This window comes from Ursus americanus, chromosome 4 (assembly GCF_024610735.1).
Source record: "Ursus americanus isolate L20-20 chromosome 4, mUrsAme1.1.p, whole genome shotgun sequence".
NCBI classification, from domain to species: Eukaryota; Metazoa; Chordata; class Mammalia; order Carnivora; family Ursidae; genus Ursus; species Ursus americanus.
The window spans coordinates 27,041,547-27,176,706 of record NC_142130.1 but is presented as its reverse complement, the minus strand read 5'-3'; the positions used below and the strand labels follow the sequence as shown (position 1 = coordinate 27,176,706).

Genomic DNA, 135,160 nt, shown 5'->3' with positions numbered 1-135,160 from the left:
TGCCTCCTGGGATTAGAGGAAAGATAACATATGGACACGGAAAACCTCTAATACAACCTACAGAACTAGACAACAGCCAGTTTAGAGAAGAGAGCGTTCACAGCCAGCTGGGGGAACTGAGTCATTCATTCATCAAAAACGGCATGACTGTCTACCAAATGGGATGTTAGGTACCGAGGGTGATAAAACGTGTTTCAGACGTTTCAGACATTATGTGTCTTATGGCATGTCACATATTGGACTATAATTGTGACATTTTCATCTCCCAAAAATAGACATCCTGTCTGCATCTTCTGGCAACAGAATTCTCCCTCCCTTTGGGACTCTGTCCTCAGCAGTGGGCTCCTCTCCCAAGCGTGTGCAATCATAGAACCTCCCTACCACCACCACCCGCACCACCACCCACACGCGTTCATCTAAGGATAGGTATGTGACCAAGGCAGGTCAAGCAGAATACTTCCCTGGGATTATTGCCCAATGAGGGGCAGGTACTTTCTGTTTTCCATGGGGAAGCTTTGCCCTCACTAGTAAACAATGAAACCAAACTGCAGAGCAAAGATAAGAGAAAGAGAGATAAAGATATGGTCACGTTCTGATACTACCATAGCAAACCAGGTCCCTGGAATAGCTGGGATTCCTGCAGCTCCTGGATTCTGGGATCCACCTCCAACATCCTCTCAAATTTAAGCTAGTCATTTTACTCTCTTAAGCTTGTAAAAATTGATTTTATTTCATTCATAGATCAAAGAGTCTCAGTCTGACGGCCACATGGAGGAAGTTTTATTTGGACTGGACATTTAAAAAACAGGCAGATATAGGCTAACAAAAATTTAGGAGAAGACTTTCGAGGACTTTCTAGGCCAGAGGGTGATGAACTATGGCTCACAGGCCAACTCTAGCCCACTGGATTTTTTTTTTTTTTTTTTTTTTTTTTTTTTTTTTAGAGGGAAAGAGGGAGGGGTGGGGAGAGCCTACTTGGGTAGGCTCCCAGTGCGGAGCCTGAAGTTGGGTTGGATCCCTCCACCCTGATATCATGGTCTGAGCCGAAATCAAGAGTCTTGCCACTCAACTAAAGGAGCCACCCAGGAGCCTGAAGTCTACTGGATTTTAATGACTGCATTTTATATGCTTAAATGATTACATTTTAAGTGGTTATGTCAATACAATGTAATATTTTCAATTTTGCCCCTTAGGTCTCAACATCTAAAATATTTACTCTTGGACCCTTTTCAGAAAACGTTTGCTGACCAGTACTAGGCAGAAAGAACACTCAGTAAGTTAAATGTTTGAATAGGAAGGTGATACTATGAAAAAGGTGGTTTTATGGTGATTTTTAGGTTCCTTGCCTTCTAGTGACTTTTTTCTTTTTTCTTTTTTTTTTCTTTTTACTTTACGGTCATAGAGAATATTTGTAGTACATATTTTCGGTTTCCCTCTTCAAATCCATTGTCTCCACTTCTCTGCCATGCTCTGTCCTGGGAGCTGACATTTATGAATACATCACCAGGACCTCTTTGCCTTGTGCTTCCTGTTGAGTTGGACCAATGGGAAGCACCGTCAGATGATCAAAAGGAGGGAAGAGAGAAATACCAGCCTATAAATTACACTCTTCTCCCCACGGAACTAGGCCAAAGTTTTGACCATACCCTGGCCTTTCTTATTACAATGCCTGTCCCGAAGACTCTTTTCCATGGCTATCGCTCTCATGGGTCTCTAATAATACTATTTTCTTCTAGTGCCCCTTCAGGTCTAGGGTTGTAAAGGCTTACCACCATTGCTAGCTCCTAGAACTATACCCACACCCCTGCAATAGTCCTTCATTACATTCTTTTCAATTAAACCATTTTGAGTGTGGCTTCTATTTTCTGCCTAGACTCTGACTGATATGGTAAATAAGATATGCCAAAGAATCACTGCTTCGTTTTCCTTAAAAACATTCACATTTCTGCCCTAGAGAAAAACAAATAAATATATCATGTTTACTGTTTAGGGAATCAGCTGCCTTCAACAGAAAAATAATGAAAAGTGATCAGAAGCTCCTTTCTGTTGGTGGACCAGATGACCTGGAAATCCCCCTAAAGTAAGGCTATCCTTCCCCACCTTCACCCTTACTCTGTATCTACCCCCGACCTGAGCAATTAGAGCTTGGGGTTACAGGATCAGCACCATCCAGCACAGGACTGAAATGACTAAATATCTTTTGATGATGTAAAAGGAAATGAATGTATAGTGAATTCCGATAATTAATTTATGATTTTTAATGTCCTGAAATGTCAATTTTGCAGTAAAAAGAATCAAAAGATAGGCTTCCCAGAGGAGGTACAAATCCCTAATTTTAAGCAGATCTCAAACAAGCAATTCAGGGCTAACTCACAACTCAAATGCCACAGGGAAAAATAAGGATTTATTTATAAGATAATATCAAACCACTAATTGAGTAGATCATTGTAAAGTAGAGTTATACGATACATTTTCTACATGAAGAGGGTTAATTTGGGAATAACAAAATATGTGTATTGGAATGGGGAGAGCTTGGCCATAAGAAGTCAAGTAGGGAAACTAGAACATTCAAGATGCGGCCAAGTGGTAGATGGTGAACTCCATGAGGGCAGGGATTTTTCATCTGTTTTATTCACTACTATCCCTAATACCTAGAACAGTAGTGCCTGGCACACAAGAGGTACTTCGATAAATATTTGTTAAATATATAATTAATATAGCTATCCAATTGTATTATCAGTAAGAATCCCAAATTAAAGGAAGGCCAAAGGAAAGCAATATGGTCAAATGTATAAGTCACATTGGACCTTGATACAGCAAGAAAGAGGACCCACAACATTACACATGCTCCTAGAAAGACCCCCTTCCTCTTCTCGGAACCCAGGGCTTTCTAACTCACCACCACAACCTACCTAAGAAAGCAATTCCCCCCAAAAGAGGCTGTAATTAGAACTAATTATTCAACTTCCACTAAACAGACAGTGTTAGTCGGCTAGGGCTCTCATAACGAAATACCATAGCCAGAATGCTTTAACAACAGAAATTTATTTTCTCATGGTTCTGGAGATTAGAAGTCCAAGAGCAAGGTGTTGGCAGGTTTGGTTTCTTCTGAGGTCTCTCTTCTTGGCTTGCACTTGGCCACCTTCTCACTGAAACCTTGTTGTCACCTGAGAACATTGTTTTTCCAGCAGCCCCCAAAATTAATGGGTTTCTTCACAAATGCCCTATACTGCACTGGGCCTGGAGGTGCCAAGGTTGTATTCTTTTTATCTTATTGCCTCTCCTAGAACATATTTATCCCCTATTCTTCAATATGTCTAGCCTCTTTGAAGCTCATACCTTCAGACTCCCTACATCTCCTATGGTAGTTATTTACATACCCTGGGGTAACTTCTTGTTCCTTCAAGATGATAGCTTCTTTCTCATTGTGTCCATCATCATGTAAATTCGTGATTTTAATGTCTACATAGACAGTCTTTCTCCCAACCTGATCTCTCTTTTCTTAACTTCCTTATGTCCAGTGGTTTTTTACCCCACCCCCATCTCAGCCCAAAACTCCCAGTGTCATTCACTAGAATTTGGTATTACTAAAAACCGTGCTCCTTCATCACTCTTGAACAGCTATTCTCCACCTATCATTTCTATCTCCCCAGCTCACTCCTACTAATTCCCCAACTCCAACAATTCTTCAACAACAGCAGAGCCTATCATCCCTTTGCCCTACCTCCTTGGTACTGATTCTCACTTACCCCTATACTTCTATTTCCGTTTTAACTAGTCTATGGCCTATTTTTGTAATCACTCCCTACAAGATACTCTCACTTCCCTTATCTCTGTCTTCCTCTTTTCTACTTGCATGGCAATATCCCAACCATGGCCGGTTGCCTATAAATTCTACATATTACCCAGACCAATTTCTTATGCTACGAGACACTGATTTCACATCTTCTTCTTTCCAACCTATATGGTCCCTTGCACCTCTTTACTCTTAGTTTCTTAGATAGCTAAGAAAATAAAAGCATTGAAAAGAGGACTTACAACCTCACACTTTCCAAATCTATCAACCTACTTGTCTATTTCTCCTTATAAGACTAACACCTCCATTGTGCACTGGATCCTTGGGTGATATTCAAAACATTTAATGACCAGAATGACAGAAGTACAAACATGGCAACAGAGCAGGTTGTGGATCGTCCCCCTGTTCCTTTGGTTTCTGGATGATGAGAAGACCTAGGGAGTCCCAAGAAGGACATGTGGTCTAGGTGGGGGTAGGGGCAGTCAGGGGGCTCAAGACAGCATTAAATTATAAACCAGCCTGAAAGTGTTACTATTTTAGCTGTCATTATGTCTATAGTTATTCACATCTGCCGAATATCAGTCTTGATTACGTCCCATCCTCTCACTTTTTCAAGGATATTACTCTCCAACAGTAATCACTTTTCCTCTCTGGTAAATACAACAACATTCAAACGTACTATAATTCCTGCACCTTAACAAAAACTTCCTTTGACCTAAAATTCCCCTTCATCTATTACTATGTTTTTCTGCACCTGTTTATAGCAAACCTCTCTGGAACACTCATCTACTACAATGAGCTCTTCTGGCTACTTCCCCATCCTTTCTTGAACCCATTCCAGTCATACTTCTTAGGCCCACCGCTCCAAAAGATAATTTTTTTTATTACGTAAACAATGACGTTCATGATGTCAAATCCTGAGCTCAGTTTTCAGCCCTTCTGTAATTAACTTATTGTTACTATTTAATAGATATGATCCTACTTTCCTTCTTGAAATGTTTTTCTTGTTTTGTTTTTGGGGTTTTTCTTATTTCATTTCCTCCCAAGGGCCTTGTCCCTTTACCAGTCTCTCTTCCTGGAAAGCTCCCTACCCTTGCCCCACCCCCCGCCAAATAACTATAGGATGTGCTTCTCCATTTTTATTCAGGTATCTGCTCAAACGCCATTTTCTCAGAGAGACCTCCCTGACTTTATCTAAAATAGTAACCTAATCTCTGTCTTTCCATATCTTGCTCACTCTTTTTTCTCTCCAAATCAGTTATCTTTGCAGATATTATATGTTTAAATGTTAGTTTATTGTGCCCATCCAATTTACCAAGAGAAGTGGAACTTTGTCTATATCAATCACTACTATATCCTCAGTACATAGAATAGTGTCAGCATATGGTACCTGCTCATAAAATATGTGTTGAATAAATCGTTGGATAAAGCATTTAGTAAAGAATTATTAAGGCAGATCATGACTAGGCTGATCAAACAGTATCTTTTAAAAAGTAAGTTTAAAAAATATTTTATTTATTTGAGAGATAGAGAGAGAGAGCACGCATGAACATGCAAACCGGGGGGGGGGGGGCAGATGAGAGGGAGAGGGAGCCGACAGGGGGCTTGATCCCAGAACCCTGAGATCATGACCTGAGCCGAAGGTAGATGCTTACCAAATGAGCCACCCAGGAGCCCCTAAAAAGTAAGTTTTTTAAGAAAAATGTGTTTTTCAGAAATGAGTTTTAAGAAAACACCAAGACCTTAATAGATAGTAAACATAATTAAAAATTTTTAGAGAAACAACTGGGTTTAAAAGACAGAGAAATCTTACTTTGCAAGAGGAATCTTGAGCTTATACCATTGTATCCTAAAGCCTATCTTTTGTTTAAAGGCCTTTTGTTTATTGCAGATAAATATATTTCTAATGTGGGGAAAAAAGAAAAAAAGATTGTGGACACCATTGTCATTTGGGAGGTGTTCCCATGGCTGCCATGAGAGTGCAGGCAAGAAACAGTGATGAAGAAGGTGAGTCTATATGGAGCCAGGGCAAGAGAGTCTCATCCAGAAGACTTGGCAGGAGCTAGGGTAGGATGTCAACCGTTTTCACATTCAGGGTTATTAAGCATACTGGCACAAGTACTGATTAGCGCAAGGGCATAACCTAAGGAAAAATATGAACTAGCACTGAAAAAGCAGAGTTCAGTAGTATGAGCTATGGTAAAATGTGCCTAACCTCTGGGCTTAGAGTGCTGGAGTTATTATACTAAGTTTCACAAATTCATATACACATCAATGTTACAGGCAGACTGCATAAACTATAAATCTCTCATAAAGCATATTTCTATGTTTTAAATGAACACAAGTACAGTTGTGATAAATTTATTTACAATTTGTGAAAATTAATAAAGGGAAACCTCACTAAAATGCAATGGGAAGACCACAAGGGGGATCACATAAAGGGGAGGCCCATCATTCAAATGTCAATTACAGGAAGAAGCCTCAATTACAGACCCCAACAGAAGCATAATCAACAAGAAAGAATCATCAATTACAGACCACAAAAGGGAAAGATGTACATTGCATCTCCTACAAGAAATCAACTACCCTTGCAAGTCAGCCAGTGAGAAACCATCATTACCCTGAACTGTTGCTTTTTTCCAACAGACTTTCATCCAAAACAACCCCTCCCAACTTCCTTCTTCTTCTCCACAAAATAACATTCTTCTCTTTTGTTTGTGGGACTTGCCTATGGTTTTTCCATAGCTTGCATGTTCCAAGTTGTAATTCTCTGCTATTCCTGAGTAAACCCATTTGGCTGATTAAATAACTGGCTATTTTATTTTTAAGGTTAACGAGGTAATCACTAAGATCAGTATAACTTCTTATGACTACGTATATTTTTCAACCAAAGGTTAACAGCAATAAAATTATGTATGGAGAAAGGTCTTAATTAAGAGGAGAACTTCAACCTGGAAAAGACTGGAATCTACCTTTAAAGATGAACCACACTATCAGTTTTTCTGCAGGAGACCCATAATTTAGGAAACTCTTTCTACATGTGATTTTTCCCATGATACCTGTAACTAGAAGGGCAGGGCTATAAGTTCAAATTGAGAGAAGGAAAAAGGATGAATCTCTGCAGCTCAGGCCATCAGCAACGTGATAACCTTAGCAGATTCTTAGGTAAACACATCGAGGGAATCCCTGTCCTGTAACACATTTGTAAAATTTCCTCAATATTTTGCTTGGCTCTCTGTGGAGAATGCTTGATGTATAAAAAGGATTCAGTGCTAGAAAGAGGTATACTAACAGTATGAAAATATGAATTAAAAGAATACATATCAATTACAGTGTACCTCTGAGGGAAAGAAGTAGGGGATGTGAGGAAAATGTGTCAAAGGTTGTGTCTGCAAGAGTGATCACAACATCATTTCCTATCATATATGTCCTCCTGCAAAATGACATGTAACCCCAGTCAAAGCGTGGAGTCTAATTCTCCTCCTGTTGAATCTGGGCTGGACGTGTGGTGACAATGATCAATAAAATGCAACAGAAGTGACATTCTGAGACTTGTAAGTCCTGGCACCATGAAGACTAGGCAACTTTTACTTTTATGCTCTGAAAGAAGTCAGTGGACTTGTGAGAAATCTGACTGTCCTCATATCTCTATGTTGTGAGAATCTCAACTAGTTATATGGAGAGGCTGGGTGAACGGGCATAGAGATGCCCAGCCAACACCTCTAGTGGAGCTCCCAACAGACAGCTAACACCAAGATAATTGCCAAGCATTTTCTTCAAAACCCAGTTCAGACATTCTAGGTAAAGCCATGTAATCGCTCATAGAAACTGAAGATGATCTAGAGTAGAGAATCCTTCTGTGTTCATGGATTGGAAGAATTAATATTTTAAGAGACCAGTTGTCTCAAAATTGATATATAGACATAATGCAATTCTGTCTAAAATTCCAACAGATTTTTTTTGGTAGAAATTGACAAGCTGTTTCTAAATCTAATATAGAAATGCAAATGATTAGAGTAGTCAAAACAATTTTGAAGCTGAACAACATTGGTGGACTTATATTATCTGTTTTAAAATCTAAATATAAAATTATAATAATCAAGACAGTGTAGTATTGGGATGTGAAAGTATTTCAGTGAAACAGACAATCCAGAAAGAAACATATATACGCATTTAACTGATTTTTTCATAAAAATGCCAAAATAGTTCAGTCTTTTCAACAACTGTAGGAACTGGAACTCATACATTAGTACTGTGAGTATGCAATTTTACAACACTTTCAGAATACTGACGGTGTTTAATGTTAAATACACATGTAACCTATGACCCTTCACTTTCTGTTAAAATGTGACCTGCAAAGAAAACACCACTTTGTGTTTGTTTTACCATATGTCTGCTTCATTTTCCTTTTCTTTATGCTCTTGCTACCCTTGTGCCTCATCAAAAAAGTGTTAGCATATAATAAGTTTTGTCAAAACTTCTGTTTCCTAGTGGCCCCAGGCAAACATAACTGATACAAAAATTGGCCCTCAAAAGCCCATCCTCCAGACGAGGTTTTGGGGTTAGATCACTCATGTTGGAGCCAACGCAACGCACTCCATTGCTATTGTTAAGTGGAATGGCAAAACTTCCTGACCTGGAATGGAATTACAATTATCCAAGCTTTCACATTTGGTTAAGTGGAATGAAGTGTAAGAATAAGGAAGGGCATTAAGAGGTCAAGTGGCGGGACCTGAGTGGCTCAGTTGGTTGAGCTGCCTCTTGATTTCAGCTCATGTCATAATTTTGGGGCCATGGGGTCCAGCCCCACGTCACACTCCTTGCTGGGCATGGAGCCTGCTTGGGATTCTCTCTCTCCCTCTCCATTTGCCCCTCCCCCACTTGTGCTTGCTGTCTGTCTCTCTCTCAAATAAATAAAAAATGAAATCTTTTTTAAAAAAGGGGGTCAAGTGGCTATTACATTTGATCAGTATAGAGACATTTGTAATTATAAAATTGCAAGAGCTGCAAAAAAGAAGTTAAGTGCAGACTTGATGGGTCTCTTAAGACAAATGAAAGAAATGGGGGTCCCTGAGGTCAGCAATGAGGATATTTGGGAATTTGAACCTCCTAAATGCTCTGATCTTTCAGGCCCAGCAGAATCAGCCCTTCCTACTTGCCAGAGGAAAAGAGCATAACCTAAAGACCATGCAATAATTACTCAAAATAGTGACTTATAATATAACCACTGGTGTCCTTAGGATTCATGCTTACCATTCCTCATGGTCTCCAGGACTGATACCAAGAATCAGGTGTTGGTACAACCTGAGTAGGGAAGTACAAGCCTAAGAATTTGCTGGTGTTCTTTCTTGAAACCTGACAATGATAATGGCCTACGGTAAATGAAGTCAAGATGCCAAAGTGTCCATGATTTGTTATTGAGGAATTTGTCAGAAGTCTCAGGGAAGAAGAGAGGTTGGAATGACAACACCTGAGAATTACTACCTAAAGCCCAAAGAATATTACTTTTACTAAGGCAATATGAATGCACAGGTGAGAAAGGCATTGACATCTTTGAAAAGTTCAGTGGTAACATCATCAGTGGGAGAGGATGCTATAAAACTAGGCTAATTAAATACATGTGAAGAAAATGGGATTCTGCAATGGCCAAGTACAAAGTTAGTATGCAGAAATTCTGGTTTGGTAGTCAGAGGAGCTTAACCATCAGAGAACTGTGCTGATGGCTAACAGATTATTATTTTCCTAAGGGATAACAACGATGGACAGTTGTTTTATATATATAACAGAGAGAGAAAGAAGGTCGGGGATGTCTGACATTCAATGCTACATTGGAAAGTCAAAGTCTTTCTTTCAGTTTCCATATCTTAAGTTTATTCACAGAGCTAGGTCCTATTGACTGAAAGCGAGGCTGGAGACCTGAGGGCAGATAAAGTACATGTCCTCCAACCTTCTCCATAGGGACTTGCAGCTATTTGACAAGATAGCTTGTCTTGGGTGATTTTTAAAAGACATATATGCAATTTGGACTGACTCATAGGGATCTGAAATGCCATATTAGACCACTGATGGGAGAGGGATCTTTGTTTTTTGGGGTTTTTTTTTTTTAAAGATTTTACTCATTTATTTGAGAAAGAGTATGAGCAAGGGGGAGAGAGAGAGTGCACAAGCTGGGGAGAGAGGCAGAAGGAGAGGGAGAAGGAGACTCCCTGCTGAGCAGGGAGCCCAACGCCAGGCTTGATCCCAGGACCCCAGGATCATGACCCAAGTCAAAGGCATACGCTTAACTGACTGAGCCACCCAAGTGCCCCAAGAGAAGCATCTTATAGAGGACAGATGTTAAGTATAGTTTCGATCCAAGTCTGTCTCTCAGTGGGCCTACTGTGTCTATAGACTAACCTTGTGGTTATTTCCAAAGTCAACAAAGGATCGATATACTTAACAGGTGGCAGAACTCTTAGATTCATTCTCTGACCTTTAGAATAAGAGCCAACTGGAGGTGCCAACTGGAAGCTTCTGCATCTGCCCTCCCCCTCCACCTTAAAGGTAGAAAATAAGAAGCAATAGCCCATTCTACAGTAATTGAAGAGATTTGAGCCACCATTAAAGATACCGGGGATGTACTGTATGGTGACTAACATAACATAATAAAAAATCATTAAAATAAATAAATAAATAAATAAATAAATAAATAAATAAATAAATAAATAAACAAACAAACGAAGGCTTCCTCCCCCCAAAAAAAAAAAAGATTTAAGCAGCAAAGTTAGTTACCAACATGTTCTTCATCAATTCATCTCTGACCTCTGTAAAAACCACTTGGATCATAGTGGATGATGGACACTACTATAAGCTTAACCAAATTATAACTCCAATCACTGCTGTTTTGCTCATGTCAAGAACTGTGAAGAGTCTGAGATTTTACTCCACTGGCAAGCGAAGAAGTTAGCCTGCCACAGTTTCATGGATGATGGCAGAAAACATGAGATTCCTGAGTTGGAGACAAATGAAATTTATGACTCACAGAAATAGCAGCAGGCAGAACATCAACACTTACACCAGTTCCTCAGGCCCTAACTCACACAGGGTGATGCAAAGAGGGCCAGGTGTTTCTTCACAGTCAGTGGGGTGTGTTACAAGAGCGGAATCTCAAGCTTTGGGATCCTGAATCTTTTGTAATGGGAAGTAAGCCTGCTTATCCTTTGCCTTGATGGGAGATATTATTTCTCTTATTTTGGAATGTAAATAAGCCTACCATTTGCCCTGAAGGAATATGCTTTTTTCTATCCTTCAAAGCTGTTGGCTATAAAACATCCTTCGAAAAATAGTCTAGAACAAAGGAAGTCAGTGCCTCTCTGCTCACAGGATATGCAAAACTGTGGGGTGCCCACAGAGAATTGACTCCCAATATCAGATGCATTATCTTTATTGAAGCACATTAACTAACCTCTGACATTTGCTATGCTATTATCAAATTAGTGGTCCCTTTACCATGGAGGATGGATTACAGCTTGCCTTTTCCTTCATGGCTGTGTTAACTGTCCTACTTTTTTTGCAATATTGTCCTCAGGACTGTACCTCACTCCTCAGGTATTCTGACCATGATGATTATTCTCACATGCTGCAGAATATCCTGGTGGTCAACTCTGCAGATGGCAACATTCTGGTTGGTTTGATAAGCCAGACGTAACAAGTATCCTCAACACTCTGGTAAGACATATGTGTCAGAAAGTGGAAGTAAAACCCACAAAGATTTAGGGAGTAATGTTCTTAGGGTCTGCTGATCTGGGGCACACTGAATCATGCCTACAAGCAATGGTTAGTAACTGGGGATGATTTTCCCTTCCGGAGACATTTGACAATGTCTGAAGACATTTAGGTGCTCAAGAATCACTGAGGGGGGTGGCATCGAGCGGTCAGTAAACCAGGGGTTGAGGTCAACGTAACAACAAAAGTGGGTAGAGGCCAGGGAAGCAACTAAACACCTACAATGCATAGGAAAGGCCCCTCACAATAAAGAATTATCTAACCCGAAATCTCAGCAATGCCAAGATTGAGAAACTCTCTGTTAAAGTAATAATTATGATGTTGCCCTTGGTAAATTCTACACAAGGGAAAAAGATGACGTGTACGTGGGTCCCTCTGAATTTTAGTGGTAACATTTATGGCAACAGGTCATACTATGGAGAGCCTTTTATGAAGTGACTTAGAGGCTGCATATTTTCAGTGTAGCGTTCTACAGTGAGGCCCAAATTGTAGTGCAAACTCCTTGCCACTTGCAACGTATTCATGCGGCTCAGCTCTACTCGTCTCCTTGGCCCTAGCACTTGCTTTCTTTCCGACCCACAGGCATTTTAGCAATAGCTCTTGCCATTACCAAGGGATAAGGGCCCAACTATTTCTGCTTGTCCCACCAATGCAAACAAAAAGGGACCTATGTAAGGTACTGACTGACAAGGAGAGACCACTGCAAAGGCTTATTGGTGCAATGAAGTTGGGGAGGTTCTAGCTTCGTAACTGGATGCTCTGGGGGCCAAGCGGGGAATAACAGAGCCTGCAAGTGCAGGGGGGGTTAACACTCCAGAGGGTAGAGCAAAGATAAAGGGAGATGAGATGGAGGCAGAAGAAAATCTCCTTACCCTTCCAATTTACCGCGGACTCTTCTAGGGTACAGTGATTCCCTGCCGTCAGTCCAGATCTATCCTGCAGGACTCCGCAATCAAACACAATTTTGGGTGAGACTACAGCCAGCACAGAAACACATCACCCTGTATTTGGTTTCCCTCTTTCATGCTTTGCTTTTCTTTTTCATCTTGTGCTTCTTTGCACCGCAAAGGAGGCAAAATTGTAGCTCTAACTCTCTTAGGGTTTTTGACTGGGAGTCAGAATTCGATTGACATATTCACATCTACTGGAGAAAAGCATAAAGATGTAAAATGTAAATTTTGCATGACAGAGAGCCTCATAAGTAAATGAGGACCCAGAGAAGCAGTTAGATTGAATCCCTGTCTACACTGAATTGAACAAAGAGTAGTAAGTTGTGAAAATGTGACAATGCAGCTGGGCTTGGGCTGGGATAGTTAATTGGGTAAAGAAGTGACTAGAAAGATAAATTTTAGTTTAACAAGATTTATTTTTTATAGATTTCTTTCAGTGGTAAGAATGTCAGTTTTTTCCTGATATTGGAAGGATATTTCCTATCTGGAGTTTAATCTCTGCTTTCAGGTAGGAAAAGAGGAGCCACCACACCCCTCTTGCACCTGCTGATTTCCAAGTGTCTTTAACTCTACATGATCCTTATGTCAAAGTGGCGTATTTTGAGGTGGTACATTCTGCCATCCTTTAGTACCTTCCAGTAAAGCATCAGATATAATTTTGTCTCAGGGTTTCTTTTGGGAAAAACTTGGGCTAAACCAGAGTGTATTAGAAATGTGGATGGAGGGCATATGGAGCTGTGGTCAGCAAGGAGACTGTAGAGGCAGGTTGAGGCCAGTCCATGGAGCACCTTCAAAGTCACGCTAAAGATTCAAAGGAAACTCAGGTTCCAAGAATCTAGGGTTCTGTATTCACACAGAGAGGTAGGAACAGAATTCTGCATCAACAAAGTGACTTAGTGCCTGTCCACGCATTCATTAGCTAATTAAGCTGGGAGCAGAGTTTGCTGATTCTTTCTTGTCACGTAATTCCTAGGAATCTCTTCTTCATTTTAATTATGTGGGGTGCACTCTGCTTCCTGTCAGCAGCCCATTCCTCATGTGCTGAGGAGGAAAGGTCAGCCAGAGGTGAACTGGAGCTTCTTCAAGGAATTAGTTAATAGGAAATCTGCAGCAACCTTAAGCATGGAAATTTCTCCTCCTTACCAGGGGAGACTTTTGAGCACTCAAGCAGCTGAAGAACCCCCAAGCACATCTTCTGTACTATTATCAGTATCTCTATGATACTTTGGGCAATTGCTGAAGCTAATGTGGAAACTGGTTGCTATTTATGTTTCCAATGTAAGTTTTATTTTGGGTAAAACAAGAATAGCTATAAACTAACAAAATATATGACAAACAGACCATTTGCAAATTGTAAAATGTGCTAGAGTTCAATCATCATTCTGTCTAATTTATAGACAATGAAACCAGTGAGCAGGTTGATTTTATCTCTGAAGTTGTATTTCTTATGTTTTAAAAACAATGTAGTCTTTCTTTATCTTATGGGGTAATGAGGGAAAAGATAAATGATATAAATATATTTTATGTTTGGTGAGTTTCCTTATTGAGGTTAAAATGAAATGTGAATATTATATTCACATTGTGTTCGTCGTTTCTTGATTTGATTTCTGCAGAAGTATACCTTGAGACAATGATTCAAATGAGTAGTTTATTTGGGAGGATCTATCAGAAGAGATCTGATGGGGAGAGGAGAAGTGAGCCTGGGAAAGAAAGAAAGCCCAAACAGTATGTTATCAAGTGAATTACCACTGTGGGCAACTGGAGCATAATCCACTAGGGAACTTGGGGTGACGGTGAAGCACATACTTCGCAGGTGTCTCAGTCAAGGTCAAGGAAGTCAGCATATTTATTTTCCACAGCCCCGTCTTTCACTGGTTGAAGTCTGTTTCAGGGAGCTCTGCTAGATTTGCTCTTAAAGCCATCAGCCATCTCTCTCTTCTGCAGTTTTCCAGTGAAGAATCTCGTACCAACTTGCGTCTAAATAAGTGTGCTCACCCTAGTCTATGGCTTGCTAGAGTGAAAACTGTAACTACAAATGGTTTGAATGTGGATCAGGGTCATGCACATAATACTCCACAGTCCCATCAGCTTGAAATACTAGAAAAACACTGGATGTGGAAGAAGAAGAAATCAGGACTCACCAATTGTCAAGACTTTCATGGGTAGTGCATCAGAGATTGAATTTAGGCATTATGAAGCTTATTGGTGGGTCCTTTCCCTTATGGAATACAGCTTCTTGAATGATGTATTCCTTGTATCACTTACCTCACTGATGGTCATAATGTTGGGGATAAATAGGCACTTGTGAATCAACTGTGAGGGTTTTTTGAAAGGGAATGTGTTCTTAGATACTACTGTGCAAATCTTGTCTTAATTCCTCTTAGAGGGATGTAAGTTGTGCCTGATGGGGGTATCTTATACCAAAACTATCTATAGAACTGAATCTCAGCAGCCAATAAAATTGATTATTTCTGTGTCCTCCAATTTCCAAGGACTCTCTTCCTCTCAACTCACACCTCTTTGCAAAGCTCCAAGTAGTGGTAATAAATCTGAGTTCATCCTGGTATAGTAGTTAATGGACTTAAGAACAACTGAGCTGAAAAGTCATACCCAGGCAGGAGTTACAAATTACACAAGTCAGGATAAAAGCTTCATAAATATTGACTCCACCTAATGGTTTGTGTCAGAGGAAGAAATCTCATTACGATAATGGCATCTTCTCCCTAAAGCACTGCTCTTTTGACTGAAGTTCTATAAATGTATCAGTATCACCAAGAATTTAGTTAATAAAACTGAATTGTTCAATCCCTATCTTCATTCATTATTTAATGTATTGATAATATAGAAGTTCTCTCAGAGTGAGATCTTGAGAAATATTGTGGTGAGAAATGAAAGGAAATTTGTGGAAAGTGAGGTAGCCTTGTGAATCATCTAGGACTGAGGAAAATGGATTATGCAAGCCAAGGATGTTTGAATTTATTGTTTTTCATTCAAATCTTCAGGCCATCAGCTAGAATGAGACAAGTTCTCCTGCTGGCTTGACTAAGCCTTATGTTCAAATTAAAAAATATGTTTAGTCACCCAAAATGACTTGATGGAATTCACCTAAAAAAGAGGAGATGGCTCAGTTAAGGAGAGGAAGGTGACATATTATGGGTAAGCAGGAGGTGACTCTTACAAAAGAAAGGGAAGGAAGTGATAAACTCAAATGCATACAAAAAATAGATTTACTAAGGGAAAAGAGTAATCATTCAGAGTTAAACAAAGGAGTGACTTTTTCATAATTCATCAATGAATTTTTGTGAGGTCTGTGCTAGATATTATATTGGATGGGCTAATGTACGAAAATAATCTTGAATTATCTTATTTTCTTTTTTAAAAATAAAGATGATTATACATGCTACAAATAGGGAACAATAGGTTGTAAGAAAGTGTTCAGCAGAATATTGCCTTGGAATGTTCAAGGGGAAGAGATTTCGGATATAATTAACCTCAACATTTTACATGAGAGATTGAAGCCCAGAGCTTGGAAGTACCAATGTTATGTGGCAGAGGCAGAAGATGTTAACTTTTTCTTAACTAGGTAACCAAAGAGCATTTAACCTGGCTGGAAGATAATGTATATATTTCTCTAAGTGCATTATTACGATGAATGATGTTTTCTTAAAATTAATTTTCTTAGTAAATAAAGATTATTTAAATGAGGATAATCAATGGTAGAATTACTATTCACTCTAACTAGCATTTGCGATCACAAACTATGTGCCAGGAGCCATGCTAAGTATTTTACATCTATTTTTTCACTTAATTCCTACCACAGGCTGGAAGGTATATGTTATGATGAACAATAAGGAATTATTATCCTTATGCTCAAGTAATTCAGATTTGGGGAGAGACCCACACACAGATCGAATTAGTAACAAACATAATGCAACAAGTGCAATAACACAAGTTACATTATGCCTTTAATTATATGGAAGAAGAAGCAATTAATTCTGCCCTAAGAAGATTGAGGAATTCTTAATTGGAAAATATAATCTTGGACCTCTGACTTTTTCTTTTTTAATGAGTTTCCCAGGTAGAATAATGAAAGATAAGGATCTTTTAGGCAATGGGAACTGTGTGACCCAAAGAATGGTCTCTTGAAAATATTCTCCTATCTCCACTGCATAGTGAGGCGAGTTCTAAATAAGCTCTAAGAGAAAGGATAAAGCTGAAATCAGGCTCAGAGAGGAGCTAACAGGACTCCCAAGATTAGTTCCTAACAAGAGTCAAGTCAGGAAAGTGGCCAAATACAGATGTATTCTTCTGTGGGTTAGACACTTCTAAAGGACAGACCCTTTAATCTGCAGTCCAAGTCCAAGAGTCACGCACAAGGAGAAAAGGCACGGAAGTTACAAGGAAGCTCTTCATTTGAAGAGATTCTCATTAAAAAAAAAATGCTTTTTGATCCCACATCCTCTGGAAGAAGCCTTGATTCAGACCTTCAGTGAATCTGCAGGATGCCTGCCAGTTTCCTTTTCTGACATCTCTTAGCTTCAACACTGTTCTTCCTCACAGATATTGACATTCTCTCTCAAGCATAGCAAGCATCGTTACAGTTTATTGCCTGGCCTATACACACATTAAGGTGTTCACATATTAGTTAATTTGCCTACTACATCAAAGTCATGTTTGGTTCCCCTTCACCTCACTTGCTCAATGACACCTATTTCCTCTATTTAGGAGAAAAACAACAGAAATATGCTAGTCTTTGCCTTCTCTTGCCCTCTCTTCCTCTGAGCACTGAGACTCAGAATCTGTAAATCTCAGCCCTGCCTATTTTGGAAACATTTGTCTTTCATCTTCCTTGAAATAGCCTTATTCTGCATCTAGAATAGTCAGTAGCCTTCTTCCCTTTAGCAGGTGGATTTAAAATAGTCAAACTAATGGAGGTACCCAAGCACAAACAGCACTACAAATGGACTCTTACTCTATTTATTCATTTGTTTAATCATTAGATATTTTGCTAGGGATTATTATGTACCAGGTCCTCTTATGTTTGCTGACAATATGGTTATAAACATGGAAAACAGAAACCATGACATATCGAATCCGATAGTGCAATAAAGACAGATAATGCACAAAAACATGCATAGTAATTTTAATTTTTCAGAGTTGAGACATGGGCTAATCAGGAAATGTACAGTGCAGTGAGAGCTATGACAGGCAGACTCACCGAGTCTGGAAAAATCAGAAAAATTGCTTAGGAATTTTTACCAAGGCTTAAAATGGAATATGTGTATGTGTGTGTGTGTAAGTAGGGAGAGGGCGTGTGCCTCCCTGCAGACACACAGTCCTTGTGGGAGAAAGTAGCTTGACATTTTTGAAGCATTAAAGATCACTGGGGCTGAACTGTGGTAAAGGAAAGATGGGTCTGGACAAAACGAAGATGTAAATAGAGGCAGGTAATGCAGGACCTTATAGACCATGTTATGACTTTCAATCTTTATCTTTAGTGCAACAAAAAAACATTGAAGGGTTTTAATAGGAATATTACAGACTGGTATTTGCATTTCCAGAAGAGTACTCTAAAAGCTTTGTGGGGAATGGATTAAAGAGGAGCAATGGTAGGTATAAGGAGACTTGGTAATAATGGTACGTCAGTAGCGTAGGTGTGAGATGTTGGCTTCCTAGTCTAGAAAGGTGCCAAAAAGATAGAGATGGAAAGATTTGAAAAATACTTCAGAGGTTTAATGACAGAATTTTGCAAATGGGTGGAAAAGATGAGGAATGAGGGAGAAGAAGAGGGTTCTTGAATGAATGATTGTGTAAACGGCCATGCTGCTCACTCAGTTGGTAAACTTTGGAAGAGAAGTGAAACATTAGAGTGAAAATGAAGGGTTCACTTTTGGATGTGGTTGAGAACCTTGTAAAAAATCCAGGTATGGTACTCAAAAAAGAGGTGAGGAAGGAGGCAGACATTTTGGAGTTACTGGCATGTAGGTAGCGATTAAAGTTATGCATTTCCTAGAAGAGATTGAAGCATGACAAGAAAAGAGAACCTAGAACAAAACTCTGACAAAGTTCATCTTTCAAAGATCAGAGGAGAAGGAAATGTTAAAAGAAACTGAAAAGGAATGGCTAGCAAAGTTGGAGGAAACCAGGGAGTTTTTCAGTGAGAAGGCTATTGGTCAACCAAGAAGATTCTGAAAAAGGTAGAGAGAGGAGAACCAAAAAGGGTTCATTGGGTTTGCAGCAATGAGATTCTTGTAGAGGGCTGTTTTGTAGAGCTGGGAACAGGATGGTAAAAGCAAGATTGAAATGGGCTGAAGTAAATATGTGGGAAAGAACCGGAGGAAGGAAATTATTTCTGGAAGTTTGGCCTTGATGGAGAGAGAAACTAGGGAAAGTAGTGGGAAGACACTGTGAGTAGTCTAGTAAAGTTTATTTGTTGTTTAAGATGAGTGAGTGAAAGCTTTGTTTAAATGATAGTGGCAAATGGAGGTTCTGATTCCTGATGCAAGGATCTTTACAGCTACTATCTCCGTGGTAGCTGAAGGAAGAGGATGAGTTTAGAGACATTTGCTGATGGCCAGGGAGTCTACCCTTTAAATTGAGGCCTAACCCTTTTTCTTGACAGTTTCTTCCTCTGATCTCAATTCTAAGAGTCTGATTTCCTGCTGCTTAATATTTGTAGGCTTAGAGAATCTTTTTTCTTACACAGACAATGCTAATAGATCCTGGATTTTGTAATCCAGTTTTCTCTCTCTTTCTGTTCCCATAGACTGTATTTTATATGATTTATTGCCCAGTGGTTTCACCTCAGTTACATTTTTGAAAGACGTTCTGTTTTGCATCATGTGTTATAAGGGAGGAACCTCATGTTTGAATCTTGATTTTTAAGCCTCCAGTCTGACCAGAATCTAAGCCTCTACTCACTCTTATTCAAACACCTTCTATGCTTTCAACTGTTATCAAAAGTGCTACTTGAACACAGACTAAACTCCCATATTACAGTGTGTCTATCCCTGGAAGTTTCTGTTGCCTTGCCCATCTACTGCTGTAGAGCCCCTTCTGAATGTTAATTCCTACTGGTGTTCAATATTAGGTGTATATGTTATTATGATTCTTACTCTTCCCTGGATTCTGCCAGAGAGGTCTCTGTATCTCATGGTTCTTCTTAGTAAAGAAGTGACAAAATATCTCAGTGTTTTATTTCTATATTAAAAAATAAATAAACGAATTCCATGGGTTGGGTATATTATTGCAAACCTTAAAGAAATAGGTTTATAAAGGAATACCACAAACAATTGTATGCCAAAAATTACATAACCTTGACGCAATGAACAAATTCCTAGAAAGACAAAAAGTACCAAAACCAAATCAAGAAGGAGAATAAACCTATAAAAATAAGAAGATTGAATTAGTAGTTCAAGAAAGTTTGTTAAAGTAGTTCAAGTTATTTCACGAAATAACAAGAAAATTACAGAACAATATCCCTCATAAATAAGGATGCAAAAACTTTCGATAAAATACTAGCAAAAAAAAAAAAGTACTGGCAAAACGAATCTAAAACATGTACTAAGGATCATACAAATGGGATGTATCCCAGGAATACAAGGTTTATTTAACTTACAAAAATCAATCAATATAATACATCACATTAATAGAATAAGGACAAAAATCACATGATCATCTCAATAGATGAGGAAAAGCATCTGACAAAATCCAATACTTTTTTATAATGAAAGCACTCAACAAACTAGGAATTGAAGGGCATTTCCTCAATCTTATAAGGGCACCTGCTAAAAAAATCCAGAACTAAGATTGTACTTAAGGTGAAAGTTTGAAATATACCCCCCTGAGATCAGGAACAAGATAAGTAGACCTCTCACCATTTCTAGTATACACTGTACTGGAGGTTATAGCTAGAACAATTGGCAAGAAAAAGAAAAAAATGTACCTAGAGGGGAAAAGAAAGAGTAAAACTATATTTATGGATGACAGGATCTTCTATATAGAAAATCCTAAGGAATCTTCAAACAAGCAAACAAACAAAAAAGGTTAGAGCTAAAAAATGAAGTTAGCAAGGTTTCAATAAATAAGATCAGCATGCGAAGATCAATTATATTTTCATACCCTAGCAATGAACAATGCAAAAGGTAGATTAAGAAAACAATTCCATTTATTATAGCATCAAGAAGATAAAATATTTAAGAATGAATTGAACAAAACTAGTCTAAGACTTGTTCATTGAAAACTACAAAACAGCTTTGAAAGAAATTACAGACATAAACAGTTAGAAAGACTGTGTTCATGGATTAGAAGAGTTAATATTTTTCAGATGGTAATATTTCCCAAACTGATCTACAAATTCAGTGTAATTCCTATCAAAATCCCAATTGCCCTTTTTATAGAAATTGGCAAGCTAATTCTAAAATTTATATGAAAATGAAAGAGACCCAGAAAAAGGACAAAGTTGGAAGTCTTACATGTTCTGATTTCAAAGCTTACTACAAAGCTACATTAATCAAGATAACATGGTAGGGGTGCCTAGCTGGCTCTGTTGGTAGAGCATGCAACTCTTGATCTCGGGGTTGTAAGTTCAAGCCCCAAGTTGGGTGTAGAGATTACTTAAAAATAAAGTCTTAAAAAAAAAAAAAGGTAGTATGGTAGTGACATAAGGATAGATGAACTGATCAATGGAAAAGAAGTAGGAGTCCAGAAGTAAAATCACATTATCAACAAAAGGTGCTGGGACAATTAGATATCCACAGGTAAAAGAATAAAGTTGGACCCATACATCACACCATATACAAAATTTAGTGTGAAATGGGTCAAAGTCATACATTTTAGAGCTAAAAGTATAAAACTAAAAGAAAATGTGGTCATGAGTCTTCATGATTTTGGATTAGGTAATGGATTTTAGATATACTAAGAATACACACACACACACACACACAGAAAAAATAAACAAATTGGACTTTATCCAAATAAAAACTGTGCTTCAAAGGACATTATCAAGAAAGTAAAAAGATGGGGCGCCTGGGTGGCACAGCAGTTAAGCCTCTGCCTTCAGCTCAGGGCGTGATCCCGGCGTTCCGGGATCGAGCCCCACATCAGGTTCCTCCGCTAGGAGCCTGCTTCTTCCTCTCCCACTCCCCCTGCTTGTGTTCCCTCTCTCGCTGGCTGTCTCTATCTCTGTCGAATAAATAAATAAATAAATAAATAAATAAATAAATAAATAAAATCTTTAAAAAAAAAAAAAGAAAGTAAAAAGACAATCCATAGAATGTGGAAATATATTTGCAAATTATATGTTGGATAAGGGATTGGCATCCAGAATATAAGGAATTTGTACATCTTAATAATAAAAAGACCAATAACCCAATCTAAAAAGTTGTAAAGGTATTTGAATAGACATTTCTACTTTATTTTGAACAAACAAAGGCTTTCTGAACTCTTTTAAATGAAAAATTCATGCACACACTGATCAGAATGCTAGAGCCTCTACTTTGCCTTCTCCCTTCTGTCTGCTGTTTTCTTTCACTCATTTAACTGTACATTAGGAATTCTACCAAGAAATAACGGGGTCAGATGGAGGTCAAAATGAAATTGTTTAATTTTTTTACTCACTGGAAAAAAAGCCCAACTGTTTCCTAGAGTCAGAAAGTAATCACTCAAATGTATTTGAGTCACCATATGGACTCTGATTATCTATCCTTTTCCTGTCACTCATTATGAGAATAGTTAAGATGTGAATGAATCTTCGAGTTATCTGTACATTATAATATAATGACAATGTCTTCATTGACAAAATAGAAATGTTATTTAGAAGCAATAACTGAGATACAGACTAAGTGATCAAGAGGATTGCTTTTGCAAATTTGAAGCAAAATGTTGTGAGTTTACTTTAAAATCAGGATCTGATCAGAACAACCAATCACTTTCCATTTCTATGTTTTCCCAATTCTGGACAAGAGACAACGTGGGTCAGGGTGTGACTCTGAGGTAGATCTAGGCTTCCTTTTGGCTCCATAACTTTCTTCCTTTGCTGTAAAAGGTGAAAAATCAAAACAACTGTATAATTTTTGAGGGGCTACTGTAGGAATTAAATAAGATACTATATGTGAAATGCTTAGAACAGGGCCTGGCATGGATGATTGCTTAATTAGTGGCAACAATAACCTTGCTATATATTATTACTGTGTATACTAATGGCTCCAGAAACAAATATTCTAACTTCCTTTATCTGTTTAATACAATCAATCCTGAAAACTTGTTTTTATTTGAACAACTAATTAAATTATATACTCATGAGAAGAATTTAATAAACTATTTTGATTATTAAGAGAGGGAGATAAAGATTTAGTTAAGGATCTTTGTGGGCTTTTTTCTCAAAGTAGATGGAATGGTCATGGATAAGGAATTTATTTTTTATCACTTTGCCAACGTCAGCTAAAATATGACAGAAGATTCAGGAGGTTACATGAGACTTCCTGAAACAACTGTTTGTGGAACAAAAGTCATACATAACATTTTGTTTAGAAATGAGTCATCAGAGCTCTCTCCTCCAGCCATCCAAGACTCTGAAAGGAAAGACGGCTAAGGGGAAGGAGGCGGGCCCAGCCCTGCTATTGTAAAGAAGCAGGAGGACAAGAAGAGGTCAATCCCCTGTCTGAGAAAAGGCCCAAGAATTTTGGCATCAGACAGGACATCCAGCCCAAAGGGGACCTCTCCTGCTTTGTCAAATGTTACATCCGGCCGCAGCTGCAAAGGGTTATTCTCTATAAATATCTAAAAGTGCCTCTCGTGATTAACCAGTTCACCCAGGCCTTAGGCCACCAAACAGCCACTCAACTGCCTCAGCCGGCCCACAGATACAGACCAGAGACAAAGCAAGAGAAGAAGCCGAGATAGTTGGCCTGGGCTGGGAAGAAAGTTGTAGGCAAAGGGATAGTCCCCACTCAGAGGCTGCTTATCCTTCAAGCTGGGGTTAATACTGTCAGCACCTTGGTGGAAAACTAGAAGGTTCAGCTGGTAGTGACTGCACATGATGTCAATCCCAGGTGTCTTCCTGCCTGCCCTGTGTCACAAGATGGGGGTCCCCTACCGCACTATCAAGGGGAAGGCCAGGCTGGGGCATCTGGTTCACAGGAAGGCCTGTACCACTGTCGCCTTCACACGTGTTAATTCGGAAGACAGAGGAGCTCTGGCTAAGCTGGTGGAAGCCATCAGGACCAATTACAATGACGGATATGACGAGATCTACCATCACTAGGGAGGCAACATCCTGGGTCCAAACTCGGTGGCTCTCATTGCCAAGTTGGAAAAGACAAAGCCTAAAGAACTGCCCACCAAACTAGGCTGAGTGGATGCTGTTGAATTTTCTGTACAGAAGAGTAATAAAAAGTTCTCTTTCAGTCAATTAAAAAGAAAAAAAAAAAAAGGAAATGAGTCATTAGTACCCAAACTTATCAGAGAAGGCAGTTAAATTAAGTTGCCTCTTAAAAAAACAAAACTAAACTAAAAAAAAAAAAAAATTAAGTTGTCTCATTTAAGAAGGCAAACCTCATGGGAATTAGAGTTCCTCATGCTGCTATTTAACATCAAAATTTTTAAAAATCCAAACAATCTTATTTATATTAAAAAAATTTTTTTTTAAATTAAGAAACCATGAACTGAACATGTCCTTAATACTGACTCATACTTAACTCGCATTTCATTTGTTATTTATTTCCAGGTCTTCATTTTGGATTATTAGATTTATTATCAATATATTTTATAAATGATTCATCAGATTATTGGTGTATTTTCTATTTTGTTTTTACTTTTTCTTTAATAATTACTTGCAATTATATTATTTTTCATCATGGTTTTACAGTCTTTGTTCACTAAGTAATACTCATTTCCCATTTTCCATATTGACATACTTTTAAAAAATTAAAGTTTAAAAACTTAATCCCAATAATTTATTAAATAAGTAATGATAGATGGTATCAAGGTATGTTTGAATGATGGAAGTTTTTGAAACACTGTGGTATGATAAACTTTAAGGATCAAGTTGCAAGACATTGTTCTTGATTTTTAGGTTCCAGAGAAAACAGACACTTAAGGAGGTGCAATTATTCTTTCCATTCATTTAGCTTGATACCTAGATAAAAAGTTAAAGAGCATTACGCATTTTTGCCTTTAAAGGACCAGAAATTTCAGTTAGTGCTTATTCACAAATCAATATGTTTTCACTTATCTTCCCTTTGAGGTGCTCTGAAATTTGCAAATCAGGACAGAAATGTCTACAACAAGAACTGCTCTCAAAGTATTCACAATTTAATAGCAGAAGTAGACACAGAAAACACGTAACTGTTAGAAAAGGAAGAATGGATTTGGAGCGATGATAGATATCAAAGCATTTCTGTGGTAGTCCAAAGGAGGTAAAAAGAAAAACTGTTAGTGTGAAAGCAAAAAAGAGAGAAAGAGAGAGCCAAAAGACTAAACAGAGCTGGTGACATTGGATCAGGGGCTAAGGAATGAGTAGGTAAAATGATGGTGGAAAGAAGGAGTCCAGGTAGAGAGAAATAGGTCAGCAATGATCTGAAGTGAGGAAGTGCAAAATATATTCAGGAATTGAAAGCCTGCTGTGACTGGTGCAGAAGGACATGTAGTGCAAAAGAGCCTGTGAAGGAAAACAAGCCTGAATATCAAACTAAGTAGTTGAGACTTCATTCAAGGAATTTATTAAAGCAACGGGTTCAGGAAAAGTTGGGTCATTGCACTTCTTCCACATCATCACGTGCTGCCCTTTATGCGCAGGGAACGGAGTCAGTTTTAGAGCTAATGCATGGAGAGTTCTCCTGACAGAAGAAATAAATGCCAAGGCGAGAGGTCATTAGCACGTCTTCGGAGCCATAAAATTGGAATTGTGGATATACTGAAAGACTTTGACTTAAAAAGAAAACCGTTACAATTAAAGCAAGTATTAAAGAGTGTAATTGACGGGACATTTGCCAACTTTGAATGAATTAGATTTAGCTTTAATCTCTAGAAGTGCTGGTTGCAGCAAAATGAAACCATCCTTCTTCAGTGTAGTAGGACATTAATGTTCCCATTATGATTCATTTCCAATTTGAGCTCTTCCCAACTCAAATCTATTTGGTTGGTTAAAAATGAAGCGGTGGTTACAAATAACACGGGCTATTAGGAAGACCTCCATGGGGCTCTAAATCAGTTAAATGAAAGGCATTGTTCCCATTTCATTGTTAGGAAAATCTAACCAACAGGTTCTACATGGCCAGTTTTTGCTCTGTGCTTGTGCTTGTGTCTGAGCGAGTGGGCATGCACAGGAATACCTGCTTTTAGTGAAATGGGCAGGTATGAGATGTATCGATCGGGTTCTTCCTGTCATTGACCGAGTAGCAAACCTGTCACCTCTCCAAGTAGTGAATCATGTTGACAGAATGCATTACGTTTTATAAGTTTTTTTCTTTGTCCAGATCATTTGTAGTTGAAGCACACTTGCCACCTTTTAAAAGTGATGCCTGCAGCAGTCCAGAGCCACTGAAGTATTCATCTTGACCTGGAGGGTCCAGTTTCTCTGCTAGCACAGAAGATTTTTAACATGAACAAGATCCTTTCAACTACTCTTTGCTTTGGACTCCTAACTTTGTTATCTGTAATGATTTTTTTGGAATTGGTGCACGGACGGCCATATCTTACCCAAGGTATGTACCCATGAATCTAAAATCCTACAAGATGGGTAAATAATCCTTATCTTCCTCTTTGCATTGCCTTGATTTTTCTGCCAATATCAAAATAATACTTGAAGGCATTCGTATGATGTTATCATTAAATACCCCTTCAGAAGTTGCTGCTTTAAATTAAATGTAATCTGTGATGCTGTTCTTCTCAAGTAAATTAATTTTAACCAACATTGTACTAAATTTATTTTGACCACACTTTATTTTTTTTTCTAATCATGGGGAACATTCTTTTTACTTCTACTCTATGACCAAAGGGAGTGAATGTATAAATAGTAATACAATCAATTAGCTAATTTGTGCATATTTTTAAAGTACATTTGGGGAAAAATAATATTTTACCCAATGAGTTTATAAATAAGTTACTTATGAAAGGAGAGTGGCTCAGAGAAGAACACATTAGGATGGAAATTTGTGTTTGCAGACATTTGGAAGTAATAATGCGTGCGGAAATCTACGTAGTATTTTCAGGAGGATGATGCTGTCAGCCACGTTATGCATTGACTGCATTTATTAGATTTCTAACATACTTAGGGAACTTATGTTAAATGAAATAATTTAATCTATGACGTCTACAAATATTTACCATATAAAGTTGGAGAAAATAAGTTTCTGCTCTCGTAATATTGTAACCTATATTGATGTTTCTTTAAATTTTTCAATGCATTTTTTGTAGTGGAATAGCTCTTCATCTGAGAATCAGTAGAGCTAAATTTAATGTTGATTTATTAGGCCAACGACTTCATTGAAACTTTTATATATTTATGTTTGAAAAATAGTAACTTAAAATAGTGCTCTCTCTTTTCCCTTCCAGCCTGAGATTTTGAGGTTACTGTCATCTGACCCCCTTGATGGGAAGGAAAGAGCCTTTTGTCTTACATATGAGAACCAAATCAGAACATAGCACATTTGGTTTACATGATATTGGTTTGAGAAGAGGGATCGTTTCTCCCTTTTAGGTGGAATTCAATTTATCTAGACTACGTTGCTTCAAATGCGGTTTTATTTATTTATTTATTTTTTTTTTTTCTAAAGATTTTATTTATTTATTCGACAGAGATACAGACAGCCAGCGAGAGAGGGAACACAAGCAGGGGGAGTGGGAGAGGAAGAAGCAGGCTCATAGCGGAGGAGCCTGATGTGGGGCTCGATCCCCTAACGCCAGGATCACGCCCTGAGCCGAAGGCAGCCGCTTAACCGCTGTGCCACCCAGGCGCCCCTCAAATGCGGTTTTAAAAGTCAATGAAAGAGCAGTTCTTTTGGCAGTGAAAACAAAAGTGCATAAATCCTTGTTATTTGTTTATAGGGATTCTCCTATTGAGAAACAAATTGTCCCGGAGACATAAATAGAAACTTGGAAATCAAAAAGTCTGGATTTTACCCATGGTCCACATTTTGTCTTTGGCCGGTCAAAATCACTGCACTTGGTGGGCCTCTACTGCTCTTCCTGTGAAATAATGAGATTTTCAATGTTCTTACCATAGTGCAAATGTGTGAGGAAAAATGAGACCATTCATTGAGGACTTCGCAAAATTAGGGTGTTAGTTAGTGGTAAATGTAACGTCTGATTTCACGTGGATGTGGGTTACAGCAAAATGCAACTCTAAAGCATTTTTCTCGATTAAAATTAAATAACACCTCTGACCACAGAATACCACACACTGATATCCTTCTATCACTGGCAGCATATTGGAAAGGTTTCTCTCTGGGACTCCCTTGTATCTGTTGCCTTGTATGTAAATGGAAAAGATTAAATTACTAGTAAGGTTATTTTCTGATCTAAATTGTCTATGATTAGAGTGAAACTCTCTCCATATACACATTTGTCAAAGCAGCCAAACGTTTGACTTATTGTGGTCTTTTGACACATTTTTCAAATAAGCATTTGTCTGCTGACAGAGTACAAAGTTGGGGTTACCATCCCTTGCTCTTTCTGTGTAAGACAATATTCAAGACAAATGGCACAAGCTTTCATTCGGTGGGGGCTCTAGAAAAGCTTGGCTTGATAGGTAAAGCTGACACTGAGCAGACTGCCTACCACAAAAGATTGAAGAATGAGTATCATGACCCAGAAGACTGTGGAAAATTCATTAATTTTTTGGTATTTTATCATTTTGGGGGGCTTCCAGTCTTCCTTCTGGTAAAATTTCTCCTCTGCCTCCACTAAAATGCCTCAAATTTGAGCAAAAAGCAAGGAGACAACAAAATCTTTTGATTCAGTATTTTAAGTAATAATGAACCAGTATTATCTGTGTATTTGCAAAAGCATTCACTCTGTCACGTCTGGGTAACTTTGCCATCCTTTGTGCTAAGGGGGCAACTACACTCAGGTAATTTTTATTCAAACATTTCCTTTATCAATATTAACTTTAAGTCCAAAGACAGAAACATAGCAAAGTATGTATACTTTTTCTCTTACGCTGTATCTGTTTTAAAACTAAAAATGAAAAGAAAAAAATACTTATTTTCTATAATATTTCTTAGATAATTATCTTACTTAACTTTAGGAATACAAAATATTTTTTAAAATTTTCGAGAAAATGATTTCTTCAGAGATTCCTGTAGATGATGGTTGCCTTGAGAGGTAGTGACGAGACTTTCTGAGGACAGTTTCACGAGTGTAGTTACTGGAAACAAAACTGGTAAAGAAAGGCAAATAGATAAATTTTCTTTTGTGAAAAATGTTCCACTTACATATGCAGAAGTGGATTGTGAATTAAGCACATAAACGCTTCAGCTCCACGCTTTCCTTGTTACTTCCTTCTAGTCTTAGACTTTCTCTAGTTAAGGCAATGAGTCCGTTTCTCTTATCACAGTTCTGTTTCTGAAACAAGTAGGTAGCCATTATCATCTGGCTGTAAAATGTACCTTATTTCTTTTTCAAACGGAAACATTTTAAAGTTTGTTATTTAACATTTTCACAAACAACTGTACTAACAATTACATTATTGCATGGCCACGTCTTAAACTAAACTCTCTCGGAGGGTCTTCATTTAATTGATGTGAAGCAAAAGTTCCGTTGATATTCTATTAGTGTTTTAATTGATCAATAGAGAAAAAACAGAATGTCACAGATAATTTCTATGTTTATGAAGTAAAGGAAAATGAAGAGCTGAGCACCAACGAACTATGCTTGGTCATTGTGGAAACAATGCTCTCACTTGCTCCAAGTCGTCCAGTTGCTTCCTCACCAAGGCTTTCTCGTTCTTTTCATTAGCCTCTCAGTCATTTGAGTTCATCAATAAACATTTTGTAGACACAGGAAAGGCAGATGATTTCACGGAATAATACAGTCAAGTCATGAGCCATTTCTGTAGCTAAAACCACAACATTCTCACTTCTAAACTTCAAACTCACAAATCTAGCTTCTGCTCACACTGCCAGCTGGTATGAGGAGTGAGGAAGTGGAGAGAATGATCCGATAGAAGTTCTATGATAAAGGTTTGATTTTTCAGGCCACCTCATGAAAGTTTATTTTGTTTGTAATACACTAGTTGTTATTTCAATTGTATTATTTGTTAACAGATATCTTGCTGAGTCTTCAGGTTTTATAGCTTGAGTAGAGGCTATTGTCCTGATTTCTACTCCAGAATAAAAATGTTTATAAAAATTTGGGCGTGGGGCGCCTGGGTAGCACAGTCGTTAAGCGTCTGCCTTCGGCTCAGGGCGTGATCCCGGCGTTCCGGGATCGAGTCCCGCATCGGGCTCCTCCGCTGGGAGCCTGCTTCTTCCTCTCCCACTCCCCCTGCTTGTGTTCCCTCTCTCGCTGCCTGTCTTTCCCCGTCAAATTAAAAAAAAAAAAAAATTGGGTGATATTTCTAAGTGCTGAAAGAGTTGAGCATCTGATCAATGATTGGGTTGGGAGGGAAACTGACAAAGACGGAAAGATGTCAATAGGGAGAAAATAGACATCATACCACCACTTCCACAGGTTTCCTTGGAGGGTTAAAGGCAATCTCCAGAGAACAAAATGGCTCATATTTAAATGTGTATAGCAAATAAAATCTTAAAATAAAAAAATACTTATTTTTCTTAAAAATATAACTTTTAATTTATGATTTTTATATTAAACATAAGAGTGGAAAATTTCAACAGTGCAGGTAAAAAAATAAGAAATTTACCTATGATTCTACTACCTAGGAATGATGGCAGGTAAATTTTAGGGTGTTGCCTTTCAGACATACTTTCTGTCTCTCTCTCTCCCTCTCTCACAATCTCTCTTTGAGTGCTCATATACATTCAATGATTTTTTTAACAGCCCATCTTTTGGGATTACACACCTTTCTCCACACCCCTTTTATTGGTGACTGTAGTATTAATAGTTACCTGTAAAATGTATTTAATTAGAAATACTTTCAGTGACACAGATTGAAATTGGAGGTTTTATTACGCTGAGGTGATTATTGCAGGAAATGAATTGTTTCCAGATAAAGACGATACAAATCGCGAGGAACTACTGCTGGCTCTACTGAATAAAAATTTTGGTTTCCAAAGACCTTCCAACATTGGTGAGTCAAGAATTTATTCTGTCTTCTGACCTGCTCTTTCTAAATGTTTATTTATATTAAATAAAATAATAACCACTCCCTTTTATGCTGGACTGATGGCTTCAGTGTTTTTATTATTTCATATTCATACTAAAAGCAATAGCATTATGAACAAATATTAAAATCCTATTTTCTTCAATTAGGAGGTCCTAGTGGGATCGGTAACCATCTAGTTACACAATAGTGATCTTTACTCATATTTTCTTCTTATCTATGCAACTCTTAACTGGTACAGGTTTTATATATATATATATATGTGTGTATATATATATATATGTGTATATATATATATATATATTTTTTTTTTTTTACTAAATGCTTCACATCTCTTCATAGGTTTCCACTAAAAATTTCACAAATTAACTGCAGTCTCATAGCAGTTAACACATTTTGCAATCAAATTCTCCCAATGTGGGAAATGATTGGAGTAGAGACCACTGGGAAATTTAGGTTACACCAATTGAGATTTTTTTTCTTTGAAGAACAGGAGAATCTAATTTATAATCACATATCAGAATGTTCTCCAAGAAATGACAAATACTGTCAGAAACTCAGTAAGTGTAGTCTGAGAGAAAATGTGACAATATGTTAATGTGATACACTCTCAGAAAACATCTGGTCTTCTAAAGAAAATGTCTATTCATGGGACAATGTGCTGACTACAATAATGTCTTAATAAATACTTCAAAAATACAAGGTTTTAAAATTAGAAGTAAGATATTCTCATTGAAGAAAATAAATGAAATTATAAAAAAGAATTGATACTCAACTTGTAAGGGAGGGAGTTACTATTCATACTTTGGGCATTTCTTTCTCAGTTGAATTATATAGATGCTTGTGTCCCGCTGTTTTCACTTAATATTGTTTCATAAGATTTCCTTATTCAGTAAAATAGTTTATTTCTACATAATAGTGCTTGTTAGAATTAGGGTCTATTTTATTTTACATTTGTTATTTTAAAAGACTTTATTTAACAGAGAGAGAGAGAGCGAGGGCGAGCACATGCACAGGCAGAGGGAGAAGCAGGCTCCCTGCCTATGCTCAATCCCAAGGTCCTGGGATCACGACCTGAACCCAAGGCAGACACTTAACCAACTGAGCCACCCAGGCACCCCAGAACTATGGCCTATTTTAGAAAGTTTTGTGCTTATTGCTAGAAATTAGGTATTTTCTCATTACATAATGGGTTGCAATTCAATATTATAGGCATCGAGAAAATATTTGGGTTTTATATTAGGGATGATGGGTGGTCTTAAATCATATGAAAAAGACCTTTGCTTTCCACATAAGATCCTGAATGTGGGGGCATGTGGGTCGCTCAGTCTTTAAGCGTCTGTGTTCAGCTCAGGGCATGATCCCAGAGTCCTGGGATCTTGTCCCGCATCAGGCACCCTGCTCAACTTCTTCCTCTCCCACTCCCCCTGCATGTGTTCCCTCTCTCACTGGCTGTCTCTCTCTCTGTCAAATAAATAAACAAACAAATAAATAAATCCTGAATGTGTGTCCTGAAATGAATCAAATACTACTTGCAATGAAATTTTTCATATACAAACATATCTTGCAGATAAAGAACTGGCTAACAAATTGGAAGAACTTAACCAGGTGAGAATGTGAAATACTTACATTTCAATTTTAATAATAATTATAAGACATTTTCTTTGCCCACAGTTTGAAAAATTATTAGTACTATACTGTAAAATTTTTTTGGTCCTGCTAGAGAAAGAGTAAAGTAATCCACTAGAGAAAAAAAAAAAAGTCAAATTACACTCAAAAAAAAAAAAAAAAAAAAAAAAAACGACCAAGAAAGAAAAGGAAACCAAAACAAAACTATAGCTGAAGTGAACTTGAGATAAAATGTGTAGAAAATCTGGATTCTCGTCCCAGCTCTCCAATTAACTAACTAGAAGACCATGGACAAATTAAAAGTCTCTGGATCTTAATGTCCTCATCTGTAAAATGGGAGGCTATACCTAGATTGGTGATTTTCAAAATTTATTATTATTTTTAAATATGGAAATACCTTTTCCCAAATAAATTGGATGTGGTCCTAGTAAATGAAGCATCTGAAGGTGGAGCTGTCCTGCTCCCCCCTGGTTGGGGGCCTGAACTGTCACCTTGCTCACCTGTTCTCAGCCCTCCTGATAGGGAGCGTCTTAGCAGCCTTATCCCCCCACTGCTTGACAGGCTGGGAAGAAAATCTGAAAGTCTCCAGATTAGATGATTTCAAAACTTGTCTACATATATGCATGCAAATCCATTATGATACAAACCGTGTGGCTGTTTGGGAGAGAGAATCATGCCCCATCATTCTGAGCGGGTCGGACATGGACACCCTCAGTAGCCAGGCTGAACTCGGGTAGAGTTAGGTCTTCAGGGTATGGGCAATCAGAGAGCTTGCTAAAAATTAACACGGGTTGAATTCCAGGTAAAAACCCTAGTGCCTCAAAATACTTCTCCCTTCCTTCTGGAAAGGAGAAATATTTCAGGAAATTCAAACATTTACATAACTCTTTGGAGCTCCTTGAAAAGGACTGCTCATTATAGGTGACATAAAATCCAGTCCAGCAACACAGGCTGTGTTTACAGCCTCCCCATTAATTAACACCTAGAACTGACTTCCTTCACCATAAACCTGTTTTTTCCTGATCTCCTGTTGAGTCATGTACCTTTCCCAGCCAGTCTCTAAATACGAGTTCCCTTGGAGTTTTCTACTTAATTCTTTTTGTTTATTTTCTTTATCACTTTTTCTCCTTTTCCATTCCTTTTTTCCCTCCTTTCTTCCTTTCTTCCATTTTTCCTACTCTTTTCCTTTCTTATTCTAATTATTCCTCTTCTTCAATAGAAAGCAGCATCATTCTTATTAAGATCAGTAATTTTTTATATTTGATTTTTATTTTTAACAGTTGGAAAAGCTCAAAGAGCAGTTCATGGAGGCCAAAGATGCCGAGATATCCTATGCTATGGATGGTCTATCTTCTTCCCATCCAAATAAGCGAGGTAAATTTTAATTTCAAAGCTTTAAAATTGACATCTCAAAGATTACTTTTGCAATTATTACTAAGAGGGAAGAGATTGACTTGACATTTCTTAATCCCATGCTGATTATCAAGATCAAGGTCCATATTTAAGAAAAAAACATGCCAATGAATATGTTCCCATATGAATATATGTAAGCTCTGTGGTGTTTACAGGAGGGGATGGTAAGGTCATACATACCGGATTTAAGTAAAATAGGCCCTTGTTGCTAAAAATTGTGACCTACCCTTGCTACTTGGCTTAAAGACTGGAGTTGGGAGAATCACAACTGGAAGCAAGCAAGTTTTAAGTCAATTCAAAATTTAGAACCTCTTTATTGAAGTAAGGAGAACGCTCATTGCTCTAACACTTGGTTCAAGGTTTGAATCATAACATTTAATTTTAGAAAGATTTGTCTTTTGGATCCTTCTTATTTTTTATAACATTTCTTGGGCAATTTTTGTTTCTTGCTGAATTAGTTCTTATATTTGAAAAAAACTGTATGTGTATTTCTCCATTCATATAGTGATGTGAGCCTTCCTAAGCCTCACTTTACTTATTTACATTTTCTTCCTCCTCCCAGATTTGTCTTTAACTTGTGCGAAAACTTATTTCACAATGCTACTAAGTAGAAAGAGGATGCACTGGTATTATTTAAACACTTGGCATATACCAGACATTTTATACTTTAATATGTCAAAATATTGTGGGTAAATACATAGGGTCTAGAGCTAAACTGCCTGGGTTCAAATCAACATTGACATTTCCTACCTGTGTGATCTTGAGCCGTTAATAACTTCCTGCGCCCCATTTTCTTTGCCCCCAAATACAAATTATAATAATAATTTTTATAAGATTGTCAGCAGGATTTGATGAGTAAATATTTGAAAGGCATTTAGAATAATGCCTGGCATATAGTAAGTACTATGTAAGCCTAACTTGTTTTTTATGGTTTTGATCAATACTATAATTATTATTTTATTTTCATCATAAACACCATAGGATAGCTATTACTATGCTTATTTTATAGATGAGGAAATTACATCTCAGAGAGGTGAACTTATATGCCAAAAATAATCCACCTGCTTCATGACTCAGCAAGTGGGCCTGAAGGAGAGGGCAGTAGAAGATAAATTGGAAAGGAGAGAACCTTCAGGATTTTAAGGACTTTAGCTTCTGTTGGGTACCACATGGGACATCATTGGAAACTTTTAGCAAAAGAGTAATATAAGTTTTAACAGAACCACTCTGATGCTTTGTGGAAAATACACTGCAAAAGATGGACAAAGGTAGAAGCAGAGAAACCACTGATAAAAAGAATTCAGTCGTTCAGATGGTAAGTGGTCGTAGCTTGGATTAGGGTGGCAGTGGTGAGTTGATAAGAAGGGGTCTGATTCTGAATATAATTTGAACAAAAAAATCCACAAAATTTGTTGTAGGATTACATGTGGTTTGTATTTTTTTAAAAAGGGAAGGCATCAAAAATGATTCCAAAATTTTTGTTTTGAGCAACGAGGAAAAAGAGGGCAATTTCTATTTAATGAGCCAGAGACAGCTGGAAGAGGAGAAAGTTTGGTGGCATAGAAAGATTGGTGTAGAGATTTATTGGGCCTTCCCATCATTAGCATAGCTTAGGCTATGATATGGTACCAGTTTTAATCCAAATCTCAGAGGCCTATTATATAATAAAGTCCAATGCATGTTGTACAATCCTATTCTATTTTCTGGCTATATCATCTAGAAGGTTGTTATACGTTGACTGCCCCTAATATTGCCAAGACACAGGAAAGGGATAGAGGACACATCCTAGCTCTAAACTGCCTGAGTTCAGAACTCAGTTCAGTGACAGGTGTCACTTCTCCTGAAGTCCATTAACTAGAATTAGTCACATGGGCTGCCACCAACATATTGGCAAGGTAGGCTGAGAAATTTTAGGAAGTACATACAATACTTGGGGAGCACTGCCTCTACCACACTCAATCCTTTGATCTCCCCTTAGCCATATAGTATACTCAACCGATTCCCATTAAAGACAATTCCAGATCTCTTTCACTGACTGAATCCAGAGCAAAGAACAGGCTCTCCAGGAGGAGATACTCACTAGTCTTCATCAGCTACAGAGTGGCTTCTTCCTCTTCATTCACAGACCTGTTGGCTAAAAAGACAAATCCAATAATTGGCAGAGGAACAAGGATGGGATAATCACAACCAGTAATCCCTTTCATAAGGGAAACAAATAAGACACACACAGAATGCTGCTCTCCAGCAATTCTGAAATCTCACTGGGCAAAACTATAAAGGTCTCCTACCCCGGGGATGGGGAAAGGTGTTTTGACTGTAGTCGGTCGTATCCAGGAGGAGTCATCTGCCCATTGTAATGTTTCCACTGGCTGCACTGTTTGAGATTTTTCTTTTTCATTTTTATCCCTGGACACATCTTACATGCTACTTGGGGATTATTCCCTTCTCCAGGATGGCACAGTTTTCTCAGGTCTCATTCTACTTTTGCAAAGATGGAGGCCAAAGGTTTATCTTGTCTTTAAGTGTTAAAGATATTTTTATTTTAGGAGTTATGGATTGACAATGATGTTCTTTCAAAAATTTAGAAAGCTTCTCATGTACTTGCTCCATGCAAATACTTTTTAAAAAAGCAATTTTAATTATTCTGCATTCTCACCCCCAATTTAGTCACAGTTGCGTTGAAAGTATCTGGAATATATCTTAAAGACCACACACTCAATCTGATTTTTGCCCTGAGTTCTTTATTCCAACTGCTATTTACAGAGCCTCTGTCCCTTGGAGTAGTTTTAAATCTCATAGTGTTTGGGATCTAGAAGAAGTTAGTTCTTCCAATGTTTCAAGATCTTACATTTCAGGACTCTCTTTATTCCCTTTGTATTTGTTGTCAAATTGTATTTGGGGATAAATTAGGCAAACTACTTTAGCAGACTAACCTTACAATCTCAATGATGTAGCTTGCTTTAAGATTTATTTTTTGATTACATGAAGCCTCGTGTATGTTGGTCGTTTTCCTTTACTCCTTATCTACTCTACGTGTCCCTGTAATAGAACAGGAGAGAAATGGAGGTAAACACACTCTTAACTGCCAAAATTAGGTACACAGATCTTAATCTAACTTATCAGGGTCAGGGAAGCACTTGGGAAATGTAAAGAAAAGTACAAGGAATATTTGGAGTGTCATGTCCCTACCACAGACATTTTGAGCTTGTCATGCCATGCAGAAGAGTATCTTCCCAGTATAGTAGTCTCCTTATGCACACTTTGCAATTTCAGTTACCTGTGGTCCACCATGGTTCAGAAGCAAACGATCCTCCTTCTGACATATCAGCAGAATTCTGGTCAATGGTAGCCTAATGCTACGTCATAGTGCCTGCGTCATTCACCTCACTTCATGTCATCACGTAGGCATTGTATCATCTACATCACCACCAGAAGAAGGGTGACTAGAGTATAATAAGATATTTTGAGGTAAAGAGGTCACATTCACATAACTTTTATTGCAGTATATTTTTATAATTGTTCTAGTTTAACATTAGTTATTGTTGTTAATCTTTTCCTGTGCCCAGTTTATAAACTAAACTTTATTGTAGGTATGTATGTATAGGAAAAACATAGTATTTGTAGCATTCAGTACTATCTGCAGTTTCAGGCATCCTCTGAGGGTCTTGAAACATCTCCCACAGATAAGGGGGAACTTCTGTAGTGATCTGAGTAGACCGTTGAATATATAAATTTGAAGTTTAGGAAAACAGCTCATATTGGAGGTATAAAGTTGACAGTTACCAGCATATCAATATTGCTTGGTATTGTGATCAGACCATCTAAGGAATGACTCTAGATATAAAAGAGAGGATAGCAGGGCTGAAGCCCAGGTGATTCCAAGGTTAGAGTTTGGGCAGACAAGAGAATCAGCAAAGGAGGCTTAATAGGAGTAGCTATCAAGGAAGAAAGTGACAAAGAAAGGAAGACTGCACTGTTTCCAGGAAGTAGTGAATATATACTAAAGCTATAATAGGTCCAGTAAGTTGATAACTGCAACTTTCCTTCTGAATAGCAATGAAAGATTATTAATGGCTTTGACAAGAATTGTTTGGTGAACTTTGGGTTAAAGAGAACATGATAAAACAGTATTTTTATCATTTGTCAGGAACCACGGACAATAGACACTGCTTTTGAGAAATTTTGTTCAAAAGGTAGAAAAAATTGGGATATTAGCTAGAGCAGTTTGGAAGCGGGTCAAAGAAACATCTTTGTTTTTTAAGCAAGGAGATATTAAAACATATTTATATGTAATTGGAATAAAATAAATATTTGTGGTGATAAACATATGAAGTAGATGCCCAGGTTAGGTCACAAAAACAACGCACATTTAAAGTGTGGTTCTATTGCGTAACTAGGAGTTGTCTACCATGAATAACATTGTGTGAAGATAAAATGGACCCAGAGATCCAGCTAATACAATAGTAACTTATACTTACTGGGGAATATTATATTTTGCTTTACTCATTTAATATATAATTGATAGACACCTGCTGAAGTCACTAAGAATGGTGCTGTCTAATGTGATAAAATACATCTTCTCAGGATAAAAACAAATTAGGTATCAAAGGAACATGCCCCACTATAGTAAAGACCATATATAACAAACCCACAGCTAATATCATATTCAATGGAGAAAAATTGAAAGGGACTTCCTCTGAGTTTGGAAACAAGATAAGGTTGCCCACTCTCACCACTTCTATTCAATATAGTACTGGAAGTCCTAGCTAGGGCAATTAGGAAAGACAAAGAAATAAAAGGCATCCAAATTAGGAAGGAAGAAGTAAAACTGTCACCAATTGCTGATGATATGATCTTATACATACAAAATCCCAAGAAGTTAACCAAAAAACTAAAAAATTAATGATTTCAGTAAAGTGACAGATTATAAAATCAACTTACAGAAATCAGTGGGATTCCTTTATACTAACGATGAAACATTGGGGAAAAAAATCCCAATCACAATAGCGTCAAAAACAATTAAATACTTAGGAATAAAATTTAATTGAATTATAGTTGATATACAAAATTATTTTAGTTTCAGGTATTCAGCATAGCAATACAACATTAGGAAGTGTTCCCCAGGATAAATCTATCCACCATCTGTTACCATATAAAGTTTTTAAATATTTTTAACTATATTCCCTATGCTGTACATTGTATCCCTATGTCTTATTTATTTTATAACTGGAAGTTTGTACCTTTTAATCCCCTTCCTCTATTTCACTCCCTCCCCTCTGACACTGCCAGATTACTCTCTGTGTTTAAGAGTCTGTTTCTGTTTTGTTTTGTTTGTTCATTTGTTTTATTTTTTAGAGTCTACATATAAGTGAAATCATATGGTCTTTGTCTGACTTATTTTATTTGACATAATACCCTTTAGGTCCATCCATGTTGTCACAAATGGCAACATTTCATTTTTAATGAATATTCCGTTGTGTGTGTGTATGTGTGTGTGTGTGTTTGTGTGCAATCTTTCTATCTATTCATCTATCGATGGACACTTAGGTTGCTTCTATATCTTGGCTATTGTAAATAAATAATGCTGCAATCAACATAGGGATGCATGTACCTTTTTAAATTACTGCTTCCATTTTCTTCAGCTAAATACCCAGAAGTAGAATTGCTGTATCATATGGTAGTTCTATTTTTAATTTTGGAGGAACATCTGTACTGTTTTCCATAGTGGCTGCACCATTTTGCATTCCCACCAACAGTGCATGAAGATTCTTTTTTCTCCCAACTTTGCCAACCGTTGCTAGCTAGTTATTTATTTATTTATTTATTTATTTATTTATTTATTTATTTTCATAAAAGCCATTCTGACAGGTGTAAGGTGATATCTTATTGTGGTTTTGATTTGCATTTCTTTGATGACTAGTGATGTTGAACATCTTTTCATATACTGTTGGCCATTTGTATGGCTTCTTTGCGGAAATGTTTATTCAGGTCCTCTGCCCATTTACTTAGGCAAAAATTTAACCAAGGAAGCGAAAGATCTGCACAATGAAAACTATAAGACTTTGCTGAAAGCAATCGAGGAAGACACAAACAAATGGAAAGAAATCTGTATTCATAGACTAGAATAATAAATATTGTTAAAATGGACATATACCCCAAAGCCATCTACAGATTCAATGCAATCCTACCAAAATACCAAAGGCATTATTCACAGAAATAGAAGAAATAATCCTAAAGTTTATGTGGAACCACGAAAGACTCCAAACAGCCAAAATATTCTGAGGATAAAAGAACAAAACCTGTTTTCAAACAATACTGTAAAACTATAGTAGTAAAAACAGTATGGTACTGGCACAAAAATAGACATACAGACCACTGAAACAGAACAGAAAGCCCTGTATTAAATGCTGGTGTACAGAGTCAACTAATATTCACAAGGGAGCCATGAACACCCAAAGGGAGAAGGATAGTCGTTCAAAAATGATGCTGGGAAAATTGGAGAAACACCTACAGAACAATGAGATTGGACCCTTACGTCACACCGCTCACAAAAATTCACTTGAAATGGATAATAGACTTAAACATAGACCTGATAACATAAAACTCCTAGAAGAAGATAAGAGCAGTAACTTATCAATACTGGTCCCGGTAATGACTTTTTGGACATGACACCAAAAGCACAAGGAACAAGAGCAAAAATTAACAAATGGGACCACATCAAACTCAAAAGTTTCTGCACAGCAAAGGAAAGAATAAAATGAAATGGCAGGCTATGGAATGGAAGAAAATTTTAGCAAAACATATATTGGATAAGAGGTTAATATCCAAAAATTATAAAGAGCACAACTTAATTGCAACAGAAAAAGCCCTAAAAAATCTGATTAAAAAATGGGCAGAAGAACTAAATAAATACTTGTTTTTCTAAAAAGGATATCAAAACAACCAAAAGGCACGTAAAAGATGCTCCGCATCACTAATGAGCAGGAAAATGCAACTCAGACCACAATGAGATGCCACCTCACGTCTGTTAGAGTGGCTATCATCAAGAAGACAAGAGACAATGACTGAAGGTGAGAATGTGGTGGAAGGGAACTCTTACACACGGTTGGTAGGAATGCAAATTCATCCAGCCGCTATGGAAAACAATATGGGTGTTCCTCGAAAAGTTAAAAATAGATTTACCATACGATCTAGCAATTCCACTTCCAGGTATATATCAATGGATGAATGGATAAAAATGGTACACACACACACACACACACACACACACACATACACACACACACAGGGAATATTATTCAGCCATGAGAAAGGAGGATATCCTGCCATCTCCAATGATATGGATGAAACGAGCACATTATGCTAAGCAAGATAAGTCACACAAGAGAACGACAAGTGAGTACTGTATGATATCACTTGTATGTGGAATCTAAAAAAGTCAAAACTGTGAAAAAACAGAGAGTAAAATGGTGGTAACCAGGGGATCATGGAGGCAAGGGGTTTGGATAAGATTGGTGGTGTTTAAGTATACACACCTGTAACAGTCAGTCAGTCATAGAAATCTGCAGTGTAATGAAAGTGGACAATAATATTGTACTATAATGATGTAATCTGACATAGACTACTTCAATCATATTGCAATGTATAAATTTATCAAAGTAACACACTATACACCTTAAATTTACAAAATGTAATGTCAAATTGATCAAATAAAAAAAAGAAGGAAAAAAGGGCTCCTTAGCTCTCACTCTGGTCTATTTACTTAGCTGCACTCCTAATGACTTTTTTGATTCATAAGCTGACGTAGGATAGAAGCAGCACATTTGAAGAAACTTGGGGACGGGAAATGAAAAATAAATATATAGCTGTCCAACACATAGCATTCTGCTAAAAACAGGGTTACAAGAGTGAACCAGACAGACATGAAATGACACCAGAATGCTAGCGAGAGGCTTCCTTCACACAGATGATACCCGATAGACAAGCACTGAAGGTTGGCTCTACTGGGGATGTCATTCACGACCCTTCCTTTCATCCAGGTCCAGAAAATTTCCCAAACTATATTCCATTGCCTACTTGAGCCGCTTACGAGTAATTTTGGGATATGTGTACATGTATATTTTCCTGACAGACTGAGATCATCAATGACATCTGAAGGGCCAGAAAGGGCAGTGATGATAACTTTCCAAAGCACACTATAAAAAGAAGATTGGATTAGTGGGCCGGGCTCCTCAGTTTAATGTCTGAAAATAAACTCCTTTCATAGGATTTGAATGTGGTTTCATTTAAAGGAAGCTGTGGCTCTTGTAGAAATGAAAAGTGGACTCTGAGTGCTGTCATAACGCTGCGTGTGTAGGTGGTGACGAGCTTGAGGGTTACAGTTTATGGAGTGAATAGAGAGGGAGGGAAACCTGGCAAGCAGACAGACTTTTATCATTTATTTCAAAGAGTATTTCAAAGAGTATCTTTTTTAACTCTTTTTCATTGTGCGTCCCATTCATCAATAATGAATCAAAGACCTGTCTCCCCAAGGTCTTAATTTTATAAACCACTTAGATTGAAGGAAATTGGAGAATTTATAATGAGTCTATGAAGCTACTGTAAGTAGGGAGCAACCTACAGAAGACTTAAAATGACTCGTTCGTGCACTTGAGGATTAAAAAACTGTTAGAGTTGGTTTGATTTTTCTGAGGCATAATTTTTTTTTAAGATTTTATTTATTTATTTGACAGAGAGAGAGACAGACAGTGAGAGAGGGAACACAAGCAGGGGGAGCGGGAGAGGAAGAAGCAGGCTCCCAGCCTATGAGCCTGATGTGGGGCTCGATCCCAGGACCCCGGGATCACGCCCTGAGCCGAAGGCAGATGCTTAACGACTGAGCCACCCCGGCGCCCCTGAAGCATTATTTTTATGATCAGAATGTGAGGACTCATTGTGGCAATTAAATTACTTAAATAACATTTTGTGATCTGCAAAGTGAACTTCAGACTCTCTTCCTTCTTTCCCCCCCCAGTAAACTGAAACATATTTATCATAGTTTTTACTCACATGACTTCCTCTTTGGGATTTCAGTTACCCCAAATATAAAACAGGGAGGGTGTATCTAATAGGATGATCTACTGTATTCTCTGAACTGTATTACATGCATTATCATGTAGAACGGTGCTATCCAATAGAACTTTCTGTGATGATGTGACCATTGTCTAATGCAGTGCCCATTGTGGTAGGCACTGGCTATAAGTCACTATTGAATATTCTAAATGTAGCTAGTGTGATGGAGAAGCTGAATTTTCAAATTTTATTTAATTGTAATTAATTTATAGATTCACATGAAGCTAATAACAACCATATTGAACATTCCTTTTACAAAAGTCTCTTTCTCATACTGAGGCACACATAACCTATTTTATTCAAATGTTTCATCAAATACCCTCCTAATAAAGAATTTGGTTTGCTTTGTTTTTTAGCCTGCTTTTGGAAATACTGTGTCTGAAGTTTTTTCTCTGGATACAAAGAGAGAAGAACACTAGAAAAAAGATACACAGCTACTCACTAGTGCTTCAAGATTGTAGCTATTTCAAGCATCAAAAAACTGTGGCATTTATTCTGCCTATTGTATACTTAAGGATTAAGTTGTAAATAAGGACAAATCGGTTGCACTTTGCCTGGCACGGGCTATCAAATGGCTTGTAGTGCCCAGGTTGACGTGTTGTATCTATTATTGTATGCTTTCCATAGATTCATTGTTGACATATGGTTTTGTCTGGTGATGACCACTCTGTTGAGCTATCAATTAAAGTATTTTAAAAAGCATTAAAATAAATTATATTGTCTCAATTTATGGAAAAAATATGCATCATTGTCCTTTCTCTTGTGATTGTGCTGGCTACTATCTCTTTTCTGTTCATTTGGACAACTGTCACTAAAACTACTACAACCAAATGAATACATTGCTAGAGAGCAGGAATATATGGTTTATTGGACTCTGGGAGAAAGTAATATCTATCAAAGATAGATATTAAGAAAACTTTCTTACAAAACGGTTTGCCTTTTGGTTTCCTAATTCTCATCCCTGTCTCCTCCACAACACCATGAACTATTTGAGACCCAGCATGTCTGTAAGAGCTTACACTCATTGTACCAAAAAATAAACAAAACAAAACAAAAACTCATTGGCCTTGAGTCTTTTTTCTTTTCCTTTTTCACATCTGTACGTCAAACCGCTCTTGCTTACCTCTGAACAAGCTTATTTCGTCAGCTCAAGGCTGGGAGTTCAACTTCAATTTTGTCTGTCTCTTGTGCTATCACAGAACGTCATCAAAGTAACTTTAAGGAATATTAAGGGCTAGAATAGATGGTAAGAAGAGGCTACACACAGTTCCTTACTTCACAGTCTGGGGGAAATGCAGTTAATCTACATAATATCTATTTTGTGGTGTTTAAAGAGAAAACTATCTCAGAAGAGAGTAGGAACAATATTGTTTAAGTTAAAAAAACCGTAAAACAAACCAAGTCGAGTAATATATCTAAAGTGCTATTTGTATACTTGTTAGGGGCCACTCAAATGTACATAAATATTAGTTGCTCAGTAATGCTTAAGTATTCCCACTTATTTACACTAGTTGTAAACACAAACATCATATTGTTATAAAGAAAGACAAAAACTCCTGTGTTCACCATCTCATGTTTATTAACTTTGGAACAGTTAAACAATATGCAGGTGTTTTGAAACTTCAGGGGTAAGGTCATTCCAAAAACGTTTGCTACTTCTTCCTTTTAGAAGAATCCATTAAATTATCTTTTAATAGTTTGCTTTAAGAAATTTAATTCCCTAAAGCTATCTGTAGGTTAAAGGTAGAATTTGCTAGACTTTCTGTAGTAGAAGAAAATTTTAAGATGATGTAACCGGAAATGAACACCCCTCATGAAAAACTGGTTATGTAATTGATGCCAGACCACGGAAATTCATATTTACAATTTGCTCTGTGAAGTTTCACAAAGGAATGAGATGACTCATCATATTCTTAACAGAAATTATGTTTTAATTTCCTGCTGTGTTAAAAGAATGCCCTATTTCAAACTTGCGTACTGCTGACTTATTTTCTACTTTGTATAAAGTAGTGGTAAAAATTAAAATATGAAATAAAATAGTTATAAGTGGAGAAAACATTTTTCTCTTTGTGTTCACTGAAGTCTTGGGTACGTATTATGAGATAAATGCATTATACATTAGAATAGAGTATAAATCCATATATTGTGACCTCTGATTTTAAACTGAATGCCATAAGCATAACTTTGCATTAAGAAAATAAAGATGATAGGAAGTCGATTTGTTTAATTCAACCTTAAATCTTCACCATGAGAAAATTTTCAGCTAAAGTAGGCTTTAATACCTTTTGTCAATGCGCGAAGCAGCAGCCCCCAGCTGAATTAGAAGCTTACAAATATCCAGATGGAGAAAAAGGGAAGAAAGAACTTCCAACGAATAGAACACATTTCTACAATTCAACAGAAGGTTGGGGGAAAGTGGCAAGAAATATTCTAACTTCTTCTTAAAAAATTCTTTCAAATAGTGAGTCCTACAAGGTATTTTTCCCTGTACCACGGCTAACTTTCTAATGCAAGTTTATGAAAAACAGAATTGGTTAGCTCTCTCAGAATTCAATCTTCTTTGCTATAGTCCATCTATGATGGTTAACAGAATCATTCATTTATTATTTTTTTTCTAAGCTTAAATTTTAGCAGTTGGAAAAATTTCCCCGGAACTAAGAATTTATATACAAAGCCACTCTGTCTTCTGAGTATACGTGTTCATTGAAATATGTTCATATATATGTTTAAGTTCATTTTATTCTTTGAATCATACATTTATTCATTTTTTTAGTTAAAATTAACAACTATCCATTTTTCTCCCCTTGAGATATGAATATACCTTCTCATAACATTCTTCCTTTTTATGCTAAAATACACCTCTGTCCTACTGACCAAGCTTTTTTCCTCCAATGTATCAGGTCTGTTTGATAGTGATTATTAGGGTTTAAAGAAGTGTTTTCCAGAGGCTTTATGAACTTCTATTAACTTATGCTAAATGTCTAGTTCAAGAAATAAGTTATCTTTGTGTTTTGAAAGCATACCCCATGCGTGATGGGCTTATGTACCTAAGTGGCAGTAACATCACAGCTACTGTTGAGAACCGAGCTCTCCAGAATATGAGACTTTGCGCTTTGCTCGATCAATTAAAAATAATTTGAATCATTTTAAAGAAATCATTCTTAAACACATTATACTTTTCAATGCCTTATTAAACACAGTATATGAAACCAATCAAACAGTTCCCTAGGTGAGTCAGTAGCATCGACATGACGGCTTATCGTACTGTGCTAAAATTATGTGTATTTAACGAGCCCCAGACTAGTCTAGTGGTTTAATAGTAGTGATTCTCTGCCTTCCCCCATAATTTCATCTGTTACTCCTGTGTGGTGGTTCTCATAATTAGCCAGCACCATTCTTAATTAACTACCAGTTGTAATTTAGAGAAAACAAACGTTGTTAGGGGGTGTGAGATCTGCAAACTTAACAAATGAGTGATATCCTTCACTTCCTAGTTCTCTCAATCTGCTCTGACCTACAAGTATTTTCTCAGTTCTTTGGAAGAGTAAAATTGATGGGCTTCATTACCGCTGTTTTTTTCCTTGCTTCTACATCTTTCTTCTTTGATTTCTGGAACTGGGGCTATGTTTTATTTGGTTGAACCTCACTGAAATGTGAATATGTTAAGAGAAGCCTAAGTTCATAATTATTACCCAAGAGGCTCACAGACAAAGGATACGAGAGAAGTCAAATATTTAAGAGAACATATACAACATTGTCTTTCCTTATCCCTCAAAAATGAGCAAACAGATTGTACCTAAGTTGTACAGAAAAAAAAAAATCAGTCTTAGGTTATTATTCTTCAACTGCATAAATGTAAATGGTAAATGCATATAGAAAACATTTCACTGTACAGTGTGTTTTGATTGTTTCTTAGAAAAGCAAGTTTTGGGGCTAGGTAACTATCCTGTTAATTAAAATATATATTTAAAAAAATATCCATGCATTGAAATGGTCTGCATAATTTAATTGAAGTTATAACGATACTGTGATGTGATGGACTGAAGTTCGAACTGTGGAAAGAATTTGCAGAAGGTCAGTTCCTTAAATGTTTAATCATTAATGAGTGTAAAGAACTTCACTGAAGCATCTTCCATGTTTCTGTGACATTTCACCGGAGGAAGCTGTGTCTGCAAAAAGGAAAGTTGAAATTGTTAAAGCTACTGAGAGCTCCATAGATAAGGGGAATACCATAAATTTCAGTGGAGAAGAGCTAAAATTCTACATGATGTTTCATTATAGTTTTTTTCCTGAGACATATATTAATTGCAAAGACAATAATGCAAAATGATCATTTCAGATCGAAAAGCATTAAGAAGAACATCTTCAATGTATAAGCCGGTGCTTATGCTCAAGCCACAGTTCCTTTCTTTGGGTACCTGCTATATTCTATTTCTTTTCAGTTTTCAATCTTGGTTCAAGGACGTTTGCCATGACATAAAAGAGAAATAAAGAAAATGTAACTATTACTTTTTATTTATTGCTATGATAACACATTGATAATTGTATATTTTGCTCTACTGAAAGGGACCAACATAACACTGGTATTTAAACATGATTCTTCTGCTCTTTGAGAGTTCTGTTAATATTTGAATGATAGGGCATCAATATTGGTCTAAAACAGAACAACAACAACAAAAACCTGTCGGTATAACACAGCAACATGTGCCTTACATTATTAAAAGTCTTAGTGCATTTGGCAGCAAGGGGTAGCATAATTAGTTATTTCTACCCAATTTCAACAGGAAGGCATCATACTTTCAATGGCAGAGACCTAGAACTTGCTAACTGCATTTAGAGAAGCTGTGAAACGTTAGACAAAATCTCTCTCTGAATTTGAGTTGCTTAGAGCTGACGCCTATTAAAGAAAACCCTCAAAATTGTGGAATATGTTAATGATCTGAGGATGACATTGTTGCAAATACCAGGTTATCTTCCTTTCCAAAACACATATTGAGAAGAAGTTAACATTTGTTCTGGAAACTAGGTAACACAGAGCAGTGATATATAGATCTAAACTCAAACCACGCAAAACTTCCACGATTAGAACCAGTTTCACTTTTAGTGTGAAGACTTAAGAGTGAAACCCAGAAGGTGAAAACCCACAAATAGACCTTCTTTAAAAGAGTATACATTTAACTCCCACGGAAGTGGAACAGAGATTTTCACAAAGTCTAACATACCACTTCTGTTTGTTTTAGAAATGTATAAGCAGAGAAGCTGGCGTCCAGTAATGACTACTTAACCTCCTGATGACCTTATAGGTCATGAAGAGAACACAGGCCTAGAAGTCCAGAGACCTGGATTCTGGATCTTGTTCTGTCTGAAAGTCTGTAAAATTTTGAGCAAATCAACTTTCTCTCACAGACCCATTGTCCTCATTTGTAAAAAACAAAACAAAAGGGTTGGATTAAATGAGACTTGATGTTCTTGAATCTCTTAGTGACTTAATCCAAGAAATAAGAAACAATATATCAGAAAACGATTTGGAAAAGTTAAATGGAAATTAGATATATATTTTTATTTTTTTTATTATTCATAAACTATAAAACATAAAACTTCACATGAGGAAGTAAAAAACATCTGAAAAATCTTGGTGATAATGGCAGGAAATTGTGAATAGAAATGTAATGGCTGAACGGTGCTCCTGCAATGATTGACCTGGTGATAATCCAGGGTGTCCAAGGTGATAGAGTACATGTGGAAACTAATCGAACTTAATTGTTTTAATCTCAGTGTCAGAATGCTCTCAACACATCAAGAAACTGGAGGATTGTGATCCTGATTTCAAGGAGTTACTTGGTTTTAATAGCAATTAGTTAGATCCTACTCAGATAAATGTGATTTTAAAATTCTGAAGAGTGACCATACTTGGTATATCTCTAGACATAAAGAATGTTCAGTCTGCATTTTGAAGATGGTACTACTCAAAATGCACTATTCTTCACAGTACTCATTAAGTCCTCTTATATTTGTGGACATTCAGTAACTTCATAACTTCATTGATCAAGAGATCCATGGAAAAAAATTCTTTTAACTAAGTCATTCTGAGAATAAGAAAGTTGAAGTAAAATATTCACTTCTCATTGTGGTTTAGGGCATTTGATGAAGAGAACAAACTGGCATGATTTAAATTGAGAGGTTCAGGGTTAATGTGATGCTTCTGGGGACTCTGCAGCATTGGTCTAAGGATCATCCCGAGAGAAATGAAAAGCATGAAAGTCACGCTTGAAATTGTCAAAACAGTTCCAGTTTGTCTCATCTGCTTGGGAGGGAGGATACATCCCCTGTAAGCTTTACTGAGAAAAAAATACATTGCCTAGATTTTATGTTTAACATTTCATGTTTAAAATATATAATATATATGACCAAATACACTTTTGAAAATAGAAGCTCAGAATTTAAACTTTCTGGATTTAAATGCTACTTACATCACTAGCTATATGGCATTGTGAGTTAATATATCTAAGTTTTCTACGTATTGTATAATATTAATATTATATAATATTGTATAATAATAATGATTATTGAATACTTACATGTCAGACACTATTCTAAATGTTTAACGTGTATCAATTCATTTAGTCCTCTGGACAATGTAATGTGGTTGAACTTTATTATTATCCTCGTTTAATGGAGGGGGATTTCAGAATTTAACCAAGGTCCCACAGCTAACAGATAGAGGAACTGGGATTTGATCCACAAAGCTGGCCTCTCCAGCTGGCACTTTTACCCCTTACACTGTACTACTACTCAGGATACTGGAGACAGTAATAGGACCTACTTTATGGAACAGGAGGTTTAATGAAGCAATATGTGCACGCACTAAGTATAGGGCCCAGCACAGAGTAAAGTTTCAGAACTGTCATCTAAGACCATATGCATGTCCTGTGTGCCCAATACACATCTAATTGAATTCTCACAGTACCACTATGTTACTATCTAAATGTACAAGATGTAGAGAAATAAGATATGGAAACGACGTGATGAACGAATGAGTGACAGAGCCAGGATTTGCATTAGGTGTTCTGATTCCATAGCTAATACTCTTTCTGCTACACCATTCTCTCTCCTATGTTCCATGTTATCATAAATCTGGGAATTTAGTTATTGGCAACAAAATGGTGTGTGTCTGAAATGTGTCTTCTTTATAATAAAGGGATTACTACACAGTTACGTATACGTATGAAGGTGATTTATTATGTCAATTAGAATTTTAACCATTGTTCACATATTTATATTCAATAATTATATAAGAATCTGTGGGAATAGCTGAATCTTTTTTATGGTGAAGTAGATCTAGGGCATTCCTTTGCTTCTTTACTGTCATTTAAGTTACTTAGCATCAATATATTGATTTAGTACAGAAATGTGAATTTATAAGCTAGGAAATTAAAAGGGCCATTTATAAATCAAGATGGATCAATTAGCCCACTGTGAAATGTTAATCAGAAGTCTGCATATACTGTTACTCAAATTGTACTCACGGCTGGAATCAATTAGCCTCTGGAATTAGAGAGACGGTTTCCACCAATCCGATCCACTGGGATACCAAATCTCCTTTTTGGGTGATCTACTACTTTTCTGAAACAAACCAAGGAGAATATTTTTAAACTAAAGTCCAAGTTATCAATTAATGACTTTTTCTCTTTTATTTCTTGCTCACCTGGGGGCTTTCTTTGGGAGTTTGAATACACATGATAGTTACCATTCATCATTACTCACTATGGGCCAGACACTATCTCTTATCCTTTCGACATCTGTCAAAGTGGGTCTCACCACCTCCACTTTATATCTGAGGAATCTAAAGCTTTGAGAAATTAAATTACTTATCCAAAATCAAACATTGCCGACGAAAAGCCGGGTCTTATCAACATACCAATCTGCTAAGTTTTTAGTTTGGGTAAGTCCCTTTCTCTCTTCAAATGTTGGTGTATTCCTCTGTTAATGGAAGACAATTACACTAGGTCAGTGGTTTTCCCCAATCTCTGACTCAGAATGGTTCTTCCAGGGAAGAATGGTGATGGGGGAGGAAAAAGTGCTGATGCCAACAGTGACTGTGGAGTAAGGGTGCTTCTCATGTCTTCGCTCGGATTTTACCCACAGAAGCTTTGTACACAATGGTCTATGTCTGTTACACATTCTCTGTGTCAAATAGTATTGGAAAAAATTAGCTTCATTATTAAAATGAAATTTAAAAAGTCCAACTAGGGAACTTCCAGCTTGTATGTTTTGTAAGTTCTCTTTTTAGAAAGAAGAAACATTTTCATTTGATTTGTTCTACCAAGTCAAATCCTACTAGGGGAGGTCCCAGAACTCTCAGAACATAACTTTCACTGGCCTTGGAGCTATGAGAAGTTTTGAGTCTTCTCAATGGAGAGAGAAACAACTGAATCAGTTTTCAATAGCTTAAAGAGTTAAAAAGATTTGTTTCAGAATATTTTTAATAGCTTTTATTCTAACTACTTGCATTGGATTGTCAATATACACTACACAATTTAAGCACTAAAAATGAATGAAAACTTCAATATCATTTTTTCCTATTATCATCTATTATGTAACTACTATACAAGGTTTTTTGTGGCTGTCTTGGGATTGATAAATCAGACATAGCCTTTGCTTTCAAAAACCTACAATTAAGTACTTTCAGATGAGTAAGGATTTAATGTAAGTAAGTAGAGGAAAAAATCTCTCATTTTTATCGACACCAAGTTTTTACCTTAACTGCCAGGTCTAACCAGTGTTCCTCATATCACTATTAGGTAAATAATTGATTTAAAAGCTCTGAGAAGTATAGAGAAAAATGGAAACATGGGGTATTTTTATTACTGTGTCTTGCACATAGAACATTCCATAAACTCTGCTGGATTGTAATCAAAACAATAAATTTGATGGTAATTAATATTTATTTAATGCTTTATACATGCCAGGCACTGTGCTTAGTACTATGTAGACAAGAATGATAAAAATAGGCCTGAACCTGACTTGAATCTTATCCCTAAATGATACTGTAGGAACAGGGCACAGGGCCATGTTATGTTTTTTATTTATTTGTTTTTACTGAACCCAGCCTTCTTTTCTGTTGATTCACATCCATCTTCCTTTATAGGTTGGCCTTTAGTTTTGCTAGTCTATGCAGATAGTATTGTATGTATGATCTTATAAGGCTGTCTGCTAGACACCAGTTTGATCAGTGGGGGAAAGTCTAGGAAAAAAATATTTAGTGCTTATCCTTAACCTAGCCATACCTCTGCCTCTACTCTTCAAATTTCTGAAAAACATACTTTTTTAAGTGAGGTCTATCATTTGTACTTCTGGATTTTTTGATATTACATTAACTACATATTTTTCAACTTGATAATCAAAGGGGAGACATGTTATCTGTAAAATTAGCATAAAATTAATGATGAAGAGTCATAGGAAATATGCATATCAGTTGTGCTTTAGGTATTCTGATATAATTATAAATAATTATTGTTGGAAAAAAGAAAAAAAACGTCTTATATTTTTTATTTTTATTCACATAATTTATGGACATTTATTTTAAGCAGTTATTTTCCTTGTGGTAGTAAGAATAGGGTCTTCCCAAGGACGTCCACACCACAATCCACAGAATCCATAAGTGATAAGTGATGTCCTCTTACGTAGCAAAAGAGACTTTGCAGATAGGATTAAAAAGGACCTTGAGATGAGAAGATAATCCTGGATTATCTGGGTATGTAGGCCCCATCTAGTCTAGTCTCCATAAAAGTGAAAGATGACTGAAGAAGAGTGGGTTGGTCAGAGAGCTGCACTCTGAGAAGGACTTAACTTACCACCACTGGCCTTGAGGATGGAGGAAAGGATCAAGAACTAAGGAATGATAGGAGTGCCTGGGTGTCTCAGTCAGTTGGGCCTCTGACTCTTGATTTCTGCTCAGGTCATGATCTCAGGGTCCCCATGTCTGCTCTGCTCTCAGTGGGGAGTTGGTGGAGAATTCTCTCTCTTCCTTTCCCTCAGCCCCTGTTCTGTTTCCCTCACGCTCTGTTCTCTTGCTCTCTCAAATAAACAAATCTAAAAAAAAAAAAAAAAAAAAAAAGGAATGCTGTGACTTCTAGAAGCTCTCAAAAGAAAATGAGATGTCAGTCCTACAACCAAAATGTACTCAATTCTGCCAACAACCTTAATGAGTGGGAAATGAATTCTCTAGAGCCTCCAAGGAGTGTCAGCCGCTGACCTCTTGACTTCTTCCATAGCCAGCTGGCAGAGCAGGCAAAAGAGAGCATGGAGCAGCTAGCAGGGAGAATTTTAGAGGTTACACAGTGGCTAACAATCACACGGCTGCACCTAATTGGAAAGAAGACTGAGAAAAGTTGTGTAGATTGGCATATGGTTACTGCAGAGATTACATTGGACTTCTGACTTACAGAATTGTAAGATAATAAATTTGAGTTAAGTCCAGAAGTTTAAGGTAATTTATTACCATAGCAATAAAATATGAATATATATGTGTGATTTAGATCTTATGTCTGAGGGTGATGTTGTTGATATATATATATATATATTTTTTTTTTTTTTTAAAGATTTTATTCATTTGACACAGAGAGAGAGATAGCCAGCGAGAGAGGGAACACAAGCAGGGGGAGTGGGAGAGGAAGAAGCAGGCTCCCAGCAGAGGAGCCCGATGTGGGGCTCAATTCCAGGACTCCGGGATCACGCCCTGAGCCGAAGGCAGATGCCCAACGACTGAGCCACCCAGGCGCCCCTGTTGTTGATATATATTTTAAAAAATCAGACTGATATGATTCTTTATTACTTAAACCTTTCAATTCCTTTACTGACTACCTCCATCATAACTCCAGAAAGGGGTAAGATAGAAGCTACCTCAGGGAGAGAGTACTCAGGAGAAGTTCCAGACAAATAAGGAAGAGGAAGTGAGAAACCAACCCTTCTGGTGTTTAAAGGACTGGTAAGAAGGGGAAGGAAATGGCAGCTGGGAAAAAGAGTAGTGCCACACATGTTGAACTGACCTCCCAAGCACCTGTGGGATGGATGGTGGCAGGAAAAGGAACGCTTCTGCTTTTTTAAAGGAAAGTATGATGGTCTCGTGTACATCATAAATTAGAACAGAACATTTCTTGGTTAAGATTACTAAGCAAACGAATGATATACTATATCTTGGCTAATTGAATTTAAATTAAAAAAAGAGTACTAATGCATTTTTTTCAAAAATAAAAGTAAAATAAATGAAAATAGCATTTTTTTTTCTTTCTTTCCTATAGTTGATCTTTTTTTGCTCGAGCAAAAAAGAGGCAGCTGCAGTGGTGGAAAGCAAAATAAATTCTTTTTTCCTTCCTACTTCCCTCCTTCCATGTTCTTTCATTCCATTCTTTCCCCAAGATTTGATTGGGAACCAGGATATGAAAGACTTAGATTCTATTTGGTTCTTCTACTTATCCATAGTGTAAGAGTTTGCACGACTGTTATCATTCTGAGCTTCTCTTTCTTTTTTCGATAAGATTTAGATAATACCTGCTCTGCCTATCTTTCAGACTGGTTTGTTTATTTAATACTTCTTTCTTAAGCAAATTTGATTGCTTTATGCACAACTGTTGTTATTTTTTCTCTGCACTGGGGATACAGTGGTGAATAAGATGTTTTACTTGAAAAAAGCTAATGAGGTAACACACCTGAAATTATTTTATACATTTTACTGACTCTACTATTATTTCCTATCAGTCCTGTCCAATGGCTTTCAAACTATTTGTAGTTTACTATTTCTACAAATAAAAGCTTTACAAAAGAGATCAATACCTAAATACATGTTAATGTCCCTGTAAAGAAGTACCCCTCCTTCTCCATATATGGTGGTTCCTGAAAGAGCTTCCAGAAACACTTAAGGGTACTTAGAGCAGAGCTTGAAAACCACTGGTCAAGTGGATATGAATGTTTTTGTTCTAGCCATAGATCCATAATTACTTTGATTCATTCTCTAAAATTTGGGATTAGTTTCAAATGCTCACATGTATCTTGAAATCAAATACGAAAAATAAACAAATACATGTGAAAAGCCATTCAATATTTAAAATTTTTAGCACTAATACAAAATGAAATGAAATTATTCCCATAAACCAGCTAAACCAAAAAAAAAAAAAGAAAAGAAAATAGCTCAGTAAATTAAATAATCTCTATACAGACTCCATCCATTTAGAAGTAAATGGCAAACTAGTATTTATCTTAAGATTTTTGCTGACATGAAATATATATCACAGTACTATACTCTGTAACATACACTTACAGAAAAAAACAGTGTGCAAAACATAAATGTTAAGACAGTGAAATAGTCTTAAGACCAGAGGGGAAATCTGTACTTTCTGACTATCTAGTCCCTCTTGTGACAAAATAATGGTATGACATGGCTTATGTTATATATCCACGTTACATTTTCCATTTTAAAAGATTCTGAAATAGTTTAAGGATACAAAATATCTGCCAAATTAATAAAGAGAATGGATTATTTTAAATACAACTTTAAACTTTACATTAAAATGCAATTCTTGTGGTAAATAGGATTTTTTAAAAACATTTATGTTCTTTGATGATCCAGTTTCTGAAAAACTTTTTACATTCTAAAACAACACAGTTAGAAAATGTGTATTTAAATGTTTTATTGAGAATCACTTCACACATACATAATGGCCTATAGATTTATCTATGTTCAGTGTAAGGAAAAATAAAATGAACATTCCTGTTGGCACCAAAGGAAGAAATAGAATATTGCCAACACTTTGGAATTAACCAGTGTTCTTGCTCTCAGATTGCATCCCTTTCATGGCTCGGTCCCAGAAGTAATCTGTAGACTGAATTTTGGTCTAATTATCCCCTTGCTTTTCCTTATAATCTCTATGTATTCCTCCAAACTCTCTTGTTTAGTGTAGATGGTTCTAAAATTTTATTTAAAAGAAATCATGTATGAATTCTTCTTGACTTCTTTCAGCTAATATTTTGTTTTGAGATTTGTCCATTTTGATATATATAAGCGGCATTCTTTATTTTTACTGCTGTATGATATTTTATTGTATTAATATACAACAGCTTATTTAGACATTCTACCATAGATGGAAATTTGAGTTATTTTCTTTTTTGTCATTATGTATTCTCGAGATGAAAATTTTCTTATAGATGCCTTTAGTGCACATTTAAAGATTTCTCTCAAGTATGTTTTTAGAAGTACAATTGTCAGCTATGCCTGTACTTAATTATATTACATAGTGCCAGACTGTTCCAAAGTTGTACCAATTTACATATCCAAGAGCAGAGTGTGACAGCTTCTATTGTTTCAAATCTAGGCCAGTCCTTGCAACGTGGGATTTTTGTTTTTCCTTCCCTTCCCCTATGTTCATCTGTTTTGTTCTTAAATTCCACAAATGAATGAGATCATATGATATTTGTCTTTCTTTGATTTATTTCACTTAGCCTAATACCCTCTAGGCCCAACCACGTTGCTGCAAATGGCAAGATTTCAAGCATTTGTAATTTTATCTCACAGTGGTTTTAATTTTGCTTCCTCTGGATAATTGTTTCTCCCCTTTTCCTTTGTTTATTGGCTACTTGGATTTCCTCTTTTGGAAGTGCCTGTTCAAGTCTGTTGCTTTGTTTTCTATTGGTTAGTTTTTGTTTTGTTTTGTTCTGTGTTTTGTTTTTTAGAGAGAGAGAGAAAAAGGGAGAGAGATGGTGGGGGAGGGGCAGCAGGAGAGGAAGAGAGAGAATCATAAGCAGGTTCCACGCCCAGCTTGGAGCCTGATCCAGGGGTCAGTTTCAGGACCTTAAAATCATGACTTGAGCCAAATTCAAGAAAGGGACGCTTCACTGAATGAACCACCTAAGTAACCTAGTTTGTCATTTAAATATTGTTTTGTAGGAGGGTTACAAATACTCAGAATGTTAGATTTTGTCAGTTATATGCAAATATCCTTTCCCATTTGTGGTTACTCTTTATTGTGTCTTTTATAAAAAACTTTAATGTTGTTTTAAAATTTATCAGTATTTTTACTTTTTGTTTATTAATGACTTCTGCTCTAATATTATGAAGATATTCTCCTATTTCATGTTAAAATCTTTCTGTAGTATTGCCTTTCACATTTACGTTCTTTAATCCTTTTGAAATTACATATTTATGGAATGAGACAAAGGTCATGCTTTTTTATATTCACATTCAGTTATTTATAAACATTAGATTCAGCTTATGAAGTTTCATGGAAAATCCTTATGCAATTTTACCTTGGATTGTATTGAATCTAAGATATAAAGAAGTTTGGAGAGATTTGAAATCTTTATGCTATCGAATCTTACTATCTAAGATCTTTTCTTTAGGTTATCTTTCATGCCTTCTCAAGAATTTTTGTAATTTTCTCCATAAAGACCTTCCATAGTTTATTGGATTTGTTGTTGTTGTGACACTATTTAAAAACATGTGCTGTAGGTTTTAAATAGTGTCCCTTACTTGGTTAAAAAAAAAGTTTCCTTCTATTGCTATTATTAGTTTATCAGTGATTTTGATCATGAGTAGATGTTTAATTTTATTGAGTGCTTTTCCTGCATCTGTTGAATGATGTGGCTTTACTTTTTCAATCTATTAACTCTGTAGATTGACTTTCCAAAGCAAATCAACCTTATGCTGTATTTTTGTAATGAACCCAGTAATACATTACTGGAACTGTTTTGTTAATTTTTTTGCAGGAATTTGTATCTACTGTCATTAATGCAGTTGTCCTATAATTTTTTCTTGTTCTCTCCATATATGGTTTGATGATCAGATAATGCATTCTCATGAAATGAGTTGAGGATCATACCTTCTTTTTTGGTTATCCTATTGCTATTTAATTATATCATGGTGTGAAAATATGTTCTATATGGTAACCAGAGCTTTAAAAATTTTAAGGCTTATTTCATGGACTGGAACCTCCTTGATTTTAATAGTTATTAAATGTTAACATAAATGTTCCCCCCTCCCAATTGTTGGATACATCAACTTTTACTGATCCTGCTTATGATTTTGAGTTCCAAGGAAAGAAACCTACGAATCAGAGTGTGGAGAATGTTCCCTAAAAGCAACAGTCTGATTTGTCAGTACGTCTTAAATGGACATGCCACTCTAGCAACCTTGAGTAATATGCAGAAAGGGAAGATGTAGTAATGGTTAACAGAGGATGTTCTTTTAAATAAGTTTAGTAATTTATTTTTATTTTAACAATTTTATTTATTTATTTGAGAGAGAGAGAGAGAGCACAAGCTGGGGAGAGGCACAGAAGGAGAGGGATTAGGCAGCCCAACAGGGGGCTTGATCCCAGGATCCTGGGATCATGACCTGAGCTGAAGGCAGAGGCTTAACCGACTGAGCCATCCAGGTGCCCCTTAAGTAGTTCAGTAATTTAGATTAGTAAAACATGTAATTAAACTATTATACCATACAGCTTAGATGAGTACAGTAGCCAGGTTCCAACATGAACCCCAATAATACCACGATAATTCAGTCTCCTTCTGCACTGAGCAGGGCTGACCTCTGTAACCAACAGTATATTGTGATTAATGTGTAACTTCCAAAGCTAAGTCATGAAAATATTGCAGCTTCTGCCCTGCTTTGTTGGATCACTCAGATTAGGGAAGTCATCTGCCATTTCCTAAGGACACTCTAACAGTCCTATAGAGAAGTTTTTGTGGCAGTGAACTAAAGCCTCCTACCAACTGCCAGTGAGGAACTAAGACTTCCTGCCATCACCCATGCTGAGTGGGTCATTTCGGAAATGGATAATCCAGCCCTGGCATAGCCTCCAGATGACTGCAGCCCTGGCCAACTTCTTCACTTTAACCCTTAGAGACACCTTGAGCCAGAAGCATTCAGGCAAACGTTTTCTGGATTTCTGATGCACAGAAATTATGTGAGAACATCAACATTTATTAATGATTTAAGCTGCCAACTTTTGGGTAACCTGTCCACATAGCAATAGATATCTAATACCACGAGATTCAAAATGCTCTGGAATTCCGCAAGGGAAGAGATTGCGTCTAATTTGGGTGTTCCAGGAAGAATTTATGGAGCATATGGAAACAATAAAACAAATGATGGTCCCTATCTTGGTTATCACAATTTATAATTAAGGTACAGAATTAAGAAATTACTGAATGAGGGGGAGTCTGGCTGGCTCAGTCAGAAGAACACACGGCTCTTGATCTTATGGTCATGAGTTCAAGCCCCACACTGGGGGTACAGATTACTTAAGTAAATAAATAAACTTAAAAAAAAAAAAGAAGAAATGACTATAGGAGGACAGCTATAACTGTATGAACTTGGAAGGACTGATGTATGAGGACAGACTAAAATGAAGGATTCAGCAAAGCCCTGAAAGAATGAAAAGGCAAATCATCAAAGTCCACAGAGTTGTATTTAAAACAGACAATTAAGCACCAAAAACCATACGTTACCTTGGAATTAACTTAACCAGAGACGTAAAGGATCTATATTCTAGAAACTATAAATCACTCTTGAAAGACATTGAGGAACACACAAAAAGATGGAAAAATATTCCATGCTCATGGATCGGAAGAATTAACATAGTTAAAATGTCCATGCTACCCAGAGCAATCTACACTTTCAATGCTATCCCGATCAAAATACCGAGGACATTTTTCAAAGAACTGGAACAAATAGTCCTTAAATTTGTATGGAACCAGAAAAGGCCCCGAATCGCCAAGGAACTGTTGAAAAGGAAAAACAAAGCTGGGGGCATCACAATGCCGGATTTCGAGCTATACTACAAAGCTGTGATCACAAAGACAGCATGGTACTGGCACAAAAACAGACACATAGACCAATGGAACAGAATAGAGAACCCAGAAATGGACCCTCGGCTCTTTGGACAACTAATCTTTGATAAAGCAGGAAAAAACATCCGGTGGAAAAAAGACAGTCTCTTCAATAAATGGTGCTGGGAAAATTGGACAGCTACATGCAAAAGAGTAAAACTTGGCTACTCTCTCACACCATACACAAAGATAAACTCCAAATGGACAAAAGACTTCGATGTGAGACAGGAATCCATCAAAATCCTAGAGGAGAACATAGGCAGCACCCTCTACGTCATCAGCCAAAGCAACCTTTTTCATGACACATCTCCAAAGGCAAGAGAAACAAAAGATAAAATGAACTTGTGGGACTTCATCAAGATAAAAAGCTTCTGCACAGCCAAGGAAACAGTCAAAAAAACTAAGAGGCAGCCCTCGGAATGGGAGAATATATTTGCAAATGATGCTACAGATAAAAGACTGGTATCCAAGATCTACAAAGAACTTCTCAAACTCAAGACGCGAGAAACAAATAAACAAATCATAAAATGGGCAGAAGATATGAACAGACAGTTTTCCAATGATGACATACAAATGCCTAACAGACACATGAAAAAATGTTCAAAATCATTAGCCATCAGGGAAATTCAAATCAAAACCACACTAAGATACCACCTTATGCCAGCTGGAATGGCAAAAATTGACAAGGCAAGAAACAACAATTGCTGGAGAGGATGTGGAGAAAGGGGATCCCTCCTACATTGTTGGTGGGAATACAAGTTGGTACAGCCACTCTGGAAAACAGTGTGGAGGTCCCTTAAAAAGTTAAAAATTGAGCTACCCTATGATCCAGCCATTGCACTACTGGGTATTTACCCCAAAGAGACAGACGTAGTGAAGAGAAGGGCCATATGCACCCCAATGTTCATAGCAGCATTGTCCACAATAGCTAAATCGTGGAAGGAACCAAGATGCCCTTCAACAGATGACTGGATTAAGAAGTTGTGGTCCATATATACAATGGAATATTACTCAGCTATCAGAAAGAACGAGTTCTCAACATTTGCTGCAACGTGGACGGCACTGGAGGAGATAATGCTGAGTGAAATAAGTCAAGCAGAGAAAGACAATTATCATGTGGTTTCTCTCATCTATGGAACATAAGAACTAGGAAGACTGGTAGGGGAAGAAAGGGATAAAGAAAGGGGGGGGTAATCGGGTAATCAGAAGGGGGAATGAAGCATGAGAGACTATGGACTCTGAGAAACAAACTGAGGGCTTCAGAGGGGAGGGGGGTGGGGGAATGGGATAGGCTGGTGATGGGTAGTAAGGAGGGCACGTATTGCATGGTGTACTGGGTGTTATACGCAACTAATGAATCATCGAACTTTACATCAGAAACCAGGGATGTACTGTATGGTGACTAACATAATATAATAAAAAAAATTTAAAAAATAAAACAGACAATTAGGCTTTTAAATTCAAATTCCAGAATATTAGGATGAAGGACCACAATGAGTCTGAATGATGGTGTAGTTTTTAGGGCCATACACAATGTCCCTTTTTCCCCGGAGTCTACATTCAGAAACAATAGAGAAATAAGTTATGATTAATGCATGGAAACCAAAATGTCATTTTTATTAGTGATCAAGCTGAACACAGGATGTGGCTTCACACCTGCATTTGAAAGGGCTTCTTCATGTTTCCTGCTTGGATTAGACCAATTTATACAACTAGTCATGGTTATCAAGTAACAGGAAGAAAGGTGATCAACAAAACATGCTCAACTCTTTCTCAATAAATGGCCTATTAGATAAATGACTGCTTTCTCTTCCAGAAGGGAGTGAATCAAGGGTAGGACAAGAAGCTAGTCTTTCCCTAACTGGAGTTCCTCTCCATGGAAATTTGAGGCTTAATGAATGGGATATGTTTAATAAGATGGAAGAAAGTGCTACTTTGCCTAGCAGAAAGTTGATATATGGCTTTTGGAATTCTATTTCAAAGCAGTAATTCAATTTTAAATGGATTCTATTAAATTTATGATGATGGTGCTAAGCATAATGTCACCTTCTAAAGTATTACCCCAAGGAATGGGCAGAAACAAACCATGAGCACTGGAATAAATAATGAAATTGAAGTTTCTGTAAAGTAACATAGGCATGCTTGATTTGGAAATTGCTGTAAAGCATTAGGATAAGGCATAGGGGATCTTCATTTGCTTGGCTCATGAACCTCTGTGACCCAGCAAATAGATTTACACAAAAATGTCTTCTGGAATTTTCTTCTGGGGATGGGAGTAGGTGACGTACATATCAAAGCCTATCCATAGAATCAAGTATTGCCTCTTTGGGGAGAAGGTTTTAAACTCATCCATACATGAGTTAGGTAGGGAGCAAAGGCAAAGGGACTGTCTCAGTCTGTGGTATTGAGCTGCGGTGATGAGAGGCCAGCAATAGAGAGCAGTTATGAGGAACAATGGTCCCGGATCATTATACTTAAGAGCATTTCCTATTATACAGCAGGCTTTTCAACTAGAAGGAAGGAAGTAGGGAAATAGCACACCATACTCTGAATCATTTTCCTGTGTTTCTCACTCTGAAATGGAGCCCATTTTGAACTACCTCCTTAGGGCATCACCAAATAAGAGCTGGAAAGGAATAGCAAAAATCACGAAATTTCTAGGCTGGCCTCGGTCTATAGCATTGCTTCTCAATTAATTAGAAAGGAAAATGAAATGTTAAGATTTTTATCTTTACTCTTTGGGACTGCCATCAAGAAGGGCAATCATATCTGACAAAATGAAACCGCAATTACTATTCTCAACTGTAGCCTGAATTTAATGTCTGGCTTAGGACAGAAACCCATATATCATTGGTATAATTTTTCTAAAGCTATTTATTTAATGTACACATTCTAAGTGAACCTTGCTGTTCCGGGTCTTGGAAAAGTGCCTTTTTCATACAGAACTTTAATTTCTTCATCAGAAGCAGCTATTTACCTGGAAAGTCACTGGATTTAGAGTTAAACAATCTAACATTCTAGCTGGTAATCTCAGAAAAATAATTTTGCCTCCCGGAAAATATGCAAATAAAATGGGGATAATAATATCTTCTTAGGGAGTTATAGGGATTGGGGAAAAAAAAAAAAAAGCCCATATATACCAGAATGTTAAAATGGGATTTTTTTCTATCTCAGTTTCAGCTGTGGCCTCAAAAAGCTGAGGAAAAACAGAGGTAGGTGGCAAGTATTTCCTCTTGCATTCCAAAGTGAGACGCTAGGTTCGTGCCGTTTTTGCAAAGGGGTTTCCTAAAAACTGATTTTCTGAACTTGAGTCCAATAACAGGACAGATGTAGAATAGGTGAAGAAGGAGAATTTCTGTGAAATGAGTTGTTGGAGAACAGTGGCATTTTTCCTCCTCTTTCATATTCCAGGGTGGGGGGGCGGTTCAAGAAAACAACTTAGATGGCTTGACATGTGCCCGTGGAAGGGGCAGGCCTGAGAAAGCAGTGTCAGTGAGATCTGAAGAACAAGATGCTGGGAGACTTTGCTCTGGGCAAGAATGAAGAGATGCTGACATAAAGAGCAGCTTCAGTTTCAGTGACCAGAATCAAAGATGTGGGATTTCTGTAGGGCAGACACAGAGCCAGCGCACGGGTAGAGTTGGCCTAGGTTCATTATAAAAGGCACCTTCCCTGATGGGCTTGATGCCAGGGGTGATAGTGAGGCGACCTCAGTAGGATGCTGGTGGTGGGTGGTGTCAAATGAAGAAGTTGGGAAGGGAGGATGAGGATGAGGGGCAAACTGACCTACCAGGGGAGAAACATTGCAAGAAGCAAGAAACAATGGGGGTTATGTGATGACCCCCTCCCCCAAATCCCATGATAAGGAATCTGCTTTGAGCATTTAGTGAGGCCAGAGCGCAGTAAAGCCAGGGCATAATAGTATCATTCAAGTCCGACTTTTCCTTACCTCTCTGCTCTGCCATCCCCAAGACCGGGGAAGCCGAAGGCAGCCCACTGTAGCAGGGGAAGGGGTGAGGACAAACTGACTACAGGCAACCCCCTTCCCATTACTGGTTTACGGCTTGAATGGGGCACAAGCAGGGGAGAGGAGAAACTTTAATCATATTTATGTTGGGCTAAGATATAAGAATAGTTATTTGAATGGCTGAAATATGGTTGTTTTCTAATAAAAGTGACCAGAGGGTTCTTTATTATTTCAATGGGACCAGTGGAGCCATAGTACCCGCCCTTGTTTTTATCTAAGACGTAGGAAGCAGCTCCTGCTGAATAGGTTAGAATGCACGGAGGTGGGGATTAAAATTGTTTTTCTGAGTATGTCCCATGGAGTCCTTCTCTTTGAACTAAGTGGTTATAATAACAATGTATGGGAGCAAAGTTTATTGCCCTGAATCTGTACAATGTGTATAATTACACTGGGTATATCTTCCATCTTGCGTGCCAGAGTCAATCTCTGCCTTTTCTCATATGACTTTCAGTCCAGGAGGCTAACCTGTTTGGATCACATAAAAATTCCTTTGCTCTCTGGCTTTCGTTTGGGTTAGGCAATGGGCAGCCTTGGAAAGAGACTAGAAGAACAGAGGAAGTGAGGTCAGGATAATGCCCCCTGCCTCCCGCCTTGCCAGGTCACTTCCCCCGACTGAAGATCACTGCTTCTCTGAACCCATCTGACTATTCAGGACTCTCTGACTTCTGGAAACCTCTCCCTTCCTTTATCTCTTTAGACCAGTGTCTCAGGCTGTTGCGCCATCCATTATATTATATTGCCAATATGGCAAATTCCCCTCTACTCAGTCTTTTGTAGTAAGTCCTGCTGTGAACAAACGCTTCTCCAACTTTCCTATTTCCAATGTGCTGCCTATTTCCTGCAGAAACCCCGACTGACACAATAATGCTGACCTCAAGATATTAACGAGAGAATTCAAGCAATAACAGTTGTGAAGATGCTTATAGTAAGTCAATATAAATAGAGTATTAGTGTTGTTTTCTTTTCCACAAGGTATTCTCAGCATTGTGTGAAGGAGTGAGGGAAAACAGTTTTTACAGAAATTCCAGGCCAATTATTAGCATCTTCTAATATTAAAGGGTCATTCATAGAGTAGATTCCATTTTGCCAGGGATATAATCATAGCTGCTTCGTTTTATTTGCATAAATAAGAAAACCATTCATTAACTGCAGGTTTTAAACAAGCGAACTGAATGAGGAAAATACTTTGGACTTCAAAACACGGTTAACTTTGCCCTGAGAATTAATTTGCACATCCATTTGAAAATGAAACTGGTGTCAAATTGAGGTAGAAAAAAAAGTTAAGCATCATACAAAATAGGAACCAATAGGTGGCTCTTTGCTTCATTTTAATATGATTTGACATAGACTTTGCTCTGTTTATCTTTTCATGATTGTTTTTGTTTTTATTTTCCCCCAACTATTTATTCAACTTTCCATTTCCATCTCTTATGAAGTTTTGCAAAAGCAGAGTGTAAAATTTTCTTTTCTGAATATTTTATAATAATTGAAAATAAAATAATGCATGTCATATGCCCGAAATTCAGAGTTTTTAAATATGGAGTCATATTGCCAATATAATTCAAGGATGCATAAATGTGATTACCTCCTAATTGAAACACAGCGATTCCTTCACTTATGAATGCAGGGACCAGATCACAATAACATTAGGAGGACCTAGACCTTGCCACAAATAGAAATCATACATATATTCAGATCACATTCAGTTGTTGTAGATACTTCGAAATTGCTTTTATGTTCGGCACTACTTGAAATGATTGCTGTTTTTTAGACTTGTGTGTTAGAACATGTTGTTTTATGCATTAATAAATATATTGCTGTATTACTAATTAGTTTTAATTTTTTTGATAATTCTGTTTCTATATATTGGTAATCTTTGAACTCTTATGACTATTATCCACTTACAAACAATAATATGAGAAGGAGTCCATAGGTTTCACCAAACTACTGTAGTGGCTCATGACCCAAAGAAGTCTATGAATCCCTGGATTAAGTGATGAATGAATCTTGGGGCTACAGTATGAAAATGGATCTTGGACCTATGCCTTTCTCTGGGTAAATATGAGAAGGTAGAGAATGCATGCCTGAGAAGGATACAACTTGATGGCATACACATGGAAACCACAGATGTTTATAAGCAACAAAGAAAGTGTGCACACTCAGACATCTTAAAGTAATATAATAATTCCTAATTTTGTGAACATTTCAAAAATAAATAGGGAAGAGGTTAAAGCTACCTGGATTAATCATATTGTCTCAAATATGATAAAAGAGCAGCAAATAACCTTATGTATGACTCTCCCAAGCAAAATTACTATAACTTTTATGAATTTTCTCTTTATAAAATAGTTGCAAAACTCTAAACTGTATCTTTTTATACTAAATATGGGGAAATGCACATTTTTGTCCTGTCACTTTATTATATACATTTCAATGATACAAAGATATTTTTGTAAATGACTGAAAATTTTAATTTTTAATTTTGAGTTATCATTATACTTTAAAAAAAATCTAAAATTGTTTTTCTGTTAAAACTCAAGAAGGCATAGAGAAATATTTTATGCAAGAGTTACTACTTATTTTCCATTGTTTTCCACCTTCCTAATGTACAAACCAAATTTAATATTTACTTTGAGACCAAGAACAGGAATCCCTATTAAAAAAAAATAAATCCTGAAAAATAAAAACCCACAAGGTGTGCCCTTTGAATTTAATTTGAAAGAGTAAACCATCAACTACGGAAGATAAAAATATAAAATGCATAAATAACTTACATCTACATAAGAAAATTGTTAATGTGTATAGGTCATTCTAAATAGATTCTAAGTAAAACAATCCTGACATTGGAGCTCACCTTTGTTGGTATGCCAGAGAGTACAGAAAAGCCTAGTCTCTAATTCCAGAGGTGAAGCAAGATAAAAAATCTAGGTTAAGGGAAATCCTCAATTTTTCAAGCTCATGGGGAAACTACTGTGTAATGTATTAGTTCTACTTAACTCATTTCCAACTTCTGTAAGTATTTGGAGGTGAAGGGAAAGGTGGAACAAAAGGAAATAGAAAACTACGATTTTCGACCTCCTACGATCATGTTACTCTCCTAAAATCCTCTCTTGCTTTACATTCGTTGGATGGGACATTCACTGTCTAGTTTCAGAGATACTGAAAGAGTATATGGGTTTTGCATAGTTTTTGAACATAGTTTTTTAAACGGCGTTTCTGCGTGGCACCAAATCTCCTTCACAAGTTCATTTCTTATCCTGCTTCTTATCTGTATCTGATACTGAGCCCATACCATTGCTATTAAGCCCTCACAAGAACATGCCCTGAATGTTCAAGTCTGTAAACCATCTCTTAGATGACTTCCTCTCCACAAAATAATTTTGTTCTTAATCCACTTAACCTTTCAAAAGCAGTACTAGTTATTTCAGTTAAAATTTGTTATTACTGTTGAATATGAAAAATCATCATTTTTTTTACCTTTTCTGGAAAATTATTGAACAATACCCATTATCTCCTCAAATAGGGATTCCCTCTGTTCTATTTGTTCCGACTAAACGCTTGTTAGATTAATTTACACATTATAATTTCTTATTCTGTTCTCCATCTCTTTTGATATATTCTGAAGTCATTTCCTTAGCCTTCTCATATGAGGAATTCATTTACTGTTTGGCCAGATCTAATCTACTATTTCTCTCATTGTATAGTCTTTTTTTCCCCCCCCCTTCAATTTCTCATGGGATATTTCAGATCTGCCAAATAGAATTGTATAAAAAGCTCCCAAGTATCCCTCATTCTACATCAACAATCACCAGTTAGGCAAATCCTGCTTCCTCCATTCCATTCTTACTCCCGTACTATTTTGAGGCAAATCCAAGATAAATGCTTTCAATCAAACTTTTGAATGAGAATCTCTCACTTTTAATGTAACCAGGGTATCATTATCATATTTAAAGGTACACACTAATTACTTAAAATCATCAAGTAGCCCCTATTCATGTTCACCATTGTTTCTTACTAAGTTATTTTTTAATGTGACTGGTTAATAAATGTCTTATTCTGCTTTAATCTTTCGGATGCCCTTTCCCCTCCATCTCTTTTTCTTCAAAACCTTGTATTCATTGATTGAAGAAACTGGATTATTCATCTTGCAGTTTCCTATAGTCTGACTCTTGCTGTTTGCATCTCTGCAGTGTCTCTGGAGTGATTTCTCTGTCTTCCGTATTTCCTGAAAATCCACCTACGAGGTGGGTCTTGGGGCAAGACTATTTTATCTCTTTGATGGATTTTTGCCAATTGAACACACACAAGAATAGTATATCAGAAAAAATTTAAGTGCTTTTTTTCTTATGACAACAGGTAGCATCTTTTCACGTGATTGTGCATGATTTGCATTTCTTTTTGACGAACTATTTTTACCTCATTATTCTGACTTGTTCATTTTCTTCTCTATTTTTAAAAGTTCTTTGTATATATTAAAGTTGTTAACACTTTGTCTTTAAGTTACAAGCATTTCTCCGATTTGTTATTTTTCTTTTTACTTTGCTTTCTGATACCTGTAGCTATGGAAATGTTAAAAAATATATAATCAATCAAGTGTATCTAGTTTTTCCTTCCTTATTTTTTTCTGAATTTTTCTGGATTTTTGCACCAGAATTTGGAAGATTTTACCTACTCTTTCTCTGAACAGAACTCGCTAATGTTTTCTTCATTGAAATGGATTCATCTGTTTTCTCACTTAAATCTCTAATTCATTTAGAATTTATCATAATGTATAGTTTGAGAAAGGATCAATTTTATCTTTTGTTTTCCGTATTTCCAGGTCACTTATTCAGAGTCTATCCTTTTGCTCACTAATATCTGATACTGCTTTTTAAATCAAGTAATATGTCTATTTCTTGAATTTCTGTTCGGCTAATTAAAAAAAATTTTTTTAAATTTTATTTTCAGCCCATCCATGAGCTATTATACCACTGTAGGGAAAGGAAACATGAAATTTTAAAATATTTGGTGGGGATTTTCTTTCTTTGGGGTTTTTCCATTTATGCTAGTTTTTAATTTTTCCAAATTAATTTTGAAACCAATTTCTTTAGATCCAAAAAAACCTGATAGTATTTTTTATTGTAATTGTGTTAAGTTTGTAATTTAACTTAAGAAGAGCTGCCATCTTTTCTGCTTTTGAGTCTTTTGTTGCAGGAACACTGTGAGCCTCCATTTGTTCAAATCTACTTTTCCTATTTTAGCATTTTTCCTATAGGTTTCCTCATATATAGACATTTTTTTGTTCTTATTTAAATTCCAGTTAGTTAACATACAGTGTAATATTAGTTTCAGGTGTACAATATAGTGATTCAACACCTGGTGCTCATCACAAGTGCCCTTCTTAATCCCCATCACCTATATAACCCATCTCCTGATCCACCTCCCCTCTGGTAACCATCAGTTTGTTCTCTATAGTTAAGAGTCTGTTTCTTAGTTTGCCTCAATCCTACCTTTTCCCCCTTTGTTCATTTGTTTTGTTCTTATATTCCACATATGAGTGAAGTCATATGGTGTCTGTCTTTCTCTGATTGACCTACGTCGCTTATCATTATATTCCCTAGCTCCATCCATGTCATTGCAAATGGCAAGATTTCATTCTTTCTTATGGCTGAGTGATGGACATTCTTTGCTAGCTGTATGCCTAGATATTTTCCTATTTTTACACAATTGTAAGTGAGGTCTTCTATCTGATCTCTGCTAGTATGTACAAGTGCTATTAGCTTTATATATTCATGCACTTCGCATTTTTATCAACAGGGTTTTGTTGTGGTAGTTTTTCCATTAATTATCTTGGTTTTTCCAACTTGTCATTTTTTGTTTGTTTGTTTGTTTTTTTAAAAGATTTTATTTATTTATTTGAGAGACAGAACGAGCAAGGGGAGGGGTCAAAGCACAAGCAGACTCCCCGCTGAGCATGGAGCCCATGGGGGCTCGCTCAGTCTCAGGGCCCTGAGATCATGACTTGAGCAAAGTCGGACACTTAACTGCCTGAGCCACCCAGGGGCTCCCAACTTGTCATTTGTAAATAAACATAGTTTTACTTCTTTCTTTCCAATTCTTATGTCTCCAAATGTTTTCTCTTATCTAAATGCGTTTCTAAATTGTAGTAGAAATAATGGGCTTGGTTTTTCTGTTCCTCACTGTAGTAAAACTTCCAGTATATGTCACCATTAGGTAAGATACTGTCTTTGGGTTGAGGAGTACACAAACACACACACACACACAGACACACACACGCGCAGACACACACACGCACAGACACCATATTAAGAAAGTATCTGTCAGTTCTCATTTTGTTGTACCTTAAACAATATAATAAATGTTAGATTTTGTCAAATGCCTTTTCTGCCATCTATGGATATGATCACATGTGTTTTCTCCATTGCTCTATTGATAGGATGGATTACATTAAAGGCATTCCTAATATTGAATGACACTTTCCTGGAATAAGCCCAATTGGCTAAGATGTGTTATATTTTTAAAGTTTTACTGGATTCTGTTTATTAACTTCATATCTATAGTTTTTGCATTGATATTCATATATGAGATGAGTCTAAAATTTCGTTTTTAAAATGTAATGTTTGTGATTTGAGGATCAATATTATATTTGTATCAGGAAATGAACTTGGAAAGTTTACTTTGTTTATTAAGATCTACAAAGATAAAATAACCTTGGGATTATCGGATAATTTAAGATTTGGTAAAATCCTCCCATGAAAATATCTACATCTGCTTCTTCTTGGCAACCTCTTATAAAATTTAAAAAAAAAATCTCCATGGTAATTGGACCATTTATCTCTTTTGGGGTCAGTGTCTGTAAATGATATTTTTCCAAAATTTTATCCTTTTTTTTCAGGTCTTTGATTTATTTATATACAGTTGACCAAAGTTGCTCTCTTTTTAAACATTCTCTATTTTGGTGTTTCCATCTTGTCATTTCTAATTTTGTGAATTTGCTTCATCTACTTTTTTCTTAATTAGGTTAACTAGTGGCTTGTATTTTTCTTGATTTAAGAAACACAGCTTTGCATTTATTTCTTTTATCTTATGTCATGCTTCACAAACATTGATTTCAACTTTTGTCATTGTTCCTAGTTTCTGCTTTTTTAAATTTTCTCCCCTGGCTTTTCCTGGCTTGTTTTGTTGTTCTTTCTAAATTTTCTTGTGTGTCACTTGCTTTATTTTTACTTTTTATTTTTATTGGTATAATCATGATTTTTATCTGATATTTGCTTTACCTGCCCCTAATATTACATTTTCATTATTATTATTTTCAATAAAGTATGTAATTTTATTTTGTATTCTTCTTTGACCCAACAGCTATTTAACAATATGGTTTATACTTCCTAGGTAAAAGTGCCACTGGTTTTCTGGTTTTGTTATTAAGTTCTAGTTTATTGTATTTTAGTTAGTCAGTACTTTTTTGATATATCTGTTCTTTAGAATTTCTAGAGGGTTTGTCACCTCAGATACAGTAAATATTGTGAATAAGCCATATGCACTTGAGAAGAATCTATATTTTCTATTACTGAAATTCAGGGTTCAAAGTAGATCTATAAAATCTGTTTTATGGATTATATTGTGTATGTCTTCTATAAATTTTAAATATATAATCTCCCTTGGATTTAAAAAATGAATTAAAGTCTCCTATTCTTAATATGTTTCTATTTCTTAGCATTCCCTGTGGTTTCTCTCTGATAAATACTATTGCACTCTTCTAAAATTTTTAACTTATTATTTGTTTATAATTTATTTTCCTTTAATTTTTCCCGATATAATTTGTCCATTCTTTTAGTGCCAGCCTTTCTAAATATCTTTATTTGTAGATATGTATCTTAAACACAGAAGAGTGTTGGGTTTTCCTTTATCAGACAATCTAAAAATACTTGCATTTTAATAGGCAAGTTACATCTATTTACATTTATTAATATAATCAGTATTTTTTAGAATCTATCATGTGTTAAATGTTATATTTATATATGTTATTTTATATAAAGTTTTTAATGTCTTTTTTATGGGAAAGTTTTAATTTTTCTTCTTACTTTTTTTACTCTAATACTTTTATATGAAAATCTTAGTCTTTGCTCTTTTCAGCTGTTTTCTTTTTTAGTAAAATATTTGTTAAATTCAGTTTGTAATCTTTTTTCCTTCTTGGCCATGCCTCCAAGCAACTATTTGTAGTGATAACTCTGATTCCCAGTGAGTAGCCATGAAACAATCAAAACTCATTCCAAATTGTAAATGTTCTCACTATTGTTCCTGCCCTGCTAGATATTTGATGAATCTATGTTGTCAGATGGATCTGTGTAATCATAACATGCAGCACTCTTTTCCTTGTAACCATCATTTCACTTTAATTCCAGTTATGCTCATACCAATTCTTGTGCTGATATCTCTCCAGTCATTTCGTCCAAAGAAACTCATCTAGCAGTTTCGCAAGAAGTGCTCAGGGGAACAATATTCCCTAATTTTTAAAATGTTTATAACAGCTTATTTTTAGCCTTTATAGTGAAAATCTGTTCAAATGGGTATGAAATGCTTGCTAATCTCCCTTTTTTTTTCTTGCAAGCTGAGCTATGTGAGATAGATTATATCTCCCAATATGGTCTCCCCTTCAGATACTTCCTGAAGAAATTGTTAGGACGAAACCTCAATATAGATTATATGTATTTATGAAATCAATGCCATATGTATTTGGTATATAAGCTATGTATTTATGCTATTATAAATTTATATTTAAATATTTACATATAACATCTATATATTGATTTTTCAATTATTTAATAGACTATTTGCAAGACCCAGGAATCAGAGAAATCACATTTATTAGAAGGCACAATATTTTCTCCTCTAAAATTCCACTGATTCCTTGGAATTCCATGGCCTTTAGAAATCGCTTCATAAACATCTCTCTTCTTGCTTTACGTTATAATTCATTATCAATATTTTCATATTTCTTATTAGCATGTGATTTCTTTGAAGGAAAGAGACTATACCTTCCTCCTGTTTTCAACAGGAGCCAACACAATGTCTAGAACAATAAGTGGGACTAATTTGTATGTGTTTAATTAAAATAGGGTCTGAGGGGCGCCTGGGTGGCACAGCGGTTAAGTGCCTGCCTTCGGCTCAGGGCGTGATCCTGGTGTTATGGGATCGAGCCCCACATCAGGCTCCTCTGCTATGAGCCTGCTTCTTCCTCTCCCACTCCCCCTGCTTGTGTTCCCTCTCTCGCTGGCTGTCTCTATCTCTGTCAAATAAATAAATAAAATCTTAAAAAAAAAAAAAAAGAAAAAAGAAAAAAAATAGGGTCTGAATTTCAAAATATAGGTGAGGGATTATTTTTCAAGTACAGGTGTGATAAATTATAGTCCCCAAATGGTGATTTTATTTCCTCACGTAGCTTGGAGACTCTCAGAAGAGAAGTCTAGCAAATTGCATCCTGTATGCTGAGTCCTGGAGCACAGCAAAATCATGAGACCATGAACACACATGACAAGTCCCGGAACTCCAAGTAAGCAGGTGAGACTGGGGCAAAGACATGGAAATGAGTGCATGACAAAAGGGGTGTCAGATGTTGAAATTCTTTGTACGGTTTGCTGAGGAGTTTTCTTTCATCTTGTAAGCAATGGGAACATTTCACCAAAAGATTTTGGTGTTAAATGATCCCTCTGATAGCAGAGCAGAGGACACCTTGGTGCTAAAGAGGTAATGATGGTGGTAGAGGTGGAGATGATGAAAGACTGGAGGAAAAGACAAATATGAAAAGGATAATTGAGGCCAGAATTAGGAAAGCCTTAATGGGAAAAGATATTCTGGAAATATTTAAGATACAAAGCACATAGGATTTGAAGAATGTCACGAAAAATGGAATGTTTGAAGTAAGCAAAAGGAATCCTAGTAAATTCCTCAGGTTCCTGACCTTGGTAATTGGGTGGTCTCTTGAGCATCAGGAACAAAGACCGAGGAGGTGGAAAATGAATCAAGATCGAAACGACTGCTTAAAATTTAAATTGATAGTTACTCAATGATAAAAAGGAGACTTAATCACTCTAAATCTATTATAATAGCCTACAAAGTACTCATTTGAGTTTTGTAGAGGTTAAGTAATTATCCCCATTTTACAGATAAGTTAGTTGAAGATCACAGGGAGTAAGATTCTTGTACGAGTCACATGGCTAGAAATGTTCACAAATTTGATTTAAACACATTTTCTGACTCCAAGTCCTGAGAGATCTTCACTACCTCTCGGTATATGAAAGTGGGCTCATTCACATTCTGGAAAGCTTTGTATCATAGATGAAAATAGAAATGGAATTCTGGTTACCTCTGTTAAATTGAAGGACTCAAGTGGCCATAACATTTATCCCATAATACACACAACCCCCCTCATTTCACAAGGCTGTAATGTCTTATAGTAACTATTTTACATTTGCATGCAGTGGAAGCTTCCTCCGGAAAGTATGACAAGAATATCAATGCACACTGTAGCAGTCATTTTGCTTTCTAAACCATTATTTCCAAAATCATACTATTGAACTCACAAGTTAGCTAAAACACTGTCAAATATGTTTACCTACAAGGTTTCCATTATATTTTTTCTGTGGAATTCTGTTTCTCAAATTAGAATGGAAGAATTAAAAATAAAAATATTCCTCCTCCAAGAGTTCACTTACCTCTGTTTACCTTTATGATCGACAGAGCCAGCAGAGAGTCTGTCTAGGGGAGACCCAAAACCTGAGAAGCTCCTTTTCTTCTTTGTTTCAATTACATCGTTCTCCAGAGACACAAGTTCATCAAGAAGCAAGAGTTTCGCTGCCAGATTAGTACCTGATTTCTCCTCCCTGACTGTGGGCGGTGACTGCACATCTATGACTCCAGAATCAAAAGCCTAGAGGGCAAGAAAGGTGATTCCATTTGTTCAGAAAAAACCCCTTAAATATATATAATCATCGGCATTTGGCTTTTGCTACCTTTAGCTGACCTGCCTGTCATGAAACATGATTTCTTATGGATTTATGTCCCTAGAAAAAGACCTACGGGGACAAAAATGCATAGAGATGAGGTATGTCTAAACACAATTAAAACAACACACACACACACACACACACACACACACACACACCACGCAGGAAAAAAGGAAAAACTACAGGCCTGCCTCTAAAATTTAGTATATTAACTGATCATTCTTTTAGATTCTTTCCCAGTAACAGCTGCATCCCTCCTTATCATTCCAATAGCACTTTATCTATCTTTCATCATTGTACTCATTACATTGTCCCCTGTATTGGATTGGTTACTATATATTTGTGTTGCTTATTAGATCGTGAGTAACCTGAGTATGTCTACTTAGTCTTTTATTTGTTCGCTTAGTCATGCTTAGGCCAGTATTTTGCTCATACTTAGTATTCAGTAAATTTCTAAATATTTATTGAATGAATTTTGAAAATGCAAACTTCACACTGTTATCTTTTCACCGCTCATTCACACCTTATTGATTCAAGCAATTAAGCACCCACCATGTACCAGGTTTTGCATTAGACCTGACGGATAAAAAAATGAACAAAATCCAGTCTCTGGCCTCAGGAAGTTTACCATCTCTTTCCATGTGATGTTTTACCACATGTTAATGAGTGTCTACAGTGAGTCAGAACTATCCCAATGACTTTATCCTCCCATGTAAAATTTCTTGTTTGTTACATATATTGCCACTTTGCACTTCATTCAAAGCATAAAAGCGTGGGTGTCTTTTCCTTTCCTAAGCCCGATCACAGCATTTTAAAATGTGTTCCTATGAACTATCTTTAGTCATTGTGGAGTTTGGGGGATATTACTTCTTTTCTAAGAGAGTGAGAATATTCCCTTGTGGGAAGAAACTAGCTCCAGGGACCTCCCCCCTGCCCCACTATAAGTCACATTGCTTCTTGTGCCAAGCTCTTGGTCTTGGCAAGACTCTTTTTCTTCACTTCCTGTCTTTCTTCTTAGATTATTTCTTCCATTCTCTTTCTATGTTCTTCATTTTTCCCCAACAGAACGAAAGAGTGGCATTCTCCAAGCCTTTTCATCATTGGCTCCTGCAACCCTCTTGTGAAATACAAATAGTCTGACAACTATACTCAAAGCTATTGAGCCTCCCCTTTCCTAAACCAACCAAATTTGTGCTAAGTCTGGTCAGTTCTTCCTAGAAAACCTCTCTTGCTCTTGCTCTTTCTGATTCCCATCAGTAGTGACTTACATCAGCTCCTCTCACTGCTTAATTGTATGTACACTCTTAAGCACTTCATAACCTGCTTTTCTCTTCCATCTGAATACTGCCATGAAGCTAATTATCCCAAACACACTCTCATCCTGTAGAAAGAAAATAAGAAATCTCTCATAGCTCTTGGTATTTCTAGTGCAGATTCCATAATGTCCACAAACTCCGCCTAAAATCTCAACGTCTATCACTCTCCTACATCAGCTTAATGACTTAGAAACTGGGGAAGGGAAGGGTGCAATAATCATGAGAAAGAAACTCTAAAGAGCAGCAGACAAACTTTCAAAGGGCAAAGATAGGAGATCTTTTATTATCTCTCAGTGCATCCTCCAAAAAATATGTTTTCCTTCTTCCAACTGCCGCACGTACAAAATAGAGTGTGTTCCTTTTTAAAGATGTTCTTAATCCTCAGGAAAAAAAAAAATCATGGAACTCAAGTAAAACTTGCCTTCAGTAAAATGCATTTCCGATTCTCACTTGTTATTTATGAAATACAGAGAACACTTTCTAATAAGAACAAATGAGCCACATTAATGTTTCTCTGTGTGGAGACATCCTCGCATTTCTTTTCCTGTGTACTTTAGTCATGGCAGCAACAAAACATTTGTACAGTCATACAAACTTTGGCCAAAACAACTCAAATTTTGACACAAAACAGCTTCAAATTTCACACAAAAGCACTTCATCCTGATGTAATTGATTTAATAAAAAATATGGCTGAAATGATAACGAATTTTCTCCTAATGCTCTTTTGCTCAAGGAATGCCCATCTTTGTTACTTCCAGTTCATTTTTTAACATTCAGATAACCGGCCTTCTCTGAATCTACAATGAAGTCAAGACAATAGGAAAAAAAGTCTGTTTCCTTGATTTTGTGCTATCAAGGCCTCTATTTGTCAGCAGCACCTGCTTCTGACATAAGTAGAAATGGCTTATGTTCATAAAAAATATATGGTCCCTTAAGCTATTTCCATTACCTCTGTTGCTGCATCCACTGAGCATACTCTTCCTGCACCCCACAGCACCAACGTCACGGCCAGAATAAAATGTGCATTTGCCGATCTCCAGTCCAGCATCTGAGGGTCACAAACATCAGGTCAACATTTATTAGTCTGGCATATAAAGATAAAAAACAAAAGCTTTGGTAAAGCTTGTTAGACGCAGGTGATAAACCAAATTATTCAGCTTCTAGATGCTGGAGTGCATCTCTGCAAAACTCAAATAATACTTAATAGAAGCTGTCAGTCTCCTGGAATGAATTCTATTAAGGCTTCATTTCCATGGAAACCTAGACTGGGGTGGTATAGCTTTAATCATAATTTGAACTAACAAAAGTTTGAGAAATCTAGTTTGTGTAATCTTATTATTTGACTATCTAATCCAAGGATTATAACCTCATATATCTAGGGGAAATGTGTGAAATTGGCCAGGTTTTAGAAAATAAGGTCCAGTGAGGTCAGTGTGAACCTGAGAAAATGTGCTGTGTCTAAAAGCATTTAAATTCACAAATTCAAAAACACCACATATCCAATAAGTAAATATATTTATGTCCTTGTGTTATGTAAGGATTTTTTAAGATCCAAAAGGTACAAAATGAAATATATTTTCAATATAATATATAAAAGAAAGATTAGCATTTGAAATATTTAAAACCTGATAAGTAAAATTTTAAAAATAACAATTAATTAACAATTAAGTAAAAAAATGGCCAAAGTTATGAATGGGCACTTCATAGAAAAGGAAATAACCTAATAGAAAATAAACATCCAAAAATACATTATCCAAAAGTACATGCAACTTATTTAATGCAGAAAAAAAGATAGAGATCCAGCAGGTTGGCAAAAATTCAAAGTGAACATTGCAAATGTGAGAGTGGTGCTTGGAAACAGTAAAACACAAGTGATGCTAGTGGGGTTGGAAACGAATCCAATCACTTGGAGAAAATTAGACAATATCCAGAAAAGTTGAAAATGATCATGTCTTACCTATCAAACATATATTTCACTTCTTGGTATGTATTCCAATGGAACTCTTACATGTTTCTATGGAGATATATATCTGAAAGTTCATAGACTCATTGCTCACAGTGATAAAAAACTGGAATCAACCCAAGTACTCCACTGAGGAGGAAATGGGTTTATCAATTGAGGTATATCCATAGTATGGACTTAGAACAAATGACTTTTTATTTATTTATTTTTTTAAGATTTTCTTTATTTATTTGACAGAGAGAGAGAGATAGAGAGAGCCAGCGAGAGAGGGAACACAAGCAGGGGAGTGGGAGAGGAAGAAGCAGGCTCCCAGCAGGGAGCCCAATGTGGGGCTTGATCCTAGGATTCTGGGATCACCCCCCCCCCCCCCGAGCCGAAGGCAGACTTTTAACGACTGAGCCACCCAGGCACCCCTAGAACAAATGACTTAAATATATCTGTATCTACTATTAAAACAAATGACTTAAATGTTATGTCTATTTATGAGCATGGATTTCAATGAAGCCACTTTGCGAGGAAATGGGAAGTTGTAGAACAATATATATTTACCTAAATTGTAGATACACAAAGCAATTTTATGTATTTTGAAATCTATACACATATTTAAAGTATAAACCAATAGAACTTGATTCATGACTATGATTGCTTCTCTGGAGGGAAGGAAGTAAATAAGATTATGGGGGAAACATAGGGACTTAGTGTTTTTTTTTTCCAAAGATTTTATTTATTTGACAGAGAGAGAAAGAGCACAAGTAAGGGGAGAGGCAGGCAAAGGGAGAGGGATTAATAGGCTCCCTGACTGGGGCTAGATGCCAGGACCCTGGGATCATGACCTGAGCCAAAGGCAGATGCTTAACTGACTGAGCCACTCAGGTGCCCCAGGACTTAGTTTTAATCTATATCTATATATATCTATATATCTCTCTATATATATTTTAAAGCAAATATGTCTAAATAGTACATTTATTAATTCTGTGTAGTAATCACAAAGATGTCATTTATACATTTATGATTTTTTATATTAAAATCCACTATACAGACAATGAATGCTAATCTATGGTCTATAACAGGTCTGCTAGTTGCCACTTTGCTGGTAAAGGTGAGGCATTGCGTGGTTTAGGGAAGCTCGCAGGCTGTGGATTACAATAGAATGGGCCTGACTTCACCACTTGATACATGGTTTTGGAAAAGTCCGTCCCCCCCCCCCGCCCCCAAACCAGGTCATACAGTATGAGTGAGAAGTCTCAGGAAACTTTTATTTCCATAAAAAAATCCTTCAGAAAGCTGCTGGGATCACAAAGGATGGGATGCTTAGATGGAGCTGAAGAACCAGATTGGAGTCTCCTCGTGGCTTCAGTATTAGCGATGTTGGATGCGCCATCATTTAATCTACTTGAGCTTTATTTTTCGTATTCATGAAGCAAGGAGTAATTCTCACCTCAAAAGACCTTTGGGAGGATTGAATTGATCTGTGTGAACTTTTTTATCCTATAATATATTTATAATTTTAAGTGAAAGAACACTGATACTAAGTATCTCTTTAGTAACTACATTCGGTTTGGTGTGACCCAAGATTTTTTTTTACAACACTTCCTTATAATCCTGTTACTGTGAAACCTCAGGGTAGATTTTAGCAATAAAGACTATCTGCTAGAATATAGACAAATAAGTGTTTTATACCGACAGGGTAGCATCTGTGTTAACCATGTCTATTAGCATTTAAAATGGGCATAAACATATTTTAGTGTTGTTAATAACATTTATCAAATATAACTTTAATTTTCATGTTATATAGTCTAAACTAGTTCTTCAGTATGCCACCAATAAATATTTTGGACTCTTGTAATGTTAACCGCTAGTTACTTCTCTATATTCCACCTTTCTGGAAGGGGGCAGTAAATTCTGTGTTCTCTTTCTGACAAATTGATATCTGAGCTGAGTATTTTTGTAAGTATCAAAAAACAATAAATCATGACTGACTCTAAATTGAGACAGTAGAAAAATAACAAGAATGCAACAGTTATCAGGTAAAAATACCAACAAAAACCACATTACCTATTCTTACAATATCTGCCACAGAATCATATTTTTTTCCTTCTGATTATGCTGCTGTCTCTTTAACTTTCCTCAATGTAAAGGAAGAGATATCAAAACTTTAACTATTTTAAAAATGATTTTATATTTCTGGCATATCTTTATTTTTTAAAAATAGCTCTCTTATTCAATCAAAGATAAACTACAATTGTGATGTTTTTCTTCCTCATTTTTTATCATGTTAAAAACAGGTTACAAAGTGTGAAACTGCCCAATTTTATAAGTCTTTCCATGCAGATTTCCTTTAACTATTTTTATGTACCTTTTACAAACCAGGTTTCTCTCCATCTCTCCAGTATTATAAATGGCACAGGATGATGGGCATTTATAATATTGATGATTATGTTTGAGGCATATATTTTTGTGCTTGGGTGTATATAGGAAACGAGTCGTAATGTGTCATCTTACAGATAACCACATCCTGATTATTTGGATAGGGAGATGTAAAAATAAATGCTGAGTTTAAATACACACATTTAATGGTTTAAACCCATGCTTGTAGCCAGTTAACCAAAAGGCCAAGTTCCTAAATATGGGAGTTGGTACACTAATGAAAACAAACACTCTGGCACCTGCCACACAAAAGACATTTGATTAACTTGTTGAAACTTGATTGCCACAAAATTAGAAACAGAGGAAATTATAGGGAGGGAAGGAAAAGAGTAGGTTCAGCTCCATTTCCCTATTTTGTTGATAGTGGATAAATATAACCTATGATTTAAAGTCTAGTTGCCCCCATGTACACTCCAAATCACAGAAAGAACACTGAAGGATTTTCATTGTAGGAATACACCGGAGTGGACATGTTTGCAATATTTTCAGGACATCAGTAACTTGGATTGAGTGATTTTTGAATAATATTCCTCCGGCTAGTGAGGAGCTTCGAAAGAGACTGCGAGAGTGGGATCTGCCATACAAAGTTAGGTGCGTACTTCATTGTCAGCCAATTGGTCTACTATGTTCCTGCATTTTCACATTTTAAATAATACTGCTAAATAAACAAGCATTCACATGGCGTGACTTTTCAAACTTTGTTCAAAGACTTTTCCACATGTCAGAATTATATCCCAAAGGAATCCTCCAATCTGTAGCTGGAGTGGCACTGACAAGGTGGTGGCGGGGGCGGGGGGTGAAGTTTTGTCATTTAAGTTTGGGACGCAACCTATATTGTATATTCCCCGAAGGAACATTGAGCGTGTATATTGACATATTAAAGGCTCTGAAAGTACGGTGGCAAAGAAATTATTTAATTATATTTAGGCTAGAATTAAATGAGAATTCTGTTAAAATGAAGAAAGATGTTTGCATTGTTGAGAATTGGTGAGGTGATGAGTCATTGTTATTATTTAAAAAAAGTCTCTCATGTGGGCTGGGATGGAAAAAAAGAAGAGATTGAGAGAACCACAGATAGAAAAGAGAAAGCAAACACTAATGAGGGGAGGTGTTAGAGTGAGAGGTTAAGCTGAAAAGAGAAACAATGTGAGTCAATATCTGATCACATACACTTCTGAATCACACTTTTAAACTGTCTTGAGGGCTGGTGTTGGAAAAAACCAAACTACTGTGGTGACTGAGAACATTTCTCTTCAACCTGAGACTTTATCATCAATGGCTGACTTATGGTTAGTATCTGTTAGGAAGTCTCAAGAGTACTGAGTTTGAGGGTGAACCTTGGTACCTTGGGGAGTTTTTAATTTACCCTAGTTACTTGATTGGAAATATTCAAAATAGACTTTACCGCACCTCATTTTCAATAAAAACTAAAAATAAAGGGCTTAACGATAAAGGATAGAGGACTGACAAACTAATTAAACCTTCATATTTTCGTAAATGAGATTTAAAAACATTTAGGACATGTGGGAAAGGGTCCCTGGTTCCGACACTATGAAATGACTGTTTTGTGTGCCTGCCTTCCCCGCACTGTTCACTGTCTTCTTAGAAAGCGATGGCGGTCACCTAAGCAATTGGTGAGTCAGCTTGGCCCTGAGCAAGTCTGTAAAACAGAGTAAGTTCAGTGTGTCCGGTACCCTGCTCCATAAGTTATAGTCACCCAGGTCTTTTGTTAACAAAGGAAAGCTTCCGGAAGAGTCGATAACAGAATGACTATCATTTTTTATTTCAAAAGAGGACCTAAAAGGGACAATGCTTAACACAAAGTCTGTGTGCTTCACTGTAACAGAAAGAGACCTGCTCCAGGTCTGGAGAGACTCGGGCCCTGCCTTGGCTCAACCATATCACTTGGGCAAACCCTTTCCTCTCTAGGCCGAGTGAAATGGGTTCGATCTAAATGACATCTAATGTTACTTCTAGCTTTTTAAAGTCTGTTGGTGAGTCTGTCTCTTTTCTGGTGTAAGTGCACACAGTGTAGGTAATGATAATAGTTGGTGAAGGTTTAGCTAGAAAGGCCTTTCTGCTGTCCCTCAAATCAGCCAGTCTGCGCCTAAGATTGCATCTAGGTTTTGACATAAACATGTTCCTCTTGAATTTAAAGTATTTGCAGCTGGAAAGGGAAGGGCTCCAAGTCTTTCATTTTAAGATGTCATTTATAGTAAGAGATCCCATTTTATACATGTATTTTAAAAGAAAAAAATGCTACGAATTAAATTATGATATGCTATCCAGTGTAAGACTCATTCCAATTTCCGAGATGTTAAAATGTGCATCAGAATGGATGAAATATGGCACATCTGATGTACTTTCAAATGCTCACTTGTTTTTACTCGTTTTTTTTCATCATGCTTAAGTCATTATGCTCAGTATTTTAAAAATATAACTCTTTCAGTCAATAAATAGGGATTCAAGAACATTAGAAAAATATTTCTGTGGTGGTGAAGAAAAAGCTCAGAATTAGATTTGAAGGATAGAGAGAAGCGTCCTTGCTTGCTATTTTATTGGTCTGGTGACCCTGAATAAGATGCTTAGATTGCCAGAATTGTCTGATAAAACTCACTTTATGAATTCACATTTCAATTTTAATTAATTGAAAATTATTTAAATTTACATAAACATTATGGATTTGGTTTAGGATTGCTGAATAAGAGTAATAAGTGTATTTAATCTTATATTTAATAGTATTTACTACAAATGTATAAAGGTACAATTATTTAAGAAAAAAACACCCTACCATTTTTATCCTTATTTTATGATAGGTAAAAACTTTTCAATGGGAACTTTAAATTGTACATGAGTTTTTGTAAGCTCTAAGATAATGTGAAAAGATTAATAACGTGGTATCAAGGGAATCATAATTGAGCTGAAGGCAGATCTTTGAAGCCAAATCCTTCCAGGGAACAGCAAGCTTATACTCAGCAACCAGATAGCGAACTGAAAATTTGGGGGCATTCATAAAGACAATCTGCAACACTTATTTCAAGAATCAAAAGGTGCAACATGTATGTTAAACAACCAAGAGGATATATTATGTAGACAATTTTGGTATTTCAATGAGTGGCACTATTTGAACAGAGTGGTAAGAAGGTTGCTACTAGTTTTCTTTGAAAAGTGATGTAGCCAGGTGCTCCTGACACTTGCCTGCTGGAAGGAGAGACTCAGACTGGGTGAGGTGGGGGTCTCTGCTTCCTAGAGCTTCAGTTCCCTGCCTCTGCTGAATCTGGCCCCACAAACAAGAGAACTCAATGTACCTGTGGCACTTAGAACTTTAGGAGTGGGGAATTGCTTTCAGATCGTCATAAATAAAAGACTTAAAATCACTGAGGATTTTCACCCCAAAGCATTTTGAATTAAAAGTTGTAGCTTCCATCAATTTATATATATATATATATATATATATATATATATATATAAAATCACAAAAATATATTGGAGAAAAAGGTTTGTGTTGCTGAGGCATTTATTTGAAATTCTCTTTGTAAAATTTGTTATTTTCAGTAAATTGTGTGGTGGGTATGTTGCTTTATGTTTTGAGTATGATATGGAAAGAAAGATGCAAATTGAGACAGCAGTTTAACATTTTCCATTTTTTTTGTTTTAATTAAAATATCAGGAATGTGTTCTTTCTCATTTCTCATTGCTCTTCAGTCGGCAATAGTACGTTTTCCAAAATCTCAGAGCCAGTTCGAAGAGCCAGAAAAACAACTTACATTTTCAGACTCTCAGTTTCATGCTCCTTCAAGTATAACCGGTTTGTAAAAGTCTAAAACATTTTTCCATTTCCAAAACAAACTGCTTATACAGTAAAATGTTTACGGATGACATGTTCTTCATGTGGTAAACACCTGCATTTTTAAAAGGACTTTCTCTGAATGCTATGAATCAGGAAGAAGGATAATTTACCATTATACATGTGTTAATTGGTTTTATTCTATTTGGCACTCTTTTCATTCTTTTTTTAGACACTATTGCCTTTGAAAATTTCAAAAATTTTGTTGTTAAATCTCTTTAGCTTGGTTGGACTTTTCAATCATACTAGTAGTCTCTTTCTTGAAAAAATTTAACAAGGAAATCTACAATGACATTTAAAAGGAAGACTGCATTAATAAAAAGCCCAGGTGAATATATTTAACGAAGTATTTAGAGTCAACGTGATGTGCTGAATGAACGAATGATAAATGAATGAAGCGGCCTTACGTGGGAGGTAAATAGGAATGCAGAGCAGATATTAACATTCCAGCTTTATTGGTATGGAAACTAAGGCTCAGAGAGGGGCAGAGATATGCTCAAGTTGTACAACCACAGTAATATGTGAAGTTCATGCCAGAATCCCAGTAAATCCATTAATGTTTCACATCTCAGATTCTCATTATAATGAAAGCAACATGAATCAATATTCTCCAATAATTATCCTAGTAGAGTTTAAGATTTCTCCTTATCAAACCTTAATTTGTGCTTAGATCCCTGAATTAATGCAAGTTTCTTGAAATAAAACGATGTGACCTGGAAATAAAAAAAAACCCTTTAGTGTATTAGCGTAGATAATTCTGCTAAGGGGATTTATTGTTTAATTCTAATATTTTATAATGAGAAAAACAAGGATCTTTAAAATTATGGATAGGGAAAAGCTGGAGACTTGTACATAAATGTGCTGCTTGGCCATTTGATACATGGGGAATTTTTATCTGGCATAAAAAGGCTTTCAAAGGATAAAAATTCAATTAAAGATGGCACATATAAGCCTCAGGATATTGTGGAATGTTACCACCTCCTTTACCTTTTACCCCCATTTTGTATCTACATATAATATTTCAAAAAAAATATTAACTTACATTTTAACAACGTTAAGCTAGCCCATATAATCAATTAAAAATACTGTCTAAAATGTACATGAAGGGCCAAAAGTGTAAATTTTATCATACTCAACAGGATGCACTTATTAGGTATATACTATATATCAAACACCAGGAATATAAAAGTGAGTAAGACACCCTCCCTGTCCTCCAGTTACTCCCAGCCTGGTCAAAGTGGAGACCCCTTGACCACTTGCCCTGATGTCCCTGGATTTCTTCCTGCAACAGCAGACTCTTCCTGGAATGCTTCCATTTCTTTCAAGTACAATTGTTGTAAGTAACCATTTTTTAAACATTTGCATAGTACTTTATTATTTTGAGATTAATTTATCTCCTTTCATCACCACATCAATCATGCCAGATCTACATGAAAAATATTATAATTGTACTTTTTAAAATAGATGCACTGAGATAAGCTGAGTTACTTTAGAATATTGGTATCCTAACTCCCTGTACTGTGTGTATACTTTTTTTTTTTAAGATTTTATTTATTTATTTGTCAGAGAGAGAGAGAAAGAGCACAGGCAGGGGGAGGGACAGGCTAGGTTCCCAATGCGGGAACCCTTGGATCACGACCTGAGCTGAAGACAGACACTCAACCCACAGCCACCCAGGGGTCGCACGCGTATACCTTCTAATACAATGAAGTCAATTAGTAGAAAGAGGTCGGTCCTTAAGTTACACAGATACGACTCTTAACTGGGCATGCTACTCAGCCTCTCTGTTTTTAATATTTTCATCAGGAATATGGGGCAAAGGTTTACTTTGTGGGTTTATTATAAGGATTACAAATAGTACAAGTGACTAGCACAAATTAATTATGCAAATAATAGCTATCATTATCCTGATATTGCCTTCCAAATCTGGCAACTTAACAAAGTATGCCATACTACATTTTTATGTTATGAAAAATATTTTTTTATCCTTGTTCATTTAAAGGAACAAAATTATTTGAAATCTAGAATTATGACAAAGTGGTAAAAAATAAATTATAATAAAGTAATATTAAGGGAAGAAAGTTTGCCAGAGTTATAAGTGGCAACCACTCCAACATTTGATGTTACAGTATATTATGCATTATCATTAATTTCAGCAATAATATTTCTATGAAATATTTCTATGAAAATATTAGCATGCAATAGAATATCATAATAGGAAGAAACAAAAGGAATTAATCTCAGTTATACTCAAAACATAATTATTCAATTTCTATAGTAACAAAAATGAATTTTTAATTGAATTTTAATATAATTTTATATGATACATATTTTTGTTTTATAGTTCATAAGATATCTTTATTGATTGTTTTTTTTAAATTTCTATGTTGTTAGGATCATGATTTTCACGAGTTTTTGTGATATTGACAGTATAGCATAGTCAGCTGTGTCATGAAAGCAGAACCACCATGGGCATTATGGGAATGAAGGATCTTGTCACCAGACCTCAGCTTACACAGCATTGGAAGAGCTGGGAAGGGATGGACTGCAGAGAAGGCAGAGGAAGAAGGCATGCCTCTTAGGGCCCTGGTGTGGACAGACAAGTCAGAGCTTACAGGGAAATGCAAACACCAAAGTGGTCCCACGGGAACCATAGCTCTAACTTGGTGCGTCAACAGCCAAATTGCCATTAGCGGCATGGATGGTATTTTAAAAGTTCATGTTTTTAGGGGTGCCTGGGTGGCTCAGTCGGTCAAGTCAAGCGCCTGCCTTCCATTCAGGACATGATCCCAGGACCGTGGGATGGAGCCCTGCATCTGGCTCCTTGCTCAGCAGGGAGCCTGCTTCTCCCTCTCCCTCTACCTGCCACTCCCCCTGCTTGTGCCCTCTCTGTCAAATAAATAAATAAAATCTTTAAAAACAACAAAGAAAAATAAAAGTGCATTTTCCACATGGTTACAGCCTTATGTGTCATGGGAACATAGAATTTTAGAAAGGGAGGGGATGGTCATTGGAAACCGTCAAATTTAACACTCTCAACAGATAGAGAGAGCAAGGCTCAGAGACAGTTAAGTTGGCCAAGGGGGAGGAGATGAAGGAGAGACTTAAGACTGACAAAGAAGAGGAGGGAGCCCAGTGAGGCAGGGCAGAGGAACTGTTGCTGTGGGAGCAGCCTTGGGCTGAGGTCTGAGCTGATGGGACATTGATAAGGGTAAGGGTGGGCTACAGCCAGTTCAAACCAACCAAGGCCCCGGGAAATTACCGACAGGTGATGCTAACTACTGCTCCAGAGAGGGACCCTGAGAACTATCTGGCAAAAGAAAAGGGAGGGCTCAGTTAAAAGAGACCTCTAAACCAGAGAGATCTCAGGGACAGGGGAGTTGGCCTGTGTAGAGAGGTGCCCAGGGCTAGTAGGGAACTTGGGGCTCACCTTTCATTACCTCCGGGTCTCCACAGAAGAATGAAGCCCTGGGAAGCCTGAGTGAAAGGTGCTGAAGTCAGGACTGGGATTAGAAGTCTGGTTTCCTGACCCCAAAACTCATGTTCCTCCGAGGACACCAGAATCTCTAAGCAAAAGTTGTCTGTTAGGTAGGGATGTCAGCAGAGAAAATATAGGCAAGAAGATTAAATTAGGTGATGTGTAAAGATTAACCCCAAGATACTGTGAAACTGAGTCTTCATTCTCTAATATAGGAAAACTGGATGATGTGGGAGCTTCCCTTGGTCATTCTCCCACTCAGTATCCCTGGTACTTCCAGCTCTTTTGTCTCTTTCCATAATAACAGGATATTACTGAGCCCTACTCTGTGCTTAAGACTTGCCTGAAGTTATAAACTACGTAGTGACAGAGTTGGGATAGTATTTTGGGACTGCTTACTTTGAGTTCTATTCCTTTGGGACAAGTTCAGTTAGTCTGATTTTACTAATCAAAGGTTCAAATCATTGGAAGTATTTGAATAGGAAGTTAAAATTATAGTCCTGAGGACCCAAAATCTAGTCTACTAAACATATCTGCTTCTCTACTGCCCACAATTCATTATCTAGGAATCCGTTCAAAACTCTGAGAAGTAAGGGGGGGAAACAAATGTGAACTTTAAATACCTTATTGAGTGACATCACAGTGCAATTCACTTACAAAGAGGAGACTTGAATTCATATCCATGGGAGAGTTTCCTCAGAAAAATTCTGGAAGAGTGCTGAAGACTAGTACCAAAGTAAAGACAAGACACACACCGTGCCTGATGTTTTTGGGGAGACCTATCAATTTTATAGCTAACATGGGCATTACAATCATCACAAATTATTGTTAAAATTATTTAATTTCTAAAAAGATAACTTAGAAACAAATAATCACATTCCTAAACCTATAGCATCTATCATTGTAATCTGAAGGAGCAATATTTTGCATCGGTAAACTGAATTTATTGAGTGTATGCTATTCCTACGGATCAAAACCTGAAACAAAGTTTTAAATTTGTTCTTGAACATAACTTAAATGTATGCTTCAGATTAACTCTTAATCCAATCATTTAATAGCAAGAGCACTTCAAATACAAAAGAATAGAGGAGATTTAAGCCTACTCTAAACTGTTATTAATGTCATACCTGTATATTTGAGTTTTACAAGAAGAAAAACAGAGGGTGCTTTAGGTTTGAGGAATACAGAATGTGGACTTTAGAATCTGATTAATTTAGGGATATTTCGTAAGCTCCAACTTTGATAGAAATAAAGATAAGAGAAAACCTTTCTTTTCTACCTAGGCTTTTAAAAGTAGACCACTTTTATACATTTAAACATTTACTAAATTGAATATCTTCAATGAAAGCAAAATTAATACTATTAACATATATAGAGAATCATTATCTTGAGTTGTCTTTCCCTTTGTTTTGAAATGGGAAATAAAAGCAACAAATAATCCAATAGCTATGAAATGTCTGAACAATTAGCTCCACCTTAATTTTGTATTACAAAAATATCTTCTTAGATTTTCCACTCGGTTTAGAGAGGGAAATATTACCAATAAACATTCAAAATCAAGATATAATCAAAACATTTAAGAAGTATGTGAAAATTTAAAAAAAGTAGCTCAAAGGAAAAAAACCCTAAATTTTTCTCATAGCTTTTATATTTAACTTACCTTGTGAAAAATGAGGAGATTCTAACTTTAGAGTCCTGTCTGTGCAGTTTCTCCCAAACTCAGCCCTGATGGTGAGTTTTCTCTCTGAGTTTTTATAGTCTCAGTTATACACCCCTTACTCCAATCCCTGCCTTTGCTTTCTCTTACATCATTTCTAGATTTTCCACTGAACATTTTCCCAAGCCTCTCTTTAATCTCTCCCCCCACTCTCTCTCTTATTCTCTTTCTCTCAGTCTTTCTCTTTCCCTCTCCTACTCTTCTCTATATTTATTTTATCTATTTCTTTGATCATGGTATTTAAGTAGGAATAGGAGCTTGGGCTCTGGAAAATTTAAGTATACATTTAGTATTGTGTTCAGCTTCAGACCCATCACTTCTCCCTGAGGTTTTAGTCTAGCTCAGATAATTACAAATCATATTTGGGAAGCTAAAATGCACTAGGATTTGTTAAAAGGAAACTCACTAGAGTATTTCAAAATAAGATTTAGGGTGATTATAATCAGAAACCCAAACTGATTTATTGGTGTATATTTTGGACCCTTAAATGCAATGATCATCTATGGTAATGGTGAGTAGTTTCAGCCTCGGTCAGGTGCACAGTGCTGTGTCAGTGAAACTGACAGAGACTTCAGAATTAACATTGCTATACTGGGAAGGTTGTCACTCACAAACCTATAAATACTGAACTGTGACATGTGGGCTATAAATGCAGACGTTGTAATCATTCTTATCTTTCTCTGCTCTCCAGTATTCTAATTTCCTTTTCACCAAAACATTACTGCCTCTGGCTGAAACTTTCTTCATTCCCATTTCCTACTAATCACATTTGCAACCTTACACACACAGATTGTTAAAACATAAGTTACTAAATCCTAGAGGTATTATGCTGTTAGATCATTATTAGCTCATCTGATTCACCACTAGGTCTCCATTTGACAGATAAGGAAACTGAGGCTAGATACATTAAGTGACTTTATGAGGCCACACAGCTAGGAATTAGTAGCAGAACTGATTTCGAATATGCATCTTAATTCCATATCCAGTTCTGGTCCCACAGCTTCATCCTGTCTCACTATTTAAAAAGCTAGGAAAAGAATCCAAGCCGGATTATGTTTTGTGCAAATAGAAATAAATTTGTTCTTTTTGGTTTTGCTTTAAAAGTCGTTTAAAATACTAGTCACTAGTGTAGAAACTATTACATGGTTAATTTGGATCTAGAAGGGGAACTGACCAAAGCACACTGAATTGGTGGGACAGTAAAATACTTCATTTTTTTTTATGAAGGGTTTCCAGGGATAACATATGTCTCAACAAGCTTGAAATTTGAGTAGTTGGCCGTGAGAGTTCACAAGTCAAGATAAAAATATAGCCTAATTGTGGACCCCTGTTTAGACATTACTGCCATAAAACAATTATGTTAGCTTGAGTCCACATGATGGAAAACTCTCAATATAGATTTAACGGATGCATCATAACGCTACCAGAAACCAATACTCTTGACGTACCTTCTACCCTTATTTGAAATGCCTCTCTCAGCATGCTGACAAGTGATATCTGTGGCTGATTTATTCCAGATCTGTCCCTGCTTAGACAGTCCAAAGATTCCACCCTATTTGTGGATTTTGTTGACCTAATTCAAAAGTTTGACTTAACTGTTCTGCAGCAGTAGAAATAGCAAGTTTATTCCAGGAACATAACCATGGTACATTTAAGCCATTTATACAGGGTTCTGTGCATTATATACCCCTGTGTAAATTGCTTATGCATTTATACATGATAGAGACATTCTGTTACCTTGAAAGACAGAGTAGAAACAAGAGCACACGAAGAAGTTGAAAGAGAATATACATCCAGTGATAGAAGGGAGAGACTAAGATGAGAAAGTGAGAAAATAATAATGAAAACTTTTCAGCTAGTATAATCATTATTTAATCTGCGTAACAACCTTGCCAAAGAGGTATTATTATTCATATTTAACGGACGAAAAAACTAATGCACAAATATGTGAAATGCATAGCCCAAGTGCTCACAGCTATAAAGTGATGGAATCAGGAGTTGAACCTTGCTCTCTGTATCAGTCAGGATTGTGACAGTAAAGGGATGGCATGTTGAAATGGAATAATTTGAGGCGAATTTAATGTGGGCAGGGTGTAGAGGAACCAGAGAGGATAGCGTAGTATACTGAACCAATAATAGGTATCCCTAACCTTGAAGGATTAAAGGTAAGTAGAGACAGAGGGATATGGGTAGACAAAGTTGCTTGGCAGAAGTGTGACCTTTCATCCAAGGACACAGCCAGTCAGTAGAAGCAACCTACAGGGGAGGGAACTTAGGGAATAAACACCAAGATTTCACTCTGCTTTCTCAATATAATCTCCTATGACGTTTACTTATGGTCAAATCCAGCCGGAAAAGCGATTGAATGGGGGTAGATAAAAGACCCAGCACATTATTCAAACCACAAAAGTGTGTTAAAAGACATACAAATGAGATCCTTTGTGAAGACCAATGTGACTGCAAATGCCACGATTTACCTGAATTAAAATCTGATACTTCCTAATATTTTTTTCAAGTCACTTGGTTTATTGAGATGCAGTTTAAAATGTACAGTTTTAGGAGTTTTGACAAATGTAAACATTATGTAACCTCCTCTAAAATCAAGATACAGACTTTGTCTATATGCCCCCCACCAAATTTGCTTCATGCCTCTTTACAGTCACACCCCTACCCAACCCACAGGTCCTGGTAACCACCGATTTGATTCTGCCCCTATAATTTTGCCTTTTCCAGAAGACTGTAGGAAATTATACAGTATGTAGTTATTGGTGTCTGGCTTCTTTCACTTAGAATAAAGCTTCTGTGATTTATCCATGCTGTTAAATGTATCAGCACTTTTTTTTCTTTTTAATGAGAGGGTGCTAGTGGATGGATGTACCGAAATTTACTTATTCATTCACGAGCTGGTGAAAATTTGGGTAGTTTCCACTTTGGGGTGATTATGAATAAAGTTGCCATAAACATTAATGTAGAAGTCCTTGGAATGATATTTATGCTTTCATTTCACCTGGACAAATATAGATACCAGATTCCGAAATCATGTTGTCAGTTTATGTTTAACTTCATAGGAAATAGCTAACCTGATTTCCAAAGTGGTTCTACCATTTTTCATTCTTACCAGATATGTATGAAAGTTCCAGTTGCTCAGCACCCTTGCTACCATTTGACATTCATTGCCATTTCCAAAACTTGAGCCATTCTAATAAATGTATACTCGTATCTCACTATGTTTTAATTTGTATTTTCTTAATGACTAATGATGCTGAGAATCTTTTCATGTACTTATTTCCCATTCGTATATTTCTGGTGAAGTATCTGTTCAAATCTTTTGCTTAATATTCAGTTGTGAGAGTTCTTGATATATCTGGACACAAGGATTTTATAAGATTTGTTTTATAATTTTTTGTCACTCTGTGACTTGTCTTTTCATTGTCATAACACTGTCTTACACGGGGTAGGTGTTTTTAATTTGATTAAGTCCGATTAGCCATTTTTTAAAAAACGGATCATGCTTTTCTTGCCCTAAGAAATCATTCCCTCACTCAAGTTTGCAAAAAATTTTCTCCTATGTTTCCTTCTAGAAGTTTTTCAAAATTCTTTAGTCTGTTCTAGGTCTCTTCCATTACCACAAACATTTTAGGATCAGCTTATCAATATACAAAAGAACTTGCTGGGATTTTTATTAGGATTTCATTGAATTTATATAAATTTCGGAAAATGTGACATCTTAACAGTATTAAATCTTCTGATCTGTAAACATAGTATATTTCCCTTTTATGTAGATCTTTGATTTCCCTTGACAACTTTTATAATTTTAAAAAGCATATAAATCTTACTCATATTTTGTTAAATTTATTCCTGTTTAATTTTTTTTTGTTGAGGCATAATAGACATATAATATTACATTAGTTTCCAGTATGCAATGTAATGATTTAATGTTTCTGTACATTATGAAATGATCACCACAATAAGTCTAGTTATCATTGATCTCCATACAAAAATCATAATTTTTTTCTTGTGATGAGAATTTTCAAGAGTTACTTTCTTGGCAACTTCCACATATGCAGTACAGTACTATTAACTTTAGTTTCCATGCTGTCCATTACATCCCATAACTTCCTTACTTTATAGCTAGAAGTTTGCACCTCTTTACCCCTTTACCAGTGTTACCTACCTTCAACGTCTACTCCCTAGTGAATTATAACCTTGCGCCCTCTGATATAAATTCCATTTGGTCATGACATACTATCCTTTTCTATATTGCTGGCTTTGAAGTGATACTACATTTTAAGGATCTTTATTAATGAGGGATATAGGTCTTTTATCTCTTTAAAATATATTTTTCAAGTTTTGGTAACAGGTGTTATAAAATGATTGGGAAGAACTACATGCTTGTCTTAGTCCATTCAGACTTCTGGAACACAAATAACCATAGACTAGGCAGTTTAACAAACAAACATCTAGTTCTCATGTTCTGGGAAATCCAAGATCAAGGCACCTGCAGATTTGGTGTCTGGTGGGTACCTAATTTCTGGTTCATAAATTGTGGTCATCTTAACATGTCCTCACAGGACAGGGAGAGTGAGAGAGCTCTCTGGAATCTCTTTGATAAAGGCACTATCCCATTCATGAGGGCTCCACTTTCATGATCCAATCACCACCCAAAGACTCCACCTCCAAATCGGGGGTTAGGATTTCAATACATGAATTTTGCAGGGACACAGACATTCAGTCAATAACAACCTTCATCTATTTGCTGGAAGCGTTTGTGTGAAATTTGTATTATTTCCTCCTGAAATGTTTGGTAGACTTCACCAAGTGAGGTTATCTGTGCCAGGAGATGCCTTTTTGGGAAGGGTTTTAACTAAAACTTCAAATTCTTTAATAGGAATAGGACTAATCATTGTAGCCAATTTTCCTGACTGCACGCTTCATAGCTTTCATCTTTCAAATAATATATCCATTTTCTGACATTATTAAAGTTATTTATACCACTCTCTTTTTTCCTTTTGATATTTGTGCAATCTGTGGTGATGTCCCCCTATTTGATTCCTAATTCTGGTATTCTTTTTCTTCAGTCTTTTTATTTTTATTTTTTTCAGTCTTTGTTAAAATTAGTCATTCTAAAATTCTATAACTTTTATTTATCTATTAAAAGAATCAACATTTGATCATTTTATTTTAATGATTGCTACTTTGTATTGTTTTCTTCCTTTTTCCTGATTTCCTGATATTGTAATTTGTTCATCTTTTTAATTTTCTTAAGATAGATGTTTATTTTCTTCTAATATAGGCATGTAGTACAATGTATTTTCCTCTAGGCACTGCTCTATTACATCCTATACATTTTGATATGCTCTGTTTTCATGTTTAATTTGGAATATTTTCTAATTTTCTTTAACATTTTTGACTACTAGTTATTTAGAATATATGTCAGTTAATTTCCAAATATTTGATTATTTCATTTCCATATATTTTTTGGTTGTTGACCGTTTGTTTTGTATTAAGGAAACATACTTTGTATTACTTTAATTCCTATGAATTTGTCAAGATTTGTCTTATGGCCAATAATAAGTTGTCTGCTCTGGTGAAGTTTCATGTATACCTTAAAAAGAATGTGTGTTCTATTATTATTGGCTGGAATATTCTATAAATCTCAGCTAAGTTGGCTGATAATGTTCAAATCTATACTTTTAAGGATTCTTGTCAGCTTGTTCTCCCAATTACTGAGGAAGGATTGCCGATGTCTCCAGGTCCAAAATTTCTCTATTTCTGTTTTTACTTCTATCAGCTTTTGCCTTTCATGTTTAAGCCTTTTATATCCCTTTATCATTATGTAATTTACCTTTGTATACCTAGCAAAACTCTTTGGAAGTTTACTTTGTCTGATATTAGTAAATTCACTATAGCTTTCTTTTGATTATTGATGGCATGGCGTATTTTTCCCCACATCCTTCCACTTTGAGTCAATCTATCCCATCTGACACTCTGACAATCTCTAAATTTTGATAGGTGTGTTTTGACCGTTGCATTTAATGTAATTATTGATCTATTTAAAACCACAGTCTTAAAAATTATTTTCTTCTGTCTCGTCTGTTCCCTGTTTCCTCTTATTCTGCCTTCACCTCTGGCTTATTATTTACATTGTTGCGACAGGTTTACAGTAGGGATCATTATGTTACCACAGTCCTCCTCGAATAGTTTTCCACTTCATAGGTAATGCAACGATCTTTCAACAGTAACCTTCCACTTCACCCCTTTCATCCTTTATGGTATTACTGCCATGTATCTTAATTTTACCTGTTATAAACAGCACAATTTTTTTCTCTTTTTGCTTTCTACGGTTAATTATTTTAATGATTTTTAAAATGTTGAAAACTTCATATTCACTACATTTACTGTTGTTGATGCTGCTCTGTGTGTTTAGATTTACAGTTCCTTGTAGTACTATTTTCCTTGAAGAACTTCTTTTAACATTTCTTGTAGCGTTTTGTCCAAGGAAGTACTTAATTCATCTTTATTTTTAAATGTTATTATTGCTCAGGATAGAATTCTGAAGTGATAGCTTTTCTTCTTTCAGTACTTTAATGTTCCTGTTCTATTTTCTTTTGGATTGTATAGTGTCTGATGGGAAGTCTGCTATCATTTATGATGTGTTTAATTATAGTTTTATTTATATTTATCCTGAAGGTCTCTGAGTTTCTGGTTGTTTTTTTTCATTAATTTAGGGAGAATGTTGGTCATCATATCTTCAAGTATTTCTTTTGTCCCATTCTCTTTTTCTTCTGTTATTCCAATTACATGTAATTTAGATCCTTTGACATTGTCCCCTATCTCCTGGAAGGTCTGATTTTTTTTTTTTTTAACTCTTTTTCTTCTCCGTATTTCAGTAAAAATATTTTCTATTGATCTAGCTTCAAATTCATTTACTGTTTCCTATGCTGAATGCAGTCCCTGATATCGTATGTTTTTACTTTTAGCATGTCATAGGCCTAGCAGATGAATGAGGATTTTGCTGTCTTGAGGTTCCAAGAAATCTAAATTGCCGTGTAGCCTACATAATTACTTAAAAAATATTAAAATATCATTTTTTTTCTTAACCACGTTTATGGTGACCTCTTCCTTCGGTGTTCTTCTGAAGGTCAAACAATTCGTGCACCCTCTCTCCCCTCAGAGGGGCGGTAACCATTTGAAATTTCTACCCCTGGTTGTCTGTTGACCTCAGCTTCCTGATACACTGAGAAAACGGACATTGTCATGCAGCTTCCTACATGCTAAGTGAAAATGCAAGTCTTCTTCCTTACATTTTTATGTGTGCTGTGCAGTCTTAAGAATATTTTGACAATCCCTTTCCGTTTATTTTTTCTAATAATATTGTTTTTATTATCATCCCAACTTTGTAGACATGCAGACAGGTTTGAGGCATGTAAGGTGTGTCTCCTAGCTAGGTTCTTCCTTTTCTACTGCCTTTGTCATCTGTATAAATCATCCCTGTAATGAAATTCAGAAGTGTGAGAACTGCATTCACAATCTCCTCATATTTTCATCTGTATTTATTTTGAAGTGAACTCCAGAAAGCTACATTTCCATTTCGGATGATCTTCCGGGTTGAAGACTAAACACTACTTCTGCCCACTGTCGCACTCCTCCTGTCACTCTGGTTTGCCTAGATTTTTGATGTATTCCAGGCCTAGGGCACATTGCACCTATGTACTTGCTGTAGTGCGGCCTCCAACCACAGACGAGAGCTTCACGGACCCCCTTATGAGGAAAACACATTAGCTTTATTTTATAGGGCTAGAACCTCAATTAGTCTTGTTGGCTGTATTTCAAAAGTGGTTTTACAGCCACACGATCTGCTGAGCCTGACGGGATACCTTTGCCATTTGATACCTCTGCCTGTTACACCGTGTCCCCATTAAGATACCCCCCACCAGTTACATTAACTACAGGATTCTGTCTGCTAAATTCTAACGGTTCAAATCACTAACTTTATCAGTTTAAGGACATCGAAATGCTGGGACACCAGAAACCAGACTAGAAGACCAACTGATATATATATGTCCTTAATTTTCTCTCTTTCTGTCTCTTGCACACACAGTATCTAAACATAGAATGATTTAACGACCTGTCAGCATATAGCACTTCAAAATTTACAAGCCTTTATATAATTCATATTACTGCTATAGTAACTGTTCTCTTGTGGATGCAACAATACTCTTAGATAACAGGCAATTATTATTAACACCATTATACAGTTGAAAAAACCTGAAGTTTAAAGAATTATATTTACCTGTCCCATTAAATATGCAAGGAATTGTGTTCTCAAGGACCCTATATTTGAATGGAGAAGACAAAACTGAAATGCAAATAACTCCAGGATGGTCTCCGTATTATTTTGCGAAGAATTCAGCTCTCCTATTTTTTTTTTAGCTCATTTACACTATTTTTATAAGGATTTCTTTCCCTAATGGATCACCTGATACTCTGCAAGTTTACCAACATCATATCAAATATGTATTCTCTCATGTTGAGTCAGGAACTATTTTTCTAAAAGGTATAAGAAATTATAGGGATGGACACTGAATAATAAGAATAACCATTTATTGATTAGCTTCTTTGATACAGGTATTATGTTTTTGCAGTCATTATAATAATCAACATAATTTATTGAAAACTTACCATGTGACAGCATGGCTCCATATATTAAAAATAGTGATTACTCAAACCACAGGCAAAACATTCTAGAATCATGAGCTTTTTAATTCATTGTTTTCTTAAGGAAAAACAATGTTTAAGCTTACTTTTCTGTTTGAAGTCAGATTGAGGAAGGAAGGAGGGAATGACTTACCAGTGATTTAGTAGTTCTTTTAAATTCTGAATTTCCTTTCTTTTCGAGTTTCAGATTACTCCTTACCTGAAATATTGAGTCATATTGAGGGATTCATAATGATTGGGAATTGAAAATAAAATACATGTATAAAATATATAATAAATATATATTTAACGTTTATATATATCTAACATTTCCTAAGCACATACTATGAGCCACATACCTGCTCTAAGATGTTTTACATATAGCAGTTTATTTAATCACCACAGTATTCCACTGAGGGAAGTTCTACTGTATTCATTTTGAAAATAGGAGACCTGAGGTATATAAAAGTTACTCAGCAGATTCATTTTTGTTCAGAGGCCCAGTGCTTAGCCATTACTATTTATTGATAGAGAAAGTGTACTATGTATGCTAAGGCAGGGGTAGGTATTTATTTTAGCTGGAATAGCAATAGGTTTTAGTTATAAAACTTAGTTGGTAATTAGTAAAGATAGTGTTTTCCTTTCAACTTTTTTTTAGCAAGTCAATATTTATGTCTGAATGTTATTACACTTATTTTTATATTTTTATATAATTACTACTTCTTTGGGAATATGTGCTTATTCAAAGCTTGCTCTGTCTTGCTATTCCTTCTTTCTCTTAAACACACAAGCACACACACTAACACAATGTCTTTATGACTTGGTGTACTACAGGTGAGCAGACATTCAGCAGAGGCAAGCACATTGCCTTTTTCTTCATCTGGAAACTTCATGTCCCACAGTCTTCTGCAACACTTGACTTTTGACTGTCAGGCATGATTTAATTTAGAGGTATCCCAGTTTTCCCCTTTGTAGATTAGAAGTAAGATACTGATTGGAACAATGACACCCTGGAACCATTTGTTCCTCCATGAGCTGGTGTAATTGGGATCCAGAAGTGAAAACTGGATCTTTGCTGTCCTGAGCTGGTTTTGAACAAGTGTCATATTTTTGGGTTTCTGGGTTCTTTATCAGTGAAATAAGAAGCTTATTCAAATGATCTCTGAGTCCTTTTCCAGTCTTCCAGACTCTGATTTACTAAGTGAGGTAGTTGTTTTTTGATAATGTGTCTACATTCACTACACTGTTGTCAGTTTCATTTCCATAAATATTTCTGGAGAATCTTTTGTGTATGAGGTCCTGAGAAGTCCTAGTGCCGGAAAAAGAGTTTGTAAAAGATAGCCTGTGTCTTCAAGTAACTGAAGGTCTTGCAGAGAAGAGGTTAATTTTAAAAATAATGACATTTCAATGTGATTGGTGCTATATAAGTGGTATGAAAAAAAGGTTTTATGCAAGCATATTTTAAACATGATTTGAGAGATTTACCTTCTGTCATATTATTTTAGTTGCCAGGGTGCCTGAAGAATGGCTGACAGATCTCACCCTAACATTAAGTATGTGAACACATGTTTTTTGAATAAGGAGGTATCTTACCATCCACAGGCCAACATTAGAGAAGGGATCGTTAAGGTCCACACTTAAAATCATAAATGCACAAAAGTCACTTTTTTTTTTTTTTTTACGTCCAAGATTCACATCTTTTTTCAGCTTCCATGGAGGTAGATAAGAAAAAAGCAGCTATCAAAGTGCAGGCTTAAAATTATCTTACCTACAATGATCACCATGAAGTATTTCCTCTAATAGGAATCACACATGCTTATTCCTCTACATTTCTTAAATATAAAAGAATGCTGTTCCTTCCACTTCACACTGTCTTTGTTTCAGCATTTACACTCATCTGCTCATTACCTGAAATAAACCCTCACTCATTTGTCTGCCAAGTTACTAGAATTCACTGACCTGCCAAACGGAAGCAAAACTAGGTACCTCTCATTAAAATGTATATTTTAGCCATGAATCTAATTATAAATGTGGGCATGGTAATATGGAATTGAAAGTGAAGTTGGGGTTTAACTTTGTGCAGAGCTGACAAATGAAAGCTCTGTGGGTGTGAGCAGAGCCATCCTCTTCACACTCTGCCCCACAATACTCGCTAGTTTCATCCGGCCCTCTTGGAGCAGCAGTGGGGTACTGCCATTTGTGTGAACTTGCCGTTCATGTTTAAAGTCTAGCATGAAATAGCAACAAACACTCATTAAATTATTGGAAAAAGATTTCATTATTTTATAAAAGAAACAGAATGAACCAAAAAAATCACTGAAGTTCAAATATTACTGTATTAAAGTACTTAATTGCTTAATTAAAAATTATGAAGGATAGAGCTGCGAGTTCTTCATTTATTAAGTTTTAAAACACTTCTGAAAGATTCCGAGTTCATTAAGCAACAAAGCTCCCAACAAAGTGTTTCCCTTAATTATTTTATTCATGGCTTCTTTGGCATAATGATATTAAATAATTATGATTTATTGAAACTTGTCTCATCGAGGAAAAAGTGCCTATTTAATTATTTCTTACGATGATCTGATCTAAACCACTTCATGAGGCTGCATTCCTGTGAAGACAGACATCAAGAAAGGTGATATTTAGGTGAAGGTAAAGGAAATGGGAACAAAGAATGGCCCATTTACTTCCATATTACCAAAATGTGGGCTCTAATAATAACAATACCTGCTAATATTTATTCAGGGCTTCCTCAGCGCCAGCCCTCTTGTTTAATCTTCACAGTAATTCTAAGAGGCAGGTATTATTATTAGCCATAAGTTTAAAAAGTAGTGACTTTGGCAGGAAGTGCTTACATGACTTATGAGAGGTCCCCCGGGCAGGAAGCGGTAGAGGTGGGATTTAGACCTGATGTGTTCAGAGCCCACAATTCTAACTGCATACTGTATGCCTCCTGAATATAAGTAATTTCTATGCACCCCTTTAATTAGAGCTAGTTACCTAGAATTACACACTTATCTTTTCATTCTTTCTTTTCTTTTCTTCCCTGGAATCCTGCTAGGGTAAAGAAAGTGTTTGGGAAAATCAGAGAAGATGTATGGAAGAGGTTATATTAACCACATGTCTATTACAAAAAGAAAAAAAAACCCTCTTTTTATAAGTAGGGATAGGTAGGTTAAGGGAGGAAAAATCAGATGTAGGGCTATAGAATCTGGCCCAGCATCTGTTATTTTAGTCCAGAGAATTCCAGATCCCAGGGAGAAAGCTCCCTACTGAACTGGGGATTTAGAATCCAAGGTTATTGACATACCAAACTACTCTGAAGTGTCTGCTGGAAATGTTTTTCTAAGTCTAATGTCTTCAAATTAAAGCTCTATCCATTTATAAGTGCAAGCAAAAATTGACTCATTTAACTTAGTATTTTTTTAGTTGATTTAAAAATACTGATTCTGGGTACACAGTATACAATTTTGTACTTAAATTCAAGAGCATTACAAATGAATTAAAGATGGAAAGGAGTGCAATTCTATTATCACCTCATCTGACTTAGACTATCTTTAAAAATTAGCTTTCACTTTCTCAAAAGCCTCATTTTGTCTTCCTTATCAACACATTATTATTGGGACAGAGAGAAAACTTTGATTTTCCAAATGTTTTCCTTTAGAGGGGTTTTTTGTTTTTGTTTTTAAATATCTGCCGCGAGAAGAGATTTGCATCTGGGGACCTTGTGGACAGAACAGATAGACTTCAGCTACCATGTGGAAACTAGAATTAAAAAGGTATGGCTTCATTTCTAGTCTGGACCGTTCACATCTTCTCGTATAAAGGGATGGCTACTCATCCTGTTCATTTCAGGTTCTATCAGCTATTCCTGAGCGACAAAATCTGACCTGTCTTGTATTTGGTTATTGGAGTTACCCTTCTTCCATTTCCGAAACATTTCTAGATCACTTCTTTTTGTCCACTCCATGACTTTCATGCTTAGTTTTTCTGGTTTCTCAATGGTCACCTCACTATCTTGTTTGACTATTTGATTTTTTAATTGCCACTAGATTTTAATGTTTGGTGCATAGCTTCTGACATCTGTTCTCTATTTCCAAGTTTTCAAGGTAAAAGTCCCCACTTCTGAGCAGTATTTCAGAACATGTCCTAACAGGAATTGCCTTTCATTCATACTCCACCTGACCAGGGGTAGAAATTATTATTTTCCTTTATGAAGATGAAGTGAGATATGTAGAGAAAGTAGGGGGATGGTGATTGGAAAGAGAAATATCCATAGAAATGGCATGAAAAATGTAATTTATTCACTAAATATTAAATTAGAATTACAGGGTTTAGTTAATTAGAATGATGGAATTTCATTTAATTTTCAAAGACACTATTCTCATTTCCTATTGCATAGAAATTATTAAAAGAGGAACTAGGTATGGTTGTTTTGCATTCTAAATTTGGCTAAATCTCAGGAAGAAATGCAAAACATGAGCCAACTTGTATCTTTACAGGTTTTACTGCTGTCTGGGGACATACTTTTTAGAAAACCTATAAACTGGTATTTTATCTTATTGTTTAAATTCTGATGATTAATGTGTATTGGTCACATGATAATACCTTAAGTTTTCTCAGAATTTAGCTCCCATTTTTGGGACACATGTCTTTTGGATATTTGTTAACTAGAAGACAACATCTCAATATTTTCCAAATAGACTAGATCCTCAAGGTGATATTTCTAAATAGTACATGATAGCCTTATGTTAAATATCTTTTCTTCCCCATCTCTCAACTATTACTTAGTTTCCAAAGACCACAAAAATGCTATCTCTTCTGTGGTCCTTTCCTAATCTCTCCAGTTGGGTTAGTTTTTTCTTTCTGTGACGTTCCATAATACAAGTACCCTTCCCTACACTATTAACTTAACCTCCCACTGGACTCTAAGGTCCTTGACAGTAACAGCAGCATGTAATCTCCTTTGCCTCTAGCACAGAGGTCTAGCTTAATACCGGACTTGTGTTGGGTAGCGATAAGTTCTCCCTTAACTGAGCTGATAATTTGTTTTAGCTTTATCAGGATTCTATAGCCTCTTCAGAAGTTTCATCTCATGAGCCCTTTTTGGTTATTTGCGAACATATTCATAGATTTTTAAGTTTTTGTTAAAAATACCAGTTCCTTTTCGAAAGCTGATTGCTGGTTTATGTCTTAACAACCTCATTAAACTTGATGGATAGCCATATTAATTTAATAGTCTTATTTCCTTGTTCTAGCTGTTCACTTTTTACATTTCAAATAAATCTGACCAGATTACTACACCAGATATATTCTCCCCAACATGCACGCACGCACACGCACACACACACACACCCACACCCACTTTGGGCAAATTTTCTGTAGAAAGGGACACTAATTCCTATTCTGTAATGCTGTAGGGATGATTAAATTTAATAATGTATGTAAAGCAAATGTAAATGTTTAATATGTACTCAATAAATGTTGACTATCATTATAGTTTCACATTCAATTAATTTTTATAAAATAGAGATATTTCTGGGTGTTTACTATCATTATTACAATTTTTCAGTTGAAAACTTCAGACAAACAGATGTTAAGTGGCAGGCTCCAAATCACATATCCAGTAAACTGTAGGGATTGTGTTGAACCTCAAGCAGATTGTTCTCTCATTCTCAGATAATTTGCACACTGGAGAGTATCAGCACACTAACACGCACAGAGATTAATGGTAGGTGTTTTCCAGAAGTGTCTGGAAGTTAAAATAGGACTGAGCAGTGATGTAAATGAAGAAACTCTGATGGCAGAGGTTCTGGCAGTTGAGGTCGCTCACAGGAACCCCTTAAAACTCAACAGAGAACACAACAACATGGTGCTAGGTTGTGTATCTATGAAAGTCTTCTGTTTCAGCCAAGAGATGGGCCATGCAGATTGATACAAGTCTTTGACCAAAGCCATTATAATGAAAATTATGAACGATTTTAAGATGGTAAATAGTCCTCTGTGTCTGAAGCATAACAAAATGCATATATAATACTGGGATGAGGAACTGGAGGAGAGAAGATCCAGAAGGCAGATGGACTCATACTAACAAGTTACTGTTTTTCTCAATTATGGTCCAGAACTGGACTAAATAATAGAAGCATAAAGAGGCAAGACATGCTACTCCTGTGCTTGAGAAACTCATTCTGAGACAGGAGATTGAAAAGCGAGTTCAACGGGCTGCAGTTAGTTCAGTGGGAACTGCAGGAAGGAAGTAACCTCGTTGCCTCTGCCTGGGGGATCAGAGGAAGGTTTCATAAAGTGAGAGATATTTGAGTTAAGATTTGAAGGATGTGTAAAAATACTAAGTGATGAAGAAAAGTGCATGCTCTGGGAAAAGTGAATATTAAATTGGGACCAGTATATACAATAATAAGGGATGTCCTCTTAATCTTAGAAATGGAAAATTTTAAAAATCTTAATAACAAGGTGATTGCTTCATATTTAAAATACATTAAGTACAGCTCTTCTATCAACTCCAGATTTAACACACACCCACCTCACACTTATCAGAGCATTTTAGCATAGACCTAGGTTTTTAAACCGACGTAGGAACTAGTTAATAATCACAGCTTGCTTATTTTCACTGGGTATTATATATCCTGTGTCCTGAAGTACAGATATTATAGAAGTATGAGCTATATATAGTCAGGAGGACTAAAAACCTCAGTAACTAGAACAGACATTTGCTTATTGGCATAGGTATACTGAAGGATGTCCTCTCCTCACATTACCAACATGTCAGGATTGTTAACAGATGTTATTAGGATGCCACAGTAATGCAGAGATGTATGTAAGCTGAGAGCATAATCACTATGAGGACTGAAGGCTGATGATTTGACTCTGTTGAAATTACTCGGGTGTCCCTCTAATTTGTCACATGACTTAATGTTTAACTCCGTTATATGGTTTTCAAATCTGGGTTCTTGATGATTTCTTTTTCTTTTTCTTTTCATGAAGTGGATGATGATTTGTAAACTGACTCTTCATGTTCCTAAACCACTGAGCATTTTAAAAATTAGTTTCCATGGAATAGAAGTGGTTTCAAAGGAAGCCTTGGCTCAAGTAGCTTCTGTTTGGGGATTTAGACTGCCAGGATATCCATTCAAGAAAGATGGTGATTTCTAAATTATTCTATTTTTACTTTGATATCCTCCTGTAACTCTACAGTTTTCTCCATGCTACTTCCCAGGATTTCCCTCCTGTTTGTCCTCAGGATATGTTACCATTAGCAACGGCTATTACTGGCTCTTCTTGTTCCATCAATTACCAAATCTTGGTGTAAAAGTGGAAAAACCCTCCAAATATAATTGTTTAACGAAATAGCTCCACATATATTATTAAGGGTGTTCTCTTCTATTCTTTTTTTTTAACATGTTGATATGAAAAGCAGGTGAGAAACAGTAAACTAATCTTGATTATTTAGTGTAAACTAAGCCAAAACAATGAACCATAATACTATGGAGACAACACTGGATTTTCACTTAATTTGTTAATTCGGTTCATTTCTATAAAAACTTGAACAACAAACATTAGTTGAATGCCTATTTGTAGTAGGCACTGTGTTAAGTGCTTAGAAAATGACTAGAAAATCAGGATAACAATTCTGCCTTTGAGAAATTCACCAACTAGAGGGAGAAACACATAAGAAGATTATTTTTTATAAGAGTAATCGCAGAACTCACATGACATAATGTTAAATCTCTCTCCTTTTTTTTTTGGGGGGGGGTGGAAAAACAGACTTCATTTTTATGTCTTAGGGACTCACAGATTTCACCGTAAACTGAAACTACAGAATTTAGATATGTTTGGGACATGTCTGGAAGTTCAACAGTAGGGACTCACCAGAATTTCTTTGCATGAGAAACCAAAGAGCTTTACGGGAAAGAACTCTGACTAGCAGAGTAGGTTAAGGTACATAAAAAATGCATACTCATAAAAAATGTTCATAGATCACTGGAAGAAGGGATTTTTCTTTAGCCCTTCTCTTGTGAACATGTCCTTGAGTCCTCACGAGAGGGGAAAAGAAGAAAGAAGATGTGAGTCTCTAACTTTCTGTTACGACGTGTGGTGTACAGCATGTGTGTAAACTGTGGTGGTGGACACAGTATTCTACGTGGGCAATGCCCTCCAGCAATGGACCAGACTAAAAGTGAGGGAAAATGTTATGCTTCGGTATATATTGGCAACTGGGACAACAGCATAGGCATCATGCCATCTTCTGCACAGGCACCAGCAATTTTGGCCTGGGCACTGGTGCCCTGGCTGTCTTGGTAGTGCCTTTCTGGCTTCTGGTGATTTCAGCATTCTCAGCAGCCATTTCCTTTCCATTGGTCTGGAGAAATACAGGAGAAAAATGGCAGATAACACTGAGAGGAATTATTTGTGAGCGAGTGTCTGACACCCTTTGGGAACACAAAGAAATAAGTTGGTAGAGTCTGAAGGGACCTAGAAGTACTTGCGACACTGGCTAAAAACAGAACAGAGAGCACCCTTTGTTACTGCTATTTTAACACCAACTGGGCCCCATTTTAAATTTCTTCTTTCAGGTAATTTTTCTCTAGAGAAAAAATGGTCTGTAATTAAAACAATATTTATTCTAAACAACATGCTTCCAACTCACTCTTCTATATCTTCTAGACAGTGTCCAATTACCAACTTAGATCAAAGAAGCAGCTAGCCTGTCTCAAAAATTTAGCCAGAAAAATGCCTTCACTGAATCTGATATAATCTTATGACAAATGTTAATTGAGTCAATTTAAAAAAGACCCATATGAGACATTTATGTACATTCTGTAAACTTGTACTTCCACACAGGTGCCATTTACCCACTTTTTCCTTGTCAGCTTCACACCCACCCTTCTTTGCCCTGCTGGATCATGGGGATCTTGCCAGATGCAGAATGAAACCCTTCATCAACAAAGGGCACAGGAGTGAAACGCAAGGTGATGGAGGCAGGAAGACTCTTCTCTGTTGAATCCCTAGCAGGTCTCCATTATTATTATTATTATTCAGTGAGGGAGTATTTGTTGCATCCTCAGACCCTACTCCCATAGAATCAACCACTTGCAAGCAAATCCTTGCAATACCCATACCTGTCCTGCCATACCCTCTGTGTGCAATATGGTTCTTTTATTAGCTAGCTACCTTCTAAAGGTTGAAAATCCTTCATGTTCATTTTTCCCTGTTTAAATGACTGATGTGATATTTGCCGTGATTGGACCCTGATTGATAAACGCCATTTTCTATTTTACTATAGAAAGTAACAAATATACAAATGGCAAAGTTAGCATCAGTTCTAAAAAAATAATTGCTACTTTTCCATTTGTTATATGATGAAAATCTGTTGTTTTACTTTTTATTTTCGTGTCCAGGAAACTCAGAGTACACAATATATATTATTGGAAAATAATGGAATCCTTATACTAGAGTTAGCAATTTTTTTCTATAAGGAGCCAGAGAGTAAAGAGTTTTGGTTTTGTGGGTCATATGGTGTCTGTTGCAAATATTCAGCTCTGCTGTTGTTGTGCTAAAGCAACCAGAATAACACAAAAATTAAGAGGAGTGATTATATTCCAGTAAAACATCTTTCACAAAAACAGGCATCTGGCCAGATTTGGCCTTCAGACGGTCGTTTGCCAACTCCTGCTTTAGACAACAATCTCAGAACATGGATACATAAAAATATCACATACTAAAAATGTGATCTGTGAAATGTATTATTCTTATTTTAAAGCCATGGTGTTATAGAAAAAAATCTAAAGAGTTGAATGGACCTTCAGGTTAATCTAAAATGATTTTTAATTTAGAAGTGTACAGACTTGGTAGACAGAAACTTTAGCTATGAAATTAGACTTTGAATATGAACTCTGCCATTTTCTACTTGTGAACTCATGAGTAGTTCAATTTCTCTCTGTAAACTTTATTTTCCTCGAATACAACATGGAGATATTAATTTTACATGAAAAGCATCTGATAATGGTGAGTGTGATGCAAAAATTTAATGACTACCTATTCTTTGGAGTATATTATTCTAGGCAGAGGAAGCAAAAACAAAAACAAAAACAGATTAAACTTAGACATCAAGCCTGCTTTTAAGGGAAATAAAAGTGATTTGGGGAATAAAACTGGTACATGAGGATAGGTTATATAAAGGCCCAACTAAGCCATGTAGTGTATTATGAAGTCTACTATTTTAGCGCTTGTTAAATATTATATCCTTTAAATAATTGCTCAATATTAATTTAGAGGAGATGCTGACCACTGTGTCATGGGAAGGATCTGGACAAAAGAAGAGAGGACAGCTGGTGTTATATCCAGTCCAACTACCCAAAATAGACTCTTAAAAAAGGAGAGACTGAGGGGCACCTGGGTGGCACAGCAGTTAGGCGTCTGCCTTCGGCTCAGGGCGTGATCCTGGCGTTCTGGGATCGAGCCCCACATCGGGCTCTTCCACTGTGAGCCTGCTTCTTCCTCTCTCACTCCCCCTGCTTGTGTTCCCTCTCTCGCTGGCTGTCTCTATCTCTGTCGAATAAATAAATAAAATCTTTAAAAAAAAAAAAAAAGAAGAGACTGAGATACCTTTATTTGTCAAGGTCAAGTGCTGTCCATTATGAGTTGTTATAGGAGCTTGATAATAAGTTTACTTCAATTAGAGAATGTATGTAAAGTTTTCTCATATTCCAACTTCTGATTATATATACATATATTATATATTTATGTGTGCTTGTATATGCATATATAATTATACTATTTCTTATATATAAGTATGCAAATATTATAATATAAAAAGTAAGTATGTAATGTATAACACATATATGGGAAAGAATACAGAGAAAACATAACTGCAGAGTTTTACTACCACAAAGAGAACACCTCTGCAATCATCACATAGTTTTAGAAATGGAATAGTACTTGCACTCATTCTCCTCCTACTCACTATTTCTTCCCTCTGAACAAATATAATATCGATTTCTAGTATTATCCTTCCGTTTTGCTTTTATTACCCTTTACTCTTTGAATTTCGTATAAATGGAAACATACAGCATCTATTATCCTTGACTCAGTTCTTTTGATCAATATTAGGTTAGTGATATTCAAATATGCCATTCGCTGTAGTTGTAGTCTTTTTCATTTTCATGCCACATATTCCAGTGAATAAATTATAAATATACTGTCAGTTAAACATCCATTCTTTTGCTGTTGGGTTTCTCTGAGTTTTGGCTATTATGAAACACTGCTATGAATAATTTGATATGTGTCTTTGGGTGCACATATGTATGACTTTTTTTTAACCTATGTAACACTAAGCGAAATTCCTGTCATAAGGTCTGTTTGTTTTACCAGTTGTTGGGTTTGTCCTTATTTCCAATGATGAGTTTTTTGTACCAAGGTTTACTTTGTCTGATACTGATAGAACTTATAAACTTTTTTTTGTTAGTGTTTGTATTTTATATCTTTTCCCAAATTTTTAACTCCAACCATGTTGTACTCTCACATTTTAGAATTATTTTGTAGGCAGTGTATTATCTTTTTGTCCTTTATATTTCCTTTAATTAGAGCTCTCAGTCCAGTGGTAAGTACTATAACTATTGGTATAGTTATATTAAAATCTCATCTTTCTATTTGCTTTCTATTTATCTCTCCTCTCCCTTTTTTTATTCCCACCTTCTGCTTCTTTTGGGTATGTGACATAGTACTTGGTTCCATTTTTTCCTCTGTTGGATGAACTTCATTTACTTTTTTATTATATATAGTCTTTCTTGCGAATACAATTTTCTTGCCTTAGTCTAATATTAATTAGTGCTTTTACCTTAAAGAAATCTAAGGCATTTAAAAAATTATATATTTTTACTACTACATTTCCAGCTATATGCAATTTTGTATATTTTAATTCTCTTTCTTTTGATATGTGTATGCATACATACACACATATCCTAAGACATTATGATTTGACATAGTAATTATTATTGTTATTTGATATAGTCAATGTTTATTTAGATTCACCATGATATTGACCACCTTTCTTGCTCTTCAATCCTTTCTGCACCTCTAATTTTGCATCTGAGATTCTTTCCTTCTGCTTGAAAAACGCTCCATATAATTTATCTTGTCTGCTGGGAAAAGTTCTCTTAATTTTTATTTATATGAAGGTAATCTTATTTCACATGAATTCTTGAAGATGTTTACCATTTTTTCTGGGTGTAGCATTCTAGGTTTGTATGTACTTTGTATGTACTTTGTTTTAGCACAATAAAGATAGTATTGCACAGTTTTGTTTTTTTTTTTAGATTTCTGTTAAGGATTCAGCTCCCAGTCCAAATGTGGCTTCTTTAAAAATATTTTATGTGTTTTTCGCTTCTTTTACATACTATTATTGTTACAAGTTTTTAGGGTTATCAGTAAAATGTAGTGTGGTAATAATTTGCTTGGATCTCATATGCCTTCTTAAATTTTATAAATTTATAAGGTCGATAAATTTCATCCATTATCTATTCACATATTACTACTACTTCTTTCCTTCTCTTCTGAGACTCCAATTATAAATATATTCGTCTGTCTCACTGTATTTTTCATGTATCCTACCCAATTGTTTTGTTTTTTCATTCATTTTCTTCCATGATTCATTAAGATGTTTTCTTCTGACCCATTTTCAATGTCACTGATTCTCCTTCAACTACATCTAAGCTCTTTTTTTTTTCTTAAAGATTTTATTTATTTATTTGACAGAGAGAGAGACAGCCAGTGAGAGAGGGAACACAGGCAGGGGGAGTGGGAGAGGAAGAAGCAGGCTCCCAGCGGAGGAGCCTGATGTGGGGCTTGATCCCAGAACGCCGGGATCACGCCCTGAGCCGAAGGCAGATGCTTAACAACTGCGCCACCCAGGTGCCCCAACTACATCTAAGCTCTTAAATCCTATCATTAAATTATCAATTTCAGTTTTAAAGTCCTTCAGTTGCAGAATTTCTACCCTACAGATTTTCAGCCTTTTATTTATTTGAATATACTACGCATAATTACTCTGAAACTTAGTCTGGCAACTCCAATATCTAGAGTTCCACTGAATTGGCTTCTATCATATTTTGTTATCCGCTGCATTTAATTCATGTATTCTTGTCACCATGTGTTCCTGATTATTTTTGATTAGGTATATTTGTAAATTTTTGATATGATTTGAAGTTGGGCTATAGTCCCTGAAAGTGCCAGTTTATATTCAGTACACATGTTCTCCTAGTATAGATCTCTGTTCAAATTTCATCCAAAAATATACAGAAGTTTATCAGAGATCTGCCACCTTAGCTGGTCCTCAAGCCCAATTTTATCCACCCAGTCCTGTAAGGTTCTCAAAAATATGACCAAATTGTCTTCCTCTTAGAAGTCTTTAACAGCACCGGTAGATACCTCCAGGGGCAAAGTGTCTAAAATGCTAGGCTCACTTTCCAGAGCCTCATTTCCTTCTTTTTTTCATAGTCACACTAAATAGGCAATTCTTCACTGCCTTAGTAGCTCTTCAAAGACTCTCCAATAAATTATCTATCTATCTATCTATCTATCTATCTATCTATCTATCTATCTATCTATCTACATTAGTCTCTATCATCTATTTATTCTATTTATCCCAGTTTCTTTAGTTATCTTTAGTAGAAGGGTTGGTCTAAATTAACAAAATTTACTTAATCAGAAATGGGCTCTTACTTGCCAAAATGTTTTTCTTTATTATTTTTCTTTGAAAGGTCAATTTAAAAATGTTCTGTTATGCTATCACACTATGTTGCTAAAAAAGTATTTTTAAAATGAATGATTCTTGTTTAATTTTTTAATTCTAAAAATAACCATGTAACGGTAATATAGCTTAAACTGTTAACTTTGAAATAAGTGAAGCTCAAATTATTTTTTGCTAAAAATGGACTTTTTGTTATTTACTAGGATATGTTTCTCCTTTTAAGAAGATTTATTTTAAGTGTCTTTGGATAATGAGGAACTTCTATAATTTGAAGCCAACAGTATATTTTTAGACATAACATTTGCAAAAGACTTGTTTAAATATTACTTTGAAGATTTGTTTAAATAGCACTAAATTAAAAATTACTAAATTACTAAATATTACTGAATTACTAAAATATCTTCCTAAAAGCCCCTGTGTTATGCAGTGTTAGGCAGGATAATGATCAAAGGTGCCCACGCCCTAATTCTTTGAAACCTGTAAATATGTTACCTTAATGGGGAAAGGGACCTTGCAAATATGAACGAGGGTACAGACCTTGAAGAGACTGATCCGGATTATCTGGGAGGGTGCAAATGAATTATAGGAGTCCTTGAAAGTAGAGCATCCTTCCCAGCTGTAGTTAGAGAGATGCAGTGTGATGAAGGCATGAACTTCTGTTGCTGCCTTTGAAGGCAGAAGGAGGCCGTGAGCCACGGAAGGCAGGAATGCAGGTGGCATCTAGAAATTAAAAAAGGCAAGGGAGTGCATTTTCCCCTAGAACCTCTGGAAGGGAAAGCAGTCCTGCCAAACACCTTGATTTCTAGCCCAGTGAGACCTATGTTTGACTTCTGACCTACAGAACAAAAATATGATCACTTGGGTTGTTTCAAGTCGCTAAGTTTGTGGTAGTTTGTTATGCTAGCAATAGACACTAGTACAACCCCCCAAGCAGCTCAACATTTCCACTTTCTTTCATGCAATTATTTCTTTATACTGCTCCAGTGTGATCTTTAAAAAAAGAAATAAGGTAACTACCAATACTCTGCATACATGGATAATGTTATATTTAACTCCATTTTATGGGAAATTGAGGCTAGAAATTTAAGTGAGTTGTCTAAGATGACACAGTTAGCAATTTTCGGTGCTGAGATTCAAAACCACGCAGTCTGGCTCCAAAAAGCCATGCTCTTAACACCTAGCCCATACTACCTTCTTTTGTTTTAAATTCTTGATCAAAATCCTTTACTGACTTCACATCTCACAGAGAACTGAATCTGAACTGCTAACCATGGGTGCATTATCTGTTATCTGCCTATCTCCTACTTCTCCTCTTGATTCCTTTGCTTCAACTACAACGGCCTAACCTATCTCCCATGTTAGGGCGTTTGCATTCACTATTTCAGAGGCCTGGAAGGCTCTTTCTTCAGAACTTTGCAAGCTGAATCCTTCTTATCCTTTAGCTTTCTGGCTCAAATGGACCATGTTCAAGGAGGCTTCCCATGGCCCATCAATCTAATTGTCACTTGGCCATACTTAAGCAGTATCATTTTCTTCTCAGAATTTTTCTGTATTAACACTGACTTTTAAATTTATTTTTCAGTTTATGTATTTTCTCTCTTCTCACTAGAAAAAAATCTCCACAGAACCTGAGATCATGTGTCTCTTGCTTACTTCTGTATTCGACCAAACTAGAATAGTGCCTGGCACACAGAGGGCACATAATTTTTTTTTTTTTAATGAATGAGTGATCTCATGCACACTTACAAGCATCTCAGTGCACTTTCTTCAGTACTTGAGGACGAGATGGTGCTCTGGGAATTACACAAACACAGATTTTTCATTTGCATTAATGTTAATAATCACAGAAACTACATATTAAAGACTTTTCAAATGTATTTACAGTATTTTGAATATCTATTGTTCCTATTTAAGATAATAGATCAAAAGGCAGATATTTTCTTTCTTAAGAAAGGCGACGAATAGGACTAAATTATCCTACCAAAAACCAGGGCTCAAATTAGCTGAAGGGAAGAGAGAGATAGAGGGAGAGAGATAGGTAGAGAATGATGATTTAACAGCAGCTGCCAGGCCACGGGGGAGAAAGTGTCATTGAGGTATGCCAATTTCATTCCTTTTCTTTGTCCCCACCCCCAAAAAAATACTCAACAAAAACCTGTTTATTTCAAAATATTTTAAGAGTTATGTTTTGTTTTTGGTGTGTTTGTTTTCAATTTTTTTTTCTATTTTAATTGTTATTGTTCTAATATTTGAGACGGGACTGCATGAGTCAAATGCTATATAAGAGTAAGGCTGTGCATATAGGCTCCATTAAACTTACATTTATTTCTGCACAATTTATCACGTATGTTATTAATAAGAAACAAAAAGCAAAAACAAAACCAAGATTCTTTAGGGAGTCTATTTCAGTAACTAAAGAATTTTAAAAGAATATAAGTATACATCTTCCAAACACAGTATATTCTCCAATGCTTTGGTTAACAAAACGTTCCAGTTATTTTATCAATAATACACATAATATACAGACACCTAACTTCATTTCCAAGAAAAAAATTCAAAAATCAGAATAAATTAGAAATTCTAAAACCATATTGCTGAGAATGTGGGAGATGGAGACCTCAGGAACAAGCTAGAAAGGTCTAATTATAGCTGTCATATATAGGCCAGAAGTAGTAGATGTAAGAATTGGTATAGGGCATCTCTAATAATTAAACAAATTTATATGATGTAGGACAGAAACTTACATATACAATGTACCTTATTTATACATATATGCAAATATATATACATAAAGAGAGTTTGTTATTATTTTAAGTTTTAATTACCGTTATCTGACCTACTATCTGTCTGCCTGGGCCATTTATTTGAATGAGGTAAGAACTGAGACACAGCCAAGTCAACAGTCCATGTTCTACATGACTTACAGAGAAAATTAAATAAGATAACAGATATAACAGTGCTTGGTAAACTGTAAGGGACTGTGTGATTCTAAATTTTTTGTGACATACCAATTAATAAATAGGCAACTCCATATAACAGAGTACTAGGTAAAAGAGTTTATTACATTCATTAAGTATAAAACAATAGCTAGCCTTTGTTTAATGCCTATTATGTGTCCAGCACTGTACTAAATGCTTTATAGATGATTTCATTTGATTCTCCCCAAACCTTAAATAGTAGGTAACAGACTGATGTGCAAACAGATGAAGTCTACCTGAGGACACATTTTATCATAAATCATCACTATAAATTGGTTTAATTTTTATGAAAAAAAAGAAAAATTAAAAAAAATCCCTTCCAATTCTGTCACGTTAGGATGGCATTGTTACTAAATTACACTTCTCGAAGTTTCACAAATTTGGACGTATTCGCCTGGATCAACTCAGACAATCACTTAGATGAGCCACATACATTCAAACAAATATTTTCTTTAACACTTGCTGATGTCAGATACGGGGCCATGTTGGTTATTAGGGTAAGCACAAGTTCTGTCCTCACGAGACTATTTCGCAGGCACTGAGAACAAATTAAACTAATAATGATAGAAAAAAGTAAAACATTTTATGTTAGCGAAGGTTTACGATTAGAGAGATGAGAAGTGCTAAGGGAGCAGAAGTAGAAGGATCTAACCTATTCTCAAGAAATGCCTCTCTGAAAAGAAGACTAAGCTAAATCAGCTACACAGGCAAAGGCGGGTTATGTGCATTCCTATAGCAGCAGAGTAATGTATGGAAAATCGGACTGGTGAGAGTACGGGGCATTTGAGAAGCTTGGTATAGTCAGGCATTGCCAGAGGATGGGGAGTGAGGAGGCATGAGTGACTTTAGGATGTTAAAGAGAGACGTAGAGGAAAGATCATTAGAGCCTCATTAGTCTAATAAGAAATTGATATTTATTATAAAGGCAATAGGAGGCCATTGAAAGTTTTTAAGCAGAGGTGAGGGATGGTACCATAAATGATTTATAAAGATTGCACAGCTGGTTGAAAAACAAATGAGAAAAGTACTGGATATAGTTAAACCCTTACAAAGCTGGTATATAGGGGACACGTTAGTTTGGGCGAGGGTAGTGGAATGGGAAACAAAGGAGTGGGTTGACCTGAGAGCTACTGAAGAAATAGAATGATAGAATGAGGTGATTCATTGGTGCAGCAGAGACTGTGCCTCTTGAATTCACTTTTTAGGGAGTGCTGCCACTAAAAACACCCCTGCTCCAGTTGGGAAGAGCGGGCTGGTCCAAGGCTGCACCCCTTTGTAGGGTGGCCCTCATCTAATGACTAATGAGTCTGGATACATAAATGGTCATTCAAGAATAACCTTAGTATATCAGCTGAGGCGTCCACTGAGACGACATCTCAACGCAACTTTTCCCTCTACACGATCCTGTTTCCATCTCTTCCCTTCCACAGCTGTTGATTCCAAGAGCATTTCTTACTACACTTGTGAACACTGATTACTGCCTCAAAGTTTGCTTCCCAGGGAACCCAATCTGTGGTGGTTGTCTTAGTATTTGGTGCGTGTAATGATGAATGATAATTCATAGACTACTACATTTCTGTCTTGAAAACTGGGTAACAGAGATAGGGAATCCCAGAAGAATAGCATATTTTAAGCATATTATTTAAATATGCCAAGTAATAGCATATTTAAGCACCCTATTTTAAGCACATGAGTTGTATGTGCCAATGTGACATGTAAGTGAAGCTATTCAGGTGTCTCTTCACTCTTCAGATCTGCACCCCAGAAGATGAGCCACAGAGGTTGAGAAAAAAAGAGGTAGGTAAGGGAATTAAAGAATTGACTAGAATGTTTGAAATCATAACTGGGTAGGTGGGAAAATAAATTGACTGGAATATGGAAATATAAACTCAACTCTTCTCTGAGGAACCATAATTTGGCATACGTTTTGCATGAATTCTTGTAAAAATGAAAGGAGTTAAACGATATCACGGCATGCTTCTTTTTAACACGAGACCTAAAGTTCAATTTGTTGATGAGGGTATTTTCTGTCTTATACTCTCTGCCTGTCTTGGGAGCAGTTGAAAATGTTTCTGCAGAGCTCAAGTTTAACCAGCTAAGAGGGACTATGAAAGTATTTTGGTTCATTTGACAGAAATCTTCCAACAAAAAGAATGCAACTTAAAATAAATGCCTCTGGATGAAAAAAGCATTATAGTACAGTGGAAGTTTAATCCTGTCTTTCAAGGTCAAGAGCATATTTTGGCTTTTCTGTGATCCTCAATTCAAAACATCTGTCCTTATTAATGATGTGGTAAAAAGGATCATGTAAGATTTGGCACCAAAGGATTGGCTATCCTAAAAGTCAACAAAGAGGACACTCTTGAGGTGCTTCTTTGGCTCCGCTTTGCAGAGAAATAAATCCATCTTTGCTGCACTGAAAATTGCCTGGTCAGAAAAATTGTTGCTGAATAGAAAACTATCTGTCACTCATGACTTATTTTTTATTGACCAGAAACTTGTTCAAAGACCCAATTTTCTAACCCAGGGAAAACCAAGTAAGACCTGTGGCTGAGAACTCTTAAGTGCACAGAATGTAGATTTTCCAGTTTATTTGAGAAGATATTAGATACACAGAAGATAGAGATTATAATTATGGGTCGAACAGAAGCTCAGAATCAACCACATGGCATTTATTAATACAAAAAATATTTATCTGCCTACCACGGAAAAGAATTGACATAGACTATGTTCTTACAGTTTGGGGAAACAGAGTCTCTGTGCTGGATTATTTTTTGTTTGCCCCTCTAGAATCTCTGCTCCCCTTTCTTTACCTGCACTTTGCCCAGGAGAATGACCTTGGAAGCTGCATCAGCTATCTGCTAGCCTTCTGTTGGTTTTGACCAATAGAAGGCACTTCCAGGAGATTCTGTGAGAGGGAAGTCAAGTCAGAGTTTTATTTTCCTGCTCAGTCTTCCTCAGCGGTTTTATGGGCCATCTATATGGTAGGTCTTAGCTTCTGTCAGGTGGCCTTTCTCTCTCTACTCAAAAACTCCTGTAGGGGGGCGCCTGGGTGGCACAGCAGTTAAGCGTCTGCCTTCGGCTCAGGGCGTGATTCCGGTGTTATGGGATCAAGCCCCACGTCAGGCTCCTCCGCTATGAGCCTGCTTCTTCCTCTCCCACTCCCCCTGCTTGTGTTCCCTCTCTCGCTGGCTGTCTCTATCTCTGTCAAACAAATAAATAAAATCTTAAAAAAAAAAAACCAACAAAACTCCTGTAGGACTCGGGGTGGTAGCAGTACTCTGCTGTTACTATACCTAGGGCACTGAGCTTGCTTTTATGGTTTCCCTATACCAGACCCATAGCTTTGCCAAGAATCCATTTTTGAAACCCCCTTCTGGTTACTCAATTTGAGTGTGCCATTTTTCCCCTGCGGAGACTCTAAACTGAGCCCCTCAAGTAAAGATTAATACAACATTAATTGTTCTTCAATCTTTCTCAAAATATTGGCATCAGATTTAGGAGTTAATCAACCTTAAAGGCTACTTCTAAAGTCTTCTGCAACCCTGTAGTTAGGCTTCTAAATATATATTCATTTTAATTGAGAATATATTTTTTAGGGCTTACTGTGTGCATGGAACTGGGCACATAGATGAATCAAACACTAAGCCAACTCTCAAGATGATGGCTGTGAGAAGGAAACAGAGCATATTAGAAATGTGGGTAACAGGCTATGGTAATTTAGCGCATGTTCCATATTTATGATTTCTAATTTTATATTTGATTTTATTTTTGGCATTTCTTTTGAATTCCTTTATCTAGTCTACATTTGGTTTGTTTTATGCACTTTTGTTTTCATAGTCTGGTAATTTAGGGAGCTGTGTTATGATTGCAATCATTTCTTTACCTGATAATGTTTCCCAATTTATAAGCTTTGCACATTATCTATTGTCTCCCTGCTTTAAAGAATGAGAAATGTGTTCATATGTCTTCCTACATCCTCTGCTGGCTTCCATCGTTTCAATTTTTATTATGTGGTATTTTTAGTGTCAAGATTTACAACTTTACATTCTCCTCAATAACCATAATTTTCAAAGCGGTTTAATGTTATTTATATTTAAAATGATTTAGTGTTCACAGAACTTTCTTTTATAGCATAACTTCTGCCACTTAGAGTTATTTTGGGTCATTGTTTATTTTGGTGGGTTTTGATATTAATACCTTTTACATATTCTTTTTATAGTCTAAAGATACTTTTTAGTATTAGATGTTGCAAATATCTTCTTGCTGTCTTTTACCTTTCTGTTAAAGATTTGTGTATCAAAAACACAAATTCTGAATTTTAACATAATTGACTTTATGCTTATCTTATGATTTATACTTTAAAAAGTAAAAAAAAAATCCTTTTTATTAGTTTTATAATTTTATCTTTTATATTTATTTTTTTAAAAATCACCTGGAGTTCTTAGAGCCTTTTTTTTACCAGTATCCATGACCCCATCTACTAACGAGGGCATGTTTTCCTTTTTGCTTTGTGTTAATAACTAATCTTTATTGAGTACTTACCCAATGCCCACCTGTGTTCTGAATATTTTACTCAACTCATCTTTACAACAACCCTATTAAGGAGGAACTTCTTTTGGTTTTAAAAATATATTTTTCTAATTTCAGTTTTAGTGAGGTGTAATTAACATGTACAGTTGTAAGATTTTTAAAATGTTCACTGTGGTGATCTGATACACATATACGCTGTAAAAGGATTCCTCCCATCTCTTAGCACACACACCCACCACCTTGCATAAGTTACCTTAGGAGCATTGAGCTAAGTGAAATAAGTCAGATAAAGAAAGACAAATACTGCATGATACCACTTATCTGTGGAATCTAAGATTCTTTTAAAAAGTCAGAGAATAGAAAAGTAGTTGTCAGGGGTTTGGGGGATGGAGGAATGAGAGAGAGAGTTTGGTAAAAGGATATAAACTTTCAGCTATAAGATGAATAAGGTCTGAGGATCTAATGTGTAACGTAGTGTCTATAGTTGGTAACACTGTATTATATAATTGAAATTTGCTAAGAGAGAACTTAAATGTTCTCACTAAAATAAATGAAGAGATAAATAAATGCACTATTTTTCCCCCTATTTTACAAAAGAAGAAACTGAGGCATAGAGAGGTGAATAGTTAGGCCAAGGTCACATAACTATTAAGTACCAGAACCATTGCCTGGGTGCTCTCTTGTCCATGCTTTTAGCCCCTGCATTCCACTCATGTTTATTTCATATGTGCATGAGCATTACTCTAAGCTTTCCGTTTTTTTCTGTTTTTGTTGTTGTTATTGTTTTGTGTGTGTGTGTGTGTGTGTGTGTGTGTGTGTGTGTGTGTGTGTGTGGTTATTCGTTCCTGAACTGGTCCCACAATATTTTTTTTATTACTGTGTCTTGCAACGTATCTTATTATCTATCTGGCAGGTTGAATCTTTGTTCTTCTCTTTCCAAACTGAAATAACCATCTGTGGACTTTATTCTTCAAGATAAATTTTTAAGTAGTTTTCTGTAGTTCCTCAAAAACAAAAACAAAACCAAAACCCAACAACAACTAAAAACCACTTTTTTGGATTTTGATCCAAATTTATATTGAATTTATAGATTATAAAGATGTCAATGCTTCCTCAGATTAATGTTAAAAATTCCATTCATGAACATGAAATTCATCTCTGAATTTAGCTCATGTTTTATGTCTTTTATATCCTTTAATACAACTGAAATGTTTTCTCCATAAATTTCTGGTGCAAGGTAAATTCTTTATTAGGTGAATTCCTCTTTTTCTCTCCCCCTTTTATATTGTGAATTGCATCTTATATATATATTCCAGTTGGATATTACTAATTTAAATAAATGCACATATTTTGTATGTTCATCCTGTATTTAGAATGCCAGGTGAACTAATTTTTTTCTCATTATACTGAGTTTTCTATGTAGTTAATTCTATCATCTGTACCTAATGACAGCTTTGTCTCTCTTATCCTTAAATCACCTATTGACTTTTTTAATCATAGACCTGTGTAACCAGGCTTTTTCATTTTATTTCTGATCTTAAAGATAATATGTCTAACTAAATGTTTTTCATGAATTATGAGAGTTCCTATGTTGTTGACCAAATTAAGAAAGTTTGAGTCTATTCCTAGTTTTATGTCCTTTTTCTAAACATAAATTCTTGTTAATAGTTATCAAAAGCTTTATATCTATTGATTGTTTGATTTTTTCCTTTACTTCACTAATGTGATAGATCATCTGAATTTCTGAGATAAATCTACTGAACAAAATATATTATTTTTAAGACACTTTTGTGTTTGACTACAATATTTTATTTAGGATTTTTACAACTCTATTCATATTTGAAATATAGCTATGATTTTTGTGCTATCCATATTCTAGTTTGGGGCTTAGGTTCATATGGCCTCATTAGCTTTCCCTTTATTTTATTTTTCTAGAACAAGGTACAAAAGCAAGTTTGTGAGAATTATATAATTGTTTTTGTTTGGGGAGTTTTTTGGAGGATGGAGAGGAGTTGTTCTTTGATTCCCATTTCAGTTTTTTAAATTTGTCAAATTTTATAATTTTGTGTCAATTTTTCCATCTTATAGCTTTCTATTTTGTCCATCTCAGTTTTTAAATTTTGCGAATTTTCATTGAAACCTATTTATCATATTAATGATATTTCATTACTATCTTACATAAAATAATAAAATTAGGAGGAATATTTTGCTTTTATGGTTTCATCAAATTATGTTCAGATTTACATTTATATTTATATTTACATTTATTTATAAAAACTTTTATGTTTTGTACATCTTTGTTATATCTGCATTCATTATTCTTTTTTCCTTCTTTATCATTTGGGATTTGCAATTTTCTTACCCCTTTCTCTGTTTAATCTACAGTCTTAATGCGATAAAAGCAGCCAGTGTTCCTTGTTAATTTGCCACATTGAGCAACATCTCTCTTAACGTAGATATTTTTCATTCCACGTATATATTTTTGTCTTCTTCAGGAACACCATTCATGTCTAGATTGGATCTCTTTCATTTGCTTTCCATAGCTGTTGTCTTTCAGCATTTTGTTACTGTCTTGCCCATTTGGTATTGCATGTCTACATCTGTCCTCTACCTCCTTGCTTCAGTTTTCATGGTATCAATCATATGCCTTGCAAATCTTAACACAGTCTCAAATTTTAATAATGCTTTTCACTGTGATTTTTAATGGTCTTCCTGATCTCTTCTGGTTTACCTTTCCTATTCCACTGTCTTATCTTTTTTCTTTCTCTTGTATTATTCTTTAAAATTTCTTTGCAAATTATTTACGTTCTCTTTTACTATATGAACTCCAATTTATTTTAGAAGCTTCCTTTTCCAGGAGTGTTCTTTATTTCTTGTTGTTTACTTGTTTTATTACCTTTTGTTTAAAATATAAATCTCATGTTGTATACTTCCTGCTTATTGTGATGTCTCAATGTTAGCAGTACCTTCCAGATTTATTATTTGCTCAGCGCTGTAGCAAAGGGGTAGAAGTGGGCACGATAAGCAGTGACAGCTAGGGCAGGTTTTTAGAATACGTTTTCACATAATTTGTGGTGTATTCTGCTCTGGGGATGTTTAATCTGAGTCCTCTCTAGGTATGCAGATTGTTAGTAAGGGTCATTATTTTTTCACAGTGCCGCCTCCTCGATCAGAGTTCTCTTGGTTATTTAATGGTTATTTGCATCTTCTCGGTCACCTTAGCTCAGAGTGACACAGCTGACTGAGTTCAGCTGAGGATGGCATGTTTACGTCGTCTCTTGTATGGCTTCACCTTCCCTAATTCTTTACTGAGTAGAAATTGTGAGTAGTAACCCATAGGAAATTAATGTTTTTCTTCTGAGGCCCACTGGTATGGTTTATTTTTCTTAATTATTCTAACAAAAGAGTCTGGATTCTGTTATTTAGGAACTTCTCACAAACTTTTAGTGAAATCTGTACATTGCTTAATTCTAAATGTGATTATCTCTTCTGTTCTCCTCTGATTTGGTTCAAGAGCAGAAACATCTTGCAAGGATTCTTCCTAGTTTGTGGTTTGGCAAAATCATCGCTTCCTGGTTTTATTAAAGAGACATAAACATTTCTTTTTGTGGTAATGGTTGAATTCCTTTGTGTACATTTCTTATAACGTACTCCTAATATGAAAAAAGCAATGCTGGTATACCTGCATAAAAGATTGACGGTAAAATAATTACATTGATACTTGTGTCTGAACTGAGTGGATTCAGAATTTGTATTAATTAAATCAGGTCTATGTTCAAATTTACTTTTTGAATTATACCCCGCATCCCTTCTTTCATCCAAAAAAGGAGTGGAGAAGTTGATTAATAGTTTTAGGAAGATTTGGTAGCATATTTCACTCTAACTTGTTCTTAAAACCATAAGTTCATTAACAGCGTTTGTGTTCCCTAGCTGACAATTATTTAGCACTTAGAATATGCTGCATACTACATTAATGGTGCCTCACACATCAGCTCATCTAATTTTAACAACTACCTAATGAGGTGTATCCTCTAATTGATTCCATTTTACAAGTGAAGAAATTAAGGCATAGAAACATGAAGCTACTCCCTTAATGTCATGCAGTTAGTAAGTGGAGTATCTGGGTGGGAATATTTGCTAATCAAGAAGGATTCTTGCAGATTATCGGCATTTACAGCTATAATTTATAAACTGTAATTAGTATAATTGCATTCTTACTTTTGATATTTCAGAGTTCAGATGAGTTTTTGTTTCCGAATTACAATAACCAATTTGTAGAACAATAAACTAGATTGGGTCTTAGAAACCATCAGGCCCAGCTCCTTGATTTTGCCAATGAGGGAAACAGGCCAGAGAGCCCTGTCTTGGTTGCTGAGCCATCTATCCTTGCTACTCCATATGTGGTTCTTTGAAATAATCAGAGGTTCTGTTGTTTGTGAATGACTTTGAGATACATATGTATTGAGAAACAGAATCCATCCATTCCTCCTTCCATCTTTCCTCCTCCTTTAAAAGCTGTAACGAAAACATAGGCTAGAAGTTATCTCTAAAAATCAGAAGACAATGTTGGCCTAATGAGTAGTCTAAATGTGCTTTCATAAAATAATTTGGTATCCCCTAAACATCTTTATACTCCAAAATTTTTTTCAATATGACTTAAAGTGAACAAGTGTGCCTGCCTAGACCAAGAAATATAATTTTTAAAATAATTCAGGATCACAAAATTTCTTTTCCCACATATAGCTAATGAATGCTTACCAAGTGCCAGGCATTGTCAGAGCACTAGACACAGAGCATTGAACAGTGCTGCTCTTAAGTCTCTGCCTCCGTGGAACTTGCAGATAAAAAAGGAAATAAACTAAGATGTAATAAAAATGCACACAGAGAGCCAGGAAGGGGATGGAGTGATGAGGTTGGGGGTGGTTTTTAAATGAGTTAGTGAGCAGAGTCCTCTCTGAGGAGGTATATATATGGGGACTTGAATGAAATGACGAATTGAAACATTGAACCATCCAAGGGAAGAGCTTTTCAGGGAGAGCACGAGCTGGGCATATTTGAGGAGGAGCAGTGATTGAAGTGGGTGGAGGGGAAGTCATAACGAGCGCAATGGGGGGAGATGCTGTCACATGTGTAGGTGGGGCTAGCTCACACAGAGCCTTGCAGAACCTAACAAGGAGGGGGATACGTTCTAAATGTGGCTGAAGTCCTAGAGCATTTTAAGTCTGGAAATAGTATGATTTATGTTTTTAAAAGATTGTTCTGTTGCTGTTTGGAGAAGAGACTATGAGAACAAGAAAGGAAATCAAACTGACAGAACAGCACTGTAGATTATATAGTCACAAATTGTAAATGGACAATCAAGTCAAGTTGAACAAAGTAATTGTTTTAACTAGACACTGCTTATTGCCTTCTAATTCTCATTAAATCCCATTGGAATATAGTTTGGTATATCCTGAATCTTTCAATCCTACGTAAGAGAAGAGGACTTGGAATTTTCCATAAAGGGCATTTACTTTGAGCTGCTATGTCATGTGCCACCCCTCCTAAAGAGATTGGTTCCTCTGACCTAAAAAATTGTCTGATACAGTCTAGCCTAGGGCACCAAAATCATACCATTTAAGTTTAAATCCCAGATTTGCTACATACCAGCTACGCCTCTGGCCAGTTCCGTAACATTTTTCAAGTTACTTAAGTTCTTTCAGGTTCCTGCTGGATATTTAATAGTACCCACTAAGGTTGCTCTGATGATTAAAGAATCGATGGAAGGATTTTTAACAAAGAATTTAATGCAGAAAAAATGCGCAATAAAGGATGCTGGTTGCTTTGTTTTCCACTCTGACCCTGGTAAAGATTTTTTACAATGTTAGTCTTTTCCTAGCTCTACCTGTTTCCACGACTTTATATTTGTTTGTAGGAATATGGATCAAGAGTTAATTGTATGAGGGGCGCCTGGGTGGCTCAGTTGTTAAGCGTCTGCCTTCGGCTCAGGGCGTGATCCCAGCGTTCTGGGATCGAGCCCCACATCAGGCTCCTCCGCTAAGAGCCTGCTTCTTCCTCTCCCACTCCCCCTGCTTGTATTCCCTCTCTCGCTGGCTGTCTCTCTCTGTCAAATAAATAAATAAAATATTTTTTTAAAAAAAGAGTTAATTGTATGAGATAAACTGAAAGAACAATTTAGTAATGAAAATTCCAACAAAAATGTTCTCCAAGATTAAACTTCAGTATGTGTGAGTTTATTAATTCATTTCTTTAAAAAAGCTAACAGAAAACACTTATGTCAACAACAATAATGTGGCATGGGCAGGAGGAAACATTAAAAGGACAAAGGAAAAAAAGGAATATGTTTAAAAATTGTTTTCTGGGGGTGCCTGGGTGGCTCAGTTGTTAAGCATCTGCCTTCGGCTCAGGGCGTGATCCTGGAGTTCTGGGATCGAGCCTCACGTCAGGCTCCTCCGCTAAGAGCCTGCTTCTTCCTCTCCCACTCCCCCTGCCTGTGTTCCCTCTCTCCCTGGCTCTCTCTCTCTGTCAAATAAATAAATAAAATCTTAAAAAAAATTATTTTCTGATCTCCATAAATTAATATGAAAATAATATACAAATACCTTAAAATTTAGGTATGATTCTTTCTGTAAGAGATAATTTGATATGTCAGATGAAAGTGTAGAATTCTGAATATGAATGGCCTTCAATTAGAAAAATTCAAAATGAATAAAAGAATTTGAAAAAATCTGGATATATTTTATTTTACTCCTTAATATCCTCTATTGTGGAAAATGGAGCTACAGAATTTACACCTTATTCTAATTTAGCATACCCATGATAAGAAACTCATTGTCTTTTGTTTGTTTGTGTGTCTGTACTGTGGAAAAATATGTTATCCTCTTTATTTTTTAAAGATTTTATTTATTAGAGAGAAAGAGAGAGGGAGAGACAGCAAAAGAGAGCACAAGTGGGGAGGAGAGGGAGAAGCAGGCTCCTCTCAATCAGGGAGCCCGATGTGGGGCTCCACCACAGAACCCCATGATCATGACCTGAGCCGAAGGCAGATGCTTAACCGACTGAGCTACCCAGAGGTCCCAAGATATCCTCTTTAATTGGCCTTTATCTTTCTAATTGAAGTGCAGTTGACATACAATATTATGTTAGCTTTAGGCGCACAATATAGTTACTTAACCAATACATACATTACAAAAAACCACAGTAAGAGTAGCTACAGCTCAGTCGACTGTCCTTGTTTTGAGAAGTCTCTTCTCTGTGGAGTCACTGCCCTGAAGCAACACTTTCTTACACAGTCACAATTTATTCTGAAAATTCTCATGGAAACTTATGTTTCAGGTTTAAAAAAGAAAAAAAAAAGCTTTTCAGGCTCATTATCTTGAAAAATGTAGCCATACAGATGGCTTGAACATAAGTCCAAAAAAAAAAAAAAAAAGAGAGAGAGAGAGAGAGAGAAAGAAAAGATTACATTTGCAATAAATGCTTACCATTTCAAATTGGCAATTTATAATTTTAGTGTATAATAAAAGAGAACAAATAAAAATAGGATAATACTCTAATTTGTAAAAAAAAAAAAATGAAAAGAAAAAAGAAAAAAACCATCCTTTGTGGTATTTATCACTGTGACTTGCTCCTCACCCTCCCTCAGTCCTTCCTATAGAAGAAATTGATTAGACTTGGAGTAAGTTCGAATCCAAATCAAGCTGGATGATACATGGTCAAATAATTGAGTGAATCTAAAATTTAACTTGTCAAAACAATCCTTTGCCTCATACATCACTCAGCATGGCATTTTAAACCATAAACCTAAACAGTATAATCTAATAAATTGGGAAACTCAGTGAGGAAGCCATTTTATTCCAAGTTTTTCTATCATTTATAGTTCCAACTACATAGACGGGACTTGTAAAAGGTCCCTGTTTACATTTGAATAAATATCCCCAGAAGGCCACAACCTTCTATTTCAGGTTATTTTCCTTTCATACTGGAAATCCATCACTGAGTGTTATAGGCAACTGATGAATTACTGAACTCTACATCAGAAACTAATGATGGCTAATTGAATTTAAATAAGTTTTTAAAAAAGAAATCTGTCATTGTAAAACGATTTTATGAGAATTCAAATTATTTGGTTATTTCTTCTTATCAGTGAGAATATTAATGATTAAATATGTCTTGGAAATTGTTTACAGTTTTCTTTCAAAAGTTTATTTATTTACCTTACCCTTATTTGACTGAAAAAAAAAAAAAAGAATTTGCCTCATTTTAATAATACCAGAACTAGAGGCTGAAACTCTATATTCTTAGACATCCACACATTCATATATGGACATTTATGTATCGTTAGACTTGGTATGATCCGAAGCACAGTTGAAAGAACACCAGGTATAGGAAAGCTGTGTTCTATTCTTAGCTCTGCAGTCAATTTCTGTATAACCATATTAGCCACTTCCTCTTTAGGTCTGTTTTCTTACATGAAAAAATAGACAGTGGGTCAGATGGTATCTGAATCCATTCCTAATTTACTTCTATATAAATATACTGTGGAATTGCAAATTCCTTGAAAATTCAGTAGGCATAATTTTATATTGAATATACAAGATTTAAAGTTAGCAGGTAATTGCCTGGAACATTTAGCACACTGTTTTAGCGATCAAACTTACATGATGAGATTTTCCTGGAATAAAATCTACCTAAATAAATTTCCAAAGCACTCTATGGGATTCTAATCTGATGTCCATAAATTATTATACAGACCTAAGTGTTTAAGAGTCCAAGTTATTTTTACAAGTTGAGTTGACATTCAAAAGTGTGCCATGCTCACAAGCCAGTCAGCTCAATGGACAACTGCATGCACATGATTGCTATTAACCCCTTTTATCCACTGTTCAGACCACCAAAACACTTGCACCCTAAATGTCATGCTTGACATTATAAGCCAATTTAGAAATCTTTTACTAGCAGAAATAATGACTGCCCTGGTGAAGACATAAACATTAAATGGGCTTCCTGTAAAATCACTTTCCAGGGTTGACATGTTCTTCTGGCACCCAGACCTACCATATAAACTGACAAGCAAGACTAACTAGGAGTGAGGGATTGCTCCAAAAAGATTTCCAGCCCAAAACATTCTAACTAATTGAAGAACAAGAACAGGGTAACTTCTCCGCTGTTTCTAAAATTACATCTTTATTGTTTGAAAGCTTATGAACTTTGTGTATGGTACAATCATTTCAGAGTCACCTGAGGGGAAAAGGAAAGAATGAGTATTATACCAGGTACTTTTCTGGCTTCCCAAATACGGGACAAAATTATAAGGTACAACACACCTAGACAATAAGGTGAAACAAACTGGCCCCCTTTCCCAGGGGGTTTCCAGCTCATGTTGCCCTAAATGACCAACGAGAGCAGCATCTTCTGAAAAAAAGAAGTTTTGTTGAGAATTTGGGCTTTGTAGAGGTTCTGGACAATTATAAAATCTTTGAGATTATCACTTTAATTGGTGAGGTATATAAGGATAAAGGGACATGCGTCAGGTTAAACACTAAGTTTAATAATCAGAGTTGTAACTATAATTTTATGTTGCCTTGATGAGGCATCCCTGGGCCCCTGTACTGGAGTCATTGCCTAAGACCTGCATGGACCTGGGCAATTGAATGCGGTCCTGTTATTCCTTCCGGCCCACTGTCCTGGTTCTTGCATGACACTGGGAGATCTTTGAATTGCTCTTTAGATGGAGCTCAGGTATCCAAATTTAGTACTATTTACCCATGTCCTTTTCCAAATCTCCTCCAGGTTGACCCTTCTCACTTAGGTCCTAAGAGACAAAAAGGAGCTTTCGGCTTATTGTCTGTCATCAGGAAAGGGCTCAGCTCTTAACACCTCATAAAAATAATTTACCTTCATGTTAAAGTAAGGGAGCCCCGGTCCTTAGAAACACAACAACATGTCTTTACTCTGTGGAGAGGAGGAAGATAATTTCTTTCCTGAGCTCCTCCTTTGCAAATACAAAACTGGGCTGAGATACAATGATGAGAAAAAATTCGCAAATTATGGAGAACAGGGAAGGCTTTCCAAGCATGAGGCATGGTATATGTGAAGACTCCAAGACAAGTGTTCAGCATACGTAAGAAACAAAAAGGAATCTACAAATGGCTGGGACAGGGAAAGTGAGGGCAAACTGGAAGGAAGTAAGATTAGAGGAATAGTATACAAAGTCAGCATCATTCAGATCCCTGTAGAAAGAGTAAGGATTTATATTTTAGCTTAAATGAGATGGAAAAATATCAAGGGCTTTATGGATACAGGGTAGTGATATGAGATCATTCATAATTTGAAAAGATACCCCTAATGTAGAAAATTGATAAAGAGGGTGGAAAAGTAGAAGAGGGAACAACCCTTAGGAGGTCATTGTGTAAGTCCTAGTGAAAGGGCTTACAGTAGGTGCAAAAGACAGAAGTGATTGGGTTGAAAACAATATATGAAGATATATGCAAAAATTGCACAATACATTTCTATATGGGTAAAGCATCCCATTACAACAGTGGAAAAAGGAAACATCTGATAAAAGAAATATAATAGTTGAAGAATTATGAAAAGAAGGAAAACAGATGTAATTGAAGTGAGACTAGAGAAAATCATAACCCCAAAACACTTTAGAGGACACTTCTGAGGCAGTAGGAAGTTGGGTATATTCTGGTAAATTAGACATTCAATAGTTTTATGGAGTGCTCACTTCAATGTACACTTACTACAATGGAAGCAATACAAAACAATATCCTTACTCTACGTAAGAATACTTTACATATTTTGTATAGTAGTAAAATGTGTTGGAAAAACCTAGTTCTCCACTCATAAGAAAATATATCTGGAAAATAATGTATATCATGGAATATCATATAGTATTTAAAATGCTGAACTATATAAAATAGCTAGATACTAAAATGCAATATTGAATACAAAAGCAAATGCAAGTAATATATATTAAAGAATGGTAGTTGTATAATTTAAAACATGAACTATATATTGCTCATGAATATATACCCAGATAAAAGAAATTAAAAGTGGCTTGAGGAGGGAGTATCTGGGTGGCTGGGTCAGTTAAACTTGAAACTCTTGGTTTTAGTTCAGGTCATGACCCTCAGGGTCCTGAGACTGAGCCCCGCGTCAGGCTCTGCACTCAGCATGGAGTCTGCTTGAGATTCTCCCCCTCTCTCTCTGGGCCCCTCCCACTCATGCTCTCACACACACTCTCTTTCAAATAAATAAATACATCTTAAAATAAAATGGCTTGAGGAGTATGCCTCTCATTATAGTAAGATAGTAGTCGCCTCAGTAAATGCAGCAAAAGAACGAAAAAGGTGGTGAGTAGAAGCGACTTCAAGTCTATGTGTAAAATAGGACTTCAGGAAAATATGAGAAAATATTTCGTGTTTGGTGAGAATATTAGTGCTAGTTTTCATTTTCTTGGAACTTTTATATATTTACATTAAAAAAAATAAAGATCTCAAAACTAAGCTGATTTTCAGAATGGACACAGATGAAGACAAAAAATCAATGACCACAAGATTGGGCCTCCATACCAAAAGCCAAAGACCCAGAAAACATAAGAGAAAAATTAGGAGACATGGAGCATACATCCTGATATTTCAACATCAGCCAAATGGAGTTCTAAAAGGAGAGAATAGAGATAATGTAGGAGAGAAAATCATTAATAGCGAGAAAAACACAAAAGCAACAAAGTAGTTGATGACACAGATGGCCAGTGCCACACAAGAGTGGGACCAGGGAATTGCCATGAAAACTCAGGGAGCCCCAAAGTGTGTTCAAAAACACAATAGCAATCATGGTGATGGCAGTAACAGCAGGCTGCCTACGGAAGAATCAAATTGGCACTGGTTTTTAACATTTAACATTTAACACATCTCTTTAACATTATGAAAGGGAATGCTTTTGAAACAAGAATCATTCACCATCAACTAAAATGCTAGAGGAAAAGCAAAACAAAAACATTCTCAGATGATGTTTTTGGGTTCAGAGTTCAGACCATTTTAAAAGACTTGATTGAAATTGTATTTTAATGAAATAAAAAATGAATGCAAGAAAGGGAAGATGTAAGATACAAGACACTAATGAAGAACACATTAAAACCACAGTTTAGGGGCGCCTGGGTGGCACAGCGGTTAAGCGTCTGCCTTCGGCTCAGGGCATGATCCCGGCGTTCTGGGATCGAGCCCCACATCAGGCTCCTCTGCTGGGAGCCTGCTTCTTCCTCTCCCACTCCCCCTGCTTGTGTTCCCTCTCTCGCTGGCTGTCTCTATCCTGTCGAATGAATAAATAAAATCTTTAAAAAAAATAAATAAAAAATAAAACCACTTTATATAATTGCTGATGAACAATGTCAAATTTAGGATATAAATAAAAATCTGCAATTAAATTTTCAGATTCTCTACAGTGAGAGAGAACTGAGATGGGGTGAAGGGGGAAGGCAAGTAAAATTGGGCTAAAGTTTCTTTGTTCACCAAGTGGATATAGATACTAAGTAAATCTAGATGGCCATAGGACATAAGTTTAAATTTAATTATAATGACCGAAAGATTAAAACAGGAAATGTAAATTTTAAATCACCAGAGGTACAAATATTGAAAATAAAATTCTAACTTCAATGAAACATAGGGAAGAAAAAAACCAAAAACAAAAACCACAATGCCCTCCCCAATTTACCATATAATTAGAGGAAAAAAGATGGGAGAAATAGGACCAACAGATAAGGATCACAATAATATGAAGGAATAATTCTCCCCTCGAAAAGATACACACTTTCAAATTGGGTAAAATCAAACTAGCAAATTATTTTTAAAAAACTAACAAAATTAATCCATTTAATACTATACTGAAGAGACATTTAAAACTTTTAAAAGTTGAAAATGAAGCTGAAGCACATCAAGCAAACTAATAAATTTTAAACAAATTCTAACAAAGTAAAGCAACATCAAATGAGACAAAGAAGATATTTTTATTGTATTCTTGGGAAGTTCTTCATTTTTGCAGAATATATTACTCTTTCAGTTTATCGTGAGATTTTTATATACACTATTTAGGAGATTTTGAATCTAAGTATATAAACGAGACTTTGTTTAAATGGGACTTTGTTTAGTGTGTGTGTGTGTGTGTGTGCTCATGAGGGCGGTTTTGGTGTCTAGTTTCTCGTAACAAACTGAGGAGCTTTTCATCTACATTTTATGCTTTTGAATATTTTGCATGACATAGGAAACATTTGTTCTTCTGTGTCAGAATATATCTTTGAATATCCTTTCCCATTTCTTCTATTAGATTTTGTTTATAGCCTTTTCTTGTATAAACAGTGATTTATATCTGTAGATACTTACATATACAGATATAAATGAGCAATGTTTATATATTTTTAGAATTCTATTTTTCTAGATTTTAAGATGTACTAGAATCGAGTTGAAAGGACCAATGCCTCATTTGTCCATTTGTAATTTCATACAGAACCAGTATTCTAAAGAACCAATTGTACCTCTCTTTAGAGAAATGGAAGAACGATAATTTATGTATTTTCATTTCATTTCACCTACTATCCTTCGGATTTGGAATTTTATATAAATCAACTAATTTATGAAATCTTTATTCAGGGGGCATTCGATCCCAACAACTAAATTTTGCCCTTATGAAAGTAAGGTTTTACTTTTTCTGCTGCTTCGCTTACAGATGAATGAGTGCAAGTTGTAATTCTATGCTTTGGTCTTCTAAGTATTCTGGAATTGCTGTCATCCCAACCCCTTAAAGGAAACAACTTTTTTTCATTTTTATATTCTTAGAACCTAGCATGGTAACTGGCATATATTAGGTAATCAACACATGTTTACTATTTGAATCAAAGCTGTTGATCTGGGTCTGATTCCGTTTTTGCTGAATACTAGTGAATACAACTGGTAATAAAAATTAAAAAAAATAAAATTGAAATTAAAAATTCAGAGAATGGAAAAATCACCATGGACAAGATGAGAAGCCAGTTTACTGAAGTAATAATCCCTGCTTCCAAAGGCCTCTTCTGTGACCTTTCCTCAGTGTTGGTGATATTACTTAAGTAATATCTTAAGTCCTTAAGTCCTAAGATCCCAACTAGTGCCAATCTTGGCCTTTATTTAAATCTGCTGATTTAATGAAGGATTACGCATTGAAGCCAATTGCCTTTAGGGAAGTCAGGAAGCCAAACAATGACTTGGGAGCTATTTAGGGGTTGGGGTTAGAGAGTGCTTGAGAACTCCACAACATCCTGAATATATGACAACCTGGCTTCTAAAGGATGTGAGTAAGAAAGCTGATTCATCTACGGATATTTGGGTGCTGCTGAGGTGTCCTAATTCCATGCTCTGTCCCATAGGCCTTTATATTTTTCAGGAGAGGAAACCATGATTTTGTCCTATTTCTCAGAACTTTTTACCGATTACAACCTTAAAAGGAATTTGTCAGCACTGTAGAGAAGAGACCGATGAGGTGGTGGTCGAGTCTTGGCCTAGGAAACTGCAACTATTGGCAATGCTACTCACATTCGTATGTGGAGAGGGAACAACTGTGGTTTTAGACTGGAAAAGCTGGCTTTCCGACCTTAGCTACATGCAAGGTGGCCTTATGGGGTTTTTTACTCTACTTTTCTGAGTTTTAGTTGTTAGTTCATATGATATGTGAGATACGCACACATATACATGTGGAAATTGTAGGCCACTGGATTACTTCCTATCCTAGGTCACTACTCCATTCCAAGTAACTTGACATTACCTATTCTGAAATCTTCATTCATGCCAAGGAAATAGTAAAGTTTATCCTGCTACTCGTCTCTGGTGGAATAACTGGTAAGAAGGAGTTAGAAAATTCAAGGTGTTTGAATAACACAAGAATAAAAATAATGTATGGTATATAGTAGCGAACCTACCAAATTAAAGTGCTAGTTTCAGATCCTGGAACCATTTAAAAACCTTGAAAGTAGTGCTGCTCCCTCCCGTATTTCTGAGTCTATGAAGAAAGCATAGGTAGCCTCCCCAAGACTCCACATGGGATTATGTTGTTTACAAATTGAATGTTTGTAAACTGGCAGGTGTCTTTCTCTAGTTATGATAAGTGTTATTTGTGCTGTAATTTGAACTGTAGGAACTTAGAGGAATTAGAAAACTCCAGTAAATGGCGTAACTGCCAAATCTTTATATAATCACATCTTTATATATAATAATATAATAAATGTATCTCTGGGACATATTTCCACATGTATAAAATAAGGGAGTTAGATGATCATGACATGATCTCTAAAGAGCATGGCAAGTGTGATTTCATAAATGAATATGAGCTGGATCAGGAGTGATAGGCGGAAACGAAACTGAAGAGGGGAAAGAGGAAATAGTCTTGTGGGGGATATAAAAGGGGCATAATATAAAAATGCTTGTGAGGATGGTGTCTGTAGAAGGTGAAGAGGTTAATCACCAGGTCAACAGCTAACAGTTTCCTCTGAAACCTGTGGTGCTAAGGCTTCACGCAAATCCCTTGACAACTGAATTCTTTGCTGGTCTTGGA

General features: G+C 36.1%; 2 protein-coding genes and 1 pseudogene across 2 annotated transcripts; 2 read left to right on the top strand and 1 right to left on the bottom strand.

The window, feature by feature from the left end:
* The first annotated feature begins 23,042 nt into the window (after positions 1-23,042).
* LOC123801307 (large ribosomal subunit protein eL8 pseudogene) lies at positions 23,043-23,863 on the top strand (annotated as a pseudogene).
* Positions 23,864-26,110: 2,247 nt separating this feature from the next.
* On the top strand, positions 26,111-43,325 carry UTS2B (urotensin 2B). The gene is made up of 5 exons (XM_045811206.2): positions 26,111-26,213; positions 30,659-30,757; positions 32,361-32,398; positions 33,700-33,793; positions 43,300-43,325. Exons 1-5 carry the CDS (start codon positions 26,111-26,113, stop codon positions 43,323-43,325), a joined length of 360 nt encoding a protein of 119 aa, XP_045667162.2.
* A 3,427-nt stretch (positions 43,326-46,752) lies between these two features.
* Positions 46,753-89,612, bottom strand: OSTN (osteocrin). The gene is made up of 5 exons (XM_045811215.2): positions 89,546-89,612; positions 77,120-77,218; positions 74,564-74,778; positions 50,470-50,566; positions 46,753-47,112 (listed from the first exon to the last, which is right to left on the bottom strand). Exons 2-4 carry the CDS (start codon positions 77,216-77,218, stop codon positions 50,482-50,484), a joined length of 399 nt encoding a protein of 132 aa, XP_045667171.2. The 5' UTR covers positions 89,546-89,612; the 3' UTR covers positions 46,753-47,112; positions 50,470-50,481.
* Positions 89,613-135,160: the final 45,548 nt, after the last annotated feature.

Coding starts and splice junctions, on each gene's coding strand:
- UTS2B (XM_045811206.2), top strand. CDS start 26,111: ATGAACAAGATCCTTTCAACTACTCTTTGCTTTGGACTCCTAACTTTG. Junction 26,214..30,658: donor ACGGCCATATCTTACCCAAG/GTATGTACCCAT, acceptor TGATTATTGCAG/GAAATGAATTGTTTCCAGAT. Junction 32,399..33,699: donor AATTGGAAGAACTTAACCAG/GTGAGAATGTGA, acceptor TATTTTTAACAG/TTGGAAAAGCTCAAAGAGCA.
- OSTN (XM_045811215.2), bottom strand. CDS start 77,218: ATGCTGGACTGGAGATCGGCAAATGCACATTTTATTCTGGCCGTGACG. Junction 74,779..77,119: donor CAGTGGATGCAGCAACAGAG/GTAATGGAAATA, acceptor CTTGCCCTCTAG/GCTTTTGATTCTGGAGTCAT. Junction 50,567..74,563: donor GATCATAAAGGTAAACAGAG/GTAAGTGAACTC, acceptor GGTTTGTTTCAG/AAAAGTAGTAGATCACCCAA.